Genomic DNA, 122,500 nt, shown 5'->3' with positions numbered 1-122,500 from the left:
GGATGAACCTGTTTTACTTCATCACTTTGTAAATCTATATTCTGTTTGTCTTTTTTCTAAAGTCAAGTCAGAAGACTTTTCAGACTCAAACCTTCACATCCACTCACTGCAGAGGAGCGAGGAGCACGTACGGACTGAAAACAGAATGACCAGGTCTGAATAAATCCTTCCCTTATGATTTAAAGCACAAGTTTTTCATAAATCAATTGCATGCAAATGTTGATGCACCAGACCCATTTTCATAAACGTTTGTAGGGGTGGTGAAAGAAATCAGCAATCGATTAATTATGATTTTATCATTGATGATTATGAATCAATTTTACATTTCTTTAAATCGCTTTATGCATTTTTCAAACTGTAATAAAAAACAGATGATTTCTGCTAATTTGGATATTTTAATTACATTATATCACTGTTTCTCTTTTTTTTTTTTTTTTTTTTTTTTTTTTTTTCTCAAATAGGGTACCTAGGGTTGGGCAATATATTGAGATTCAAGATATATCGAGTTTTCTATTTTGTCGATATTGAAACTTTTTTTTTTTTTAACCTTTATTTAACCAGGAAAGTCTTTTCCACTGCAGGAGACATTGTAACTGCACAAAGAAGTGCACTGAAACCTGGACATGTTGACCAGCTTGTGTTTATTCAAAAAAATATAAAAAGAAAGTACTTACTTTCTGCATTTATTTGTCGTTCTAGGCATATACCTCAGTTAAGTTGCACTAAAGTTAAGTTGCACTAAAGTCAAAGTTGGTTTAAAAGCCACTGGTAGATTATATGTTATTTTTTATTTTAAGTTGTTGGCACATGGCATGTTAAAGCCAATGATTTGAGTGTAAAATATATTTCATACATAATGTTCTCATGAAGGTGTACACATTTACAGATTAGTTGTTTCTTAAGTTATATATTAAAAAAAATCCCAACAATCGCCTTATACTTTAATATCACGATATATCGCATTGTATCGTATTGTATCGTGACCTATGTATCGGGATATGAAACGTATTGCCAAAGGCCAGGCAATACACACCCCTATAAATATACAGTGGGTGCTGAAAGTATTCAGACCCTTTTAAAATTTTCACTCTTTGTTTGATTGCAACCATTTTCTAAAATCAAAAAAGTTCATTTTATTTCTCATTAATGTACACTCAGCACCCAGAAATGTAGATTTTTTTGCAAATTTATTAAGAAAAAAACTGATTCATTCCATCATTATGCTTTATAGTAATTTTTTCATATTATTCTGAGCAAAAAGTAGTCGGACAAAAGGGGGGTACATGGATTCAGAAATTCACTATACAGCAGCTTACTGTTGTTAAATGGAAGATCAATAATCAGCAATAATCGTTAATAATGGAAAATTGGTTTGTAATTATTCCAGCAACTTCATTTTGTCTTCTTTTTTTTAATAATATGTTATGGTTTCATTTATTCAGACAACTTTTTTCAGGAAATTAACTTTGAAATTTCCTGAATTTCTTTCGCAGTTGTAGATGCATTAAAGCCATCAGTAGATGCCTCTGAGGAAGACTGAGAGTTGGCAGTCAAAACATGTAGGGAGATAAGAGTAAATTTCAAAGTAAATTTCCTAAAAAAAAAGTTGTCTGAATAAATGAAACCTGTTAAAGCGGTATCGAATCGAAACTTCAATAATCGAATCAAATGTGGAAAATGTGCTGATTAAGCACCCCGTACAAATTTGGGAGTAAACTGTGAGTTCACTTTCTACACGTGTTCACAAGTGTATGTTTCTGTGTGTTTGAAGCTCATCAGCTCCTAGGATGGTGAACAGTTACAAGAGAACTTCAAGTCCCCGATCCCCCACAAACAGTGGGGAGCTTTTTACTCCCGCTCACGAAGAAAATGTGCGATTTATACATGACAGTAAGTGTTCCAACCTGACAGTGCCATGCTGAAATTCTCTGTTGAAGTTTATTAATGAATTTCCACCATGTGACACCAGCTCTAATCAAAACCACTCACATATCTGATATCTAGTAGTGTCAGGTCTTTTAATGGTTTTATATTCTCTGACATGCAAACGTACATAGTATAGCTCAAAGTAAATATGAGTGTTTGCTCCAAAAGTGGAGAATGACTACAAAACTACAAATATCTGCTGCCATCATTTTTTTCCATGAATTGTTCTTAACTCAGTCAGTTTAGAAAAAAAAAATTAAAAAATCTAATTTGTCTTTTTTGTACTTTCCTCTGAATTTTCTAGGGATCCAAATTGGCCGAAAACCGAAACACCAAAATAAATGATTATGCACATTTTTAGTTCTATTGCATTTTTGGCTCTGAATGTTTACTAATCTCACAATAATTAAAACATTGCAATTGTTTAAATTGGGCGCACGGTGGATTAGTGGTTAGCACGTCCGCCTCACAGCAAGAAGGTCCTGGGTTCAAGCCCTGGGGTGGACACTTGGGTCCTTTCTGTGTGGAGTTTGCACGTTCTCCCCGTGCTGCGTGGGTTTCCTCTGGGTACTCCGGCTTCCTCCCACAATCCAAAAACATGACTGTAGTCTCTTGATTGGAGTCTCTAAATTGCCCGTAGGAATGAGTGAGTGAGTGGTTGTCTGTTGCCCTGTGATGGACTGGCGCCCTGTCCAGGGTGTACCCCCGCCCAGCGCCCTATGAGAGCCGGAGATTGGCACCGGCAGACCCCCGCGACCCTGATAAACGGGAATAAGCGGGTATGAAAATGGATGGATGGAATTGTTTAAATTAATATTAATGCTCCAAATGATAAATCAATTAAAAATATGAAAATAATTATTTAGCACTGACATTCCAACAATGCACAATATAAAATGAAAAAATATAATGTTGAACTTCACGCCGCTCATACATTAAATAATATTGTACAGGCCTAAAACTGACTGAGCTGCTGAAACTGTTTCCTGTTTTGGTGAGAAAAGTGTTAAGGCGGAAAACCGAAAATGCACTTTTGGGTCATTTTTTGGCCGAAAATTTTGGAGAATCATTGAGATTTTGTTTTGTGTCAAAACAGGAATATGAAAACTTTGTCTTTTTTCAAGATGGATAGGACTGTGTTTTTTTCTGACTGATGTATTGATATATGCAGTGATAAATGATTCAATCAGCTCCACTGTCTAATGTCATGTTATTATTGGTTGGCTTTTTTTGCAATATTCTGCGAACAGGAGGATAGAATAATACATTGCATTACCAAAGTGCCTTAATATCTTTAATACTGTGCTTTTAGAACCACAGCTCTCATGTGTTGCTGGTTGCCCAAAATGGTAAAAAAAAAAAACTTAAGATGGTCAACATTTATATTTTATTTACTCTTCTTGTTAGTAATATCTACTTGTGAAGTGATTGGTTATTATCCCCCGCCACAAAGTGTGGAAGGGAGATATAGGTTTGAGTTGCGTCCATCCGTCCGAATTAAATGGGACAGCTTTTCTCAGAAATTGTTTAAGATAGGATAACCAAATTTGGTGTGTGGCTTCAGGGTATAGATACCTTGATGGAGTTCGAAAATGAGAAAAGCGTAATTATGTTTTCCGGAGTTTATTTGTTTATTAGGGGATCCCCATTAGCTAGTGCCATGGCAACCAGCTAGTCTTCCTGGGGTCCAAATAGCAAACATGCAACAGAAACCATTTACAAATACAAAATTTGATTAAAATGGCAAAAAAAATTGATTAAAATGGCATTACTCACTCACAAAATCATACATATTACAATACATTACATTTGCAAGGATAAAACATAGCTAATAATACAAAGCATCTCACAGTATCAAATGGAGTTTTAGATTCTTTTTAAAATTAAATTTACTGTCAATGCAGCAGAGGCTTGGAGGCAGGTTATTCCAAAATGACAATGACCTGTAAATAAAAGATCTCTTTAAAGCATTGGTTTTTGGGCAAGGTAAAGCAAGCTGCCCATTACTGGAACCTCTAGTGTTATGTTCATGAACAGTATTACTAAAAACTATTTGTGTATGTATAGAAAGCGGAGATTTACTGCTCATGACTGACTTGAACGTCATAAGTGTATTAAAAGACAACCTATTGGCAACAGTAAGCCATGAGAGGCAGGCATGCATATGGATCACATTAGATCTTAGTGGGCAACCCAGTGCTAACCGTGCTGCCCTGTTCTGGACAACCTGGAGCTTCCTGAGTTCACCACTGACAGCAGATGACCACACCGTAGAGCAATAGTCCAGATGACATAAGACTAAGCTTTGAGCTATTTGACATAAAAGGGGACGCGCCACAAAAGAGCACCATTTCCTCGCAATACCAATTGCTCTTCCCATTTTCAAAACAATGTAATTAATGTGGTTACACCAAGACAGAGAGCAGTCCACCATTACGCCAAGGAGTTTAGTACTTTCAACTTGTTGAACTACCGAATTGCACAAGTTTAACTCAAGCGTTGGGCTTGTGGATAACCTGCGCCTTGTACCAAGCACCATGCATTTAGTCTTGCAAATGTTGAGAGCAAGTCTATTACATAAAACCCAGTCATGCACACAGTTATTGCCCTTGTTATGTTTTATTTTTACTCTGTTCGAGGTATCTTCAAGCTTTTCTCAGAAATATTTTAACATAGGATAACCAAATTTGGTGTGTGGCTTCAGGGTATCATGACCTTGATGGAGTTTGAAAATGAGAAAAGAGCAATTAGAGTTATTGCCCTTGTTGTTTTGTTGCGGAGTCTGTTAAGGTTACTCGTTAAAATGTATCACTAGTTGTCAACTAGTTATTCTAATAGTCATAAAAAGGATGGGTGACTCATTTTATTAAGCTTTCAAATGCACTGCCCTGAATGTTAGGGCTGGACAATATACCAAGATTCAAGATATAATGAGTTTTCTATTATGGCGATATTAAAAAACTACAATATCAATATATACATATTATTATAGCTTATTTTGTATTAAAATACTAGCTTTAGGAATTGCTGCTTTCGTTACTTCTCAGAACAGCATAGGAATCACAGTTAGATGGATTTTTAACCTAGACGTTTACCTACACAAGCCACACTGCAGAACTCACTCACACATACTGTCCCCTACTGGAAAAAAAGCCAAGAGTAGCACATATTGTGCAGCGGTTTGTTAAAAAATGTGCCTGTGTGGCATTTTACATCAACAAATTTAACCCTGACTTGTCTTTCTGGTCAGTCTTCATTTGAATTAAAAATATTGAGATTTATATCATAAATCGCCATTTTGAGAAAAAATATTGAGATATGAGTTTTGGTCCATATCACCCAGCCTAGTGAATGGGCTAACCACCCTGTCTCATTGTATTGGGTTCATGACCTTGGAATTAATTTTTTTGATTTTATTTATTATTACTCTATTGCAGCCTGGCAGCGTGTGCTCAGAGACATCCGATCAACACAAAATAGTGAACGTAATGACCGTGGACCACAGGAGTACGTGGAGAAGAATCCAAATCCTAACCTACATTGTAAGTTTCAATACATTGCATTAATATGGATTCATAATGTCATTCTTTAATGGGTACCTGCTGTGAAAATGTATATAACAAAAATGTTTTTAATGTATCACCAATAAACAAAATATGTGCAAAAAAAAAACGATTAAAAGGACTTTTTAGAATGATTTTCTACTTTGGAGCATAAACAATGGAGAGCCACTATTTTGGACAGAATGTGACACACGTTCATTGATTGGGAGGTAGAGGCGAAACAGGTCTGTTACAATGTGGGAAGGGTAAGTTTTCTGTTCACTCTCGGCATGAAGCAACCGTGTGTATTCACTCCTTTAGTGATAAAGTGTAGCATCCATGTTGTATGTTAGGAGAGGATTAAATATCACCATCTCAGCACCTACCTGCTTTTTGTATGCCTGCCTGCATCCACTAATTAATCCACTAATTAATTTCCCCCGGGATCAATAAAGGAATTCTGATTCTGATTAGCATAAACATACAGAATTAGCCTAACGGACAGAGATGTTGTTACCAGCAGAAACGAGCCATGGCTGAGTAGTTAAGTGTTGGAATTGCAAAAATATGGCGAGCAACTGTAATGAAAGCTGCGTGAAAGGATATCTGTTCATGGAGGGGGGGATACGCCAAGGAGCAGCACCTGGCGGTGCCCTAACGAACAGATAAGTCGTTCTGCTAGCTCTATCGTAGTAGTGCTCTGAACAAGTACGTTTACAAGCTACATTGAGACTTTCTGTGAAGGAATTCTGTCGGGGCCGCGTCTGATTTCAGATGTAACATTGGCTTGGTGTCCATTAGCTTAGCCCATTAGCTTAGCCCACAGACCCCTCTCATAGCAGCTCACTTTGAAGCGGTACTCGCATATCACCGAATTTTGTCCGAACTGAAACGTTTTAAGTGTGTTTCTCGTAGCAATATTATGAAGCAAACGTCTGGATAACTATGACTTAGTGTCATTATTTGGCTAAGAGATGCAAAAGAAATGTTTCTGCAGGGGGTTTTTTTTCTTGTTGTTATAGCAACCATTGGCTTTACACTCAGCCATTGTTCAGAAACTGTTGATCAATGGAACACTGGCCACGGGTACATTATGTTTTTTTAATTTGGAATTTGTTATTCCGAATTAAATTATATGGCATTACAATGTTCTGCTTCGTGTTTACATGGAAATAGTGATTCCGAATTGAGGTTGACATGGAAAACCGGTTTATTTGGCTTTATTCAAATCTACTTTAGGTCTGGGGGTTGGGAAGGCTTCTTATTGGACAGGGGGCGAACGTGACATATTAGCGTCTATCGGGAAAAATGCACAACAAAACTTTTTTTTTCGGCTACAACCTAGAAGACCAGATGAAAACTGTTTTCACTTTTATTTTGATCGTGGTTTTGAAGCAGCAGCTCGACGGAGAGATAGATAGCGGAGAAAGGAGATAGAAGTCTGTACTTTGGTCAATCAAAGCCAGCGGTTAATACAACAGTTGCTCTGACTCCACTCAACAGGACGATGAGTGAAAAATAAACTTTATAAAGATCTGCACATTATTAGTGAAGCTCTGGTGCTTCATGTCCCGATGAAGCATGTTCCGTTTGCCGAGATTTATGTGTGCATAATAAGTCCGTGTGAATGTCTGCATGTTTATGCCTCCGTCCATCCACTCTTTTCATTATAGCCATGTCTTTTAAGACTCTTATAAAATAAAACCTGGACTACAGTATGTTGTCACCAGTGTGTCATCACGGCAAGTTGTGCATGCGCAGAACGACCGAAACTAACCTAAAGCAGAATTAAGTGTTTACAAGAGAGAGGAATTATTTAATTCAGAATTGAAATCTGAATAAACCAGCCACCTAATTTGGATTTAAGTTTAATTCGGAATTAAATTTGCTTTAGGAATTAAGTGTTTACAAGGTCAATTTAAAGAGGCTTTAACTTGTATTCTGAATTAAAGAGGAATTAAAGCTCCCATGTAAACATGGCCACTGTTGCCTAGCAACAGCTAATAGGGATCAATGAAAGTGTATCATATCCTGACCAAAAAGGCAACTCTCCATAGATTATTCCCGAAGATATAAAATTGTTTTAAAAAAGTTTTTTTAATGTGTTTTTTTTTTAGAAAAAGGTGCACATATTTTATCTATTGGTAATACATTAAACCCATTTTAGTTAGTTTAAATTCAGGTCAGTTGAATGCAGTTTTCTAACTCATTATTTCTGTCTGTTCTTTCAGCTTTCACACCGGTTGACTTGAGTGACCTCAAAAAACGCAACACACAGGATTCCAAAAAGTCCTAGTCTCTTTTGCAAGGATTCCGCCTCGTTTTTTTTGCCACCTTTTATCCTCAAGGACTTTTTTTTTTTTCCATCTCCCTCCGTCAGCTGGAAGATTTATCCCTCTTACACACAATGAAGCTCTCATTTCTGAACGCCGGACCAGACCAATTCATGTCGCTTTCATTACCAGCTGGTTCGGATGAAAAGAACTTGGATTTCACGAAGAAAAGGATCGTCGTTCTCTTTTCCACGTCATAACCCATCTTCACACCTTGTGGAGTGGACTGATGCAAATGTTCATCAAAATTCGAGGACATCCAATGCTGAAGTACAGACTGTTTCTCCACAGGATACAAAAGACTGCGGTCTTAACCACAATACCACCACAACCAATACTTTTGACTCTGGATGAAAGTGTGAAAGGGCTGATATCTGTATATTGTTTTTACATATTTTTTCCCCTCTAGGTAGATGGATGAATTCTAGAAGTAAATAAATGATTACATTTTACACCCGCCATAAGGGTGGGTTTCGGAAGCCAAAACACAATGTAGGTGGCCAACATTTTTAATCTACACTTCTTGTCCTGGGATGGATTTTATTAAATACAGGCCTCCTTCAATCTGCTGCTCCCAACCCCATCCCCACCCAAGCCTTGAAACAAGATGTTGAATAAAGGACTTTTACAGAAATGATGCTGAATGGAATACATTTGGGTAAAATCTCTATGTTATTGTAAGATACTCATAGTCCTTTTTTTAAGTGGTTATACCTGCCAGAGCCTTTTAGATACTGATTTGTGTTTTGATACAAAACATTGACATTTCCTTTATTATGTGATAATATGAAACATAAAGTAGTATGTGAGACTAGATCAAAATCAGCAAGGATTCAGGCTATTTGTTGACTGAGTTACAATTTGTCATTTCCTCTTTAAATATTTGTTGGAACGAATGCTGCTTGTGTTCATTGGCGTGCTAGTGAAAGACTGTTAAGAGATTTTTAATTTATTTAACAAACTTAACTTAAGAATAATAACCATTGTGTTTAAGAACATTAAATTGTATCCTAATGTTTAAAAAAAAGAATGTCTAAATCTGTTTAATATCTCTCTGCGCCTCTGGGAAAAATGACTATCAAAACATTATCCCAACTTCAGCCAATACTGTAGACACAATATAAGCTTTAAAATGGGTTTTTATGCTTTTTTTAAATATTTTTTTAAGAGTTTTCTGAGGAGTTTTTATACAATCATTTGACTATATTTGTAAAACATAGAGTGGACAGAGGATATTGATTAATTATTAATACCTTTCCCACTTATCGACTGACCCTGCTGACAGTATTTAAAAAGATATAACCTTTCAGCAAGTTCATTTTGTCTTCTTTTTTGAAATATAAGGACACGTGAAAAGCGATCAGCAGATGCTTTGATGCGTTCGTTGTGACAGAACTTGTAGGGACACATCAAAGCAATCACCTCTGAGGAGGACAGACAGTTGGCAGTCGAAAACATGTCAGGAGATCAAATTTCCTGAAAAAAAGTTGTCTGAATAAACGAAACCTGGACATAATAAAAAAAGATGTAGCCTTTTAAAAACTAGTAAACTAAATGTTCTAATGGCAACTGTTCTAAATAAATTAACTCTACTTATTTTTAAGTATTTTTACTGACCATGTAAATTAAAGATTACTCAAACATACATGAATGAGCCAAGGCAACACTCCAGGCATGTTTTAATGATAGAATGACATAGTAACATGAAAAGATTGCTACGCCGGTTACATCCAGCGGCCTGTGAAGCAGCGGAGCCTTGAACCAGCGGAGGAGGCGTAAGCGGTGTGATCAGAAGCAGGACCGGAGCTAGCAACTAAGCTAAAAACTAATCCTCAGAGAACGCTGCTTCCTTCCATCCTGCGTTCTCATGTCAGCTCCCTGGAGAACAAACTGGACTGTTTCATATTGTCATACAGTTAAATATGTTGATCACACATCTGTGAAGGTACGATGGCGCAGTGATTTGTGACGCTGCTCTTGGAAGTGATGGTTCGCGGGTTCGTGTACTGCTTCAGTGTTTTTTAATGACATTTTTTAGGATGTTGAGATGACTCTGGCAACAATATTACATTAAAAATCAATATAAATAATGCGATATCAAGCGGCAGTCACTGTCTTTATATCCAGTGTAACAGGAGGGCTCTCTATGTAGCCATCCTATGCTGCTGCCACGTCTCCTCAGACACATTTTATTGATAGTATTCAACACTCGTCACGTCACTGAAGCAATAAAGTGATGAAGTGACCAAAAAGTGTGACTAATTACGGGTGATTTAAGCCACTATAGTCACTGAAGACTGAACGCACCTTTAGAACAGGCTCATATTCCTCACACACCGGCTTATTTCACCCATTAGGGTGAATAAATCACTCTCTTTCGTTTGGTTGTCATGGCAGCTCAAGTAATCTCTGATCCATTGATGATGGCTTTTTATCACGCGCGTGCACGTAAGTAACCCAAGGTTTACATACCCAGGGTTGATTGACCCACTTCATACCAGCTGTAATGGAATCAGATATCCAGAGTTTCCCATCGCAGGGTATGTTGACCCAGAGTTTATGGATAGGCTCAGAGTTTGTTAACCCTCCTTTATGGAATACCCCTCTGGTGCAACAACGGTGAGCTTGTCTCATGTCAATCTGTTATAACTTTTGGCTGACTGTAAAACTCCACTTGTTTTTCACGGTCTGACCAATTAGTACAAACATAATAAATATGTTTTCAAAGTGTCCTGTCTGCATGTGGTGTTTTTTAATCACCCCCTTTTTTTAAGAAAATTCAAAGCAATACATCCTGTATACAATACATATTAACACGTATTTTTAACCAAATTAATGTTGACCTTAACTACGACAAAAAAAGCAGGTAAGCTAGCTTCAATAGTGAGGAATACAGATATATATATATAAAAAAAACTATAAAAAAAAAAACCGCAAAATTAAGAACAGTTACAAAAAAGGTGCATTTCAGTTTAGGGTGTCGGAATGTGGAACAATCTAAATGATGACATCAATTATTAAGTTCACTTAAATACACAGACAACTTGACTCCAAAAAATCCACAAAAAAACAAAAACAGAAAATTACTCCAAAAAACAGCAACAAATACACTGAAAATAATTCCAAAAACCCATGAAAAATAAGGGAATACAAAAACACAGAACATGACTTCAAAAATTCACAAAATCACAGAAAATTACTCCAAAAACACATAAAAAAAGGAAATACCACATAAACAGACAAAATGACTCACAATTAAAGAAAATTCAAAGCAAGATTACTCCAAAAACTCACCAAAAAAAACAACAAATACACTTAAAATAACTCCAAAAACACGTGAAAAATAAAGAAATACCAAATACACAGAAACTGACTCCACAAACTAACAAAAACACAGAAAATTACTCCAAAAACACGTAAAAATAAGGAAATACCACATAAACAGACAAAATGACTCACAATTAAAGAAAATTCAAAGCAACACATACTGTATAAAATACATATTAACACATTGTTTAACCAAATTAATGTTGGCCTTAACTATGTCAAAAAGCATGTAAGCTAGCCGTTTACACTATTCATTAATACGAATTTACGTTAGGAAATAAAACTATTTATGGAACTACATGAACATATATTGTATATACACATACATATGACGATGTATTGTATAATAATTGTAAATCAATGCAGTTATTGATGACAAATTTCCAAAATTCCCAGCTATGTCACGAGGAATCAATGGCTTCGAATGGCCCGCCACTAACTTCCGGGACAAAATTACATGATTCATGTGACGTCAAGCATTTTGGACTTCCGTTGTCGCAACTCTCTCTCTAAAGGGCTCTGGCACCTGCCAATCAGTCGCGGTGACGTCATGACGTTCACTACGTAACACTCCTACGTGTATCAGTGAGCTCTTTCGATTGCCTTTGGTTTCAGTCTGTGTTCTTTCTGCAGTAGAGAGCAGTACTCAGGGAGAAGGACTTGACAATATCAGGGCTTTATAATCTAGTTTCCTTCAGAAGTTAGCTTCAGCATAATGACCGATAAGATGGATATGTCGTTAGATGATATCATTAAGCAGAATAGACAACAGAGAGGCGGAGGCCGCGGTGGCAGAAGCCGAGGCCGTGGAGGCACAGGCGGCGGCCGCGGTGGTGGAGGCCCCGGGCGCCTCAATCTCGGCGGCGGCGGATTTGGAGGACGGGGCGGAGGATCCGGCCCCATGCGGAGCCGACAGAACCTGAACCGCGGTAGAGGCAGACCAACGCCTTACAGCAGGGTATGAGAAAGTTAAAGGAATTGGCAGAGAAGGGCTGAACCTTCGACAATCTGAAAATGCCTGGGTGTCCATCTGTTCTCCAACAGGCCCGCACAGCTACACTACTAGCTATTTAACCGAGTTTAATGAATGCTGACCACAGAGTCCTCCTCATTGGAGAGGGCTCCTTAGTTTGCTGTGTGGCTTCACTGGAAGTTGTTTTTTTTTTTTTACCATGTCCCTACTCCCACTACACAAATGTTCGACATATCTTCAAGAAGAGGCCTTTGAGAAAAAGCGAATGTCTTTAGCCGCCTCGGCGCCATCTTGAATTCAGCATCTAAATAATAGTAGCCTCCTCAGTCTAAACTAGGTGTTTTTTTTTTTAACTCAAATATCAGAATGGTGGTGAAAAGAATCTGCTTCATCGAGAGAGGTTTCCACGCCACTGTTGGAAGCATGGTTTTTGTCTCCATTCCCTTCCAGTCGGCCCTTTGTCCGGGAGTGGCTGCGGCCTTTCGATGGTTTACAACCAATGCGGCTGTAGCTTTGTGGATGGATCAGTGGACTTCACCCCCCTGTCCCACAGTTTGTCTTTAAGGCAAACGTTCCATTTTATTGAATGTGATTCAGTGGAAAGTTGTGACGAGCTAAAACCAAGCCTGAGCCAAAATGGCGTGGTCTCAAAATGGACGCTGTGCTATAACCTACTGTAGTGGCTGCGTTATTTCATCGTCCTTGATCCAACGTACGGACATTTAACATCATGATGAAGGCCCCTTTTTTTACTGGCTGGCCTGGTTAAGAACTGTTTGAGCGGGCCTGGAGACGAGGTGCAACGCTGGAGGCTCCGCGGCTCCTGACGGTCACCGCTTTGTAACCGAGGATGGAGAGCCTTTGGAGGCACAGATGGCAAGAACAATGGGCAATGTTCATAACCGGTTTGGGAAGATGATTTTAGACTTCTATTGAGGTTGTGATGCATTCTTATGCAGACTGGTGTGGTTTTATAACTGCTGACAAACATTTACATTAATTCGTACAAGTTGTATTTTACACAAATGTACATATTTTCAAGACTTTCAGCGAGGTTCCTGTCAAAAAACTAAATTTTGTTCTTGAAGTAACTAAAACATTATTTACAGCAGTGGTTCCCAAACAGTGGTGCATGAAAACCAATTGGGAAATGTTCCTGGTTCATTTTTAGGGTATATTTTGGGCAAATTCCCCACAAATTAACAGTGCTATTGCTCAATAAAATACTATTTTCTTGTAATTTATTTAAATATGATTATTTTATGTTATAGATGCCAATTTATCACACTGACAATAATTGGCTACATTTTATAAAGGAGATTGTATTTACTTACTATTGAAGTAATTGCATTAAAGTTGTATTTTTAATTAAATTCCACCCTAAAGTACACTCATTGATTTGAGTTTGTAGATTAAGCCTTAGGGACCCAATGTTGGAGATACAGCTTGGGGTTAAGGAGAGCCCACTGTTCTACAAATGAAAAAGCGTATGAAATTATCAAGAATACCTGTGATATAAAGATGGGGTACACAGGACAAAAAAGACTGGGAACCACTGGATTACCGTAATGTACAGGCTTGTTTATGAAAAATGTATTTCATATTGTGAGGGGAGGGGCTAAGTGGACCACCCTGGCCTTTGTTGGAACTGAAGCTCCTGCTTGCCCCATCTCCCAGCCATGTGGACTGTGATTGACAGAGGCAAAGGGGATTCAGAAGTCAGCAGGTTCGTTCTCTTTCATCTGTTGCAGCCCAAACAGCTTCCAGACAAATGGCAGCATGATATGTACGACAACGGCTTCAGCGGCTTTAGTAGTGCTGCTGGGGGTGGCGGAGGAGGCGGTGTGGAAACCGGAGGAAAGCTCCTCGTCTCCAATCTCGACTTTGGGGTTTCGGATGCCGACATTCAGGTATTTTTGAGCTCCTGGGCGCACACATTGAATCATTTGTACAATTCCTGTCATTGAAAACATTGCGTACCTTGCTTTCAGGAACTCTTCGCAGAATTCGGAACACTGAAGAAGGCTGCAGTTCACTACGATCGATCGGGGAGAAGCTTGGGGACTGCAGATGTCCACTTTGAACGCAGGGCTGATGCTCTCAAAGCCATGAAACAGTACAATGGCATCCCGCTTGATGGTAAGATTCATGCCGAGAATGACAATCTATATTTTCAATGTTTTATTTCTAACTTTTTTTTTGAAATGGCAAGGCAAATTTATTTGTCGGGCATTTCATTCGTACATGATTAAAAGAGAAAAAAGCAACAAAAAATATTTCACACTTAAAAAATCAAATTAATTTTTTATTTATATAGCATATTTCATGCACGAGTCAGCACAATGTGCTACACAGTTAAAAACGCGTCATCTCAACGATGACTTGCAAATTAAAAATACAATATACAAATTCAGAGGAAAGCAATAAGGTTCAAGGTTTTTTTTGTCATGTTCATGTTATAAAAATATTAACCCAAATATAGTGCAATATAAACATAATACAACAAGAATAAATAATAAAGTACACACAAGTACAATAAAAATTCTAGTGTAGGTAACAAGCAGCATCACCATGTTTACTGTGAGCTCTGTGCTCCACTATCGGACCAGTCTCTATAAATCTGAGAGTAAATGTTTTGTTTTTTTTTCCCTCCTAGGACGGCCCATGAACATACAACTCGTCACATCTCAGATTGACACACAGAGGCGACCCATGCAGGGGTAAGTGATTCATGTGTTTAAATTTTTTTTTTTTAAAAGCCTAGTTTGGTACTCTTTGTGATGATTCCTTTTCTTCAGCCTAAACAGAGGCGGCGGGGGCATGAACAGGAGTCGCGGTGGAAACTTTGGAGGAATGCAGAGGGGACGTGGAGGACGCGGTGCTGGTGGAGCCAGAGGGAGAGGACGAGGGGGCCGTGGTGGTGCTGGTGTCAGCAAACAGCAACTATCAGCAGAAGAGCTTGACGCCCAGTTAGATGCCTACAATGCCAGAGTAAGTTTTGCCATTAATGTCCCAGTTTATAATCGAACTGTCCTGCTTTCCTGTAACTGTGAGCTTAACTCTTACCTGTTTTTTTTTTTTGTTGTTTTTTCCCCAGATGGACACAACCTAAACGCATTGCTCTCCTTTGTCGTCATTGTCCCTTCCTATCTGCACAGAAGGGGGTTGTTACAAATGTGCAGAATATTTTACACATGGTTGTCCTCTGATGTGATTGAATTATTGTACCGGCATCTTGTTTTAAATGCTCCAAGTGTTTTATACCAGTATGGCATTTTTTTTTTTTTTTTTTTGTCATTTTACTGATAAAATAATAGATTTGGCTGTAGGTTTTTGAATTGGGTTTTCTCCAATTCAAGCCGTTACATTGAAGTTCAATAAACATGTAATAAAAGCCTGCAGCATATATCAACAAAAGTCTCATGGTTTTTTAATACACATTTGTGATGTTTTTATTTATTTGCATGACCTAAAAGTGACATTACAGTTTTACTTGCTTTTGAATAAAATGTTTCACTAGCACGTTTGTACCGATTGGCTTAAATGTTCATTTAATGGTGATATATCATCTTTAAAAGCACACTTTTTTGGCTTTCTTTGTAAGCATCTGGAATATTAATTTTTGGAAACATCAGCAATATCATTTCCTAATGAAATCTAAAAAGTAGATATAATTTCCAGAGTGCGAAATCTGTAACATCATTGAAATGCATGGTGTGACTGCCAACATTTCACACAATTAAACTCGACATTACGATGTTTAAGAAATTAACAAAGCAGCAGTGATGGAAAGCAGGTCAAACGAAATTATATAATGCACTGCTACTCAGTTTATCCACTAGATGTCATTCTTACAAAAAAAAAAAAAGACTTCAGAAGCGTATTAAAAGTGTGGATTTACCTCACTGTTAACATGTCTGTAAATTATTTGGGCCCCATTAAAAGCTCTCAACGAAGAAACTAATTTAGTTTGATCTAAAATCCAATATTACATATTAAAACGTGTTGGGGTTTGTTTTGTGAATTTCTCTTGGAGATGAATAAAGTATCTATCTATCTTTCTTTACGTAATTTCCCGGTAGATTTTCACAATAAAAAAGCAGCCAACTTAAAGCCTTCGAACTTCATCTGCAACAGCTCAGGAAAAGGATAAATGAAAAAGAATTAGTGGATTTGGTAGTTGGATGCCTTCCAGCTGCGCCATGTCATAGAGGAGTTCGAAGGTAAAAGAGGATTAAGTTCATATTCAACTAAACTATTAAATCTTTAATGTTGAATTATAAATTAAATCCCGCCCTTGAAATGAATTTCACCTGCAGTAAAAAATACTGAATATTGTATCACCTTTGACCCTTAAAACAACAGACGTTGCAGACAACTTGTGAAACTAATGTGAAGCTCTTATTTTGAAGGCAGGAAGTGTTGGACCGGTAGTGTGACTTTGTCAAATCTTCCTGTCTGCCGTCCCGGCGCGCGCTTATTCACAGACTGCAGCACGCACGGAATTTTAACGGTAAGAGTCATGGAAGACAAAACAACTTTACAATTATAGACATTTAATGATGCATGCTTGCGTTAATGCTAAGAATGAAATACTGCTTTTTAGCACATGTTGGAAAACTAATAAGTTGACCTGAAGTATGAATAATAAAAAAATGTTGAAAAATCTGTCACTTGTTGATTTTAGAAAAGTATTTTGTGTCTCAGTGAGGCGGAGAGGTGTTGTTAACGTGTTCGTCAGTAAGGTATTCAGATACAGTGGCTGCTTGATTTCCGGGTTTTTCGCCGCCGGTTTTCGGTTTTACGTCAACGTTAATAAGACTTAAAGCGTGTAATTGGCGTAACAGTGAGTTCTTATTTGATCTAGTTCACCTGTATATCATAGTTAGCACGGTATTTACTTTTTAAATCGTCAATAAATCAACTGTCAGGTTTGTAAGAAGCATTGGATTTTACTTCCTGTACCTCACAACCTTTTTTAGTTTGAGCTTGCACCCAACAATGAAAACTGCAATTAATTATGTAAGCTTAAATTAGTGTCTTCATAGTTGTGTTCTTATGTTATAAGAAACACCCATGTTTGTCCTCCAGAAAGTTCAACACATGCCCGACTAAGGGCATTTTTTCATAACACCCTCACAAACTGCTCACATTTCCTGTTTCAGTGTAAATGAATGGCCTGCAGAAATTCTTGCTTATTCCTCCTTCTTTGTTAAAAGCAAACGTTTACTTAAAATTTGTCAACACTAGTCATTTTTTGTATATGTAAAAAAAAAAAAAAGTAACTTGGCAACAGAGGCCGGATTATCAGATTTTTTTTTTATCCTTTTCTTGATTGGTTGTAAAGGTCTGAGGTGATTAAACTAGGCAGTGGCTATCCGTACGATTGCCGTATCAATATACCAACATTCTATCCGTACGCAGCGCCCTTATTTGGCCAGTTTAGGTCATGTGATAGGTCAGTTATTGGCCAGTTTAGGTCATGTGACCAAGACTAAACCTAAAAATTGTTGCGTTATTTGGTTATAACCATAAACCTAACCCCAAAGTCACTACGTACGTGTACTTCGGTAACCATACTAATAGCACTGGGGGTTGTCCGTACAGCAACCGTAGAAATTGACATTTTCATTAAACTAAGGCCGTGGCTATTTATACAGAAACATATAAATATACTTCCAGTCTATTCACACGTTTACCAGTACTATTCATATGCAGCACCCCTCATTGGCCAGTTTAGGTGTTGTGATAGGTGCATCACGTGACTTAAAGTTCCGTCAGTTTTATTTTTTTGCTCATATTTATTTTGAGATACCACGCTAACCCTTTTATTTTAGCCCTAACCCAGGAAATACCCTAAAATGCTAATTTTTCTCGTATATATGTATTTTTAAAGGTGGAATTTGCCGTGTTAAATATGTTAAAATGAAAAAAATATATATGACAAAAGTGAGTTTCGAACCCATGGTAGCATAAGGAAGAATCCTTGAGTGTGGCACCTGAGACCACTCGGCCATCCTGACACAGTGAAAACACAGGCACATTACGTTTATGTAGAAAAGGTCCGGAAAATGCAGAAAACGTACTCATAGTCTCTGAGGCTATTGATACTTTTCCGTATCAATATACACTTTGTTGAACTAAACAACAAGTGCAAACCTTCACTCAGTGCCAAATATTATCTCTGCCAAATATTTGCAGTTATCTGGATCAATGATTCTGAAGACTTAGAAGAACTTTCTAATAATGATACAGTCGGTCCAAATGTATGGGCAACCCCAATGTTTTTGAAAAATTGCGATAACATGCGCTTTCTCAATCCAATCCAGAGAAAACTTGGTTGGATAATTGAGGAACCAACCTGACATAACTGAGTAAAATCTCATAAAGATCGGTCAATTACGTACTAATAAATTACATTTTTGAAAGTTATCAAAATCAGACTAATTAAAATTGTGTGACTATTGGAAGCTAGTACACAGTTCTGTTTATTTATGTGAGCTGTGTAACACGTAGTGCAAAAGTACATTTACAGCTGTAAATGTGTGGCAGTTACTTTTCCTCTATGTTAATGTAGTCTGGTGTAGGGCTTGGCAACACATCCAGATTTAAGATATATCAAGATTTCTATTTTGGACATATTTTGTATTAAAGTACTCGTTTTAGGAGTTGCCTTTTTTGTACTTCTCAGAAATGCATGAAAAGTATAGTTAGATGATCACTCAGTGCATTCTAACCCAGACCTTCCCAATTTAAAAAAAAAATGTGTCTGTAGGGCATTTTTCATCTGCAAATTTAACCCATAATTGTCTTTCTCGTAACATTTTATTTGAATTAAAAATATGCAGATTTATATCATATATCGTCATTTTGAGAAAAAATGGTTTTGGTCCATATCGCCCAGCACTAGTGTGATGAAAGGGATTCAAACTCTGCACATCTCCAAAGATCCCACCAAGCTAAGGAAATAAGTCCTGACTTTTTTCAGCTGGCTTCCAGTCTGTTCCATTCACTGGGAGTTTCCTGCTGATTTGTGCATGGATTTCTCATTGGCTATTTTACAGCTTCCTCTCTGTTTTAGTCCTTCCTCATTGTTTTGATATTACTTTTAAAACTGTAAAATTTTCCTGGGACCGCTTTCAAGCTAAAAATCAAATATCCCCTTTTCAAAACAAAAGCATCTTTTCTTGTCTTCCATTAGTTTTTAACGCTTTTGTAAATAGGGCTCTTATTTTGAAGTTAACCGGAAGTTTTGTCAGTTGCACAATGGATGGTCTCGGAAAATCTGTGAAATGTCGACATTAAATGTGTTTCTGTGAGTTTTATGGATCAAATGAGCACATGTTGATATTGTAATTGGTCACTTTCTCACTTAAAAGGTTTTCAGAACTTTCAAAGATGGAGAATCAACGGAGATATTTAGCCTCAGTGTGCTTCAGGTTTTTGTCGTTGTAGGTTCCAAATGCATCTTGGGAAACTTGGAAGTATACTTCAGTGGGAATGGTCATCAACCTAATCATACTTGTACTACATAGTAGCCAATATATACTCATTGAGTTACAGTGCATAGTACGGAGTGTGCCATTTCAAACGCAGCCTTATTTTGTCCTCGGTTGCATTTTCTCAGCCGGTAGAACTCATAACATCTGTAACACTGGTCGTTTAAAGTGGCTTGAATTTAGTTAATGTCAAAAAATGTGTTACTTGGATCATTACCTGAGACACCATTTTGAACAATAATTCTTAAAGTTTTGTCTCACCGTCTTTGGCCACGGTTGATGTTTAAGTCGGAATTAGTTATTCCAAATGAAATCATTCGGAATCATAGTGTTCTGCTTCATGTTTAGATGGAAATAGTAATTTTCAAATTGGGGTTTACATGTAAAACCGGTTTATTCGGCTTTAATTAATTCGGCTTTAGGTCTGGGGGTTGGGAAGGCTCTGATTGGACAGGGGGCGAATGTGACGTATGCCGTCCATCGGGAAAAACGCACAACAAACCTTTAATTGTCGGCTATAACGCGGACCACACATCAGAACTGTTTTCACCTTTATTTTTAATGTAGTTTTAAAGCAGCAGCTCGACAATAACACACTTTGGTCCGCAGAGCGGAAGAGAGATAGGAATTATAAATAAACCCCAGTAAAACTCTGTAAAACAATAACCAGGAATAAATAGTTGCTCCCTGGTAAAGATAGTAGCTCTAAAAACTGGTACAATATTAAACTTGGTGATATTACAGCCTGTGAATTCAGTACAGGGACGCATTTACTCCGTCTCCGGGCATTAGTATCACCCCTCCGATGAGGCCTGTTCCGTTTGCCAATGTCCGTGTGTGTATCAAGTCCATGTGAATGTCTGCATGCTTATGCTGTGTTCTGTCCATCGACTCTTCATTATATCCATGTCTTTTAAGGCTCTTAGTAAATAGTGTCGGCTCTAGTCCGGGCCGCCATCTTGGATTATGTCGTCACCAGCTCGTCATTGCCGCAAGTTGCGCATGCGCGGAAGGACCAGAATTAACTTAAAGCAGAATGTAGTGTTTACAAGAAAGAGGAATTATTTAATTCGGAATTAACCAGCCACCTAATTCGAATCTAAGTTTAATTTGGAATTAAATTAGCATTAGTGTTTATAAGGTCAGGTTAAAGAGGAATTAACTTTTATTCCGCTTTAAATGTAAACATGTCCACTTGTGTTGTTTTCTTTTCCTTCATTCTCCTCATTTCTTCTCATCTCTTTTACTTTGCAGCATTTCCTCTAAACTTTGGTATGTTCAGCTTTACATTCTTACGCTGAATCCTACATGTAACATTTAGCTAGACATTCATTCTTAATAACCTTTAATCTGTATGATTACCATTGGTGCATTGTTTCCCCCCCCCAAAATATATATTTTGTTGTGTTCACATCAAGGCAACGTGCACTTTATAGCTTTGCAGTGGTTGTGTGCTTAAAAGGAAGTGAATCACTGAGTGCAAAAGGAAGTTTGCCACAGTTTCTTCATAGACGAAAGAGGCTGTTTGGTATGCGATGCTTCCGTTTCTGAACGGCTAAATGGTTGCACATCCTTATATGGGTTTAATGTTCTTTATGCTATGAAGGCTAAAGGCTCGTTTTAAGCCACACAGTTGTCATCTTTGCACCCTTTTGTCACAGGTACCTAAATCAGAATCCGAAAAGTTTTTATTCGCCAAGTGCAGTTTAAAACGGCACAAGAAATTAGCTTGGCTGTATGTGCGTAGAACAAAAAACAAACATTAATAATAAATATGTATGTGCTGCAGGTAATAATAAAATAAAAAATATATATCCTAGATTAAAAGAAGCATGGTGATTGTATACATGTAAAACTGGTTTTGACAGTATTATCTGTTATAAAGTTAACACAATCTAAACTACACACACAGATATTAGTGTTGAGGGCAGACTGTCGTTTTTTTTACCAATTGGTCCTGTTTCTATTTGTAGATTGTATTATGAAAGAAAAGATTGTGAAATGATGATGGCTAAAAACAGATAGTGATTGCCAGACTTTCTCCTCTCCTGTCCTTAAGTGCCTGATTACCATTAATCCCAACTTTCCATAATCTTTTTATTCTCAGCGGTGTTGCTAAGTGACCAGGCCTAATCCTATGACCTGGGTTCCAGCCAGGCCTGATGTGTGCATTTTTAAAGTTGCTTAGACGCGGCCAAGAAAACAGATTATCCTCCTCGTGTTATTAAGACTGACAAGTGGAGCTGTTCAGGCAGAGATTGAACACTGAGGTGGACCAGTTTACCCACAACACATCCGCAGTTTGTTTGCAACATCTCATGACGTCATTGTTGATTCCCAACATGAACAATGAGCAGGTCTTTTCTGTTATTAACTTCAGCTTGTGTCTAGTCAGAATAAACTGTCATGAGGGAAAGAAGGAAGGCATTGTTCATGCTAATCTATTTTCTTATTGTCTGTACGTTTTTAGAAGTGAGATCATACTAGTAATATGTCGTTCCTCAGTGTGTGCAGGTGTTGTGTAACAATGGAGGAGTTTAATGATGCATGAACAATGTGGGTTGAGGAGGAAAGGTCCTACAATCCTGTACAGTTTGATCTTGTCACATTCGTTGCAATTAAGGAAGTAAGAAAAATTCGATTTGGGTATATATTGCAAAGATTCACCGCATGATTATCGTATTCATCTAATAAAATTCCAAATCGATTTTTTAAATCATGTTTTTTAACAAATTGATATAATTGCGCTAACACATGCATAGCACGTAAGGGCACAGTCACAAGGTGTCAGTGAACCACTACAGACATCATTTAGTGTGTCTTTGTTGTTGTTTTGTGAGTTGCTAGTAATTTTTAGTATGATTATCATTTTTAATCAAAAATAAACCCCTAGGGGTACACGGTGGTCACACTAGTCATACTCGACCGTCCCATGATGCATTGTAAGTGGAATGTAAAATCATCCTGGGACTGGCTTCAAGCTAAAAATCAAACTTCCCCTTTTCAAAACAAAAGCATCTCTTATAGAGGTGTAAGAATAAATGGTTTCAGTGATATCTTACTGGTGATTATTGTATTGATTAAAAAAAAATCATGTTTTTTTAACGAAAAAAAATAATTGTGGTCTTGTTTTATAGTAGGTTGAAAAGATTAATAAATAAATTACATTTTACGTTCTTATCCTGATCAGGCACACAACCGCTGAGGCCTTTTCGAAGTTCCAAAGACATGTCACCGCTTCACTCCAGGTGTAACTTAGGCAGACACACTTGTTTAGAGATGAAATTTAACCTAACAAACATGTGTTTGAGCTGTTGGACTCAGTGAACTGCCACATTCAGGGAATACATGCAGACTCCAAAAGGAAAAAGCTTTTCCACCCTCCTGTTCTTTGTGAGGCTGCATGCATTGTTCTCCACCTGATACATAGTGCCTTAGTCTGTAGTTGGTCCTCATGGGTGGTTGATTGTAAGTTTATTTAATGCGCTATCACACACGCATACAGAGCTGTCCTGCCATAAATGAATTTGTGATTAGAAGGTGATAGAAAGACTAACACTGAAGGCCTTCCTTAATGAAATGACATGACAGTACTGCTTCCTTATAGTTCCTGCTTGGTTTTATCTAAAGCTCAAGGCTGAGCCACAAACCGGTTTCTCTGCTGTACAATTGCTACTTGTGCCTTATTTGGCTTCTTTGGTTAAAGAGAAATGTGTCTTTACCTGTCTCACACTGGGGCTATTAGTGTTTAGTGTTTTTTTAACCTTCACTGATATTAAAGTGACGTTTAGCTGGCATGTTAAGCAGATTTTTTTTTTTTGCAGCAATAGAAGAAATACGTGTTGGTATGTGGTAGCTAGGTCTGCTTCCAGTCAGTAGTAGGGCTGGGCAATATGGACAAAAACTCATATCGCAATATTTTTTTTTATATACAATATACATTTCTATACTTTTTATTCAAATATGTCTTACCAGAAAGACAATTTGGGATTAAATTTTCTGATGCAAAATGCCGCACAGGCACATTTCTTAACACATTTTCTTTTGTGCTGCTTGACGAAGGTGGTCACATTTTTTTTTGCTCCCTCTCTTCCCACCCGTGTCTGTCCCTGCTGCTGCTTTTGTTTTGTCTGGTCTTTTGACTAGGGGTGGGAACCTCTGGGTTGTTTGACGATACTGCAATTATTGATATATTGGTCAGAAATCAATCTACGATAATCTATGACATAACAAGAAAAAAAAATATTAAGTGATCCCTGAGGGGAAATATGGTGACATTAATGCTGCTGTCATTCATACATCATCTCATATCATATATGACATGATTATAAATAATTAAAAAGGAGCAGTAAGAATAATCCATGTCAGTATCATCTATAGCTACTAGGGATGTAACGATTCACTCAACTCCCGATATGATTCGATTCACGATACTGGGTTCACGATACGATTCTCTCACGATTTATTTTACAAAATGGGACTGTAGACAAATTTTTTTTTTTGGGAAAAAAACTAGAAAATACTGTACTATTTTCCTTTTAATTTTCATTGTCAAAAGAATTCCTTGATAAACTATTCAAAACAATGCAATTTAACTAAAAATAAATCTTGAATGAAATAAATAAAGGAATAATACAAATGAAAATGAAGCCTATTAATTTAAATTCTGGTTCTATAATAAACAATGCAAAACTACATAATAGTTTTTTTTTTTTTTTTTAAAGTGCAACTGAAAATGTATTTTGTGCCTTAACATTTGGACTTTAAAAAAAAAAAAAAAACGTGATTACACTGATTTACGTCATATTTGTTTGGACCAGCAGAGGGCGCTGGTAACACAGTGGTCGGTTGGCATGCATATATATTGCAGTGAAGAAGAGAAGCTATGCTAGCAGACAGAGCTAATAGAAAAACGTGACTTTTACAGATATTCAAGTAATATTACAGATATTCTTTCGGTGCTAAAGGGGCAATGAATCATTTATTAACATATTTAAGAGTAGAAGGCGGCCAGAAAGAAAGTATTAGCAGACTCCGCCCGCCGCCTACACTTGTGGATAGCGCCCTCTGCTGGTTAAAAAAAGTACTTCGATTCAATTTTCAGAAAATCGATATCAACCGTGATACCTATGAGTCGATTTTTAACTGCCTTGCGATTAATTGTTACATCCCTAATAGCTACCTTTGAATTGGAGCTTACGCGTGGTTTTAAATTAATACTTTTATTTTGACATACATTTTTGTTTATTTATGGTTTGCTTCTTTGTTTTTGTTTACTCATAGGAATTGAAAACCAATATTTTCTGAAAAAAATTGATTACATTTCTTTTTTAAAAAAAAAGAAAAAAACAACAATGTGGAAAACACAGAAGTTGAAGGAAAAAAATGGAGTTTGGAAAAAATAAAATGTATTTTATAGTGCCCTATGTAATTCCTCTTAATGTTTGCCAGTTATTTCAACTTTATATATATAGTGCAGAATACAACAAAGTCATCTCAAAGCGCTTAGCAATATAAAATTAATATTAAGAAAAAACTTTTATGATGAAAGTGCAATGGAGAAAGAAAGAGTGTTTGGTAAAAAGCACATGGATCAACAAAGAAAGCTGGTCCAGTCTAAAAGAGGAAGTAAACAAGACACATGATGGAAACTGTTAAAAGGACTATAAAACCAGCAGCACTGGTGTTAAGTAACAAATCGAATAACTGTACAAATGTTATACTTTTACTTTAACATCACAATTCTTCATATATATATATATAGTTTTGTTGTTTTTCACAAACCACAATGTGAGTGGCGTGAATACATCATGTTTTTTTTTGCTTGAAGAAAATGGTATAATTTGTCTTAGTGTACTCTTCCGAGTGTTCAAGATTGCTTAATTTATGTGTTAAAATCAAAAACATTATCTGGGAGAGAATCCCTTATGATGTATTTTTTTGTCACCTTTTTCAGGCCTTTGGTGTTTGCATGTCTGTTGCAAGTTGAGGCCACCTTATTGTTTTAATGCAGAGAGAACCGGGACACAATGCTATTTAGTAAAGATTGCAGGGTGGCGCCCTGCGATCTTTACAAAATAGAGTACCCCAATTGTCGTCCTGAATATTAGGGATTTGTAACACCTAGTCCTATTAAGAATCTTGACCGAGCCTGAATCGAAAACACATTGCTTATCTTCTTTGTGCTTCCAAAACCAGCTCTCCAAGGCAGTCTCATCTTATCACCAGGAAGTTTTGCAATTCCTTCCTTGTACTGTTTTTTAAACTGTACCTGACGAATAAAATCTTTTCTGATTCTGAAACATCTGCACAATATGTGCCACTTTTGGCTTCTTTCTCCTCTAAGGGGCAGCATGTGTGAGTGAGTTCTGTAGTGTGGCTTGTTTAGTGGATGGTCTGGGTTCTAAAATTAGGGGTGCACCGATTGCAATTTTCTGGCCGATCACCGAATTTTTTTTATTTTTTATTTTTCAAACAGAGCATACATCTTGAATGCTCCAATCTTATTTTATTGTAAGACATTAAGCAATGCATGTGAAAAACTACACAAACGTGTTGTTTTAACTGCACATGAGGTAGTTATCTCAAATTTAAATTCATAGTTTAGAACATTGCTGTCCAAAATACTAAATTAAATCACTTCCTTCAGTCTTTCATTTTTCACATTTTAAAAACAAAATAAACGTGTCCAACAGGTTCCACTGCAGACCTGTTTGGAGCTCTTTGCCATAAATGAAGTGCACAGCAGTATTTTGGTTTTACACATTAAGAAAATCACAGGGTTTGGGGTAGATGATATAATAATAATCTGCAGGACAAACTAATGAAACATCTTAAACCACCAATGAAGTGTGCTGAGTTTTAGGTTCATTTGTAGTGTAAAAATGTGTGGATATTTAAATGTAAAAATATCAATCCAAAAATAATCTTCAACAGTTTACAGGATAGAAGCTCCTAAAAGTTGAACATTCTACAGAAATAATAAAAAGTGGATCATGTGTAACATTTTCATTAGTCAAACAGTAATGACAGAATGAATATGACACAGGTTAGTTGTTCTCACACTTATTACAGTCACTTATACATTAGTGGAAGTTTTTTATTCATGTCCAAAACAATGAACTCCATCATTTTCTTCATAGTTAGTTTGCTCTTTTCACTGCTCATAAGCACTAACAGCAGCCCACTGCTTCTGTGCTACTCTTTAGCTTTAGCATTAGCTTGATTTCTTGCGTCAAATGCTACATACTCAGCGGTGTGGTTGTTTCTTAAATAGAGCTCCACCAGGACTTATTTCCGCGTTACAGGAAGTACAAATTGCGATCCTTTGCTCTCTTTTTTTTTTTTTGTGTAATACTGTTGACATGCTAAGCTAACCGTGCCTCTGTGAGTTGTGTTCTTATCCTGTGTAGCAGAGGCATGCGCAGCACACACATGAGCTGGTGGGCGGGGCCTGTCAGTTATCTCACAGCAGAAGAGGACAGTGGCTGACTTTATGACCGACTTTAACAGCTTTGCGAAGGTAGAAAAGATCGGTTTCATACGCTAGGATTGGCCAATCCCCAAAAGTAAGGGAAATCGGCACAGATCGATTAGTGCATCCTTAACTTAACTAGAAAACTCGATATATGTTTAATCATGATATATTGCCCAGCCCTATAATAAACTGCTTCTCCCTGTTAGTGTGTATTAAGCTGAATTTGACCTATTGTGCATTTGGAATAGTAAGAAGCAACAGAAATCTGTGGTCCCAAATGTTGCAGATAATTTGATGTCTATCAGTCAGATCATGTTTCTGCTTTTTGTACCTGTGGAAATATTCAAGCAGATTTCTAGTGTTCATGAGCTGCTGCCTTTGGTCCAAAGTTCAATGATGTTGCCCTTTGGACAACTAATCTGTTACAATAATCCACCATCCAAATGTTGCTTTGCCTCACATTTGTGTTACACAGGGGTAAAAAAAGAGATGTGGGTTGTTGTGTAAATCATTCTGAATCTCTCCTCCTTTTGTTTTCCTCAGTACAACAACATGGCAGAGCAGGAGCCCACCCCAGAGCAGATGGCTGCAATGGCCGCGGACAACGATGATGACACCCCGCCTATCAACTACAAAGCCCCCGCCAAGAAGACCCTTCAGGAGATCAGTGAGATGGATAAGGACGACGAGAGCTTACGGAAGTACAAGGAGACGCTGCTGGGTTTCTCCTCCGCAGGTCAGTGAGGAATGCTGGGAAACGGTGTCCACTTCATCTAAATTCCTGTTTCCCAACACAAGACTCTCACCTAAAAATCTCACAATATTTTAGAACTAGGACACTGAGATGAACAAAGTTGTTTAATTCATTTTATCTTTTGATTCATTTGCGTGAATGCAAATGTATTTATATTTTTGTTGGGATTTCATTGTTGTTACTGTTTGTAAATTCATACTTGGTTTTAAAGTTGAATGCAGTTTTTTTTTTTTTTTTTTTTTTTTGACTAATTCTTAATACCCATTTTCCTTTCCTTAATTAGCCACAGTGACCCAGGTATCAGGGAACTCTTTCCACGACAAATCTACACTTCAGGACAATAAAACAGCACTTTTACCTGTTAACATGTGCTTGGTACGACAGGCCTGTACTACGAAGCTGGATTCCCTCTTCTCGTGCTAACTTCCCGGATTTATTCGATCTGTCCTGTACTGTACTACGACCCTGGCTAACTTCTTATCGGGCTAAATCACCATGGTAACTTAGGCTGAACACATTACCTGGTTGGGACCAGTTTATGAGGTAGATAAGATCTGAGCGAGTACTAAAGTCCCGCCTCCTGACCAATCAGTTCTCCTGGTAAATGAGCTGTTAGAAGATCCTGGTTGGTGCAGATCTGACAGCTGAGTTTAGGAAATAAATATTATTAATGGATAAATGCAATACGTACTTTGGCCGATCGGTAATGGAGAAAATGGATAAAGGTTTTTGTTTTCTGTACGGAAGCAAAAGAGCTTGAATTTGAAAAACAAGGCGTTTTCCGTTTTTTATTTTGGTTTTCGAAACAAATATCAAATCATGAGTGTTTTTTTTTTTTTTTTTTTTTCTTGTTTTTGTTACATGGATTGCGGCGGCACTCTACAAATTGATTTTGGCAGTGTTTGTCCTTGCTCTTTGTATGTAGCAAGAACATACTGCATTTGGTGGCAGTATGCATCGCCTCCGCCAATAAAACCCAAGAAGAAGACGTCCTTCTTAAGGCACTTGGTTCACCAGTAAAGAAGATGATGGTGCAAAAGCAGAGACGAATCATTTTCTGTTTTTGACTGAAACACTTTTCCCACTGAAACAACAATAATGTTTGAAGAGTCAAACGTTCTACTGGCTGATTTCAGTCACTGAGTGCAGGAACTTTCCACCACTCTATCTATATACACAATGTCTGGAGGCCTGCCCTGCAGTATGCAGTTGTTGACTCATCAGTTCATCAGCGTCTCCCATTAACCCCTGACAAACATAGAAGTTGATCCTGTGATTACTGTACGTCACAGAATTTTTGGTTGTTAAAAGTTTTGATGATAGTTGCCAATGATGTCACTGAATTCATTTGCTCTGATTCTCAGAAGTCACCGCTGATCCTAATGCCCCAAACGTCCAAGTGACCAAAATGACTCTTGTAGTTTGTAACGCTGAAAATGCACCAAAGGATGTGGTCATCGACCTGACGGGTGAGTAGAGTTCATGTGATGGTTTGGTCTGAGTGAGACTCAAAACTCTTCTTAAGAAACCCTGTGTGTCTGCGATGGTTCTTTTTCAGTGAAAAAGCTAAAATCACATTCATGTTGCTGTTAAGGATGAATGTAGGCGGAGTCATTGTGACACTAAATAACCTGCAGGGACATTGGCCTGTAGTAATGGCATGATGTAATCTAAGTGGGTTAACATCCATTCCCTGATTGTTAGAGCAGATTTACACACGAGTTCCCATAATTCCTGTTGCCCCCTGGTGGTTTCTGTTTGTATTACATTAAAAAGATCTGGTTTAAAGAGTACCTGTAATGGAAATGTATGTGACAAAAAATGTGTTAAATGTATTACCAATAAACAAAATATGTGCACCTTAACAAAAAAAACTGTTAATAAAACACACACTCGTTAAAATGACTTTTTAGAATAATTTTATACCTTGGAGCATAAACTATATACAGCTGCCATTTTGATGAGGATATGGCACACTTTTGTTTTCCTGTTTGCTGTTGCTAGGAAACAGTGTTTTGTTGATACAACTTTTTCTCTTCCAATACGATACTGATATTGCAGCCTTATGTATCGGCTGATACTGATATAGATCCGATACAATATCAGCACGAATCTTGCATACTTTTATTACTTATTTTGTAGTGTGGATTGTATGTCCATAGTCACCTATGGATAGAAGTGCTGGATCGGAAAATTTATATTGGTGACTTTAGATGCAGTCCGATAAAATCCATTATTCATTTTCGATAATACTATCGAACCGGGACACCCCTAGTTCCATTAGTCTACAGTTTCTGAACAATGGTGGACTGTAAAGCCAATGGTTGCTATAGCAACAAGAGGAAAAACCCCACAGAAACATTTATTTTGCGTCTCTAAGCCAAATGGCAACACTAAGCCAGAGTTAGGTTAGCCTGACGTTGGTTTCGTAATATCTGTACTGGATACTTCAAACGTTTCCGTTTGGATGAAATTCATTGGTAAGCGAGGACCGCTTCAACCTGAACTGCTATGTGAGGGATCTGTGGGCTAAGCTAATGGGCACAAAGTTCCATCTGAAATAAGGCGTGGTCCGACAGAATTCCTTCACAGAAAGTTCTTCAATGCAGCTTGTAAACATACTCACTGAGTGACTGTCATGGCACTAACCGCGTCTCCAACAGATTGTTCCCTCTTCTTTTCTTGTGGCTAAATGATGAACTCTCACAGGAGAACTCACCTGTTTGTTAGGGCGGTACTGGTCCTCAGAGGTAGTGCAGCACCATCCTGTCAATGAATAGAAATCCTTTCCCGCAGCTTTCATCACAGTTGCTAGCCATATTTTTGCACTTCCAACACCTAACTACTCAGCCATGGCTCGTTTCTGATGGTAACAACAGTTCTGTCCGTAGTAGTTGCTGAGAAAGGTGACATTTTATCCTCTCGTAACCTGGATGCTGCACTTAATCACTAAAGGAGAGGTTACGCACGGTTGCTTCGTGCCGAGAGCTAACAGAAAAGCTACACAATGTAAATAGACCTGTTTCACCTCTACCACCCACAATGCACCATTGCCGATCAACGAAAGTGCATCATGATCTGACCAAAATGGCTGCTCTCTGTAGTTTATGCCCCAAGGTAATAAATTGTTCTAAAAAGTGCTTTAATGTTTTTTTTAATTAAAAAGAAGTACAATAAACACATTTTATGCTATATACATTTCCACTATAGGTATCGTTTTAATGTGTTTCAGTGAAGTGATGACAAACTTTTTTTTTTTTCAGGGAACCTCGTTGAGTTAAAGAATAACCCATTTGTGCTGAAGGAGGGGGTTGAGTATAAGATAAAAATCAGCTTCAAGGTGAGACCAAAGCCACCACTCCTCTGCTGTCTGTCTGTCTGTCTGTCTGTCTACTGGTGATGCAAATGCTAAGAGACCTTAATGTTAAAGAGGAGCATTATACACTCTCTCTTGCAGGTCAACAAGGAGATTGTGTCAGGCCTGAGGTACTGTCAGCAATCTTACAGGAAAGGCATTAAATGTAAGTTTAATATGCTTTCTTTAGATCATTATTTTACTAACTGTAATATACACTCAACAAAAATATAAACGCAAGACTTTTGTTTTTGCTCCCATTTTTCATGAGCTGAACTCAAAGATCTAAAAGATTTTCTATAAACACAAAAGACATATTGTTCACAAATGTGTCTAAATCTGTGTTAGTGAGCACTTCTCCTTTGGAGAGTCTTTCATAAACATTAAAGGAAATCCTCCTAATGTCTTTCTCCATCCAGTGGACAAGTCGGACTACATGGTGGGCAGCTACGGCCCCAGACCAGCCCAGGAATACGAGTTCCTCACCACGATGGAGGAAGCACCCAAAGGCATGATCGCCCGTGGCACTTACAACATCAAGTCCAAGTTCACCGACGACGACAAACACGACCATCTGTCCTGGGAGTGGTCCCTCACCATCAAAAAGGACTGGTAGGACTGGCAGCATCTCAGCTCTCTCCATCAGCCTCTTTGTTCCTCCCTGTCTCCTGGATTCCACAGGCTGCTCCTGAAGATTTGTGTTTTTTTATTTTTTATTCCAATCACAGCATCATTCCACTCATTGTAAATGCTAGATATGTTTGCAGCTACTGATTAATCAAGTACACTGGAGAAAACGAATAGTGTGCATATTTGGGATTTTTTGAGTCACTTCCTGTTCATAGAAACGTAAATCAGATATGTTGTCGTTTCCAGGAAAAGTCGCACGTTCTTCCCCATTCCACTATCTGGTCTTCCTTATCTCTAATTGTTATATTCCAGCACCATGAGCTGCCTTGTACCATATTGTACAGCAAGCAGTGGTGATGGTTGTACATGTTGAGCAATCACTGCTGACCACAACTCTTGGACCTGGTCCTTCTACTAAAGCCTTTGAGCAGATGTCAAATGTTTTAGAATTCAGACAGTTCAGCAAAAACACACTCAGGGAGCTCCACATCAACCTCTGCTTATACCAGGTCAAGACACGTGTGGCCCGTTCTCTCCTCATCATGGTAATGTAACTGTTTTTAGCAACCATATGTGGCCTTATATTCACCTTTTTGGGAGAAATAGATTCTATATTTGCACCGTTTGCCTTCAGACCATGACGTGAGCCTCTCGTACTGAAATATAGAAGTATTTTGGTTTTTTACCATGTAATGTATTCGCTCCACTGTGAGAATCAAATTGCTCACTTGTATTAATCAGACCAACACAGACGACGTCATGCTGCTTGTTAGTAACATCCTGTCCTCGGCCTCACTGAGGGGACACACGAGCGCTCACACATTCCCTTAATAAAAGTATTCAATGCTGTGGTGTGTCTCTGATGTGGTGTGGGTGAAACTAAAGTGTTCTGTCTACATTATTCCAGATTAATTCATCTGCTGTGTTCACAATAAAGTCTTCAGACTAGGATTGTGTGTGTGTGACTCTTTGTTTTTCACTTTGTGAGTTTTAGGTTTATTTTTCATCCAATAAAAGGAGACGCCTGCAGTTTTATTGTGAAATGCTGTCGGTCAACATTGCAGCACTCGTTTTATTCCTTGTCGATTTGATCCTATTTATAGTAAATAAAATCTGACAGAAATGGACTTAAACTGAATAATCAGTGGGTTTTTATTCTATTTACAATAGGTGACATGTTTGTGATGCATAATCCACCTCATTCATTACATTTCTACATCCGACCATGAGTAATTTATTACTTTTAGCTTTAAAATGATCAACGGACATTGTGGAACTACAGAAAATTAAATGACCAGACAACAATCAAATGCATTACATCATTACCAATCAGATTAAACATAATGCACCGTTTCAAAACAGCTCTGAATGGAGGTTATTTTCTTCATAAATGTAACTTAGAGCCTGAGAATATCTTTTATTTTGAATAGTTTGGCCTTATTTTATTTTAAAAAGAATTGTACATTTTGACAAAGCTTTTTATTTTATACAGATACATTTGTGGAAATAAATTAAGTTCCAATTGTGCAAGATTTGGTCTCTTCCTTTTTAAGTTTATACATGAGATGTTTACTGTATGTAAGGGAACCATGGCAAGATACTTTTTACTTATACTTGAATATTTTATGTATGACTTACTTGTACTTACTGTTTCTCAAGTAACAGTACTTCTACTTGAGTAGGATATATCAGTACTCTTTACCCCTCTGATAACAGGGAACCTACCCAATAAGCATCAACCAGTTGTGGAAATGAGTCGTTAGTCCAAACCCTAATTACTTTCAATTTCATTTAGAATTTCATCTGTACTCACTGTGATTTTAAGCAGCATTTATATATGATTACTTTTTTAATCAGGGCAAAGAAACGCCAACGTCTGATGAAACAAAGGTATGAGGTCATTACATCATCTTTAGGATTGAGCTGCAGCCAGGGTTGGCGTCAATTACAATTATGTCTTCAATTATCCATGTACAGTTACAGTGATCAGCATTTTTCCCAATTACAATGATTATTTTTCCCCTGAAACTCAATTACATTCTCAATTACTAAAGTTCAATTACAATTATTCACAATTACTTAGCCTTTAATAAAAAAGCTCATAAAACGTAGCGTTTTGACCCATGTATTAAATCAGCTGTAAAATACAGTAAAAAATATGATCTATCATCCAATTTATTTCTCATTTCTTGGTGATCTTGTTCGGCTTCGTAATCAATGACAATATTGGTATTAATATTTTTAGTGTGGGCGTCTGAGCCTTTTTGTGTCAGTATAGCCTTAGATTTCAATGTTGTTTTTAAATGATCCTAAAGAAACATATTATAATAATTATTGATTACGTTTGAGTAAGCCATAGAACTGTTACATGGTTGGTTCAACAGGTTTACATTTAATTAAATTGCAATTGACCGTTTTTATAGAATTCCCATGCCAAATACAATTACAAAGTCAATTATCTGAACTCAATTACAATTAATTTACAACAAAAACAGCAACTGATTTTTTTCAATTATAATTAGTTATAATGATGCCGTAATTGTAATTAATTATCAATTACAATTATAATTGACCCCATCCCTGTTGTATCTGAATGTCCACCCTCTGTTAACCTGGTTAGACACTGGACCGATAGATACCCTCGTAAACCAGCGTGCAGCACATTCAGACAACTCTTGGTAGTTTCATGAAAGTTTATTAAATACCTCATTTAATTAGACATGCTTGAAATGCAAAAACAAAAAAAAAAAGTAATCTCGGTTTCATCATTAGGGAAAAGCTTATTTGGCTTAATCACAAAAAAAAAAAAAATGGTAATAGTCGTATTATTTCAGCATCAGTGCAGCTTAGTTACTAGTAACACAACATGTTTTTTTTTTTAGTTCAGCAAAGGCTGGGTCACTCATACACAGTATCTGTGAACACACACACAGTAGGATATACAGCTGTCAGCATAAAGACAGGCATCACTGAGGACACCACGAGGGGTCCTCAGACGTGAGTTAAGGACATACTGGTCACAGGTGGAGTCTCAGACGCTCATTTATTTGTTTTTCGGCTCTTGCTAGAATTCATGTCGCTCTTGGTTTTCTGCAGTCGTGAGAAGATCTCCTTGAACAGCTGCTTGTACTCAGGCGTGTTCTGGCTGAGCCTCTTGTCCACCTGCTCCACCTGCCTGCTGATGCCCTCCAGGGCCTCTGGGGTGGAGGGCGTGTGGGGGGGCGTAGGGGGGCCTGAGGTGGATGGCCCTGCCATGCAGTAGTCCTTCATGGACAGATCTCTGGACACGGGGCGTGACGTCTGAACGCCGGCGTGGCACAGGCTCTCCTCGTGGCGTCTACATTTCCCCAGCAGCTCCTCGTACTTCTCCAGCAGGGCGTGGTACTGCTCGTCCACCTCCCGTAGGATGGACATCCCCCGCTTACGCACACCGTTGGCATGGAGGGCGTAACTTCCTTGTCTCCTACCAGATGCGTCCCTGGCAGAGATGGCGTTCAAGGCGGTGTCGCTGCAGCTTTTCCTCACAGGACCTCCCTTGTCTCCAGGTTCTCCTTCTGCTCCATCCTCCACCCCTGTGCTCTCCTCAGGACCGTCCGTCTCAGGCCCGTTGCTGAGCAGCGTCTCGAGGCCGTCCTCCATGTCCCCGATTAGACACATCCTGGATTTCCGGAGCTGCTGCATCTCCTGAAGCTCCGCCTCCAGCTCCTGCACCCTCAGCTGGCAGCCCTCTGCCCCCAGGAGCCGCTGCTCCAGCTGTTCAAACTCCTGCAGCACCGTGGTGCACTCTTGCTCCGCACTCTCACGCTTGGACCGCTCCGAGGCCATCGCCGCACGCAGAGAGGAGACGATGTCCCTCAGACGGTCGTTTTCTTCATCCAGAGGTCGACTCTCAGCCAGGTCCACACTGCCAGGGTTGGCCAGGAGGAAGCCATCTTCATACCTATCAGAACCACCAGAGATGAAGTTAGAGAGGCATCACACGCAAAACAGCAGCTGGACTTCCTCAGGGCTTTGATAAGTGATACCACTAGCTTTGCACGTACCAATAGAAACACTTAAGTGCGTACCAATAGACGCACTTAATGAAATAGTATTCAGCAGAGGTGGCAAAAGAACAAGTCTTCAGTACTCAAGTAAAAGTATAGATACTTGAATAAAAAATTACTGGTAAAAGTAAAAGTATTTAAATTGCTCACTTAATAAAAGTAAAAGTAAAAAAGTACATGCTACTAAATGCACTTAAGTGAAAAAAGTACAATGTAAAACAAATGTCTGGGTGAGGGGGGAGGGGAACAAGGAGGAGAGACTCAAAGTAGCAAATGGAAAGAGTGGGGAAGAGTTGATTATTTTAAAGTGAGAGTGTGATGTGAAGTAGCTGTGTACATTATGCTTATTGTGTTACGTACTCGAGCCAGTCTGGTGACAGGTGTGAAGCTTAGGTGTAATGGTGGTGGCTGTAGACAGAGGGAAAGAGTGAGTGGTAATACTTAAAACTAAGGTTTAAGGTCTAAGGTTAAGCCCACTACGAGTTTTATCCCACAGGCCAGTGCATCGTAGAACAATGTACTGTATGTGCAAAAACCGCTACTGCAAACCCAGCGCACCCCGCCACCGACCCCAACCCCCAACCCTCAACCCCAAGGCCCCCCGCCATGGCGCACAGCCCCATGGCAGCAGAGCTCCAGGGCACTACCAAAGCAGGGACCACCCTGCGCCGCACCCACAGGCATGCAAGGACGCGGCCCGCTCCATCCGCTCCAGAAGACCCCCGCCAGGACCGGACCAGCCAGCCGGCCAATCCCGCCGGACCCCAAGAGCGCCCCCCCCCATCCCAGCCCACGAACCGGCCACAGTCCAGCAGGACCGCACAGCCCCAGACGGCGCAAAGGCAGCAGCGCAGATCCCGCCGCCCACCGGACAGCAAAAGCCACGAGGCAATGCCCCCCACCAAAGGACGAGCAACCGGCGGCCACCACCGCAGGAAGGAGGCACTCCAATGGCACACACCAAACAAATGTCTCTTTTTTTTTAAGAACTAATAGAATACTGGTACATGGAAACAAGTTAAATCTGTTACATTTTTGGACTTTCTTTGTGTGTAGGCATTTTGTTTAGTGTTACTATTGATTGTCAATGAAGAAATGCTTTTAAGAAGATTGGCATCAAATTGAAAATTTCCTCCTGTTTGTCACGCCCCACCTGACCATTACCCACCAGGGGGCCGCGCCACACGCTTTCAAAAGCACTGTATTAATCAAAGAAAAGTGAGCGCCAATAAATGGTCAAAGCACCATTGTAGCTGTGTGATTTAAAGATGCAGTGCCCTTGTAGCTCTATGATTTAAAGGTGCAGTGCCCTTGTAGCTGTGATTTATAGGGGACATATCATGGTTTTAAATCCTTTCTTTTTAGAATTAAATCATACAGTTGTGGTCTATATAAAGCGGAACTGCAATGCTTGGGTCTGAATTCCTCATTATTATAGCTCCACAGGCCAGTGGCGGATGCTTTAAGACTACAAGGGAACCTCAGCTTCCCCTAAAATCAGTGGTCAAATATGTAGTGTTGTGTGTACATTTCATTGACTAAATATATGACAGAACACATGTATGTTTAGTTCAGAATCAGCTTCTTATAACAGGAAACTGACAGTGACAGCGTGACGTTCTTCATTCATTACCGCAGCGTCACAGTGTTAATAAACAGTGGTGAAGTTCAGCTTCAATTGACTTCAATGGGAGAGGATTTAGTGGTTGATCCACTGCAGTCAAACTAGACGCTCATTGGATAAATGCTCGGTTATGACGCACTTAGTCCCGCCCATCGGACGCCGGGCTTCACAGGAGGTCTATGGAGCAGTGGGCTGGATCTGTCTGTTCCGGACGCTGGAATAATGGATGATGATTGGATGATCTGTCTCAGGCTAATTCAATTTTGATTGACAGCGAAATGAGCCAATCAGAGAGTATGACGTTGTCAGCACACAGGCGGGTTTTTCAAATATTTCAGTCCGTTGCTCTGTGTTGACACAGAGACTTTGCTGATCCTCTCATAGCGAATTAACTTCTGACAAACCTAGTGTCTGTTTTTGGTGTTTGTGGAGACTGTTACTGCTTGTGTTGTGAGACTTTTGACCAAACACTCACACACACACGCAGCAGCTGCGCGCGTGCGTGTGTGTGTGATAATCTACAAATAGTTGTTGACAACAAAATGTGAATTCTACTAGAATTCACATTTAAATAAACAGATACATTTTCTGAAGTAGGCAGAAAATGAGCTTCCCCTGCATGAAAGACCAGCAGCCGCCACTGCCACAGGCCCCTTTTCTACCCCTTTTCTGATGTGCTTCTGAGAGCAACTCGTTTTGGTGCTGTCTCTTTAAATGCAAATGAGACACTTCATACCCCATCCCCTCCTCAGGTGACACTCGGTTCAACTCCACCCTGCTCGGCCATTTTTGTAGTTTGATAGAAGAGATACGGCTTGTCCATCCAGCCTTACATGTTTGAGCCAGAGTCTGACCCAGCGGAGAGAGATGAAAATGAAGATGATGAACCTGCAGAACCCTAACAAGTGAGCTAACACAAGCGCCGAGCTATTTTAATACAGTCTTTTTGGAGACAAAAACGTCAAAATGAAATGACTAATGAGAACTTTAGACTTAAATTAAATCACGTAGGCCATATCATCAAGGATCTAAAACGAGCACACAGCGCTAACATATGAAGACGGTGCAACTGCTAATGCTAACAAAACAATGACAGGGACGTCTTATCATCACACTTTTTAGCGTTATTTACAGCTTACCGAAGTGCTCTGTTCATCGTCTCCAAAGATAGAAGGAATTGAACCCTCAATCAGACAAAGTCTTTCGGCAAATCCTTCTTTATACTGGTGGAGGTTGCTGAAGCAGTCATCCTTGAAGTGCTTCGCGCACACAAAAATGACCTTACCCACAGATGTGGGTATATTTCCATAAAAAATAAAACTCAACCAGACACTTTGAATAGGTTCTGATGCTGGGAGATGGTGTAATGAAGCGTGTGGGTTACTACATCCAACAACCAAACATTTTGACTTTTCCTCTCGTAACTTCGGCATCCTTGAGCTTGGACTACAAAATAAAAGCAAGAAATAAAAATGGCGGATTGCTCGAAGTGTTGGGCCTGGAGTTGATGTCCTAATTTGGCAGTTCCGCTGCAAATACTGTGATGTAATAGTTCAAAAAACGTAATAGAGAATAGAAAAATCGAAACAGATTGAAAAATATGACCAAAACAGAATATAAAGATATCTACGGAGCACCTGAAGAGACTAATTAGATTTTTTCTGTACTTCTAAGCACTCTAAATATACAACAAAATGCATTTAAGGGCTAAAAAAGTGGATTTAGCATGATATGTCCCCTTTAAAGGTGCAGTGACCTTGTACCTGTGTGATTTAAAGGTGCAGTGACCTTGTAGCTGTGATTTAAAGGTGCAGTGACCTTGTAGCTGTGTGATTTAAAGGTGCAGTGACCTTGTAGCTGTGATTTAAAGGTGCAGTGACCTTGTAGCTGTATGATTTAAAGGTGCAGTGACCTTGTATCTGTATGATTTAAAGGTGCAGTGACCTTGTAGCTGTATGATTTAAAGGTGCAGTGACCTTGTAGCTGTGATTTAAAGGTGCAGTGACCTTGTAGCTGTGATTTAAAGGTGCAGTGACCTTGTAGCTGTGATTTAAAGATGCAGTGACCTTGTAGCTGTGATTTAAAGGTGCAGTGACCTTGTAGCTGTGATTTAAAGGTGCAGTGACCTTGTAGCTGTATGATTTAAAGGTGCAGTGACCTTGTAGCTGTGATTTAAAGATGCAGTGACCTTGGAGCTGTGATTTAAAGGTGCAGTGACCTTGGAGCCGTGCACAGCTCTTTGAGGCACGGAAACGAGTGGATGGTCTTCCTTCGCTCCTTCTTCTCCCTGTGGACCCTGAGCTCCTCCATAGTCTGCAGCTCCTCCACCCGGGTGGTCAGACTGTCCACCTGGACCTGCAACGTTTCCATGGTACCCGTCAACCTGTGTGTGCAGACACAGGGGTGTGTGTTCAAAGGCCTGCCCGATCATTAAAAACGCTTACATCAGCAGGAACAAAAGGTCAGCACCAGTGAGGCCAGTTCCATGACTCGTCAATTATTTAAATCCCTGATTATGATTAGCAAAGCAAGGATCAGCAACACAACAAGCAGCGGCTTTACCGCTGCAGGAATTCCACCGACAACTTTACAGAAAGGTTGTGATTGCAGTGTTTCTATCACCTGTCTATCTTCTGCTGTGACGCCTTGCTCTCCAGCACCAGCTTCTCGTTGGTGATCTCCAGCTCCCTGGCAGTCACATCCAGCTGTTCGTACACCTTAGCGTGCTGCTCGTTCATCTCACGCAACATTTCCAGCTGCTTGGAGAGATACTGCAAGAAAAGGACCAGAAACCTTTAAATACATCAAACATACTGTGTATTAGGGTATTGCCTGGCATCTGGTGATACGATTCATATCCCGATACGATATATCCCGATATTAAAAGTATAAGGCGATTATTGCATCATATATATATATATATGACTTAAGAAACAACTAATCTGTAAATTTGTACACCTTCATGAGAACATTATGTATGAAATATATTTCATATTTTATTTCACTCAAAAACATTGGCTTTAACATGCCATGTGCCAACAACTTAAAATAAATAAATAAACATACAATCTACCAGTGGCTTTTAAACCAACTTTGACTTTAGTGCAACTTAACTGAGGTATATGTCTAGAACAACAAATAAATGCAGAAAGTTACTTTCTTTTTAGATTTTATTGAAAACACACAAGCAGGTCAACATGCCCAGGTTTCAGAGCACTTCTTTGTGCAGTTACAATGTCTCCTGTAGTGGAAAAGACTTTCCTGGTTAAATAAAGGTTAAAAAAAAAAGAAATTTCAAAAAAATCGATATGGATGTATTTTGAATCGATCTGAAAACCACGTGACGTAATATTGCAATATATTGCCGAATCAGTTTTTTCAGCACCCCTACTGTGTGTACTGTGCTCTCGAACCATATAGTCTTGGTGGAGCTACAATTTGAGCCCATTTTTGCATATTTTTTTTTACCCTTTTTCTGCAACTACACTAAACTTACCATATTTTAACCTATTTTCATCACTTTTTCGTGCCATATTTTTGCTCCTTTAAATGCATTTTTCTACATTACTCCCATTTCTGCCACTTCTCTATCGACTTTTAACGCCTTTTCTGCACATTTGATCCAATTTCAAGACATTTCCGACACTTATAAACCCTTTCCGCCACTTTTCCACCTAATGTTGCATATGTTGACCCATTATTGTCACTTTTAACTTCTTTTTACAATTCTTATTTTGACCAATTTAACCACATTCAAGATTTGTCATGGACATTATTTGTCAGTTTAAACTAATTGTTTTACATTAAGCCAATATCGACACTTTGAACCCATTTTACCACTTTTTCTGTCCATTGTTGGCCACTGTAATTTGAAACTTTGAACCAATTTCTGTGGTTTTTATATTCCCATTTCACCACCTTTTTTCACAATTTTTGGTCACTTTCAACCCATTTTATTTCTGATTAAAACAATGATTTACATATTTAAGATGACTATACACTAATAATACACTTCCTGGATGACAGTGGATATTATTCAGATCAATAAATAAATGTGGTTATCACAGATTTAGATAAAATGGACCATCATTTTGCTGACTTTATGGATGCACCTAAAAGCTCATAGATGGCCCTGTCTCCACATGACTGTAATGGAGAAAACTATATTATTTTGGCCACTAATACAACTTAAACAGCCATTATAAAGGGATACTACTGAAGAAAAAGGTGGATTTTGTGCAAAAAGTGCACATCTGGAACCAACAAACCTCGATCTCTTGCACTTGGTCCTCATTGTTGATGTACATCTGTTGGAGGGAATCCTCCAGCTCCTTGTTGCGCTCTAAGAGGGTTTTGCCGAGCTCTGCAGCCAGATGCAGGTCTGTAGAGGGGGCGGAGAGAACGATACCATTTATTTTTAATTCCAAGGAATTATTTTTCAATGTCTGACGTCCTACATCATGCAACATTGCTTGAGATATCATCCCAGTGAGCCAGAGGTTAGCGACCAAAATTCTCAATGAAGGAAACTACATCACTCATAAGCACATCACAAGTCCTTTCAGAACAGCTGATTTCTAATATTTTCTCTTTTTTTTTTTTTTCATTGTTCCATTTATCGGCCAAGGTTGGTTGTGGTTTCCTCTGTGTACTTTCAGCACCCAGGGTGTGACAATTGGGGGCTTGTCCAAGATTTCAACTTGGGACTTCGAACAAATCTGATGCGGGTAAGTCTTACAGCCCCAGTCTGGACAACACCATGATATTCATTCTGTAAAAGAAGATTAACCCTTGAAAAACCAGCATCATATTGGGGGCTTAAGCTACACACGTTGCAGCAACAACAGAAAAGCACACAGTAAGAACAAAATAAACGTAGGACAGTAAGGAATGTTGATATGTTCATTTTTTTAATCTTATATAAATCTGCTGAAGTTGTACAGCTATAAACACAGCTTGACGCATCAATTATTCATCACTGGAGACAAGGGTTTTATCACCACAGTGAGAGCTGAGAGCAATGACAGGAACACTCACATGTGACATAGTAGGTGAAAAACTGGTGACGAGAACAACTATCTGTGTGTTAAAAGCACACACTCGCATGCAGAACTAGGATGGGGCGATATATCGAGATTCAAGATATATTGCGTTTTCAATATAGCCTACCCTACACCAATATATATATATATATATATATATATATATATATATATATATATATATATATATATATATATATATATATATATATATATCGCTACTTCTCAGTACAGCACAGTTACATAGATTACTGAGCGCATCCCAAACAAGACACACTACAGAACTCACTCACACATACTGTCCCTTAGTGGTGGAAAAGCCAAAAGTCTCTCATATTGTGCAGCTCTTTGTTAATAAATGAGCCCGAGTGGTATTTTGCATCAGCAAATTTAATCCTGAATTGTCTTTCTGGTCAGACTTTATTGAGCTAAAAATATCCACATTAATATTGTGTATCATCATTTTCAGAAAAAAAATATCAAGTTATGAGATTTGGTCCATATCGCCCAGCCCTAGTAGGAAAATATAAGGGATACTGGAGCTTGGTTGGGGGGGGGTCCATCCATCCATCCATTTTCATACCCGCTTATTCCCGTTTATCAGGGTCGCGGGGGTCTGCCGGTGCCAATCTCCAGCTCTCATAGGGCGCTGGGCGGGGGTACACCCTGGACAGGGCGCCAGTCCATCACAGGGCAACACAGACAGACAACCACTCACTCACTCACTCACTACTATGGGCAATTTAGAGACTCCAATCAACCTTACAGTCATGTTTTTGGATGGTGGGAAGAAGCCGGAGTACCCAGAGGAAACCCACGCAGCACGGGGAGAACATGCAAACTCCACACAGAAAGGACCCAAGTGTCCACCCCAGGGCTTGAACCCAGGACCTTCTTGCTGTGAGGCGGACGTGCTAAGCACTAAGCCACCGTGCGGGGGGGGTTCCATATTTTCAAATCCAAAACTTGACAGATATGATGCTAATGCTCGGTTAACGCTAATGCTAATATTAATGCTAACTTATTTTAATACTAATACTACCTAATGATAGGCTAATGCAGTGCGACGTGGGATAGCACCTGCATCCTCATTTGCAATTTCATATAAATAGAAAATCATGTTAAATAACCAAATATGTGAAATCAGTTTCTTTTGCTGGTTATTACTCAATATTAGTCCCTCTAATAAAGTCCATTAAAGGTCAAATCAGGATACTTGTCAGACTAATATCACATTTCTCCTTTTGTGTCCCTGATTCAAACACGTGTGCACGGACATACAGTATGCACGGACCTGTATTTGCACAGTCTTCTTATATCTAATGAACTCACTGGACTAGAACAACCATCCGTGTGTATCTGTGTGGGAGAAAAACACACTTGCATGCAGAACCTGCATCGATCTCAGTGATGTTCTACATTATGGATGCTTGGTTCGATACATGTGGATGCAGAGCTGCACGAAGAGAGGCTGAAAGCGGAGACACGAGCATGAGCCGATCACAGTGAGCGTGTGAGAAGAAACACCACAGTGAGTGTTCACTAGCCTCAGGTCCAGATTAGACGTTTTCTGACGCTGACTCCCACACGTGCACAGCGTCGCTTATGTAATTTCTGAGAGTAGTGCAAAGACGGCGAGTCGGGAAAAACTCAACATTGCACGTCGAGAGAAATCACACGCTGATGATGAACTGCAGCACGTTCACGGGTGCGTTTCTGTCCATCTGCACACATGTGATCAGATGCCTGTTCATGTCTGATCTTTACAGACAACAGAAGAACCAGCGACGTCAGCATCTTTTCCAGGAAGAGAAAACAGATGCTAGACTGTGAGGATGATGTTTGGCAAATATGCTTCCAATCGCTGATCCAGACTAAGAAGGTCTCGTCTGGGGCTTCATAATCAGATCAGCCAGGGGTTTAAAGCCTTCAGCATCTGACCTCACACACACACACACACACACACACACGGACACACACACACACAATATGATATCAACCTGCCCTCTCCCCTGTGACAACGATGAGCTCCAAAGCCGCTTTATCTCTCAGGGTCAGCAGGTAATCAGGAAAGGGTGAGACCGACGCACACTCAGCAGAATGCTCGTCTGAGTGCATCCTCCACTTAGGATGTCAAACATGTGGCTCGTGGTCCACATCCGGGCCACTATGTGAGACTTTGTAAAGCACAAAAATGATAGAAAACGACAAGAATCCCACAGCTCAGTTCAAGAAAGTAACCATGTGTGGTTTTTGTAGATCTACTTCTGCCTTTTTAATGAGAAATCTATACAAAACATTCATGTTACCATCATTTATTATTTCTACCTGGACTACCGTAGATATGTTTCCTGTAATTTGAAAGCAAACGGGGTCAGCATGGAGGCTTATAGAGAGAAACATCAAGACTGATAAAGAAAAAGAAATGCTCTGTTTGTTGCATGCACACAATTATATATATATATATATATATATATAATAGAGCAAATACAAAATAGCAAGATGCATGATAAACAAAACTATGTATAAATAGACAAATAAAATTAACTATAGGCTATAGAGCCGGGATATCATGGCCATTTTCCTGAATTGATTCGATTCCGATCAATATGGTTTTTAATCATATTTCGATTTTGATTCAGTATTGATTGATCTTTCAAATTTGACTTAAATATTAATATGATAGTTCCAAACTTCAGAGCCATATGAGCACTAAATAAACTGTGGCGTTACACAGAAGCAGTAGTCAACGTTGCGAACACAAGACTATAGATAGAAATATATATAAAATAGATTCCATTACATATTAATTGATTTTTAGAAACTTTCAATATAATTGATTCAAGATCAATTAAATCGATTATTTATTTAGTTTTTTTACCCAGCTCTAATGGACTATGTGTTGCTTAAACCGTATTTAATCAACACACGTGTTAAATAATTAAAATATTGGACGATCACATGCTGGGCTGTGGCTGTGAGAGTATGGAGGTAGATTTGTGTCTCTATTGTTCAATCAATAAAATATTTTAAATTAATATAATAAAAAAAAAATCACTTAAATAAAAAAGAAAATATTTTCAAAATAAAAATAAAAAGTTCACATTAAACAAAAATACATATTTTCAATCAAAGAAAAAAAAGTGTTCAAATGCAATATATATATATATATATATATATATATGAGATCCAAATAATTGCATTTTAGTTCTTTGATTGAAAATGTGTTTTTATTGAAGTGATTTTTTTTTTTTCAAATTGAACACATTATATACATACATATATATACATATATATATATATATATATATATATATATATATATACATATATATATACATATACATATATATATATATATATATATATATATATATATATATATATATATACATATATATATATATATATATATATATATATATATATATATATATATATATATATATGAGGAGATTTGACTAGTCAAATGTAAATCGGGAAACAGGCAATAATCAGAGTACTGAACAAACAGGTTCATCGTAAACAAGTGGTGACACTCCTTGTTTTTTACACCGTGGTTAATAAAAAACAAGACTAAATAAACCATAATGTGTCCTCACCTTGCTCCAGGTCCCTCTGGTCGTACCACGGCTCCTCTTCCTCCGTAATGAACTCCTCCATCCTTCCCGCACGGAGCATCGGTGCTGCCCACCGTCTCCCCCTGCACCGGCTCACCGGCCGGAAGTGACCGTTAACGGGCGAACAGCAGCAGAACACAGCGGTGGACGCTGGAGCTGCTTTCAATGAACGTTAGATGTGCACTAATAACGGCTCACACGCACGGACGGACGGAGCAGCGCGTTCACGGACCATCGTCTAAATCGAGATGCTGCGTTCAAGGACTGTATGGAAAAGTGACAGCTACTCCTTCGTTCCAACATTTCAAGCCTAATTAGTAACACATCACCGCTGAGACTCGACTGGAAAATATTTAAACTTTTTAAATTAACATCGAGTATAAACCCCATTCTTAAATACGATGAAAATCGAATTTCAGGTAAAAATGCAACTTTCTCATTTTAATTTTTTTTTTAAAAAATGTAATGCGTGCACATAAATTAATTAAAACAAAAGCATTACAAAAAAATGTTGAAATAGAGCATTTATTTGAAAAACTTAGATTTGAAGTTTAATTCTTACTAAACAAAGGGAAACTACATTAAAAAATGAATATAATCATGAAATCTTATCTGATTCTATACATATTTTACTGCTAGCTATGAACTGTCAATTCCTTTTATGAACATTTTAACACTGATTTGAATAGAACATTTTACTCATTTTATACTGAAAATTCATACCATTTTTATTGGCCTTTAATGAAATTAAGGCCATTAACTATCTCAACTAAAAGGAGTTCATATAAAAACTAACATTTGTGCTTTTACTTAGATTTAAAAAAATAAATAAAAGTGCAACATTGAAAACAAAAAAGTCACCTCTGCCTCTTTCAGTGTTAAAACAATGACAATAAATTGAAATGCGAATAGATTCTTATTAAGACATTTATTAGGCTATTAATAAACTCTGGTCTAAATCACTACAGCTTTATTTTTTAACCATAAATCATCCTCCTGTGCCGCGATGACAAGGCAAAAACCTAAAGATTCCGAGGTGACCCAAACGCACCACATGTAAAAGTGACGTCAACGCTTTCTTGACAACGTCCTCGGCAGCGACGTCTCCCCTCCTCATCCATCCATCCATCATCCATCATCCATCCATCAGTGCACAAACCAGTGAAACCAGCACAATAAGGCAGAGCTCCTACTGGTTCCCACTTTATTGTAAACATGTGGTAGATTTACGACAGACTGTGGACACAATCTGTAGGACAAACAAAAACACACACATACACAATGTAATGAAGACTTGGCTTAGTTTAAATCAGCATTAGATTATTTTAGCTTAATCCAGTTTCCCACTAAGAGTAACAGTTATTACACATTCAGATTAGATATTAAACCAAACCTACAGCAGTTTAGAGACAGACTGTGTCATTGTTTTGTTTTTTTACTTCTTTGATCTGACTTTATATCATAGCCAGTGTGTCATGTGTTACCACTTCCCAATGTATTGCTGAATTATTGACGTAGCAGCAGAAACATGTGAAAAAGCAGTGCAATAGCAGCATAATCCTCATTAGCTATCTTCCACCGGTGATGAGATCGTAGTTCAGGCACTGACGGAAAGTTTAAAAAAAAAAAAAAAACGTTCCCGTCCTCATCCTGTATTGTTCTGGCTGCTGATGCTGTTGCTGCAGTTCTCCAGTCTTTTCAAACTCTTCCAGTCCTCCTCACTCTCACAGCGCTGGATTCTACTGAAGAACTTCTTGATGAGAGCCTTGGCTTCAGCTTTAACTGGGATTACGGATTAGAAATGAAGAGTTTGTTTGTTCAGTTCATTTAAGACAGGGTTTCATACTCATTTTAGGTCAGGGGACAAATACAGAGACGTTTGATCTCAAGTAGGCCACAGATTGTATGCGAGAAAATGAGTAATTTCAACATTATTGTGCCATAGTTTGCACTTCTACGTATACATAAAATACTAAATATGTAAGAAACCAACCATATCCAAGCAATAAGTGACAGATATCAGTCTCAACAGGGTCTTCACTTTAAATTTCCTAGATTTTGACCAATTTCTATTTAATTAAGGGAAATATCATGTCATAGTCTGAGAAAAATTAAAGGATTTTGTAAGAATTTTGAGGTTTTTTTTCCCCACAGTGCAACATTAAAAATGACTGCAATCATGTGATATAAGCACTGGGAAAAACTGTGAGCCTCTGCAAATTATGTTGAGTTTCATTTACACATGTACTGTATTTATGTTTTCTCTGTCATTTTTACTTTCTCCTGAGGGCCGAATTAGATTCTTGGAAGGGCTGGATTTGGCCCTCGGGCCATGAGTTTGACACGTGATTTAAGACATTAAAACAAATATCTTTCCCCTCCACGTTAGCAAAAAAAAAAAAAGAAAAAGATGAATAAAAAGGAGGAGAAAGAAGTAAAACTTCTGCCCCTCTATAAAAAAATAATTATATTAAACAAAGGCAAACATGCAACACAGTTATTGTCACAACTCATTTTGAAACAATAGTTACAATTCTCTCATATTTCTTAAACATAATACAGTTCACATTAATTTTGAACATATAAAGTGATCTTAATAGATTGATGTCATCATTTAGATTGTCCCATAGTCTAACTATGAACTAAAATGCAGCATTCTTTTCTCCCTGTTCTCAATTTGAGTTTTCAAAATATCTCTATAATCTTATAATTACTTTATCGCTTAATAATATACTGTATATATATATTTTTTTTTTTTTTTTTTTGCAGATTTGCAGGTAAGATTTTTAAATTAGCTTTGTACATGTTTTTAAATGTTGTATTCTACCAAATTATGAAATGTTAATTTTTTGTTGTATGATTATTGGGTTTGTATGTTCCCTGTATCCACTTCCACTAATAATTCTCAGGTCCAAGGACTGATCCTTGGGGGACCCCGCAATGCTTTTCTCACCTTGGCCTTTCCCTTTATCTTCCCCTTCAGCAAGAAGATGTGACAAGTATCGAGCAAAAGACTTAAAAAGCTCCTATAAAGATAGAAACTCATCAGTAAAACACGCAAACGTGATTGGAATCCACACATGCTGCTTTTCTGTGGACGCACCTTATTGGCAAACTTTCCTTTGGAGTAGAAGGGGTCGAGGTATCGCACCACTATGTCTGCGGCTTCCTTCAGAGTAGTGCTTTTCGTCGGCTCAGCGACTGGCTGCAGCACTTTCTCCTCCACTGCTGAGCTGAAAGTGACTCTCTTACACATTGTTTTGTCAGAGCGTTTGCGCTTTGCAGGAGGAGACGAACCCCTTCTCTCTCCTACGTCCTCGCTCATCTGGACAAATACACACAATTAAATAACGCCTCTCACCGGGTCCTCTTTGAAACTAACAGGGTACATGTAGTAGAAATGTATACAACAATAGATGTGTTTATTGTATTACCAATAAACAACATTTTATTAAAAAAACACATTAAAAGGACTTTTTAGAACAATTTTATACCTTGGAGCATAAACTATGGAGAACCACCATTTTGGTCAGGATATGACAAACTTTCATTGATTGACATGGTACATTGTGGGAGGTAGAGGCTTAACAGGTCTGTTTACATTGTGGGAAGTGTAGTTTTTCTGTTGGCTCTCGGCGCAAAGCAACCGTGCAAAAAACCTCTACTTAAGTAATAAAGTGCAGCATCCAGGTTACGAAAGGATATCTGTTCATTAATGATGCTCCGCTACCTCTGAGGATCAGCACCTGACAGCGCCCTGATCAACAGGTAAGTTCTCCTGATAGACTTCATCATTTAGCCACAAGGAAATAAAAGGGAACAATCTGGTAGGGGTGCGGTTGGTGCCATGACAGCCTCCCATAGTATCCGCTGTAAGCAGAAACGTAGAAGTGCTCTGAACAAGTATGTTTACAAGCTGCATTTAGCTCACACATCCCTCTCAAAACAGCTCAGCTTGAAGCGGTTCGGGCTTACCACCAAATTTTGTTCAAAAAGAAATGTTTTAAGTGTGTATCTCATACCGATATTATGGAGCCAACGTCTGGCTAACCTAACTCTAACTTTGTGTTGTTATAGCAATCATTGGCTTTACACTCCGTCATGGCTCAGAAACTGTAGACCAATGGAACAGTGTTGCCTAGTTTATGCTCCAAGGTATAAAATTGTTCTAAAAAGTCATTTAAATGTGTTTTATATAAAAAGGTGCACATATTTTGTTTATTGGTAATAAATAAAACCGTTTTATGTCATATACAGTTCGACTACAGGTACCGTTTAAGATTAGAAACACTCCTACCTCCTGAGTAACAGTTGCCTCTGTGAGTAGTTTTATTCTGTTGTGGAGATAAAAACACAAGTCAGTTTTCTTAAATATCTGTTAGAAACTATGCACTGTGGAGGATTTACTCTGTCGCTGATGCGTCATTTTGTTGTGGCGAGACTTTGATGTTTAAAACCACATCTTTTTGAGGTTCCTCCTCATTGTCTAGAAAAATGACGTCACTTTTTTGGTCAACAAGGATCACATCTAGATCGTGTGATTCCACCAAGCTGATTGCTTCTGCTGCGCCTCGTCTCTTGGAGTAGTCCTGAGAAGTCCCACATGGTGAGGAAGGCACTGTAACATTGGCTTTTTCCTCCTCATCCTGCTTTATCTCCATGGTTTGTTTCTTTGTGAAGTACTGAAAAATACTGTGTGAACTCTTTGCCGCATCAGCCAGCTTCTGCTGTTTCTTGCTCATGGTTTTGCATCCTTTCGTCGGGCTGTTCGTTACGGCACTGATGGCATTTGCTCTGGCTTTGATGGATGAAGATACAGCCGATGATGTGGAGTCTGTCTTTGTCTCTTTGGTCCTTTCCTCATTGGCTGTGATGAAGGATTCCCCTGAGCCGTCATTGAAGAACCCACTACCCTCCAACGGGCTTTTAGGGTCGTCATTCGACAGCGACGGTTTCAGAAGTTCTTTGGCGGTTATGAAAGGGTTCGATGAGCCTCGCAGGCTGGCTCCGACTCTTCTACGCTTCATCTGGAAAAAATGTAAGGAAAGAAAAAAAATATTCTATAGAGTATTCTGATGTACCAGTCAAAAACTTGGAAAGGACAATTTCAGTTCAAGACTGGATCACTTTATGTTTGTGACCAAGTTTATTCACTAAATCTGACTGACTACGAACGATGAAGCTCCCCAAGGGTACGATCAAGGAACCCTTTTGATTATCTGATACACAGCGTGACCATTGATTCAAATTCTACACAAATTTCATGTTTAGTTTTATGCAGACGACTCACAACTGTATCTAATAATGTTTATTGACCGATAAAATGTTTTTTTCTTTTAATGAAAAGCCCAAAACCAGCACTTTTTTTATGTTTCTGAGACGTGTCACTCCTTATGCATCGGGTGGTTAATCAGCCCAATTTCCTGATTTGATTCTGATTATTGAAGTTTCCATTCGTTTACAAGCCGATATTATTATTCTTCAATTTAACATCAGTCAGCTGCTGAATTATTTGACTTCTCTTTTGAATAACACCTCAAAAGGTGGTTTGTGTAGTGTAATTGAAATATCCAAATTAGGAAGACTCGCCCAATTTTACATAAGTAGAAAATTAAAAAAATTATTCACACTTGTCAATAGTAAAACTCAGATTCAATGATAATCAATTGTTTTCACCTACTTAGACGTAGAAAAAATATACCACAACACACCAAAAAGGAAGCAATCGTGGCTTTATAGTGTCATCTAGTATCATGGAGGAATGTTTCATACTCTGTCAGTCTAGATGTATACTTAAACATTTTTTATTCAATAACAGTGGAACACTGACCAGGCCCAGCAGATGATCACACACTGCTTTAATGGGCTCACCAAGTTAACAGTTTTAACCAAAGATGGCGCTGTTGCTGCTTTTCTGAAGCAACAGCATCTATTTTTTATTGGCTTTGAAGCTGTACTTTAAAGGGCTGCAGCTCAAACTAATGAAAAAAAAAATAATAATAATAATTTGATGATCAATAACTTAAACAGCAGTTTTGGCCGTTAATAAATTACTCAAAGGCAATTCAGACATTCTGGGAGACCTAAAATAAAAATACGCAATAATAAAAATATAAACAAAAGTAATGGTAGAAAAGTAAAATGTGAAGTGTGTGGTGAGAGTGTAAGAGAGAAACGTTACTGAATAAATCTCAGATGCTGAGGTGAAGCCCTGCTGTTCATCGGAGAGAGAAGAAGAAACTGAAGCGTCTTCATTCACTGCTGGAGCTTGAGCTTCTTTCTTCATCTCCGACACCTTTGACGGTTACAGATTTAGATTCAGTAAACATCTGCAGTGTTCTTATAACGTCTAACGTCTGTGCTCACCTTCTTCAGGACTGCGGCTTTGTACAAGTTGGAGGATTTGTGACTTTTAAACACGCCATATTCAATATCTGCAGCCAGGCTCAGGGTGTCGGTGCTGGAAGACGAAGAAGATCCAGTGGTGCTACTGTTGGAGCTCAGGTATTTAAATGCACAACATTTCATGTAAGATTTCGACTTACTTTGAAGCATCTTCTGCCCTCTGCTGGTCACTTAGAGCCTCCTGTAGAAGGAAGAGGCAGTGCTCCCTTGCCTAAAAACAAAATAAATAAAAAGTTCAACAAGCCAAACATTATTTTTACGGGATTTCCGGTTATGGCGCGGTGCTGAGCGGACAGGTGTTCGGACCCCCTCCGTCAAACTCAAAGAATTTGGCAACGAATTAACTACAAATAACTCTGACCATTAAATATCTTATTGCTGTGACAACTCAAAGCTCCTGATGCTGTCGAAACAGTGTCAGAAATCTGAGAAATTAGACTCGGCGCAGCAAGCTAGCGTGGAAGCTACATGTGTTAGCATGGCTCCCAGCCCAGACAATGTGCTGTCCGCTATCCAGGCACTGAACAGTGACTTTGTGCTGAGATTTGACGGACTTTTCGAAGCAATCCAGTGGGTACAAGCTGAATTGAAGGCGGTGACGGTGCGTGTTACTGGAGCTGAAGACGTTATCAGTGCTAACCAGGACAACATTACATCTCTGCTAACCCAGAACGCAACCATGAAGACGGTTATTGAGGAGTTGGTAAACAAGGTGGACGACTTGGAAAACTACAGTCGCCGCTCAAACCTCCGTCTCGTGGGCCTTCCGGAAGGGAAAGAAGGGAGTGATTTGGGCACTTTTCTGGAGAAATGGCTGCCCGAGGTGCTTGGTGCTGCTACAGTAACTTTCCTCGTCAACTACTGACTGAAAGAGCACACAGGATTGGGAGGATCAACGAGGCAGGGGAGCGGCCGTCGGCGCGACCCGGAGTGGTAATAATGAAACTCCTGAACTACGCCGAAAAAATACGGATTATGCAGGCTGCGAGGATGATGGGGCGTATATTTATCGACAACCTAAGGATTATGCTCTTCGCAAACTTCGCTGCCGACCTACAAAAGCGAAGAAAGGCGTTTGACCGAGTGAAGAAGGAGCTGGCGTCTCTCTCAATTCAGGACCTCCGGTATGGGATTGTTCACCCGGCGATACTGCTCATTACATACGACAGAAGACGCCACACTTTTGATACGTTAGCGACAGCGGAGAGGTTTGTACAGAAACTACGGGACGACTATCACGATCCCATGGGCAACTAACTGAAGCAGCATATGAGAGTCGCTCCTTTTCATTAACACTTTATCAACGCTTTGTGTGAATAGATCTGTTATTATTGTTTGGTGGCTATGAGGTTATGACACTATTTTCTTAGCACAGTATTTATTGTGTTATATACACACAGCCAGTGATACTAAGTAGACTCCTCAACCCTCCTTTTTTCAAATATTAAAAAACATTTCTCCAATTTTATTTGGAACAGCAAACGTCCAAGACTTAGGCTTTCCATGTTGTATTTTCCTTATGATAGAGGTGGACCGCAATTACCAAATCTGATGTGGTACTTCTGGGCAGCTCAGATTAGAGCAGCTATGTTCTATTTTGTTAAGAACAAACCCCCATCGTGGGTTATTATGGAATCCCAGTCAATTACAATTCCTTTAAACCTTTACATGTACTCGGCAGATAGGAAAAAGCTGATCAAACAAACGAGGAACCCCTTCCTGAGGAACACGATATTGGTATGGTACGGTGTTCTTGCTCATGTAGGGGAGGAAAAACCGCTCATTTCATCTCATTTTACACCACTTTATGGTAACGAAAACTTTCGACCAGTAGGGGCAGATCCCGGATTTAAATTTTGGGCTGATGAGGGAGCAGCGAAAGTGTCTGACCTTTACAAGGATATCAAATTAATGTCATTTCAGGAGCTTCAAACAATTTAAAACATTCCTAAAAAGCATTTTTTCAAATATATTCAACTCAGGAGTTTTATAATGTCTAGGCAAAATAATAGCCAAGAGCTTCCATGTTTAACTACCCTAGAGAATATTGTTTTAAATAATCTTCAGTCCAAGGGACAGGTGTCTTTATTGTATAACCTGTTCGTAAACAAGTGCAAAGAATCCTCGGAAAATATTTTACGGGCTTGGAGAAGTGATTTACAGACCAATTTAACAGTTGAGGAGTGGTCAGCAGCTTGCTCCCTAGTTCAAACTCAAAATACACACTCCAAATTACTACAGTATAAATGGCTTACCAGACAGTACATCACTCCCGCCAAGCTGCATCGCTTTAACCCGAGTGTCCCTGACACATGTACTAAATGTAGTGTCCACAAGGGGTGTCTGTTTCATTGTATGTGGGAGTGTCCATTGGTTGTGTGCTTCTGGAAAAAGGTATTGGATCTGTGCAGTAAAATTATTAGTAAAAAAGTGCCTCTTAACCCTAAACTGTGCATTCTTAATATATATCCTGAAAACGTTTTGTTCTCAAAAAATGTCAAGTATTTACTTAATGTATGTTTCCTGGAGGCAAAACGATGCATCGCTCGCTCATGGAAGGAGCCGACAAATTGTGGGGTGTCTCAGTGGCTTAAAGGAATGACTCTCTTTCTGGCTCTTCAAAGGATAAGCTATTTTTCAAAAACATTAAATAGGATCTGGACAATTTTCTACAACTTTCTGGAGAGTAATGATGTACAAAATGAAGTTTGGACTGATGAACAGATTTGATTGCTAGCAGGGCTGCTGCTGTTACTGATGTTTATATATATATATATATATATTTTGTGTGTGTGTGTGGATTGTATTGTTGTGCATGGTTTTTGCTTTCCTATAAAAGATAATAAACATGTTTAAAAAAAAAAAAAAAAACATTATTTTTATGGTAGAATGTAAGATGTTTACACGTGGAACATTTTCACAGACTGTTCACATCTGTACCATTTGTTTTTTTTGCATTGAGTAACTGAGTTCCTGCCAGAGGTGTAAAGAGTACTGATGCTTGGTTGAAATTGTATTGACGTACAAGCACAAGTAAGTCATACATGAAATACTTAAGTACAAGTAAAGAGCAGCTCAATTAAATAGTACTCAAAGTAAAAGTTACTTTTTTTGGCAATAAATCTTGCCTTCCCTGCAAACAGTAAATATCACATGTATAAACTTAAAAAGAAAGAGACAAAATCTAATTTATTTTCCACAAAGACACCTGTATAAAATAAAAAGTTTGTCAAAATGTATAATTCTTGAAAAAAAATTTAAAAAAAATAACACCAAGGAATTGAATTTAAAAAAAATCTAATTCTCGGGCTTTAATTTATAGTTTCGTGTCTCTTTTGGCATTACATTGAATCTGGTTTTTTGGCTACGATGTGATGCATTTCATTGTTTTCTGGCTATTTAATTTTTTTGTAGTTTCACAATGTCCGTTGATCATTTTTAAAACAAAAATAATTCACTCAGTACGGGTTGGGTGAAGAAATGTAATGAATTACTTTAATTATTTTAAAACATACTTAAGAACAAGTAAAATGACTGATTTAGAAATAGTACAAGTACCCATAATAGCAACTGAATTATAGTAACGTAAGTACTTGTAATCACCTCTGGTTGCTGCAGATGTGTGAATAAGTCTAAAAATGAGTTAGTTTTATACCTTAATAGAAAGCCTGGGAATCTTGGGGTTGGTGGCGTCTCTGAGCGGACAGTCTCCATCTAACATTAGGAGGAACAGGTTAAATAACAGCACACATCAGCCTGAAACGCTGCTACATGATCACTTTCACTGTTCTCCTGAGGATTACCTGGAGCCTCCAACTCTTCCATCTGGATGTTGTTGCTCTGAGAACAAAGGAAAGTTAGTTTTTCTACAAGACCCAAAGAAATATTTTACATCACAGCAACGTTTAACTTACAAAAAAAAAAAAACATTTTCTTTTATTCCATTGTTTGTGTGTAAATCACAGATTTTTCTTATATTAATTTAAACTAAATATAAATAAGGTTGAACGTCACATAAGAATTAACATAAGATGTTATGTTTAAATTCATTACAAAACTCAACTTTAATGAGTGACTTTTGAGTTTTTCTGATGTGAAAGAACATCTGTGAACTGTGAGTGCTTTGTGTTGGTTTATATGGTTATAAAGATAGAGATTGGTGTTGTTATTGCTGTGCAGTGAAATATTTGGCCTCCATCCACATAGGCACACTGACGTAGTGTTTTTCACAGTTTCTTCCAACATGTGGGAGTCATTTAACAAAGCAGCCTTTCCAGGAGGGGCCTCTGCAGCCAACAGCTGGCACGCAGAACACAAAAAAACAAACCCAGAAATGGATGTTGTTGTTTTTTCTTCCCCTAAAGGTTTACAATAAAACGAGTAGATGCATTCATTAATGCTACTATTGTCCTCTATGATGGTGTTAGACTCATAAGGACCAGCAATGATTTTAGTCAAGTGTCTCTGCATGTTTTTGTACAAAATGCTCTAGCAAATCAATTATTTTGAATTAATTATATCGACTATTATTGTTATTTAATGCATGATTAGGCTTTGTTTTTGTTTTTGTTAGTAAATCCTAACAAGAGTTCACACAAATGATCCACAAATAAATATATATTCCAATTAAATTCATATATTCCAATTAAACTGTACAATTCATCACTGCAACCTGACAGCTTTTATTGTTGTATATATCTATATTATATTTGCATTATAATTACTTATTATTCTATTTTTTTTTACTGTAATGTGTGCACTTGTATTTAATCCTTATTTAATTAATAGTCTGTTACTTAATTATGTATGCTTTTCTTTCTATTTCTTTGTTTAGTGTTTATTATTTTTATTTGTATTATTTCTTGGGCCTCTGTAACGCAAGTACTTTCCCCCTGGGATAAATAAAGTATTTCTGATTCCAATTCTGAAATTAAATAAAATACCTGTTAATACGTTTGCAATAGTATCCTAAGCAGCAGTAGCTCTATAAATGACCATTTTTGGCCTCATTCTCCATTAAAAGGAATCATCGTTAAAAAACGTTTGTCCAACAGTGTAAATAGTGCTTACATCTATGGCTACAGTCGCCTTTTATGCTAAAAATTGTGATAATTGAGTGTAACAATCAGGCCCTTTGTTGTTTTTTAATACGCCAAACCTTTGATGCATGTCTGTGCCATTTTTGATTCACCTTTCTCATTTTCATCTGTTTCCTAAAAAGATCAGAAAAGTCCTTTTTCCTCTTTATCGCATCATCTTCACTGCTGCTTCCTTCTGCCTCGTCGTACCTACAGAGATGTGACATCAGACGGGTTAATAATCACACATTAAGTGTCACCATGTGTGAGAAAGCTGTGCATCTCCTGCCTCTCAAACCCATAGCCCTTCCTCCCTCCTTCATAGAGGCCAGCCTGGAAGCCGAAGGGTCCTTTGGGCCCCTCGCTCTGCGCCGCTGCTGTCCTGGTGCTGAGAGTAGCTGCTCTCTCCAGCTGGGCTCGCACTAGTTTAGGGTTGGTGCAGTAATCACAGGCCTTTGAGCAGTTTGGCGTCTTGTCCCCAAAAAACTTGGAGATGGTGGCGTGGCGACAGCTGAGGGGATGAGATATGTTATTATAAATGTGTTTATTTTTTAGATCAAGTGAGAAACAAAAGAAAAAATGCAGTGGTTCCCAACCTTTTATTGGGGACCAAGTTTTATACATAAAGGCTGAAATTATGCTGTCATTATTATGACATGATACCTGTCAATAGCATGAATAAGGTGTCATGAAGGCTGTCATTCATTACCTTAAACCTAACCCTTTGTAACCCTAACTCTACCGAACCCCACGAGTAGGAGTGTGACAATATCTCGATAGGGCGATATATCACGATATTTTTCCGCACAATCGATTATCAATATGCTCCTGCTAAGTATTGTTTTTTTTTTTTTTCAAAACCTTTTCTGCTTTTTCACTAAAATGTGCTGGTACGTTTTCACAGAAATGTTACTACTGTTTGTTGAAGGAACCAATATATTATTTACTGGAATATTTCAATATAATGGTGTCACTGGTAAGAAAGACCCTATTTATTGTTTACAGAAAGCACTATTGGAGATACTTAGTTGTTTACATTGGTATTTTGACACTTTTTTACAGAAATGTTGCACTAAAATAGTGTCACTGTTCATAGGACACTTTTTCAATTTATTGTCTTTTAGAGATATATAATAAAAATTGTATTTTTTCTTATGTCAGATTATCATAGATTGATTTCTGACCAATATATCGATAATCGCAGTATTGTCATATCGTGAGATAATCATTATTGTGAGCTTTGTATCGCGTATCGTATCGTGAGGTACCCAGAGGTTCCCACCCCTACCCACTAGATCCCTCCACCTAACCCAAAAAATGCCAACATAGCTCCATAACTTCATGACACCTTATTCATGCTAATGACAGATATTGACAGCTTAATGTTAGCCTTATGTATAAAACTTCAAGTATAGTGTTACCGACATTTTTTCTGAAAATTATTTTTTGACTATTTTACCATTATTAATGTTATTAACTAGATTTATGTTTGACAACGTGAAAGTATAGAATACACTTTTTCAAGACTGTTGTTTTAATTTGAAAAACAATGCTAAAACATTTCCAAAATGTGTTTCTATACAGTAATTATTTTTTTAATCAATTACTAGACATTTCACCCTACTTAAACTCCTGGTGACCCAACATGGGGTCCTGAACTGCTCCAAGATTTTCAGCTAATGGTGGTGTATGCTAAGTACACACGGACCTGTACTGGGTGGGTCACGGACAGCCGGTCAAAAACGTCTCATGTTGGACTTGTCTTTTATTTTGAAAGAAACCTTTGTTTGACAGGCATGCTGTGAAATGCATGTTGTACAGGAAAATATATAGATTTATGTTTTAAAAATGTGTGTTTTCAACAGCTATTTTACATTTGTTTGGATGAAGTCTAAAAAAAAAAAAAAAAAAGTGGGTCGCAATTTAATGACCGTGGCAAAATGTGGGTCCCAGGGTGGGACCAATTGACAACCCCTGCTTTAAACACATGCACGTATACTACGTCACTTCCTTCACTCGCAATCTTTACGACAGCGCTCCCGGGATGTAATATTTGAATGTAAACCGACCATACGACGTTTGTTAAATATTTTAATAGTACAAATGTAAATATGTGACTGTTTTTGTGGTGTTTTTAATTGTTAATTTAAAAATAAAAAAGACAAAAAGGAAATGCCACAGCAAGACGATATTTATACAAAAATGCACGAAAACACAACATTGATAATCAAGAACCAAAATAAATTGGAATTCACTCAAAACATAAATTTCTCATTCTTTTGAAAAAGCAGGGTTTCAAACGTTTAAATAGTACACGAACTGCCGTAAAACAGGCCGACCCGATGTAGGCGCGTTTCTCGCATGCGTTGAAGGGATCTGAAACAATCAGGACCGTGAAAGGATTGGACACTGACAACCACCACTAATACGTAGCTTAACCTAAAGTAGATGGCCCACTCCAGTATAGTAGGCAGCGATATGCACCTATTCATGTTGGTTGCAACATGCCATTAGCCACAAACAAAAACAAAAACATGGGGGTCCCGACCCCAAGGTTGAAAAACACTGCATTAATGTGAGAATCTAAGTAAAGTAAGTAGGACACATCTTTTCATCAGACCCAAACTGGTCCACCATTGATCTGTTCAATGTTGTATAACCATCACACACTGGCACAATCAATGGTTAGGGTATGAAATGGGTCACACACTCAGCTATTTGACTTCATTAGTCTGATGTACAAGTACAAGTATGCTGGATTATGAATGAAATGCATTCAGTGCTTCTTGTTTTCCCCCCATTTTAAGTTTTTTTCAGTCTCAAAGCTCTCATTCATTCCTGACAGGAAGACCACAGTTTCCTTCTCAGAGTTTCTGTGTTCAAATCCCAGCTTCAGATGAAATCGTCAGGTCTTTCTATAAAAAGGCCTCCCTTGGTGCAGGTTCTGTGTTACGTAAGCGACATTCTCACAGACGCGCATATATAGAGTCTGTGTGGGAAGCAGACGAGCCGACAACTCACTGACTGCTTCTCTGAAACTGGAAACGGGTGCCACCTCCTCTCTAATGAAACCCAGAGCAGCGGTCTGAGCAGAAAGAGGTGGGGATAGACGCAGACAAACACTCACTGGAGTCACTCACTGGCTGTCAACAACACCAAAAGCAATGGAAACAGACAGAGAAAAGTAAGGCACACAGCAAGGAAACCTCTGCAGGTTCACAACACTTTGAGGAACGGTGACAAGGAAAAGTTTGGACGGGGGAGCAGTGAACAAGGTTCGTTTCCCTTGCTTTTCCTAAACTACTCGTGCAGCCTGTCATCTCTCGTTATGGATTTATCTTTAATCTCACTTGGATTGCACTAAAACCCAGAGGAATGACGACGACATGCAGAGATCATCACCACCTTCACCTCACTGACAGGTTTTAAGTTGACATTGATACTTAGTGACAGAAGGTCTCAGAGGAAAGAGTCCGAGTGTGTAAACCTTTAAAAAAACCACTCTGTAAGGAAGAATGTGAGGAATGTGTGTATAGATTTGAACCTGTCAGCAACAAAGGCAGCTGTGAATTAGGAACAATGGAAAACTAAATAAAAAAACAGGAAATACGTGGAGATGTGTGAATCATGCAGTTGCAATGTTTTGTTTTGAATCAAGAATTTGTCTCAAGTTTATATATCAAGTTTTCTGTTTTAGCAATATAGAAAATGACAATATTGCCTATATTGAGATGTGTATGTATTTTTTTACTTGTTTTTATTTATACAATCACACATTACAAATAACTTCACACAAGTATTTAATATTATTCACATAGTACAATCAAACGGTGTCCTTCTAGGGCTGGGCGATTTTGCCTAAAAAAAAAATCATTTTTTAAAAGAAAAAAATGAGTTTCAATTAGATTTTTTTTCACTGCACCTAAAAATGACTGTAGACATCAGATATATTGTCAAAAGTGCAACTTTATTGCTGTGATTGTCCACAAGAGTTAAAATGCATAGAACAATCCCAAAATCAAAAGTAAATGAGGCTCTGTCATTCAAATATTTCAAGCTTTAACCCAGGTTTAAGCAAAAGTGCAACAGCGCCTTCACAGTAGCTTAAATTTTCTGATTAAGAAATCAGATAACTACATATTTTATAACATAACATTAAAAAAAATAGTGAACTCTTCCCTTAGCATCTCAGCATAGTGTGAAGAAAAAATTGAACATGCCTGTGGCGCACATATAGCCTACTCAAAGGGTAAACTAAACAAAGAGGGGACTGGCTCACATCGGAACGCAAAAAAGTCTGAAAAAACTAGTGGGAATTTTTTTTAAATTGAAATATATATATATATATATATATATATATATATATATATATATATATATATATTATTATTTTTTTTTAAACTCGAATTTGCAAAGTAAAAATCGTTTTTATCTACAAATTTAATTAGTCAATTAAATCGATTTTTTGCCCAGCCCTATGTCCTTCTTTACAATTTTTCCATATTTCTGAGATATATATTTCACAGCTTATTTTGTATTAAAATAGTCGTTTTAGGAGTCGCTGCTTTCGTTACTTCTCAGAACTGAATGAAAAGCACAGACCTTCCCCTAAACAAACCACAACAAAACTCACTCACACGTGCTGTCCCTTAAAATAGAAAAAGCCCAAAGAGGCAGACATATTGTGCAGCTGTTTGTTAATAAATGTGCCTGTGTGGCATTTCACATCAGCAAATTTAACCCAAAATTGTCTTTCTCGTCACACTTTATTGAGTTAAGAAAAAGATGAATCAAAATTCATGTCGTATATCGCCATTTTGAGAAAAACTATCGAGATATGAGTTTTGGTCCACATCACCCAGTCCTATCTACCTGTCTGTGTGTCGACGTGTCCTTGGGCAAGACACTGAACCCTAAGTTGCTCCCATTGGTCGACTAGTGCCTTGCTTGGCAGCTCCGTCCCATTGGTGTGGGATTGTGAGTGTGAATGAGCTGATATTGTGAAGCACTTTTCAAAGGTTACCAATTTTTCTTTCAAAATCGTTTTTTTTTTTTTAACCTAAATGGACAGATTTCTTTTTTATATGGAATAAAAAGCATCCAAGAATGGGCCAGCAAATACTACAGCTACCTCGCATTTTGGGTGGTATGGCACTCCCTAATTTTATGTACTATTACTGGGCAGCTAACATTGGAGCGGTGTTGCACTGGTTAAGAAGCGATGTTGCAGTACCTAGCTGGGTAATTTTGGAGAGAAGCTCGATCATATCTACAGTAGCTCTTCTGCCTCACTGCTTTGTTCTGAATTACCTTTCAAACTGTCCATGTCATCATACTCTTCCAATCCAGTTGTAGTTCACACAGTTAAAATTTGGAATCAGTGTAGGCGGTCTTTGAAGTCGACCAAGTTATTGTTCACAGCACCCATTTCAAAGAACCATATGTTTACTCCGTCGGTGACTGATGAGGCCTTTAACATCTGGGATGGGAACGGAATACACTCTTTGTACAATTTATATATAGACAGTACTTTCAGTTCCTTTGAACAGTTGGTGGAAAAATTGAATATTCCTAAGTCACATTTATTTAGATATTTACATCTGAGAAACTTTGTGAGGTCTAACTCTGAGTGTTTCCCTGTATGTCCCTCTTGGTCACTGGTGGATGAAATCCTGGCCTGTCGGTCGAACACTACAAAGGTTTTAAGTAGGATTTATTCTTTGCTCACTTCATACCATGAGACCAGCCTGGATGTACTCAAGCAGAAATGGGAAACCGATCTGAATGAAACCATAACGGACTCAGTTTGGCAAAAGGTCATACAGAACATTCATTCCTCTTCGATCTCACTTAGACATGCTGTGGTTATGTTTAAATTGGTACACCGCCTGCACTGGTCCAAGGACAAGCTGTCTAAGTTCAATCTGGACCTGGATCCTTCATGTGACCGCTGCAAACAAATTCCTGCTATGCATCTGCACACATTTTGGAAGTGTCCGAAACTTTCTGGATATTGGCAATCTATCTTTGAGGCTTTTTCCAGCATCTGTGGGAAAGCGGTACATCCCTGTCCCTTGACTGCTTTATTCGGGGTGATTCCTGTTGACGCTGCTTTAAGTGGGCATCAAATCGGTATGATTACTTTTTGCTCATTGTTGGCTCGAAGGCTAAGATTGTATAAATGGAAAGATCCACGTCCTCCAACATATGATCATTGGGTGAAAGAAGTAATGGGCCATATGCATTTGGAAAAAATCAAATATACACTGAAAGGATCTATTAATACATTTTATAACCAGTGGCTGCCATTTTTGTCTCATTTTGAAAATGTGTCTGCTGATAAACTTTCTTAATTCACATAAGCTTTGTACTTTGCATATAAATCAGTGCAACAAAGATATGTAACTTTATTTTCTGATCCGGTATAGCAGGGGCTGGAGGGGGGGGGGGGTCTTTGTTTTGTTTTGTTTGTGTTTTTTTTGTTTAACATTGTGAAAAAAAAAAAAAAAAAAAAAGACTGATCAAAAAAAAAAAAATGCAGATGCATACCTACATACCAAACAGACACAAATGACAATTAATACAATTGATATGATAACTGATAATATTAATTAATACTTGATAATGTTGCATATTGTGAGTAATACATTTCTGATTTTACTTAAAATATAAAACAACAAATTTGTCCAACCTGCTTTTTTATAACAACTAAAAAGATGATTGATTTGAGATTGATTTAATGCAAGTACAATCTTACAAACAAAAAAAACTAACAGGTAAGAAATAATATCTGATCGGGCCAAAAAACATATTGTCTTACTTTAAGATATTTCACTTTTTGCTACGATTTATTTTCTTGTAATAGGGAGTTATTAATCCACAAATCCTAATGGCAATACTCCAAATACTGTAGGCTGACTGAGTTCAGTGTGAAAAATTCTTTGGGAGCGTCTAAAAGCGACACACCCAGTTGTGCAGTTCAGTGCTGACTCAATAGATTACCCGAGGCTGGTGCACACAGCGTACACATGCACTGTACAGTGTACATAAGGATTCAAAAGACCACAGGAGCTCCTTGTTTCTGGTTTTGTCCTTTAATCTGGGTTAACCTGTAGGTTTTCATCCTTACACTTGTCAACAGATTCACTCTGACACGCCAATGTGTCACTGTCACACCCAGGACTTTAAACACTAACCACTTTCCTCTTCACCAGAATACTCTACTTTCTCTGGTCATCAGATTCTGCTTAGAATGGAATAAAATGTGGCCTTTTTTTGATAACTTCCACCTGGTTTCTGCCTCAGGATGGATACCAAAGAGGAGATGCAGAAGATGCTGAACATGATATGGGTTAAGCTTCAGGGTCTGCCCAATGCTGACCCCGTTGAGCTGGGAGCATTCTTAATCCTCCTCACCTTTATCTGTGAGTTCCTGCTCGTGCTTGCACATCATTTTTCTGCTGCTTAAATAACTTGACATTCACAACTGTGTGTTTCTCCCTCGTGCAGTGGTGGCCCTGCTCATGTTTCTGCTGACGTGTGTGTGCGGCTGTTGCTGCTGCCGTGACAAGGGCAAATCAAAAGAGAGCACCATCTGAGCCCCTCCGCTCCGTACGGATAGAAGACATCAGAGCCTAATGCAGGACAACCACTCACTTATGTGGGTACCAAACAGGTTGTGTGCAAAGTTCTGCTCAAGGCCCAACCCACTTGTTGCTGCCCGAACACACCTGCATGCATTCAAGCCTTCAAGTAATGCTTTTAAAACAGCAGCATGAAAACAGAGCCAAGGGAAACCACGGCATTTCTGGGAGATCAAAGGAATAAAAGAGGGGAAAAGTTTGTTTTTTATCCATCACAATCGTGGTCACTAGGAACCAATCAAACTTAAAGAAAAAGATCAGCAACGTTATATCTGTGTAATGCAAAATCCTGGTGGTTTTATTGTGTGCAACTGCGCCCTCTGCTGTACAAAAACTATACTGGACTTCCTTATTAATGGAGCATTGGGCAGGATTTGTAAAAAAAAAAAAAAACTACATTTATTTAAAGTCTTTTAATGTTAATAGGTGATGAAGCATTCAAAAGCAAAAAGAATGAGCCCACACGCATATCTCCCTGTTGCCTTCAACAGACTGTGTGATACATTTTGTTCTGCAATTCAGGGCCAGAATTTCCCGCATAGTTCTACAGACATAACGCCATGGCTTAGAGCGGCCTCCACTCTGCTGGAAATAAAGAAGTAGATGAAGAAGACAAGCGCAGTGGACCAAACTATTGTTTGGTTCCATGGTGGCATGACCAGAGTTCTGACAGAGTGAGGATCAGAATGCATTTGTTGGTCTGAGTCTGACCAGAAACTGACAGTGAAAACCCAGTGGATCCATTTACATAATCCATGTATCAAAACTAAGGATAATCCATGTTCTTGCGCAGAAAAAGGACTGTATTCTATCAGCGGTGTATGCTTCATAGCTGTCCTCCTCTGCTCCATAGTACTGCAGCGCTGAAGCTGCACTCACTGCTGCAGCAAGGACACTATGTGACCCAACTCGACCATCAGTTCTGAATATCTGTCCGAACCCGACCCATCCCGTCGGGCTTTGGTCGGGCATCCATCCTCTACTTGCAGTAAACAGTCACATTAACGGCGAGTAAACAAATAACCGTGTCACAGTATTAGCTGCACTGCTATGGCGATGGCTAATGGCCGTCATGTCACTATGTATTCCTTAATCCTGCCCTATGCTCCTTTAACTAAATAATCTATGTTTTCTATACATTGGTGAATGTAAATATAATGAGCGATAAGGAAGTACTGGTATATGAAGCTTTATTGTAGATGATTACTAAGCTATGTTCCTAATGAAGGTTCCTTTCACGTGATGACTGCTCTGCATACTTCACTTACCTTTCTTGCTCACAGAACGACACCATGGCTTCGAAGTCTTTGACAGCGGTTTTGTCGGACTCCTTTGCAGAGCCACGTTTTTCCTGTGAAGACATTTTACAACAATGATCCCATCACCTTTGGAAATGTGGCTCCTCTTTGCATTCTTCTAATGGGGTCGACATCCTGACCTGTTTCCTCTTGACCTCCTGGCGAATGAGGAAGTAGATTTGTTCCTTGTCCTTTAGGGAGTAGTAGATTCGACAGCAGGAGGGCAGGCCGTCCCTCCCCGCTCGTCCAGATTCTTGGTAGTAGCTGGCCAAAGATTTAGCTAGGTTCCAGTGGGCGACAAATCTGCAGGAAAATTACATTTACACCCCGTTACATAAGAGATATCTCTAACAAATGCTCTCAAGTTACTTGATGTATTGCTTTACCTGACATTGGCTTTATCCACACCCATCCCAAAGCTGATGGTAGCAACAATTACCAGAACCTTTCCCTGCATCCACTCACTTTGGGCCTCCGTGCGATCTCCTGCCTTTAGACCTGCACAAGTCAAAAAGCAGCTGAACACGAATACAGGGATTCGAACTCTTATCCTAAATGCTGCATCTATCTCAAGTGAACAATTAGAAAGAACGTCGTTAGGGATGCACCAAAATTCCAGCCAGCGAAAAAAAAAAAAATTCCCAAAAGCCTAAAGGGCATTTTTTGTTTTCGCCCGGAACAGAATGAAATGATGACGCAAACAAACACGTGTTAGGACTGTACAATATTATTTAATATATAAGTAGGGACAAGTTAAACATTTTATTTTACATTGTGCATTGTTGGAATGTTAGTGCTAATTAAATATTTTCATATTTTTAAAAGATTTATTCTTTGAAGCATTAATATTATTTGATACAATTGCAATATTTTCATTTCAGTGAGAGTAATACACATTTATACCCATAAATGCAATGGGACTAATAATTTGCATAATCATTTGTTTTGGTGTTTCAGTTTTCAGCCTTGGTTTTCTCATTTTCGGCCAAAAATATTCATATCGGTGCATCCCTATTTGTCATTATCCGAGTTTTATTGATTCTCAAATTGTGGACCATTAGCCTTTCATAGCCAAACGCCAATCAAATGAATCTGTCTCCATCGATTCCACCAGATACACACAAAAAGCTTTATAAAAACCAAATCGAACCTACCTGCATGATAAGGTTTGGCTGAAACTCCAAGTTTCGTGAGCTGATGGGCCACAGTTTCACAGCCTTCCCTCGTCCGACAATACACAATGCCACAGCCCTGGTAGAAACAGCAGGTAAAGAGAAATTACGTCACTTTTAGGGTTCTAAAAGTAAAATAAAGTCAATGAGAGAGCTGACTGCCTTTACATTGAGCACTTTACTGAGTCACGTGATTTATTGCCTATTAAGTGCGCTTTTTGTTCGATTATTTTCTGTGTTTCAAGGACCAGAGATTGAAGCTTACTGGTGCACCTGATTTACATTTTGTAAATGTGTATGTAAACATGCTGTTCTTTAATAAAGTGGAACATATATACAGGAATTTGTTTTTAATAAATGGAGTCGACAAACCTGTTCATCTGCAATGGCTTTCTTAATAAAGGCAAGGAGGTGGACGTATGCATTTGGTAAAAGATCTCTGTAAATCACGTCGTAGTGCAGGTTACTGCGGAAAACCGGCGACATAAACGACAAAGGCATGTGCATCCTCAACGACTTAACAATGTCCTCTTGTACATTTTTTGGTGCCGTGGCCGTCAGGGCCAAACAGGGAACGCCCTGCAAACGGGCCCGCAGCTCTCCCAGTTTCAGATAATCGGGTCGGAAATCATGGCCCCACTGGGAGACGCAGTGAGCCTCGTCCACGGCCAAGTAGGACAGAAGCCCCCGGGAGCACAGGTCAGTCAGGCAGGGCTGGAATGAGGATGAGGCCACCATCTCTGGGGTGATGTAGAGGAGCTTCAGCCGTGGGCTGCTGCTGCCGAGGTCAGCCAGAATCAGACGGCGCTCAGCTGCCGGGAGCTTTGAGTTGATGGAGCAGGCGGCGATGTTACGATCCCGCAGGTGATCCACTTGATCCTGATGAGAAACAAGAGCGGACATGAAACTGGATTCAAGGTCTGATGGAACTGAAAGCTTCAAAGCAGAACAAATAATTCTAAGATTTGTTTTGAGCAGACATGCGGTCCTCAGTTTAATTTTGTGAGGCACAAAATACACAAAAAAACAGCAAGAATACATTAAATTATATGAACAAATACACTAAAACATAAGAAAAATACAGAAAATATTCAAGAAACACACAAAACTACTACAAAAATGAACAAAATGGAAAACATAAATACGCAAAAAAAATCCAAATAACACAAAATGACAACAAAAATACACAAAAACAGAAGAAAAAGACAAAAAATTACTCGGTAAAACCCACAGTACTACAAACAAACAAAACGACAACAGCAATACAAAAAAACATTTAAAATATATATATTATTTGATTCCTATTCAGAACACTTTGAATTCTTTAACAATTTTCAAAAGTTTTGGAAAAGTTTTTCACAAAACAATTGAATTTTTTTTTTTTTTTAGAAAAGAACACCTTGCTTAGGCAGCAGCAGCATGGTTTTAGGGAAAATAGAACAACTACGTATGCAGTAATGCATATGTTAGAGGAAGTCAGCACTGCTATGGAAAATGATGAATTTGCAATAACCATCTACAGTGACTTGAAAAATGCCTTTGAAACTATTGACCACAGACAGTTAATAGATAAGCTAGATAAGTAAGGCATCAGAGGGCCTGCTCTGATGTCTATCTAGAAAATAGACAACAATGTGTTCAATTAAAAAATACAATATCTGGGTTTAAAAATATAGTTTGTGGAATACCACAGGGCTCTGTGATTGGACCTAAATTATTTACAAATTTTATTAATGATCTTTGTGATGTATCAAACCTTTTCAAATTGTTTATGTTTGTGGATGACACAACTATAATTTGTTTTCGAAAGAAATAATGAAATTTTGGCAAAAAATAGAAAAAGAAATTGCAGTGCTTAAAAGCTGGTTTGATGTTAACAAATTATCACTTAACATTGCAAAAAAAAATTATGATTTTTGGAACCAAAAATGAGGTATTTGAAGAAAAAAAAAACTTGAAATAAATGGAGATGAAATTGAGCATATCTTTGATCTTGGAGGAAACACGTAAATTATATAAAGACAAAAATCTCAAAAACACTTGGTGTCTTGTAAAAAACAAAAGATTTACTTAATCACAATTCCTTGCTTACAATCTATTACACTTTGATACGACCATATACAGTATGACGTACTGTTTAGAACCACTTTTAAAACCATAATCAATTATATTGTTTTATTGCAAAAAAAAAAGGCAGTACGATTGATAAACAAAGCAGGATATTATCACAACACACGGCCTTTATTTGTTAAATCAAAACTTGTGAAATTTAAAGACATTGTTTATTATAAAATAACAGATAATGTTCAAAGCAAAAATAAATACTCTTCCAGAAAGCGTTCAAAAATACTCCTAACTACAGACTAGTAAAAACAGCCTAAGAGATCCATTTGTTTATTTTACCAAAAGCAAGATTAGTAGTTAAACAAAGATGTCTGATTGTTCTTGGGATTAATTTGTGAAATTCTGTTGATAAAAACATAAAAATGAGTGACACATTATTTAATTTCAAAAAGAAAATATCGCAATATATTTTAGAGAGTTATGTGAAGCAGTAGATTTATGTTTGTGTTTTTTTTTTGGCATTTGTAAAATTGGGTTTCATGAGCTGGAAGCCCAAATTATGTAAAAATAAACAAATAAATGCTTGAAATTGTTTAAATTGTGGGCCCTGAATCTATAATCTATGAAAGTTTAACTTATTGAATGGACTTATGGAAATTAAACAACTTTTCCATAATATTCAAATTTTTTGGAAAGGGTCTGCATGTATTTATAAATTTTGCATTATTTGAAAACAGGCAACTCAAATGTAATTGTTAAATGCTTGCATTTCTTTTGTATGAAAGTTACCTGAATTCTATTTATGTTGGGCAAATCAGCATTTTGCTTCTGCCTGTTTCAGTCTTGTTATACATGTTTGTTTGGTTTTTTTTTTTTTTAAATATTATTGTGATTTAGGTTTGAATATTTTTGTTAGACTGAAACAAACAAATAAACTGAAACTGGAGATAAATAAAATAAAATAAGAATGACACTATTTTGTTAATGTTAGCTCCAAATTTCCTTTTTTTTTTTACACTTTCTGTTGGTGGTGTCCCTATTTCAATCAAAATATGTACTTTGGCTCAAAAAAGGTTGAAAAACACTGCTCTATCCGTATGTACAGGATCATTCTGACAGACACACCTTTCCTCTGAGCACCTTCTTTATATGAACTTTCTCTAAACATGTTACTGTGGAGCTGAAGGTTTAATACTGACCTGGATGAGGGCGATTAAGGGGGATATAACCAGAGTGATGCCCCCTGCCATGACTGCAGGTAGCTGGTAGCACAGAGACTTTCCAGCCCCGGTGGGCATACACACGAACACGTCCCTGTTACCTACAGGACAGACACGTTACACACAGCATCACACAAACTGGACTAAAGCGTTAGTTTAGACACTTTAAACGTCTCCATAACTTCTCAATAAAAAGAGATACACCGCTAACAAACAGCTTGTTCACACACTTACCTTTGATAACTGCATTAACAACATCTTCCTGTAGTTTGGACCTGAATGTGTCGAAGCCAAAGTGAGTTTTTAAGGCTTGTTTTAAACTTGTCATCGTCTTTCAATGGAGAACTCATTAAATCCGATTTGCAACGGCGCCGCTTGATGACGTCATCACTAATGGTAAACAGAAGCTTTTACTATCGCCTTTTTTAAATTTCTTTATTTATTTTTCTTACAAATACAAAACATTTACTATTTCTCATTTTTATATTTTACTATACATTTGAAGGGAATTTGTTCACATGAACAACGTTTATTTGATAAATCGATATCCTTTTGTCGCATTGATTAGTCTTGATGGGCAACACCTGTCAATCACTGCTTCTAGATGAGTGGATCAATTATAAGAGATTGTGAAATAAATGCCGCTGATGATCTCTTTAGTACTGCAGTGAATGGGATAACTTGGGCAGCAGGGGAGCCTTTTGAAATTAAATTTCATATATTTAGTTGTTGGGCATGAAAATGGTAATAATCCAATTCAATTCAATTAAACTTTATTTGTAAAGCGCAAATGACAACAAAGTCATCTCAGTGCGCATAACAAGTATTTAGCGACAGTGGGAAGAAATAACTCCATCTAATTTTTTTTTTTTTTTTTAATAAGAGTAAGAATTGGCTCAAGTTTGGCAAAAGTTACATTTCTCATGAGAGAGCTGCACAAAAAAGCTACAATTCTGTTATTCCTGATAAAATCAGAATAGTAAATGAATGGATAGCTTGACAATTACAATGAAATTACATACTGTACATATATTCGATGTTTTCTATAATTCAAACACTACGAATGACAAAAAAAAAAAAAAAAACATTAATAATATTTTTATTAGTAGTATCATTACTTTCACCAAGGAGGGTGGGTATGTTTTTGCTGACCATTTCTTTATTTTCTTTATTCATCTAATTATCTGTGAACATTGTAACTCAAAAACTAAAATTAATGGACGAATTCTGATTAAATATTCTGATTCTGGATCAGTTTTAAAAAATTTTAAAAACCCTATGTCTCACCATTGATGAAATTTCAAAAATTAATATTTCGGTCGGGTTCATAATTGACTGATGTTCATGACATTTGACTCAGACATGTAAGGTTGGTTCTTCTATCACCTCACTGAGTTTCATTTTCAATTTTCAATTTTTTTTCAAAATGGGGGATGCCCATACATTTTGACTTACTATATTGTTGCTAATGGGGATATACATTTCTAACAAACACTACTGGATAGCTGAGTTGATGCTGCATAGGAAGTGTGTCAATGGATTACCACCATTATAGAAAGATGGATTGTCCTCATATCTTTGTAACATTTGGGTGAAAATACAATATAGGGGACTATTATGGTTCAGTGGAGCTCTGCTCTCTCTGGGTGCTTTAGTTAATTATCATTAATCATCATTATTATTATTATTATTATTATTATTAATATAAGTATACGTTCAGTGTATAAACTAGATCAGTGGTTCCCAAACTGGGATACGTGCACCCCTAGGTGTACTTGAACACCTCAGGAGTTCCACAGAAAGCTTTTTTTTTTTTTTTAACATTATAGATTTTTCTTTTACATGCACTCAGACTTTTTTTCTCATCCTTCAATAATATTTTGTGGCACAACTCTTTAAAATACACCAAAAGGTGGAGATCAAATTCTAAAAGGAGCAAAACATCGGTAATAAATGAATAAAAAGGCCTAAAATCAAGGTCAATGTTCGACGAGACACAGGAAAGAGTTTAGACGAGCCTGCAGACACAAATAAATAATGTGTAACATGAGCTAAGGGGAACATGGGGCAATAAAGTTTGGGAAACACTGAACTAGATAAAAGATATGACAAAATTCTGGTCACTTATTTGGTTTATTTGCCATTTACAGGAGTGCTTATTCTCGTTGCAGGATTAATATTGCACAACAAATAGCATTAATAACAACTTTTTGCAACAATAAAAAGGAAAAAAGAAGAATACAGATAAAGTTGGTGCAAATGTAGCATTATAACATTCGAACAGGAAAGTGGTCATAACTTTCACTTAAAGCAGCAGCACAGAGCGTTCACACAGTGCAGCTATTCACTAGCACGTTGAAGGTCTTACATCATTAAGTTAATAATTATTAGTGATTCAGCTTTGTTACATATTGTTTAGTGGCTTTTTGAGGACAGAGGTGACGGTGGGTGACTCAGGGCCAGATGCAGCTTGTGGGGCACAGACACGCTGTCTTGGTTGTAGGGGATTTGATCACCAGATCTTTGTTGATCTCCACGGTGCCAAACAAGGGGAAGAGCTTCTCATCAAAGCTCTGGTTGTAGGTGTAGATGTGGAGGTGCCTGTCCACATCGTAGAAGGACAGCTGGCTGTTGTCATAGTCGAGGTAGACCCCCACCCTGCGGGGGATCAGGCTGGGAGGCAAGGAGGTGAAGGGCACCGTCAGCGCCTTCAACTCGGTGCCCCTCTCCAGACGGAGGCTCAGGTAGCCCGTACCCGTGTTCAGGGACTTGAACCCTTTCCTCATGGCTGATTCTTTGGCCACGCCCAGTCGCCAGTCACGTTCGCCCACCTCCACCTCCCAGTAGTGTCGGCCGGAGCCGAAGCCCTCCACCCCGACGGCACACCACCAGCCATCGAAACGCTGGTGGTAGTTTGGAACGTCCTTCCTTTCGAAGCCGCAGCGCATCTTCTTCTCATCGGTGATGAGCAGGTCAGGGTTGGCTGTGTCCAGATCTAAAGTCACCTCCACTGAAAACAAAAAGCAGTGAGAAGTAAAGTGTTGGAAACTGCTTCAAATACACAAGATAAAAATGTGATGAAAAGAAGAAATGTACCTCCAGCTTCTGAAATCCAGTCCCACACTGTAAATATAGATCAATAAAATACAAACAGGGTCAGGTATATGATTTACTGAAAGAGTAGCAAGGCTGAACGATTAATTGCATTTGCGATATTATCGCAATATCATAAAACGCGATTTTCTAATCGCAAAGGCTGCGATTTATTTTTTTATTTGTTATTTTCTTTGTCTGCATATGCTGTCAAAAGTCGTTGGGAGTTTGATTTACCTAAAAAACGTCCAATTGGTTAAAGCAGATTTATTTATTTATTTTTTTTCCTGCTTGCTCTCAGAGGAGAAGGACGCAAATTTTCCCTCTCCCTCATTTCCCTGCTTGCTGCTCTTTTGTCTTGTTTTGTCTTATTCAAATCTACAGGAGCCTCTATCAGCATCCCAATCCGGAATCTAATCATGGAATTGATTGTTATTCATCTTTCTTTGCTTTTGGTCAAATCTCTCTACTAGAAGGACGGACAATGGGAGAGTTTGCAAGTCCTGAGGATGTGGAAGACGTCCACCACCAGATTGGAATTTGTGATATCGGGTCTTCTGCTGATTGGTTCTGGCCTTTTCCTGATCTATCGCAAAGTTGGAATACGTTGGCAGCACTATTGGAAGCCGCAGTTAACGACGAAAGGAGCCAAACTCAAAATCAGAGTTGTGCGGTTAGTTTGGAACCAAAAATAATTTAAAAATAATATTAATAATAGACAAAAGAGCAGGTCAAAAACATATCAAAGTTGTGAAATTCAGATTTTAATTCAATAAAAAGAGAATTTGGCTAACACTTTACTCAAAGTTTTATACATAAGGCTAACATTAGGTTGTTATTAGCATGAATAAGGTGTCATGAAGGCTGTCATTAAGTGTCGTTTGCTAAATTATGACACCTTTGGAGCTATGTTGGCATTTTTTTGGTTAGGTGAGGGATCTAGTGGGGTTAGGTAGGATTAGGATTAGGGTAACAAATGACACTTATTGACAGCCTTCATGACACCGTATTAATGCTAATGACAGGTGTCATGTCATAATAATGACAGCTTTTATGTATAAAACTTCAAGTAAAGTGTTACCGGAATTAGTTTTTTCCTGTTATGTGTTATATACTATATTTGTAGATTTTTTAAAAACTATTAAAGAAAATATCAAAAATCCAATATCATATACAGTGCACGAGGAAAACGCATTTAATTTATTTCTATAATACTTTCAATAAGGTTCACATATTTAAAAATAAGAAAATAATTTTTCTCACTTCAGCAATTCATGTATTTAAAAATAATTCAGCGTTTTATTACATTATTTTTTACTTTTATTTAGCATGATATCAGATTAGACTGAACATTACTACCATTGCATAAGTCGCAGAAAATATATTTAAATGCTATTTTGATCGGTGGGATAAGTGTGTACTTTACCTGGCTGAGGAATATAGGACACAGCTCCTGAAGAGAGGAAACAATAACCTCATTAACAAAGGACAACCATCAAATACACTAAAACGAACTGATCCACCGTTAAAGTACAAACCAATTTTCTGAGTTTTCTGTTTCCACAGAAGCCACTGCTGTGGGATTGTGTCCTGTAAGAGAGTACCAAAAAAAGATTCAGCAGAGGAACTACTGCCATAACACAAAGTGATAACTGACACATCACCTTGTCAGGTTGCTGCAGCATTAAAGTCCACATAACCAGCTCCATAGCAGTCACCAGGTTGGGAACGCGGCCCCAACGCCAGCCTGACTCCAGGTCTTCCAGAATACAGACCACGGGTTTCCCAGGCCACACGCTTTGCTGCAAGGGAGTTTAATTTCGTTATTTAAAGGGCAGATATGGCTTCAACACACAATTGTGTGCTGGTTTCAACATCTAACCTCAGGTTGAGCTCTCAGGTCCTTTATCCAGTTAAGGATGAGAGTTTTGGCTTGGTGCAGATCCAGTTCATCGTCCTTTGCAGATTGTTTCTCACCATCTTTCTCTGGCCAGCCATCAGTCTGCATAGGCCTCTTCTACAAACACAAACATTTTTATTGAACTCTTGTACTCTAAAGGTGATTTAAATTTCCCTATGTGCACCTTGCTCTCCAGCAGTGAGGCCTCCTGGAGGATGAAGGCCCTGCAGAGAGGAGTCGGCCAAACATCGTCTTCAAATACGATGTTCTCTAGGACAGTAGATCTCTAGGGGGGAAACACAGAGTGAAACAAGTAATGCTCCAAACTATAGTGAGCTTCTGTCGCTACAGATGTAAACTGAAGCACAACATGGAAAGATTTCCGGTGTGTAACAGAGTTAACAGTGGTAGTGTGCCAATACATCGACTGTTAGATTAATCGTGACGTGACGATTCCACAACGATTCATAAATGTTCAAAAACATTTGTTTTTCGCGGAATGAAGGTTAAATAGTAAATGGTAAATGGACTTGATTTACAGTATATAGTGCTCGGATGCCGCAAGACCACCTGAAAGAACAGACCAGGTGAAGACGGCGATGGCGACAGCTAACTCTTAAAGCAGGGGTGTCAAAATCATTTTAGTTCAGGAGCCAAATACGGACCAGTTTCAGCTTAAGTGGGCCAGAGATTTTATTTTGGAAAAAGAGTAAATTCAATAAAAATGTGCCCTGGTTTGCACTTCCATGTATGAATATTACATAAATGATAAAGTATGTGAGTATATCAGTCCCTGCAAGATCTTCAATTAAATATCCTTGATTTTGGGAATTTGGGAAGAATTTGGTGGCATAATTTGAGGAAAATTTGCCAGATTTTGGAAAAATTGAAAGTTCCTTAAAAAAATGGAGATTAAAAATGACTGCCGTCATGAGCTCAGCAAATATTTTGGATTTTAATTGATTTTTTTGTACTTGGACGGGCTGAGATATCTTCAACTCAATTAATTGGTAATTTACAAAACGTTTCATGTTTTTTTCTATCATTTTTACTTTCTTAAACGGGCCACATTTGATAGTCTGGGCCTTGTGTTTGACATGTGTCTTAAAGGCTCAAACATATGTGGGTTAAGTCCACTCGGAGTCCGCCAGGCTAATATTAAGTGCAAAGGTCAGATTTTAATGCCGCGCGGACTTGTCCGTGGATCATAACTGTCAAGTATCCCGTTTTAGCCAGGAAACTCCCGTATTTTACCCCTCTTTCCCGCTATCTTCCCGTATTAGTATTTTCCCGTAAATATCCCGTATTTTAATGGAATAATAATTAAAAATGCCTGAACGCCATCACTAGCCTCGTGAGAACTACCACATGAAATGGCCTGAGTGACAGTTCTTGCGAGATTAGTGCTGACAGCGGCAACAAACCCATAAACAACTCAGAACAGAGTTGATGAATGAAGACGTTCTGGTGAGAAAAACTAAGAACTCGTTTAAATACGTTGTAAAATGTGACGTAGAGTTTATCTTCCTAAAGAGCAGCAGGATGTGACACAGTTACACGTTCTGTTAGATTAATAACTGATATTTTAACGTCTACCACAGCGGAAGGAATGACGTAAGTCACCATGAAAAATCAGCCAATCACAAGCTCCACAAATATACACTGCTTTATAAAGTGTTAAAGGATGTAAAGTCTGTAATAAATGTGTTTAATAAGTCATTAGTGAATACCAGAGAACCACATGAGTGAGCATGAGAAATTATAATAAATATATAATGAAAATAAAATGTTAACTTAAAGACAAGCAACGTGAAATTAATAATAAATATGCAACGTGTTGACTTGTATATAAACTGTAAGTATATTAAATAAACATGTGCTTCATATACACATTTATGTTTATATTTAAGCTGTTTTATCATTTAGGAATTAGGGCTGGGCGATATATCGAGATTCAAGATGTATCGTTTTCTATTTTGGCGATATAGAATACTATATTATTTCATATATATGTATATATATTATAGCTTATTATGTATTAAAATACTAGTTTTAGGAGTCGCTGATTTTACTTCTCAGAACAACATATAAAGCTCATAGATGGATTAATGAGTGCACATATTGATCAGCTGTTTGTATATAAATGTCACTGTGTAGCATCAGCAAATTTAACCCAGAATTGTTTTTCTGGTCAGACTTTATTTAATAAAATTATCTAGATTTATATTATATATCACCATTTTGAGAAAATATAGAGATATGAGTTTTGGTCCATATCACCAGCCCTAGTAGGAATGTTCACAGCATTTGAATGTTAATAAAGATCGACCTACAAGATTCTAATCACATAAATGTATTTAGTAAGTGGTTGACAAGTGGGTATTTTAGATTTATTGCACATCCATCTTAAAATATAAGGGATATTGGAGCTTGGTTGGGCGCATGGGACGGCTGGTAGTGGGCGCCAGAAAATTTCCTTTATTTTCAAATCCAAAACTTGACAGGTAGGTGGATGTCCACCTGAGTATGTTTGAGCCTTTGAGCATTAGATGAACTCATCCAGATTAAAAACTAGCGTTTGAAAGAATCAAGTGATGTATCCTATGATTTCAAAGTTGGCAAAAAAGTATCTGTAAATTCCTGCCCCAGTGTCTGAGATAAGAGTGTTCTCTACCACATGAGACAAAGTAACTGCACAACCCAGTGTGTTGACCAGCTCCCTTTCTCGCACAACAATTTGAAAGTGAAAAATTCTGAAACTGAAGACAGCGTTGATGATGAGTAGCTGCACATTTCCCTCTGCACTTATTCATTGTGTTCCTTTATCCATCAACCGTTCATTTAAAACCTGATGTGGTGGATTTTATGTTTTTAAAGCTGCTTTGATTGTGAACTGCAACATGTTTAGTTTCTTGTAGGATTTATGCTCCGCATTGGGGATTTTGTTTGGAAGTCTTTATTTCTTTTTAGTAAATAAGAGAGCTTTTGTGTTAGATCAGATTGAATTAGCTAAAAAAGCTAATGTTTTTCTTTTTTTAGTAATATGATTACTGTTAGATTTGGTGATTTGACATAAATAAAGATAATGGAGATTTGGATACTTTAATTAATTATTATATCTTGTTTAAGTATGAAGTAGCCATAAAGTGAGAAAAAAAAAAGATGCATCAAAGATAACATATAATAAATAAAACAGACTCTCAATCACAGTGTTGTAAATTAGCACATCAAAAAGAACATTGTTCATCACAAAATAAAGTAATGTTATCAAGTAATCACTTATACTAGTAGTAGTAGCCCCACATCCTCTACCACTGAGAGTGGTCAACTGTCCACTACACAATATATGGGCCATATATTCGTATAGAAGGACTGCTGTCCATGCTAGCTGCTACATAGTTATCATTGAGGTGCTAGCTGCTACATAGTTAGCAGTGAGGTGGAAAAGCTCCGCTGGAGGCTAGAAGGCCTCCGGTGATTCACAAACTCTTTCTTGCACAATTTGCACACAACTGGGCTTAAGTTATCCATCTGGTGTGTTTTTTTAAAGGGGAGGGGATATTATGTAAAATCGACTTTTTCAAGATTTATATCATATTATTATGTCATTCCCTCATTAAAAACATGCCTGGAGTGTTTCCTTGGCTCATTCATGTATTTTTGAGTAATCTTTAAAAACTCTGGCGGCAGCCATTTTAGGTGTAAATACACCTGAGTCCTCCTAGGAACGCCCCCACCTCGGAACTGCGTTTCAATCGGTCTACTTTGCCCATCGTAGTAGCTGCCTGCCTTTTCAGATGACTGCTTTAAAATAAGAGCTTATTTGAAAGTGGATTAATAAGTACACAGGCACAATGTAATCCCTATTCTGGACTATAGTAGCAGCAGCAAGGGTAAGCTTGTGTGTGTGTGTGTGTGTGTGTGTGTGTGTGTGTGTGTGTGTGTGTGTGTGTGTGTGTGTGTGTGTGTGTGTGTGTGCGTGCGTGTGTGTGTGTGTGTGTGTGTGTGCGTGTGTGTGTGTGTGTGGGTGAGACAGAGATCTTTATCCGTATGTTAGCGTTCCTCACTTTGATGATTATTCTAATGTATTGCAGCGCTGTAAAAATGTAGAAAGTAGCCAAAAACAGCGCACAGATAAACAGAAGTAAACAACATCCATGTGGTGCAAAAAATAGAAGCGATTAACGCGATTAATTTTTTTAGTGCGTTAATTTTTCCTGTAATTAATTAATCGCAATAAACTCATTAAAGTGACACCCCTAGCTCTAATATTTTCTTCCAATCATTCCTGCCTGGGTTACCTGGCACACGCGTCTGAAATCTCGAGCCAGCTCCACAACAAACAGTTGGTCCTCACTCAGAGGCTCCCGCTTCTCCTTCTTTGCTCTCTTGTGTGATTCCTGTCAGAAAATCGGACAAAAACACGTGGGAAAGTGTTAGAAGAGCCAGATTTCAGAAAATAATTAGACATTTAGAAGGCATTAGTGCTGGTTCACAAGTGCTAAAAACAAATGTGGGGAGGAGGCGGTCACAGCCTGATCAGAATGCACATCATGGCTCTCATCCTGTCAGCAGAAAACAAAGAGCAGAGCTCCTCCTTTGAAGAGCCTTTGCATCGATTCAATCCATCAACCCCTCTACGCAATGGCTCTTTCTTCTCCAGTCGAACAAGGTGGAATAAAAAAAAAATATGTGCAGTCATTTGATGATGAAAAACAACATGTTTAACATCATCACCAAGGTGACCCAGCATGTCATGTGCCAGTGCATGTGCACAACAAGTTTAAACAGTCAACACATTGCGTAATGATTTACCTTTAGCTTGGCTGTCAGGTTTTTCACCGGCTCCACCATGAAGTGAAAACACTGCATCATCCTGCTGGTCTCTGCTAATAAAAACACAAATGTTTCACTAGACAAGTGGTTTTCCCAGCCTGCGACCCCTAAAATAAAGGTGCTAGAGACGGCTTTTTGTTGGGACCCATCCATAAAGTCGGCAAGATTATGGTCCTTGTTCTATAAAGCTGTGATAACCACACGTACAATATTTATTTAGCTGTTATCCATGAAGTTTATTATTATTTGTTCCATAATATATTGTATATCATTAAGATGTAAATCCGTGTTTTAATCAGAAATAAAATGGGTTAAAAGTGACCAAATATGGTGGAAAAGGTGATGAAATGGGACTTCGAAAACCACAGAAATTGGTTAAAAGTTGCAACAGAAAAAGTGGTAAAAAGGGTTCAAAATGTCAATATTGGCTTAAAAGTGGCAGAAATGGGTAAAAAAAGGAACTTAAAAGTGACAATTATTGGTCAACGTGTGCGGCATTAGTAAGGAGAAGTGGTGGAAAGGGTTTATTAAAGCCGAAAATGTCTTGAAAGTGGAAAAAATGTGAAAAAAGGCATTGAAATTTGATGGAGAAGTGGCAAAAATGCATTAAAAGGAGCAAGAATATGGTGAATATGACAATAAAAAGTGATGAAAATAGGTTCACATGTGGAACGTTTGGTGTAGTTGCAAAAAAAAAAGGTTAAAAATACACAAAAAGGGCATGAATTGGTAAAAAAAATAAATAAATCTTAGTTTCTTGAAGGCATCTGGCAACCCCTTCCCAGTGTCCCCTGACCCCAAGATTGAGAACCCCTGCACTAGACGACACAGATTTTGTTTGTCAATTTTCTAAATGAAATGAATGTGTTTTGCTCTCTGAAATGCGTCACTTCTAATGTTTACTGTCTAATCAGTAGCACAGCGTGTAAATCATTAAACATGGAAGGTAACCTAGAGATTATTTACTTATTATGTATCAATAAAAAGGTGTGCAGAGCCCTCATCCTGTTTTCACTGAGCCCTGTTGTTAGAGCTTTACTTCTTCACTCACTTTTTCCTTGTTCATCATCTGCAGTATGAGGAAAGTGATTACTCTGCTTGGTTGGTAGTGGCGGGGCAATACAGCAGAGCAGTGAAAACAAGTCCTCACAGACATTTAGGATTATTAGGTCGGGGAAAAAATGGCAGAGAAAAACTACTATTTGTAATTTCTCATGTTATGACACTTTTTTTTTTTATTAATCTTTTTAAATACTTTTTAAATACTTAATAATAATTTATTTCTCTAGAAACACAGCTTTACAGTACCTAAAGCAGACATGGGCAAGTGACAACATGCAGCCCCTGATCTAATTTTGTGCAACCCCCAAAGGTAAAAGCATAAAATGACTCCAAAAACCCTAAAACAACAGAAAAATACATAAAATGACTCCAAAAACCATAAAATAACAGAAAAATACACAAAATGACTCAAAAAAAACAAAAAAAACAGCAAAAACGTAACAAATGGGAAAAAAATTACAAAATGACAATAGAAATACACAAAAATGACAACATAAATGCACAAAGATGACTCCAAATACACACAATAACAACAAAAATGCACTAAATGACAACAAAATCACATAAAGCGACATAAATAACATACAAAATAGTGACAGAAATTTACAAAATGACTCCAAATACACAAAATGACAGCAAAAACAAACAGAATGACCACACAAAATTCACTTTATGATTACAAAAAACACACAAAACTACATAAATAATATGCAAAATAAGAGGCAATTAAAAAAATTACAGCAGAAACGTACAAAAAATACTCCAAATACACACAAGGACAACAAAAAGGCACTAAATGGCAAAAAAAAACACATAAAACGACATAAAAAACAACTTTTTTAAAAAAATTAAGAGACATTTTAATAAATGAGGAAAAAAAACTAAAAAAAAAAAACTAAATGACAATGGAAATTACAATGTAACAACAGAATGACAACAAAAACACGTGAAACGACATAAATAACACGCAAAATAAGAGATGTTTTACAAAATGACAACAAAAAATTACACAAAAAACCCTTTGCTTTTTCTGTATTAATGTTTAGATTGGTTATTATTCTATTATAGTTATTAGTTATTGCAAGGTTTATATGTAGCTTCGCTCAATAAGAGCTGAAGTGATGGGATTGTAAACTAACTAGCTGCTTATCTTTTGACAATCTGAAGCTCCATCACTGATTTATTCATGCAGTGGGAAACATGACCAAGCAGCTTTTCCAGCGTGAGAGAAGCTGATGACGCATGTAAGGTTTACACAAGCTGCTGGTGTGACTTTGCGGAAAATCTGCAACAATAATAGTCTTCTCCTCATCATCATCCATGATGCATGACTTATCTAGCGTGCATTCGATACAAATCTACATTTCTATTACATTGAGGATGAATTTAGCGCGTTATCGGTGCGTTATTTTGACCTACACAGTCTATTATAGCACAGACACAGCTTACCTAAGGTTCTCCAGAAGCAGCTTTGGTAATTCTCCGGCTTTAAAACGCAGACAAACTCTAGGCAGGTATTGGTCCGCCTTGCTGCAGTGTGTCTGTGTCTGACCTTGTTTACGTTCCCCGCTGACGCTCGGGAACCTTCGTTTTTTTCCGTCAGTGACGAAAGCGGCTGTGCGATTTGAACGACAGGCTGTGTCAACACCGGCAGCCATGTTGCTAAGGTACCAGCGCATGCAGTTACAATGGATTTGTTCAATTATTTTTAATTTTTTAATTGGGGTTTTCATTCAATTAACGAATTTAGTCATTGCTCGATCAAAAAACCAAAGATTAAAATATTGTTTAATGCATTTTTGGTGTTTTATTAGGATATATAAATATTTCCATTCACTATAAATATGACCATTTGTTGATTGTTGTTTAAAGATTACCAAATGATTTTTAAAACAGTCCTGATGCATTGATTCTTTTACTCGACTAAACCTTTAAACTAGTGTTTTTCAACCTTGGGGTTGTGACCCCATATTGGAATTAATTTGGGGGGTGTACTACAAAGCTGGATTACCTCTTATGGCACTAACTTCTGGGATTTGATTAGTATGTGCTGTCCTACGAAGCTTGCTAACGTCTTACAGGGCTAAATCACCATGGTAACTTAGGCTGAACGACTAGCCTGGTCGGGGCCAGATTTCGTTCTGGCTAGGATCTGAGCGAGTGCTAAAGCCCCGCCTCCTGACCAATCAGATCTCTTAGAAAACAAACTGCCGATTGCTAGAAGATCATGGTTGGTGCAGATCTGACAGCTATGTTTAGGACAGAAAGATTATTAAATGGATAAATGCATTCCTTTCATTTACTGATGACATAATTTAGAAAAGATGATGAAGCCTGTGTTTCCGTATGTGGGGACTAGGGATGTAACGATTAATCGTAAGGCAGTTAAAAATCGATTCATAGGTATAACGATTCACATCGATGCTGTGAAAATTGAATCGCAGTACTTATTTTAACCAGCAGAGGTAACCCTACCCAGAAGTGTTGGCGGCGAGCGAAATCTGCTAATACTTTCTTTCTGGCCATCTTCTACTCTTAAACATATTCATAAATGATTCCTTACCCCTTTAGCACCGAAAGAATATCTGTAATATTACGTGAATATCTGTAAAAGTCACGTTTTTCTATTAGCTCTGTCTGCTAGCATAGCATCTCTTCTTCACTCTAAAATATCTACATGCCAACCGACCACTGGGTTACCAGCGCCCTCTGCTGGTTCAAACAAATATCTGACCTAAATACAGTAAAATGACTGTTTTTTTTTTAAGTCCAATTGTTAAGGCACAAAATACATTTTCAGTTGCACTTTTAAAAAGAAAAAGAACTATTATGCAGTTTTGTATTGTTTACTATAGAACCAGAATTTAAATAATAAGCTTCTTCTTCATTTGTATTATTCCTTTATTTATTTCATTCAAGATTTATTTTTAGTTAAATTGCATTGTTTTGAATAGTTTATCAAGGGATTCTTAAAGGAGGTAAACTCAGACCCTGACACTGGTCTTGATTGGTATTTCAAAATAAAATATTGCAATTGGTTTAGGGTTAGAGTCATATTTTCCATGACCTATATGCTGAAGCAGTAACCAAGCCGGAAGTCAAGTAGCGGAATCGACGTTTTTTTCAAACCCTTTCTGATTGGTCGGTGAAAAGGTACTGGAACCCCCACTCAGGCAGTTTTGTAGCCCATCCGAAACACTCCGCCTCCTAACGAACCCATCCTGGTGAGCGCTGCACTAACACTGTTGCTCTTCGCTGTCATCATGGTTTTGAATTCATTATATTTGTTCAAGATCATAAGCTGTTCCTCTATTATAAAAACAAAGTCACTCCGCCAGGTTTCTGCATTGTAGTGATTGGTCAAACACTGCAATCTCCACCCCTTTTATTGTGGGAGCACGCAGAGGCAGTCTGAAAACACTTGGCTTAAATTAGCATGTTGTTATCGACCTTCGTAGGACAGCTTCTGTCTGTCAGGGAATGTTTGGTTAGGTGAAGCCTGCTAACGGAGATAAATCCAGGATATAATTGTCTAGATTTGTAGTACATCCCTTTAGGGTCACCAGAAAAGTCTAATTATTGGTCAAATAAATAAATAACTAATTAAAATCTTTTAATTATTATTGTCATTATTATTAATGATTTCCATATTGGCCTACAAGGAGCGGGAAACAAACAGAAAACCTATACAGATAATCAACCAAATAAAAGTTGTTATTGTTGTTTAAATTATCAAACACAAGACAAAAAGAGAATGAAACATTCACTGTCATTCAAGATTAAGTAACCACAATTTGTGGGGGACCCTATATGTGAGAGGCTGTTTGGGGGGCCCCAAGTTGGCACAACTATATGGACTATAGCAGTTTTTTTCAACCTTGGGGTAGGGACCCCATGTGGGTTCACCTGGAGTTTAAAGAGGGTCACCTGAAATTGCTGAAAAATGTAAATAGATTTTTGAAATGTTTTAATTCTTCTGCTTCTTTTTTTAATTAAATCAACACAATCTTAAACAACTGTATTCTATACTTTCACTTTCTCAAATATAAATCAAGTGAAAATAAAATGCAGTATAAAAAAAAAAATATCTGAGCTGGAGCAATTTTCCACTAATCCTTGCTACTAGGTATGTGCAACATTGAAACAAATGTGATCAAAACCCAATTCTGGAAAAAGAAAATGTTTTAGGGGTCGTCAGAAGTTTTTGATATGGAAATGGGGTCACGATGCAAAAAAGGTTGGAAACCACTGCTTTAAACTATTGCTGCAGTATCTTTCACAAAGACATGAGAAGCTGAATCTGGAAACCTCATAAGTGGAAAAGGGCCTCAATGGATTGGACATGTTTGTCCAGCGAGCATATGGGCAACTTTTATCACAGCAAGGCCACAAAAATGTTTATTGTATCTGATCCATGGACCACATTACCACACAATGGCCAATCTGAGCATCAAAACAGGAAATAACAAAGTATCCGTCATTTTGTGTTTTTTTGGAGTCATTCTTGTGCATTTTTGTTTTTTTTCAGTTATTCTGTTTTATTGTCCCTTTACAATATTTCTGTCTTTTGTAGTCATTTTTGTGTATTTGTTGTTCTTTTGCGTTTAGTGTATATTTCAGTCATTTTGTGTGTTTTTGTTTTTTCATCATATATTTCTCTCTTATTTTGTAAGTTCATGTTCTCGTGTTGTGTATTCTTGGCTTCAAGTTGTGCCTTTTCTTTGGGGGCCACCCAAAATTAGGCTGAGGGCCAAATGTTGCCCCCTGGCCTCCAGTTTGCCCACGTCTGCTCTATTGGATTGTGATCCACTTTCATTATTTTTTAAACATACGAAAACAGTGGTTCCCAAACTTTTCACAGTCCTGTACCCCTTCATACATTTAACCTGAGGCCATCCCCCCACCGCTGCACACTTAAAAAACATAATGATGTAATGTAGTGTTTTTCAACCTTAGGGTTGTGACGGTCTTGAGGTCCCCAGAAATGTCCAGCAATTTATTTTTTTAATTCTAATTTTTTTTTTTTTCAAATTATAACACCACACACAAAACAATCTTAAGTAACTGTGTTCTATATTTTCACTTTCTTGAATATAAATCTAGTTCAAATAAAATGCCATATAAAAATACCTGAGATGGTGCGTCTTGTCACTTTGTGCACTAATCCTGGAAACAACAAAACATCAAATACTCATTTTAGAAAGAGAAAAAGTCTCTGGAGACACCGAAAATGTGTGATATTAAAATGAGGTCACGACCTAAAAAAGGTTGAGAACCACTGATGTAATGTCACATACAATGTAACCCTATATATAAAACGTGTCTCTGAATTTTACCTATTCTGTTTAGGAATCATATATAATAATAATAATAATAATAATAATAATAATAATAATAATAATAATAATAATAATAATAATAATAATAATAATAATAATAATAATAATAATAATAATAATAATAAAAAGAACAATAATCTGTAAGTAATGTAAATCAGTAAAGCAAAGTAGCTCTAGTCATATTTGACCTTTTTTGATTAAATTGTTTCTCTGTCACCATGGTTACTCTTACATTGGCTAATGTGTAATTTGCGGCAATGCATGGAGGCTCCTGACTATGCTGGTCGGTTTATAATATAGTTTCCAGTTTTTATTTTTCATTCATGTACCCCCTATGACAATTTGCGTACCCCTGGGGGTACCCGTACCCCACTTTGAAAATCTAGGATATAGGGTATACTGTATGGATTATTGCATTTGCATCAACCTGGAATTTTGGTGTTGTTTTTAGAAAGGAAGAGATTAAGTCTTATAATGAATACAAGATCAGCAATTGATTAGAATTGTTATACAAATGTAAAAAAAATAAATGTTTTTAACTAAGGAACCTATGGAAGCCCGTTTCCGCCACAAAAAAATAAAACATTTAAATAAAAATAAAAAAATTACCAAGGAAAGTCATAATTATGAGAAAGAAAGTCATAATTATGAGAAAGAAAGTCATAATTATGAGTTAGTAAAGTCATAAACTCACCACATGAGCTGCTGTAAATATGTTAAAGTATCTCATAATTATGACCTTTTTAACTCATAATTATGACTTTTTTAACTCACAATTATGACTTTGTTTCTCAGAATTATGACTTTCTAACTCATAACTATGACTTTTCGTGGTGATTTATTTTTTTTAATTTTTTTTAGTGGCGGAAACAGGCTTTTTATAGTAACCATATTAACTTCTACTTTAGGAACATTGTCTTTCTTTGAGCTCTATATTCAAGCAGGGTTTGACTTGGATATTTTAAATGTCCAGCTGCTTCAACATACCATAAATCTGACAAAGTTGCCAATTAAACAGAGAGCTCAAATTTTCTCTTTTTAACGTTGCTCAAAACACAACACACCGACTTGCCTTCTTCTCAAAATGCATTTTTTTCAGCTAAGAAATGTATTTAAAAGAAACATATGATACATCAAAACATAATACATGTTTATTGCTCTCTAAAGTAGTGCATTTGCCGACAAAAACCCATTATTACCACTCTATGATGAGGACATGTGTGGGCGGGCCTAAAGTATTCCAGCTCTATATACAATAAACTCCATAGCACTGTGTTCTCTGATTATTATGACCAGTATCATGTTCCTCAGTAGTTTATTCAGATACTTTGTGTAGAATTTAAGCTGAATCAGGCACTAAATTCTGAATTTGATATATATATATATTATATGAATCAGATTTTCTTTACCTTTACATACAAAAGTAAGTTCAAAAGGACCAAAACAGAATCCCAAATGGGCACCTGCCTCTATTTCCCCTCTTCTTAAAATAAAGTTTTAAATGTACTACTGACATTGATTGTATCACACTAGAGCTGCACCGTTTCTTTTTTTTTTTAAGCATTTATGACATTGGATATCCCAGAGATATAACATTTTAATAAATACAGTACAAGAAAACACAAACAAATATGACAGGAAAGTTACTAAAAATAAGAAATAATAACACACAAATACTGTAGGTTCAAATGTAAATAAAAAGCTCTTTTTTTAAAAAATTCAATAGCACCTTTTTCCTTCTCTCTCTCTCAGGCTACAGCAGCTACAGTAATGAAATAGTCAACCAATAAATGAAAAAAAACAGTAAAACACCTTTGTAAAAAAAAGAAATTCAAATAGAAACCACATCAATGTAATCATAAAGTGGTTCCCTTTTTGGTGTGTTTGTGCCCCTCTCACTCACTGTAAGATGTACCAGCCACCTTAGCCTATCACTGCTCAGGGTTCCCTCTTTGAAACGCAACCACAGTCAATCACACTTATATACTTTTGCATATATAACCTCCAAATGCATCTCACGTGTGCAGGGTATTCCAAAACAGTCGTGAGGTATCTGATTAGTTGATACACATGTTGATTATCCAGGCATGGGTGGATTTTGGAAACATCATCTGCTTGATAAAGTCATGTTTCCTTCACATTAGTCAAGGAGCTTGAGGTTCATGAGAGTCACACAGGTACAACAGCACTGTTGGTGTCAGATCTGCCTGGGTGGGCGGAGTCTGTGCTGGTGAAGAAAGGAGAAGCGATATCCAAGCTAGGGGAGAGTATATGGTACTGGAGGTCCACAGACTGACGGATGCTCTCTTCATATGTGGGAGGAGGCTGGAAAAAGAAGGGTAACACTTTATATTAAGGTGCTTGTAGAACTGGGCAATTTTGCCTAAAAAAATAAATCTCTCATTTTTTAAAGAAAAATTTGAGTTTCGATTCGATTTTTGATTTTTTTTCTGCAGACATCAGATGTATTGTCAAAATTGCCACTTCATTGCTGTGATTGTCCTCAAGAGTTAAAATGCATAAAACGATTCCAAAATAAAGTAAATGAGGCTCCTTCAGACTCATTCAACAATTTCAAGCTTTAACCCAGATTTAAGCAACAGTGCAACAGCGCCTTCACAGTAGCTTAAATTTTCTGATTAAGAAATCAAATTAATACATATTTTATAACATAATGTAATGTAACATAACATAACATAACATAACATAACATAACATAACATAACATAACATAACATAACATAACATAACATAACATAACATAACATAACATGTAAAAAAATAATAAACTCTTCTCTTAGCATCTCAGCATAGTGTGGATAAAACATTAAACATGCTTGTGGCACACATATAGCCTACTCAAAGGGTAAACACATGTAAACAAAGAGGGGGCTGGCTCACATTGTGCTACGGTAACCTACAAGGACGGAACGTGAAAAAGTCTGAAAAAACTGTGGTGGTGAAAAAAAAAGAAAATCATTATTATTATGAATTTTTTTTTTTAATAAACTCGAATTTGCAAAATAAAAATAGTTTTTATCTACAAATTTGATAATCAATTAAATCGATTTTTATTTTGCCCAACCCTAGGTACTTGTAATAAGCCTTAATAAGCAGTAATACATCTCTTAATAAGGCCTAATCAATTCTTATTAACACTGGAATCAGAATAGTTTTATTTTCTTGGTAGAGTTTGAACAATACAAAGAATGTGACTTGATGGATGGTGTGAAAAAACAAAACAAACCCAAAACAGTATAATAATAATAATGATAATAATAATACATAATAATAGGGTTATTTACGTGTCGGGTCAATAAAGAGCTTCATTAATATATTTAGTAATGTTATTAACACATTGAAGCTACTTGTAATAATTATATGTTAATGAGCTTCTTAAATGGATCCATCCACCCATCCATTTTCTGAACCGATCCTCCACTGTTTGGCCCAAAATCTTTTAAATGTACTTATTAGAATATCTATGCCTAACAAACAATTCATTATTATGCATATCAATTTAATTGCTTTTTAAAAATGCGACTACTTCACAATTTTAGAGCCTCCATCTTGAAATCACATGATTGATGATGTCACATGGCCCCACTTCCTGTAAACATCCCATTGTTTTCTGTTGGAGTGAAGCATTCACTCTGCTTTTTAGATCCTTCAGCAGCTTTTTCAGTCAAAATGACAACTTGTGCTGCTTGTGGTTGCTTTAAATCATCAGTAAAAGTTAAAGATGCCGATGTAAACCTCTTTTGGTTAACGAAAGAGGATTAAAAACACGTGTGACCCGAGAAAAATTGGTGGCATTTTGACTGAAAAAGCTGCAAAATGATTAAAATGCTTATTAACATTAATAAGTGTCAATACAAACATTTCATAAATACAGTATATTTTAATATTGTTATTGAAACAATAAATATATATTTAAAAGTCTCTTAGTAAAACATTATTGATAAATAATACTTGGGTAATAGATAGTAATGCTAATAAAGCCTTTTATTATGCACTTATTAACAATTAACAATGCTGCGCTGCAGCTACTGGATCTGAAGTAGGAACAAGGCTTTATTTTTTATTTTCCAGGAAAGCAACATACAGAGAAGGCCTTCCTCCTTTATTTGCTGCTGCATTTATATTGCATAAAGGGCTATGGGCAACATATCAAAATTCAAGATATATTGAGTTTTCTATTTTATATATATATATATTTATTTTATTTTATTTTTTTTTCACTTGTTTTTATTTATACAATCACACAGTCCAAATAATGTCATACAAGTATTTACTATTATTCATATAATAGTAAATACTTGTATTTACAATTTTACAATTTTTCCATATTTCTGAGATATATATGTATTACAGCTTATTTTGTATTAAAATAGTCATTTTAGGAGTCGCTACTTTCGTTACTTCTCAGAACTGAATGAAAAGCACAGTTAGATGGATTTCTAATTGCATCCTAACCCAGACCTTCCCCTAAACAAGCCACACAACAGAAAGCCAATGTGCCTGTGTGACACATTTATTATTGTGGCATTTTTCATCAGCAAATTTAACCCAGAATTGTATTTTCTGGTATAGACTTTATTGAGTTAAGAAGAAAAATTATCGAGATTTATATCATATATCGCTATTTCGAGAAAAAAAAAATATTTAGATATGAGATTTGGTCCATATCACCCAGCCTTAAGTCCTATGATAAATTAAAATAATATTAATACAAAATCACTGTTAATATGTAGCAACTGTTTGTCTCGTACACTCAGCCACAGTTGACAGAATTGTTGCCCAAAGACACAACAGTTTTGATGAAACTCGCTCCAGTTTGCAGAAGATCCACTATTTTCCCTCCACTGCTGACACCTCTGGAGAACTGTGTAATTTAACCTGACACCTTTATAAAAAAACATTGTAGTGTCTTCAGCAATTCATGCCTTACCAACAATGTTACAGTTTGAGTATTTTTTTCTTCCTGAGAACATTTTGAAGGATACTGAGTGCTGCAGACCAGGAGAATCCCAAAAGGTTTGCAGTTTTTAGTTGCTAACGCATCAACATTAAGAGCACACTGCTTACTCACTGCCTGATTTATTCCACTTACTATCAAATGCTGTGATAAAATGATAATCAATGTTATTCATTGACCTATCAGTGACCATAGCGGTGCAGCTATCGGTGCATTAAAGCACTTTCTGCATCTCCCGTTGATAAGACCAATTTATCTCAATCTGCCAGCAACAAATAACACACGTTTGTCTTTCTCATGATAAAATGCAGCTGAGTATTAAAACAGTCTGAAAAACATCATTGTGCTGATTTGATTTTAAGAATTATTTCAAAGTCGTTTAATCAGCAGAAATCTTTTTTTCTTCTTTTATTATTAATATGCTTTACATCAAAATAGCGTTTTAACTTCCAGCATTGACCTTAAAAACTTCATATGCAAATTTAATTTGTTTAACTTGTAATTTGTGAATACTTGGGCTGTGTTTGAAATGTCATACTATCAAACTACTCATACTATGTCTGAAGTATTATCTGGAGACCCCATGTAATAGATAAATGACCCGCCAACGTCTGCTTTTTACGGACATCACCCGGATATGATGTCAACGCGCTGCGTATTGCGTAACATTCGATCACATTGTTTTCAACATGGTGGACACATAGAAGAAAAGTAGGCACTGGACGCAAAAAGAAACCTTAAAATTAATTAAAAATAGGGCGTTAGTCACTTTCTCACTTTCAAAGGTGGAGAATTAAAGCTGCAACTGTAACTTCTTTTTTAATCATTTGGTCAAAAATATATAATTATCTTTGAGCATTATGTAATCCACTGTGTTCTGAGTGGATCGTGAATCTCATCTCCTTCTCCTGGCCCTGTAAATGAAGTTTATAAATCCAGAAGAGACTCCTGGAATCTGGATGTCACCCAACCAGTAATCTTTGAGATGTTTTGGGCGTTACAATTGGCCGCTTGACTGAAGTCAGGCGCGTTCATGGATCATCGGAAGTAAAAGTGTAACGACGGACATCCAAGCAGGAGTGTCCATCGCGGTGTTAAACACAACAGTTACACAGCAAATCAAGCGGAAGGTGGAGAAGCAACAGAATAAAGTCACAAACACTGAGGAGGAATGGTCCGCTTTCGGACCCTCTGCCACACAAATACACTGGTGGAGAGCCGAGAACAGACGGGATAAATCGTGTGTAAACCTAGAAGCTTATTCAAGGTGAGATTATTTTACAGTCTGAATGCGGCTGCCGCTCAGAGCAGCTGGGATCAGTGCATCCAGGACAGTAACTACAGTGTAATATGTGCATTCACGTCAGAGTCTCTAAAACACCAGAAAAATCTCTACTAGCACAAGATAACGTCCTTGCATTTGTGTCACTAGTCTCTAAGGAAAAAAAAGTTGCTAAGAGCATTCACAAAATATACTATAAATTCGGTTTTAGTTTCAAAACGGAGCAGAGAGAGGATTCTACAAACTGCAGCTTTAACTGAGATATGTAGTCTCAGTGTGCTTCAGGTTTTTGCCAATGTTGGTTCCAATTGCATCTTGGGAAACTTGGATGTATACTTCAGTGGGAACATTATCCTAATCATACTTATAGTACATAGTAGACAATACATACTCGTTGAGTTTGTAGTCCACTATAGACTTTCAGGACTTTAAAGGCCAATGACCTTTCAGATCACATGTGGTGGTCACACTCCACCACCTAATGTCTCCTGACTTTCTGAATTGCTCCTCCACCCAGAAGCAATGTAAAACAATTTCAACAACATTGTTCTCTGTGTGACATCAAGTTTTACAGCTCCATGCCTTGGGCTCTAGTGCCAGCAAAATTAAATGGCCCATCATCTATTCTGCACCCTGTTAACAGCACAAAAGGGACAAAGAGATGCCATTCAGTGTGACTGTGATCATGTGGGTGCTCCGTCATTATTGTTAAAGCCGTCACGCACGGGAATATTTAATTAAGTCAAAAGGAGGAAAGGTCAAGAGGGAAAAACGCTAGAAGGCAGGATCACAGAGCGTCACTCTTGGCCACTGTTTTTACTTGGGATACAGGCCTTAATTATGTCTGATGTTCCATTTTCTCATTACCTTGAAAGTTTGAAGAAGCTCCTTTTACAGTTTATGAATCTCTTCTCAGAGCCTGAAGTGTCACATTGTCAACTCACTTGCTTGCTTGTATCAAATGCTCCTTCACAGTCCAGACTTAAACAATGGTCTTCTTTAAAAGCGAACTGCGAGCTGCATTGGGTGACGACCTGGCTAAGATAAAAACTGACTTACAATCAGTGAAAATGCAACTTGAAAATGATAAAGCTGCTACGCATGCCGAGCTAGCCACACTCAAAGGTACTATGGTAAATATGGAGCTGTCACTCTCTGGCTGCACGGATGATGTTGTTGAGTTGAACACCGAGCTAGCGAGTTTAGCAGCCCAGGTTTCCAGGCTGGAGAGTAGGTGCGAGGACCTAGAGTCTAGGTCACGTCGGAATAATATCAGGCTCAAGGGCATCGCGGAGGAAGTGGTTGCAGATACCACCACCATCGCTGTTGGATCAGGAGCTCATGTGAAGCTCATGTGAAGATTTTGGCTAAAACTATCGCCACTCGCTTAGAGAATGTCTTGCCCAATATTATCTCTGAGGAGCAAACAGGATATATTAAGGGACGCCATATATTTTTTAATGCCCGCACTCTTTTTGATATAATTTATTCCAGTCACTCAGACAGTTTACCTGAGATTGTAGTCTCATTGGACGCTGACAAGGCGTTTGATAGGGTTGAGTGGGGATACCTGTTTGCAGTACTGGAGAAATTTGGCTTTGAACATAAATTTATTCGTTGGGTTAGACTATTATATACTTCACCACAAGCCAGTGTTCATACAAACGATGTGCACTCTGACTATTTTGCTCTGGAACGCGAGACACGCCAGGGCTGTCCTCTATCTCCATCGCTCTTTGCGTTGGCGATCGAACCATTGGTCATCTCATTAAGGTCCTCCACTTCACGAAGAGGTGTTATTCGCAATGGTGTTGAATACCGTTTATCTTTGTACGCTGACGATTTGTTGATGTATGTAACGGATCCTGTATCCTGTCTTCCAGGTGTCTTTTCCGTTTTGGATAAGTTTAGCTCATTTTTGGGATACAAGCTAAGTCTCAATAAAAGTGAATGTTTTCCCATTAATGCAGCTGGTTCACTACTCCAACAAGCTGACTTGCCTTTTAAGATCACTCTCTCTGGTTTCAAGTATCTTGGGATTCATGTGACTTGTACTTTTTCTGATCTTTTTTCGGCTAATTTTACTTCACTTATAGCCCAAGTATAGTCTGATTTTCAGAAATGGAATAATCTGCCTCTTTCCTTGATTGGAAGGATTAATGTTATTAAAATGAACGTCCTACCAAAATGTATCTATCTGTTCCAATCAATCCCTTTATTTTTACCTAAACATTTCTTTGACACTTTGAATAAAATGTTTGGTTCTTTTATTTGGGGTTCGGGGTCCCCGAGGGTCCGGAGATCATTATTGTAGAGATGCAAGTTTGGTGGTGGACTTGCCCTACCAAACTTTGAATTTTAATATTGGGCAACACATATTGATAAAATACATTTTTGGATTGATTGTCCTCATTTAATTTGGTGCAAACTGAAAAATCAACCTTGTTCTAATGCATCTTCTCTGCCTGCTCTTATATATTCATCTCTCCCAATCAGGGTCTCAAAGTACATTAAAAGCCCTGCTGTGCTTAATACCTTAAAGATTTGGTTTCAGTTCAGGAAATATTTCAAAATTCTTGTGGCATCTCCTCTGGGTCTATTGTGTAGTAATCACCTGTTTTTCCCCTCACATATGGATTCCGCTTTTTCAACATGGCGTAACAAAGGTATACATTGTTTCCTTTATTTGTATACAGATAGTACTTTCAATAGTTTTACCAATTTGCCAATCACTATATGATTTGCCCGCAAACCATATGTTTAGGTACTTCCAAGTCAGACATTTTATTTCTAGATCTTTTCCTGCCTTTCCCGCTGTACTCCCTCATCAGTTATGGAAAGATTTACTCACATTTAAGATGCCAAGCAGAGGGGTTATCTCAGTAATGTATAGTTGCATACTGAACCTCGGAGATCACTCCAACTCTAAAACAAGGGCTGCATGGAAGGAGGAGATGGGTCTTCAAATTGATGAAGATTGGTGGGATGGGGTGGTGAGTAGGTCAGGCACGGTCTCATCTTGTGCACGACTGGCACTTATCCAGTTTAAGGTGATACACAGGGTTCATTTTTCCAAATTAAGGTTGTCTAAAGGTAGAGGACAAATGTGACCGTTGCTCAAATTCACAGTGTCGTTTGAGTCACATGTTTTTCCTTTGTTCTCGCCTGTATAACTATTGGTCAAGTTATTTTCATATAATGTCCACCGTAATGGGAATTGATTTACAACCCTGCCCATTTATTGATATCTTTGGCACTTCTGTTAAGCCAACACAACTAAATTTGGCCCAAAAATAAATTCTAAATTTTACCTCTTTGATTGCCAAACGCCGCCTCCTCCTTCAGTGGAAATCCCCTAACCCTCCCTCTGTATCACAGTGGATTACAGATATCATGTTCTTCCTTAAACTTGAGAAGATTAAATACACGATGAGAGGGTGTACTGATGAGTTTTTTTGTAAATGGCAATATTTTATTTCATACTTCAAGTAGTTGCAAGTCCTGCCAGACTGAGTGCTGTTTTGTCAAGCATAGTTTGTGTGATCTTCATTTGAGCCAGGGTGGGATGGGTGAAGGATGGTGGGTTTCTTTGTTTTTTTGTTGTTGTTTTTCTTTTCTTGTTTTTGTGTTTTGTATGCATTTAAAAAAAAATAAAAATAAATGGAAAACTGTAATGCATGACTGTCAGTTGCCAATTGATATATTTTCCAAGAATTAAAACAATGGTCCTACCTCATTCTCAATGGTGCCATTGAGGCCAAAACGGTTGGCGATCATCATGTGAATCTGCCTCTGGCGGTCCTTCTTTCGGACACTTTCATAGGAGGGGAGCCGTGGCAGCAGGGCATCCAGGGTGGGTAGACTATAGCTGGAGGGCAGGCCTACGTAGAACAGCTGACCAGCCTGCTGAGCCAAAGAGCACATGTTGTAGATATGGTGTGTTCCATGTTAGCCGATACTGTCAAACACTAAATTTCTGATTTCCAATATTAAGCAAGAATCCCTCACTCATAACATATAGATAGATAGATAGATAGATAGATAGATAGATAGATAGATAGATAGATAGATAGATAGACAAAACAGACAGACAGACAGACAGACAGACAGACAGACAGACAGATAGATAGATAGATAGATAGATAGATAGATAGATAGATAGATAGATAGATAGATAGATAGATAGATAGATAGATAGATAGATAGATAGATAGATAGATAGATAGATAGGTAGATAGATAGATAGATAGATAGATAGATAGACAGATAGATTTTTTGTTTTATTCTCAGGTCATAGATACAAACAATAGTTAGTTGCTCAAAGTAAATAAGATGCAGTTCCACGCTTAGCTAGACTGAATGATGACTGCTCCAGATGGAACCTTCTCTGTGGCTGTGTTAAAAATGTCATACTAACGTACTACTCATACCAAGTCTGAAGTCAAAATGAGTATGTAGAGCGTTCACATTAGATAGTATGAAAGGATTGAGTATGCGAGAAATACCCAGCTGTATACTATATCAGGACATTTTTGAAGTATGCACAGTGGGCACATTAATCATACTTTTACGCCCCATGATGCATTGTGAGCGGAATGTAAAACTGTCCTGGGACCGGTGTAACGTACTGAGTTTACCTCCGGACTGAGATTATAACCCTAACCCTAACATAGTGTTGTAGATAGATAGATAGATAGATAGATAGATAGATAGATAGATAAATAGATAGATAGATAGATAGATAGATAGATAGATAGATAGATAGATAGATAGATAGATATTATCAGACAATAATATCTTAAGGTTTCATTGATTCCGATGACTGTTTTTTCAGGAAATTGACTTTGATCTCCTGACATGTTTCGACTGTCAACTGCCAGTCTTCTTCAGAAGCGTCTGCTGATCACTTTGATGTGTCCTTGACTTTTGCATAGTAATTCCAGCAAGTTCTTTTTGAATAATATGTTATGGTCTAATTTATTGTAAGTTGTATTGGCAGCTGACACTCTAAACATGTCAGGAGATAAAAATAAAAAAAGATTGTCCAAATATATAAAACCTTAGAATATTATTCAAAAAGAAGACAAAATGAACTTGCTGGCCAATAATACTGCTCATCTCTCTTTCGTAGTACTTTTATTTACTTTAAAAGTATCCTTAGCTAAACAATGCATCTACAACAATAAATAAAATAATAAAATAAACAGATCAATAAAAAATAAATAGTTGGATTCATTTATCAAATCCTCTGAAATGTTCACTTTTGGTGGAAGATTACATATTTAGGATTGTATGTTTGAAGTTATCTTGAACTTTTACATCAGAGGTTACACAGAGAAGAGAATGTATCTGTAGTCGGCTTTGCGAGCGGATTGGTGGATGTAATGCTGGGATCCCTTACCTCAGCATTCCTGTCATCAACCCTCTGAGTCTGCTCCACACAAGGTGATCCCACCAGCGTCTGCCTGCTGCTGTAGAACTGCAGAGGAGCGCCCTGCAAAACAGTGACCCACTGACAATAATACACAGAACAATATACAAATGTTACCAGCAGAGGTGTAAGAATACTGAAATATCTTTATTCAAGCAGAAGCACTTTAACTTCATCAAAATTGTACTCAAGTGCAAGTAAGTCATACACAAAATACTCAAGTACAAGTAAAAAGTAGCTGAATTAAATAGTACTCAAAGTAAAAGTTACTAGTTACTTTCACCCCCCATGTTTATTTTTGGTCATAAATCTTGCCACGGTTCCCTTGCATACAGTAAACATCTCATGTATAAACTTAAAAAGGAAGAGATTAAATCTTGCACAATTGGAACTTCATTTATTTTCCACAAAGGCATCTGTATAAAATAAAAGGTTTATCAAAATGGGCAATGCTTTTTTACATAAAATAACACCAATGAATTCTATTCAAAATTTTAAAAAAAAAATTGTTGTTTTGGCGCGATGCATTACGTTTAATTTGGTTGATCGTCTATGATGTGATGCATTTGATTGTTGTCTGGTCATTCTGTCTTTTCTATTCTGTCTGGAATGTTTGCATTTACTGAAGAAAATACAAATGAGGATGCAGCTGCTGCTGCTGCTGCTGCATGAGGGAATGCAAGATAGAGAAAAGTTGAAGATGAACCCGCGCTCGTTTAGCACAGACTTTCGAAAACGGTCGATTTCGCATGTGTTCGAAACCCAACATTTTGATAGAGGTCACCTTCCGACATCAATCCACCAAATTTGAATGAAATCAACCTGTCTCCATGGAGACAATGGTCGAATCAACGGAAATGATGTCAGAATTCCAAGATGTGGATGGTAAAATGTATAGGATATAAATATTTCTGTATATTTTCTTTTGGTTGCCAGAACATCACCAGAATATAATCAGCTGTTCCTTGTCCCATTATCAATATTTCACCAAAATTTGTTCAGAACTTTTCAAGTTATCATGTACACAAACAGACAAACACACAAACACAAACAGACTGAATAACGTACGTTTGAAAACCGTTTTCGTTTTCAAAAGTAATAATTATCTTTGAAAAGATGAATGATTGAAATCGGTTGAAGAATGGCTGAACAGCTGAAGTTCAAAGGTGAAGGGAAAAAGAGTTTCCCTATTATTATAATGGTACACTTTAAAAACAAAAACAAAAAAAAAAATTAACAAATCACAAAAGTACTAACACCCCTGTGCCAAATTTTTGACACGTTTAAAATCTTAATGGTCAAAATCGCTGAAGGAGGTGAAAACACGCAGAAATCTGATTATCAAATTACTGATTTGCTTTTTTTAAAAAAAGTACAAAAACTCATAAAAGCAACTCAACTACAGTCACGTGAGTATTTGTAATCCATTACTTTCCCCTCTGGTTGCCAGTTTGTGATCATTTATCAGTCTATAATTTATGATTTTAAATGTCTATGTGCTGCTTTTTTATTTTAAACTAATCAGCCCAATAAACCTGTCGCCATCCTTGTTTGATCAGTGCAGGCACAAGTTGGTTAAGCAAGACCATAAATTATCTAATCAATAGGACCACCATCCCCCCTGATGTCAGTGCCCCCTCCCACTCTCAGTAAAACAAGAGCTGTCTGTGTTTCACTGTATGAGGTGCAGAAATCCTAAAAAAAAAGGAAAAGTAGGTAATTACCTCAGTTCTAAATGAGTCTCCTTTGTGTGGAGAATAATGTGATGTCCTACTGTGTCATCTAAGTCCCTGGGCAACAAACCGTGTGGTCTTTTCAGAGCCTGTGCGTTCCTCTTGTAGCAGCAGCAGGTAGCTTTTAACGAGAACACTCCAATACACGTCAGGGCCTTGTACATGTCATAAAACATAGTCAATTTACTGCTTGACTTAAGTTTTAATCCACCTTCAGAATGAGAGATATTGGGGAAAGCTGCTGCTTTTGTTAAAGAGATTTATTTTAACGTAGTGGAATATAAACATCGAGGTCGGTGTGCCTTTTAAAATCTGTGTCACAATGAAATATACACACACTTTTTGATTACAACGATGTGGTTTCTATTTTTTTTTTTTTTTACAGGGGTGTTTTACTGTCTTTTTTTTCTTTTTTTTCCTCTCATTTATTGGATGACTATTTTATTCATGGAGCTGCTGTAGCCTGAGAGAGAGAAGGAAAAAGGTGCTATTGAATTTTTTTTATTTTTTTTTTTTTAAACAGCTTTTTATTCACATTTGAACCTACAGTATTTGTGTGTTATTATTTCTTTTTTTTAGTAACTTTCCTGTCATATTTGTTTGTGTTTTCTTCTAATGTAATAAATGCTTTAAAAAAAAAAGAAGGACTGATGCAACTAGTGTGATACAATCAATGCCATTAGTGCACTTAAAGCTTTAGGGGAAATAGAGGCAGTTCCCCGATTGGGCCTCTGTTTTGGTCCTTTTGAACTTACTTTTGTATGTAAAGGTAAAGAAAATCTCATTATATATATATATATATATAGTGATTATGTCGTCCCCAACCCAATTCAAACAATGACATCACTCTCTCACAGAATGATGCACTCTGACGACCTTTGCCATAACCCTCACAACATGCCAGAGGCGGCGAGAGAGACGGTGGCAAAAAGGTGATGTCAGAGGTCACTTTCCCCTCCCTGGTTAGTACTTTTAATGGTGCCTACAAAAAGAACGTCTTTAGGAAGACCAAGAAGAAAAGGAGGGGTTGTGCTTTTGTCATCCACCAGTGATTCAGTCAGTGTGAAAAAGCACAACCGTGTAAAATCAGTGGTGAAGACGGGGGAGGATCCCGGCGGCAGAGTGCCTTTTTTTCCTCCGATACAACCTAAAGGAGATCCATTGTCCCCCCCCCTTGTGTCCCCAACACCCACCCTGGGGTCCGTCCACTATTCACACAGCAGAATGAAGCAGAGGAAGGTATGTGGCTGTGAAGTTGGAGACATGAAACATCCAGTAGAAGCACAAAAAGGAGATTGTGCAGCTGTGTTTCTGAATTTCAAGTACAAGTGGGAGACGATAAGGAGAATTCCCTGTGCAGAAAAATAAATATACAATGAGTGTTTTTCTTGTCGTAAAGTTTTTTGGTCTGATGACAGGCATCTGTCTTTGTGTGCAGCGATTAAATTAGTTCTTTGAATGGGAAACCAAACCTGCTCCCATTAAGACCACAACTGCAATCCAAAGATAACACTTGTTTTCTCCCCCCTGGGGCTGGAGGTGAGATATGAGTCAGGAAGAGGAAGCTCGATGGAGAGGAAACCAGTAAAATGTCACTTCTTTTGGTTGTTTACATCCCTTTTCACCTTAACTGACTTCAGTGACTTTAGTTTTCAGCCAAATGATCATTCTTGATATCAACACTTAATAAAGCTTAGAATTTTCCATAAAATGTCAAATACACATGGGATTAATATGAGACACTATAGGCAGTTGGGCTGGGCGATATACAGTATATCTCAATATAGTTTTTTATTCTTGATATTTTCAATGCAAAAAAAAGGTCTCACCAGAAAGACAATTTAGGGTTAAATTTGCTCATGAAAAATGTCACACAGGCACATTTTGATTTATTAACGAACAGCTGCAAAATGTGCCACTTTTGGCTTTTTCTATAAGAGACAGCACGTGTGAGTGAGTTCTGTAGTGTGGCTTGTTTAGGGGAAGTTCTGGGTTAGGATGCACTCAGTAATCAATCTAACTGAGCTTTTAATGCTGTTCTGAGAAGTAGTGAAAGCAGTGACTCCTAAAACAAGTATGTTAACACAAATTAAGCTATAAAACAAAAATAAAACCTATATAGAAGAATTATTGTAATTTTCTATATTGCCAAATCTCGATATTTCTTGAATCTCGATATATTGCCAAGGTCTACTATAGGCAGACACAGGAAGTCGTGAGATAAGTTTGAACGGAGCATCAATATGCATGTTGTGCACTGATTCTGTCCACTTTCTTTAGAAATACTGTCACATACTATTTCTGAAGGAAAGATGATTTAGTAGGAAAATCAATTGCCTGGAAAAGATCTTGTCAAGTTTTTTTCAGTCCCTTTGCCAAATCCGTGCAAACTCCACCTGACACTTTCCCAATGGAGTCTTTGAGTCCTGTCCCACCAGACTAGTGGAACACCAAAAACTGCACTGTACAACCAAACAATCAGATCAAAAAAGAGCACTCAACACCAAAGCCACTCTCTTCCATTCTCTCTCTCTCTCTCTGATGACTTACCATATCAACATGTGGCCCCTGATAAGAGCGCAGCTTGCAGCACTGGAGATCCTTGCGGTAAATGACGGACAAAAGCACCACCATGATCACAATGAACGCCAGAGAAGAGACTGTTTGAAAGCAAAGAAGAAAAAGGTCTTACTCATCAACTTAGTCAGTGATTGTGTGTGTGTGTGTGTTTTTAATTCCACATGGGAACTTCTGGGACTCTATGTCAGTGTGACAATGTGAACTATTTGCTCATAGGTTTTCCCTCATGAGTATTTATTATTATTATTATTATTATTATTATTATTATTATTATTATTATTATTATTATTATTTAAAGTGAAGAATACACTGTGTTGTTTCCATCATGGAATAATCTAACCTTAATTTGGAGGTAATAGAGGTTAGGATGTCTCCAACAGTCTTAAAACTATATAAAACAGTTTTCTACGTTAAATTGGATCAAATGAATTTAAAGTCAAGTGAATCATGGCTTTACTTACAGGCGGCAGCGATCACTATAAATTGATCTGATGACAGTTGTGAAGAGGCACTGGTTGGACCTGCAGTTGTGGACATGTCTTCAGTGTAAACCCTTAGTGTTTCCTTTAGAAATCCTCCCGGACGCATCGACCAAAGGACTCTCATTTTATATAATATACTCCATCAGATGAAGAGACGGACATCAGCTCTGTCCCACCTCTACATTATGTGTCCGGGTGTTGATCGCAGGGCGGACAGTGCTTGTTTGAGTCCCGTTGGCGCTGACGCCCCCAGACCCGCCCCTCCTGTTATTACGCACAGGGTTTTGGTTTAGAGACGCACACACCCACATCACACCAAAGAATCCTCATGTTTCCTACATATTATAAAGGTTTCAGATCTATTTTGAAGGGCTGTTCATGGTCAGCATCTGTCGTTATTATTCAATAAAAACCACAACATTTCAATAAATAAAGTTTACTTCAATTAAAAATATATGGAAGGCCATTCACGACAGTAAAAAAAAACATATAGGAAAAGTAAAATAATCATTTAAATAATCATCTCTAAATCTATAATAATTAGATTTTTTAATTATTATTAATATTTTACTTTTTTTAATGGTGTTAAAGTCCTTCCATATTGAACACTTTTTTTGATTGAAAAGTTGTTGTTTTTTGAATGAAGTATTTTTTATATATTTATTTTTTATTAATTTTTTTTGCATTTGGGCTATATGGCCCTAATTAAGAAAACTATGAATTTTTTTAAATACATTTTTTTTCTTTGATTGAAATGTTTTTTTGTTTTTTTTATTCAATAATAAAGACACAAATATACTATGCTCATAACATGGCCCAAATACATAAAATATTTCATCAATTCAAAAAAATTAAAACGTTTCAATCAAAAAGTCAAATGCAATTATCTGGGTGTAATTGTTTTTTTTTTTGTTTTTTTTTAATTCATTTTAACACTTTTTTTCTTTGATTGAAGTAAATTCTTTTTTTTTTCAAATTTTTATTTAATAATCTACAAAAATCTACCACCATAAGCATCCTCATATCCTGGAGTACAGATGTGTAAGACGGGATGCCTGAGCTGGAGTCCTGTAACCCCGGAGATTGCACGGGGGTCCCGTCCTGAGAGGGTTTCACTCACACAAAGAGACAAACTGCAGCATTAGTATTCATGAATGCGACAATGGAAAAACATGACATTTTTATCCTTCAAATCACAGTATCTGTTGCTCATTAAACAGGAGGAGTGTCTGTGGAAAGTGTTATAAATCAAGGGTGTCACACTTGTTTCCTAAGGGAAAAATCCACCAAACCCATCCTAAAATAGTCGTATTGTAAAGTATATTTGTGTGAATGAATGATATAGCCTTTTCACACTCTGGAACTGCGCATGCAGGGGGGGTCATAGGTCAAGAGGGATATAAATGTAAACAAGCTCGTTCACTCTGTTGATATTTCCAACAGTGTTTGTAATTTTATTCTAGAGATCTTTAGTGTTTTAATAGTGGTTATATACATCTTTTCACGTGACGTCAGCAACACTTGCCGCCATTTCAAGAGGGGTGTGCTTTTGCTTGACAACCGCCATTGACCGCTGACAACATGGTGGAGATCTTGCTGGCAGATTTTTATCGTATAATGCCCAAATCCTGCATAGTACTTGGCTGTCATAACCACACCTGGCTGAATGAAAATAAATAATTTTACAGAATACCTACAGAAAAAGGCCCGAAACGAAAATGATGGATCCAAGCATGAGGCGAACGAACAACGATGGAACTACATGGAGCACAAAATCAAAGTGGTCGTATGTTTGCAGTAGACATTCAGTTAATGGTAGGTTGTGTATTTTGGACATCTAATTTCTTCCTGACTGATTTTATGACATTGATTATGAATTAGCCTACATTTAAATTTTAATTTATTCAGTAATGACTGAAATGTCTAGGGCTAGGCCTAACTAGAGAGCTTTCATGCCGGGTTTACACCTAACTATAATGCTTTACGAATATAGTTTTTGCCGTCATTGTTGACATTGTTAACGCCACTTAACAAATCGGATTAGAGTTCTGAACAGAGCGTGCCGGTTGTTGGCATTCGCGTGAGTCGTGCCATTACTCTTAACGCATGATAACAGGCAAGGGCGGACTGGGAAACTCCCGTATTTAACCCCCTTTCCCAACATCGTCCCGTATTGTTGCTGGTGACCATTTTGAAAAATGGCTGCCATGGGTGCCATCATGCTTGTACCACAAAATGCACGATTCCTTTATATTTTGAAGCTAAGCAGCTGTACTAAAAAGTGTTTAATCACTTCATTGGTTTGTTGAATTGATATGAGGTTTTAAAATGTTGTTAATTAGTACGTCACCCTTATATAGCAAAGTTTGGTCAAAATATTCCTTTGCAGTTATGCTTTTATGATACATTTTTCAAAGGCAATGCTTGTGTGACTGATTTCTCACTCGTCCCCAAGAGAGATTATTTTTGTGCTATGTAAATGATGCTTCTTTAGTGTATTTTTGTGTGTACATTGTTCAATATCACATTTGCTTTGGCAATGTAAATATGTTTGTCATCCCTATAAAGCTTTTTTGAATTTAATTAAAAATTGAGACAGAGTGGATCACCATAATGATCCCACTCCCACACACCTATACACACTTAAACCTGTGGTCAGATGCTTGAGAAACCCACCATAAACACAACACCTTAACCAGCTGAGCTGAGGAGAACGAGACAAAAAAGCCTCAGAAATACCTGGAGACAGGATTTCACAGACACTCCCCCGACTTTTTTCTTCTGCTTTTTCTGAGAAAGATTTCCACAATTTCTTCTGGTTTATTTTTTTTCTCACACGCCATGCCTCCCCTGAAAAACTCTAGCACCCCCCAGCAGAGGCACGCCCCACACTTTGAAAACCCCTTTTAGAGGATAAGGACAATTTATGAAACACAATAATTTTCACAGGCATCACACAGACGGGAGACAGACCTTGTGCCATATGAAATAAAGTGTGACTTTGAACATGGTTGGTAGGAAGGAGTCCCCTCGTGTTATCACTGCACTTTCTTTTTTTTTATTATTTTTTTTTTATTTATTAATATCAAGATTGAAAGATAATTAAAAATTAACTGTCATTCAAGATTAAGTCACTGACAATTGTGAGAGGCTGTTTGGGGGGCACCCAGTTGGCCAAACTATCTGGACTAGTAGAGTTTTTCAACCTTGGGGTTGGGACACCATGTGGGAGTCGCCTGGAGTTTAAATGGAGTCACTTGAAATTTCTGGAAAATTGAAACAGATTTTTGAATTGTTTTAATTATTATTATTATTATTATTTAAATTAAAACAACAGACAATCTAAATAACTGTATTCTATACTTTCACTTTGCAAAAAAAATCTGAGCTGGTATAATTTGTCACTTTTCCTGGCAACTTCGTATTTGTAATGCAGTATAACAAACATGATCAAAAAATGTCTTTGGGGTCGCCAGAAATTCTTGCTATCAAAATGGGGTCTTGATCCAAAAAAGTTTGGGAACCACTGGACTATAGGCTATTAAATTGTCCACGAATTACTGGAGTCTATCACACTTTAACAGCTGAATGAGCTACAGTTATAACAATTTTTCATTTCTTTTTCTTATTTTTCACCAATTAAACCAGAGCCTCTTAAGAAAACAAGGAAATTATTACTATCCTCTGTTAGAAACAGATATGGAGTGTTTAAGTATGTTTATTTAAAACTTTGAGAGCAAGTAAAAATACTCAAAAACGATGGTGGTGTATCATGCAATTTATTCACACATGGTCAGAAACAGTTCACTCATAAAGTCTTGGTTCCACGTATCTAACATTACTATCTCTATTCGCATAATATACTGTAGTTAAATGCTATGAATTTCCATAACAGATTTCCCCACCGTGGAACAAATAAAGGACTTATTTTACCTTAAAAACAAGATCAAAACAACAAATTCAGAAAAATAAGGGATGTTACTTTAGTTCTAGTAAATAGTTGGATTCACTGTTTGATTTTGTATTTGTTAGGATTATCAGTAAATTGTAGTTTATATGGCCTGCTTCTAATGGTTGATGATGAGAAACCCATTTTGATGCATTTGATACCAAACTATTCAATTCTTATAATGTTCATTGTTCATGCCTTAGGCACAGACACATCAACAAATATATATCATATAAACTGTAGCTTCACTAATTGACTAAGCCAGTCACCTGAGTGCAAGACAGCAGCTGTTAGCATTGAAAGGCAGATTAACGGCTGTCAAACATTTAGCAATTTAAAAAAAAAAAAAAAAAAACTAAATACAAATTGCACCGAGACTGTAGATGTTGGTGTTTTTTTTTAAACATTGATTTATTGGTTCCATGAGTGACAAACTGATGTGTAAAAATGCTATTTTTACATTGACTCCAATTGTTTACAACATGACAGCAAAAATGAAGAATGCTTTCAAAACATTTTACAGTCAAACATTTTTAATGCACTATAAGCTCAATTTATAATGAATCACAAATCATGTTTGGATCGTTTGTGTTGGGTGGCATGGTGTCAATTCAGCAAAAACATAAGTTTAAAACTTTCTAGAGTTTTTTTATTTTTTATTTTTTATTTTTTTACCAGAGTGATGGACTACATAACTTGAAATTGGTTTACGTTTACAAAAGTTTATTCAGTATTAAAGCAACATTTTTGTGGAAATTGTAAATTTGTAGCACATGCTATGATTGATTTGTTGTGAATTTTTCCCCACCCTTAGAAGAAGAAGAAGAAGAAGAAGAAGAAGAAGAAGAAGAAGAAGAAGAAGAAGAAGAAGAAGAAGAAGAAGAAGAAGAAGAAGAAGAAGAAGAAGAAATTTGGTTATCTTAGCAACGAAAAACTAATGCAAAATGTTTTAAAATAATAATATTTATTTTACTATCATTATTATGGGCAAATGTTTTATCAACAAATGCAGATTTCTAAAAACCAACCGTAATTTCTTATATTTCACAAAGAACTGTCCTTTCTTTCTTTCTTTTTGCTTTTTAATAAGCTTCGAGGAATCTAAATATGCTATTAAATTTCAAAATGCCACCGAGGAACTGAGATTAATGGAAACATTCCTCGTGTGTACAACATACACTTGGCGAATAAAGATGATTCTGATTCTGATTCTGATTCTGAACCCTCTCGTGTTTGTGTGTTGTTGTTGTTGTTTTTTACGTATTTATTTATTATTATTATTATCCATCCATCCATCCATCCATCTTCTCCCGCTTAGCCGTTTCCGGGTCGCGGGGGCAGCATCCTCAGTAGGGAGGCCCAGACTTCCCTCTCCCCGGCCACTTCCTCCAGCTCGTCCGGTGGGACCCCGAGACGTTCCCAGGCCAGCCGAGAGACATAGTCTCTCCAGCGTGTCCTGGGTCTTCCCCGGGGCCTCCTTCCAGAGGGACGTGCCCTGAACGCCGCACTAGGGAGGCGTTCAGGGGGCATCCTAATTAGGTGCCCGAGCCACCTCATCTGGCTCTTCTCGATGCGGAGGAGCAGCGACTCTACTTTGAGCCCCTCCCGAATGACTGAGCTTCTCACCCTATCTCTAAGGGAGAGCCCAGCCACCCTACAGAGGAAACTCATTTCGGCCGCTTGTACCCGTGATCTTGTTCTTTCGGTCATGACCCAAAGTTCATGACCATAGGTGAGGGTTGGAACGTAGACCGACCTGTAAATCGAGAGCTTTGCTTTTCGGCTCAGCTCCCTTTTCACAATGACGGACTGGTGCAGACTCTGCATCACTGCAGACGCCGCACCAATCCGCCTGTCGATCTCTCGCTCCATCCTTCCCTCACTCGTGAACAAGACCCCGAGGTACTTGAACTCCTCCACCTGGGGCAGAACCTCATCTCCAACCCGGAGAAGGCACTCCACCTTTTTCCGGTCGAGAACCATGGACTCGGATTTGGAGGTGCTGATTCTCATTCCGGCCGCTTCACACTCGGCTGCGAACCGATCCAGTGAGAGTTGAAGGTCACGGTATGTTGGAGCCAACAGGACCACATCATCTCCGAAAAGCAGTGATGCAATACTGAGGCCCCCGTACCGGACCCCCTCAACGCCCTGACTGCGCCTAGAAATTCTGTCCATAAAAGTTATGAACAGAATCGGTGACAAAGGGCAGCCCTGACGGAGTCCAACCCTCACCGGAAACGATTTCGACTTACTGCCGGCAATGCGGACCGGACTCTGACTCCGGTCATACAGGGAACGAACAGCTCCTATCAGGAGGTCCGATACCCCATACTCCCGGAGGACCCCCCACAGGAATCCCCGAGGGACACGGTCAAATGCCTTTTCCAAGTCCACAAAACACATGTGGACTGGTTCGGCAAATTCCCATGACCCCTCAAGGACCCTGCTGAGGGTGTAGAGCTGGTCCACAGTTCCACGGCCAGGACGAAAACCACATTGCTCCTCCTGAATCCGAGGTTCAACTATCCGGCGGACCCTCCTCTCCAGTACCCCTGAATAGACCTTACCGGGGAGGCTGAGGAGTGTGATCCCTCTATAATTGGAACACACCCTCCGGTCCCCCTTCTTAAAAAGGGGGACCACCACCCCAGTCTGCCAATCCAGAGGCACTGCCCCCGATGTCCACGCGATGTTGCAGAGTCGTGTCAGCCATGACAGCCCCACAACATCCAGGGCCTTGAGGAACTCCGGGCGGATCTCATCCACCCCCGGAGCCTTGCCACCGAGGAGCTTTTTAACCACCTCGGCAACCTCAGCCCCAGAGATAGGAGAGCCCACTCTCGGGTCCCTGGGCCCTGCTTCCTGATTGGAAGGCGTGTCGGTGGGATTGAGGAGGTCTTCGAAGTATTCCCCCCACCGATCCACAACGTCTCGAGTCGAGGTCAGCAGCGCACCATCCGCACCATACATAGTGTTGACGGTGCACTGCTTCCCCCTCCTGAGACGCCGGATAGTGGTCCAGAATCTCTTCGAAGCCGTCCGGAAGTCGTTCTCCATGGCCTCACCAAACTCCTCCCATGTCCGGGCTTTTGCCTCGGCGACCGCCGTGGCTGCGCTCCGCTTGGCCCGTCGGTACCTGTCTGCTGCCTCCGGAGTCCCACAGGCCAAAAAGGCCCGGTAGGACTCCTTCTTCAGCTTGACGGCATCCCTCACCCCCGGTGTCCACCAACGGGTTCGGGTATTGCCGCCACGACAGGCACCGACTACCTTGCGGCCACAGCACCGATCAGCCGCCTCAGCAACAGAGGCACGGAACATGGCCCACTCGGACTCAATGTCCCCCGCCTCCTCCGAGACATGGTTGAAGTTTTCCCGGAGGTGGGAGTTGAAGCTCCTTCTGACGGGAGACTCTGCCAGGCGTTCCCAGCAGACCCTCACTATACGTTTGGGTCTGCCAGGTCTAACCGGCATCCTCCCCCGCCATCGGAGCCAACTCACCACCAGGTGGTGATCAGTTGACAGCTCCGCCCCTCTCTTTACCCGAGTGTCCAAGACATGCGGCCGCAAGTCCGATGACACGACTACGAAGTCGATCATCGAACTGCGGCCTAGGGTGTCCTGGTGCCAAGTGCACATATGGACACCCTTATGCTTGAACATGGTGTTTGTTATGGACAATCTGTGGCGAGCACAGAAGTCCAACAACAAAACACCGCTCGGGTTCCGATCAGGGGGGCCGTTCCTCCCAATCACGCCCCTCCAGGTCTCACTGTCGCTGCCAACGTGAGCGTTGAAGTCCCCCAGCAGAACGAGGGAATCCCCAGAAGGAGCACTCTCCAGTACTCCCTCTAAGGAATCCAAAAAGGGTGGATACTCCGAGCTGCTGTTTGGCCCATAGGCACAAACAACAGTCAGGATCCGTCCCCCCACCCGAAGGCGGAGGGAGGCTACCCTCTCGTCCACCGGGGTAAACTCCAACGTACAGGCACTAAGTCGGGGGGCAAGAAGTATAGCTACCCCGGCCCGGCGCCTCTCACCATTGGCGACTCCAGAGTAGAAGAGAGTCCAACCCCTGTCGAGAAGGCTGGTTCCAGAGCCCTTGTTATGTGTCGAGGCGAGACCGACTATATCTAGTCCGAACTTCTCCACCTCGCACACAAGCTCAGGCTCCTTCCCCGCCAGAGAGGTGACATTCCACGTCCCTAACGCTAGCTTCTGTAGCCGGGGATCAGATCGCCAAGGCCCCCGCCCTGGACGACTGCCCGATCCACACTGCACCGGCCTCGTATGATCCCTCCTGCGGGTGGTGGGCCTACGGGAGGGCGGGCCCACGTCGTCCTTTCGGGCTCTGCCCGGCCGGGGCCCGTGGGCAAAGCCCCGGCCACCAGGCGCTCGCACTCGAGCCCCAACCCCGGGCCTGGCTCCAAGGTGGGGCCCCGGTAGCGCCAATCCGGGCGACGTGAACTTCCTTTGATTTTTATTTTTCATACATGGCTATCGAACCGCTCTTAGTCGGACCCGTCACCTGGGACCTGTTTGCCTTGGGAGACCCTACCAGGGACATTAAGCCCCCGACAACATAGCTCCCAGGATCATTCGGGTACTCAAACCCCTCCACCACGTTAAGGTGGCGGTTCATGGAGGAGATTATTATTATTATTATTATTATTATTATTATTATTATTAAATCTCTTTCCAGTATATATAAAAACAAAAACAAAAACAAAAACAAAAAAATACTCTTTTCGTGCAATATATCCTTATACCGCGAGGGGTCAGTGAACCCCCTTTTAAAAACTTGTTCAGTCCTTGGACTTTGTTCTACGGCCACAGAGCAGTCTCTTCCTGGTGGACTTATGGACATTATATTATCCTCACGGTCATATGTCGTGAGATATTTTGAATTTTTATCTAAACTTCAGACAATCAGGCGCAACTCCGCGGGGGCGCGCAGTTCAGAATGCGCGCCCCCGGTGTTCCCAGAGCCGGAAAAATGGCGGCTAGAGCTCGAGTACAGAGGCTGCTCCGACGATACAAACTAGCGATTTGCGCCGCATTAACTATCCTCCTGGTCCAGGCCCTAGTGGTATGGAGTCTACGAAGTCTGGAAGAAGGAGAGGCAGAGGTAAGACTCGTTTAAGACACTGGAGCCGCTATTTTTGGGTTTAATTCTACAGCTAGCTGTCTGTAGCTTAGCTGCTTGTGTATTATTGTGTGGTTGCTGTTAGCCGTTAGCATCGGGGAAGCACTGGTGCTTTGAGTGGAGTGAACCACCCATGGTCTACCTGTGTGTCTGTCAGTGACCACAGCAGCACAGACAGTCAGTAACAGTGAAGCTACTGACTATGAGAGGAACTTTGTTCATAGACAAGCATGGCGACCATCCCTCAGGTGAATTAACGTGGATGTTTAACAACCAACAAAAAGCAATGATTAGGAAATCCCATTGAAACACATTATAATGATAAACAATGAATCACTGTGAGATGAGCAAACTCCTCCTCAGGATTTGTGTTGTTCACTTCTATGTTTTCAGCCTAGTTTTTCAGATTTTAACCATTCACAAAACAAAAACACAGTATTACAAAAAGTAATGCGAATATACCTTTATATACAGATTAAAAGGCACCTGTATATAACTTAAAATGTGTTTAATATATTACCAATAAACAAAATAATATGTGCCCTTTTTACATTTGATTTTTTAAAGACAAGTTTGATGTAATGTTTAGGAAGATTTTACACCTTAAAACACAATCTATGGGAAGCAGCCTTGATTCCCGTGCAATGTTTACATTGATTTCTCTGATTTTCTTTTTTTTTTCCTTTACATTTTTTGTAGTGATTTTCCCCACATATATTTTTATTGATTACTTTGGACAACACAATGATGTGTGTGAAGTTGAACTTGACATTATTTGTTGCGCATCGGAGCAGCCACAGCCAGAGGTGTATTCCATAAAGGAGGGTTAACAAACTGAGTCTATCCATTAACTCTGGGTCAACATACCCCGCGATGGGAAACTCTGGGTATCTGATTCCATTACAGCTGGTATGAAGTGGGTCAATCAACCCTGAGTATGTAAACCTTGGATTACTTACGTGCACATGCGTGATAAAAAAGCCATCATCAATGGATCGATGGTTACACAAACTACCATGGTAACCACCCAGAAGAGAGTGATTTATTCATCCTGATGGGTGAAATAAGCACAACCCATCGCTTCCAAGAGCGGTGTCATTTAAATTATCATCTCCTCCTTTACATTATCCACAGGTTTGTATCCAGGGAACTTTACTACAGACGTCAGTAGATGTTTTAATGCAGATCAAGCTCTCAGTGTTTTTCACTTAATGATCTGCATCCACAATGTTATGAAGAGAAATACCATTTGCACAAAACCCCCCCCAAAAAACGTGAAGCAACACAACATTAGTAATGATGTGAGCACGTCTGTGGTGTGTGATATTACTAATGTGTTTCAGAGAAAAGTGTCAAGGTACATTAAAGTGTTCAGAAACGGTGCTCAGGTGGGCGGAGCCAGGTAGAAAGCCAGGGTTTCTTTGATACCATGGCAACCAACAAAGTTGCCATAGTAACATTGACCGTGAATATACCTCGCGTTTAGGAATGGGATACTTAGAGTTTCCCTCATTTGAGCCCGAACATACTCAGAGTTTAAACATTACCCGCTTTATGGAATACCCCTCAGCAGTCAGCTGCACTGTTTACAAACAAGCTGTAATTGAATGAAACTAGAGCTGAAACTGACAATTATTATTTAGATTAGTCGACTAGTCATGATTATTTTTTGTTTTGATGCACATATTTTGGTCTGTTATTTTAACACCTGCTTAAATCCTTCCACCTGTCAACGTGCCCCTGTTGTACTGTGACTAGGGGTGGGAACCTCTGGATACCTCACGATACGCGATACAAAGCTCACGATAACGATTATCTCACAATATGATGATACTCCGATTATCGATATATTGGTCAGAAATCAATCTACGATAATCTATGACATAAGAAAAAAAAGATTAAGTGAAAAAATACAACTTTTATTTTATATCTCTGAAAGACAATAAATTGAAAAGTGTCCTATGAACAGTGACACTATTTTAGTGCAACATTTCTGTAAATAAGTGTCAACATACCAATGTAAACGAGTAAGTATCTCTAATAGTGCTTTCTGTAAACAAAAAATAGGGTCTTTCTTACCAGTGACACCAGTATAGTGTAATATTCCAGTAAACAATATATTGGTTCCTTCAACAAACAGTGACAACATTTTTGTGAAGACCTACCTGTACATTTTAGTGAACAAGCAGAAAAGGTTTTGAGAAAAAAAAAAAATCAACAAAAAATAAATAAATAAGTAAAAATTAAAAAAATCGAAAAAAATCAATACTTAGCGGGAGCATATCGATAATCGATCGTGCTGAAAAATATTGCGATATATTGCCGTATCGAGATATTGTCACACTCTATCTGTGACACCATGTTTTACAGAGGAATTAAAACTATGACATAAAACATATATTGCATTCTTTTAGTGTAATATTGGCTTTTCTTCTGTCTATTTTGTAGCATTTTTTTTAGGATGATGTATTTTCTCACCTAGTTTTTGTTTGCATGATGTATATACAAGTTGAAATCTGGTATCCATGATGATGATGACAAAGAATTGAGCATCATTATCAGTTTACCTCTTTCCAGTTGAAAATGTACCAACTTATCCAGTAGTATGGGTGCTTGGTCTCTTAGTAGTCGTCTGTAGAATGCTCTCTGGCACTGTAACATATCTGCATGATTATCATAATTTTTTGTGTGGTTTGCTTCTAGTTGGTTTTGTAATATTTAGTTGTATCAGTGCACATTAATATTCATAATATATCTAACACAAGCACATTGATATTCATATTAATATATCTCACACAAGCATATTTTAGTAAAGCACAAAAGTTGAACATGGATGTTTAAAGTCTGTGTAAAACAGAAATAAATTTGTGTTATGAGTTTGAGGTGTCAGTGGAAAGGTCTGCTCTGCCCGAGTCCGACTGTGTATCTCTCCCAGGTAGAGTCAGAACTGCGCCCGCTGGAGGCCACGGAAGTTTGGTGTGCTTCAGCAACACTGTCAGGTTTATGCTAAGGCTGAATGATTAATTGCATTTGCGATATTATCTCAATGTCATAATCGCAAAGGCTGCAATTTTATTTTTTCTTGTCCTGTCTTGTACTGTCCTGTTAAGTTCAGAGAGTGTTTTAAGAAGTGCAGCCCACATGTTTACATGTTTCATGAAACGTGAAGTTAGTTAGATATGTTGAAGAGGTAAAGCCTCAGATTTGCTTGCTTTATTGTTGTAATCTGTGCTTTAAAAATTATATTTGATATTTATTTAAAGTTTAAATTAATCTGAAATTGTTTATTATGAAACAGATTGATTTATTGCTTGTGTTCATTGAAAAATACATGACAAAAGGCCCTTGAAAAAAAATTGCATATTTTAATTGCAATCGCAATATTGAGGAAAAAAAATCGCAATTTGATTATTTTCCAAAATCGTTCAGCCCGAGTTTATGCTAATGATGGCTGATGGGAGAAGTGTGTAAAGCTGTTGCTTGGTAGCCTGGAATCCAGGCTAGCTGCAGGCGAGGTGCATGGTGGAGCGTGAGATGAATTCTCACAAGACTTTGCACGAGATTTAGAAAATGGCCACCGAAACAGCATTGCAAAAGTTGCTCAAAGTGTGGAAAACTTCAATCTTTCATGGATTTTAACAATTCTTTCAGTGCGAAAGGGGTACAGAATAATTTATGAACATGTTTAAGAGTAGAAGGCGGTAGGTTTGGGCATCGTTTGGATTTTAACGATTCTGATTCCGATTCCGAATCTCATTTTCGATTCCTGTTCTAAACGATTCTCGATACCGAGTTTTTGAGTTGTGCAGGTAAACAGGTCACAGATTTCACAGGAGAATTTTTTCCATTTGAAAAAGCCTTTACACAGGCCATTTTTATTAATTCTCTTAGTTGATACAGTTTAAATTAGTTGCTGTACTGTAACTAGGGTATTCAATTACAAAGGTCCCCAACTGTAACTGTAAAACTGAAACTTGCTGAAATAACACTACAAACATGTTGGCAGAAGTCTAAAAAACAAAGAGCTTGTTACGGCCCTCACCGTATTATTTAGTATTTAGTTTGTGCTCTGGTTGTTTGTTGCTGCCTGGGGTGTGTTCTGTGACAGAGTGAGATGTCTTCCCAAATGGAACAGCTTGATGATGCTTCCCAGGATTGGCTGCCAGCAGGAGGAGTGGTGGGCAGCCCGGATTGGCTGGGGAGGATGTCACCACTTTCAAAAAGCCAGTGCAACTGTCAGTCGGGGTTCACCAACCTTGACAGCAGCAGCATCTCCTTTGTCCGTAGGAAAAACTCTGTCTCCGAATCCGTTTGTGAAGTGGTTATTATTTGTTTTGTTAAGCTTGTCACCTGTATATATCTAGTGCACTTTATTTTCCTTCTTATGTAGTCCATTTCTTATCATACTCTTGTATATTGTATGTTGTACCTGCTGGGCAGGCCTTTTTTTTGTTCAGGAATAAATTTGTGTTAATTTTTGGAACCCGTTGTCGGTGGTTTTTGGAGACCGAGTTTAATTTTGATTACGTTTTTATGTTGCGTCTTGGAGCTCCTAGACTGGGGCGTAACAGAGCTGCAGCCCAGCTAGATGTGAAACTAAATAAAACAAACTCACACCCTGGAGCAGTCATGTGACAAATCAATCAACAGTTCTAGTTGAGAAAGATTAAGTTAATTTGTGTCGTTCTGCGCTTGCGCGACTTGCGGCGATGACGCGCTAGTGATGACATAATCCAAGATGGCGGCGGCCCGGCCTCCAGCCGAGACTATTTAATAAGAGCCTTAAAAGACATAGATATAATGAAGAGTGGATGGACGGAAGCATAAACATGCAGACTTTCACACGGACACACAGACTTATTAAACACACACGAACATCAGTAAACGCGGTAAACGGAACAGGCTTCACCAGACGGCTGGCACTAGGAGGCGGAGTAAATGCGTCCCCGTACTGCATGCGTATGCTGTAATATCACCAAGTTTATCATGTTACCAGTTGTTTGAACTACTTTCTTTACCAGGGAGTAAATATTTATTCATGGTGATTGTTTTCCGGAGTTTTACTGGGCTTTTTACCGGTGATTAGCTCCTATCTCCCTTCAGCGCCGCAGTCCAAACTGAAACCGTAGCCACACACAGACTGCAGTCACTACTGTCGCCTGAACACACTTTATTAAGGATGTAACGATTCACTCAACTCTCGATACGCTTTGATTCACGATACTGGGTTCACGATACAATTCTTTCACGATTTATTTTACAAAATGGGACTGTAGACAAATGACTGACTCATTTCACTGTATTTACGTCAGATATTTGTTTGGACCAGCAGAGGGGGCTGGTAACCCAGTGGTCGGGTGGCATGCAGCTAATCTAGCAGTGACGAAGAGATGCTATGCGCTATCAGACAGAGCTAATAGAAAAACGTGACTTTTAGAGATATTCACGTAATATTACAGATATTCTTTCAGTGATAAAGGGGTAAGGAATCATTTATGAACATGTTTAAGAGTAGAAGGAGGCCAGAAATAAAGTAGTAGCAAATTCCGCCCGCTGCCAACACTTCTGGACAAGAGAAGGATATATAGCGCCCTCTACTGTTTAAAAAAGTACTGCGATTCAATTTTCACAGTATCGATGTGAGCCGTGATACCTATGAATCGATTTTTAACTGCCTTATGATTAATCGTTACATCCCTACACCTTATACAGAGAGTAGTCGGCGATTTTGCCTGCCGCTTTGTGAACGTCCCTGTAGTGTAGATAGAATCGAATATCATTGTGTAGATAGAATCGAATATCATTGTAATAAAATTCTGAGTAAATTTAATATCACAAACTTAAAGTGTAAGTTGTCTTGAAATACATAGTATTATTAAACAATGAGTCAGTGTAAATAAGTAACTTTCAAAAGCTGGAGCTAACCTGCAGGTTGTGGAGGTATTGAGGTTTATACCAATCACAGAGCTGCTTTTATTTGTTATGAAGGAATCCCTACAAGTTAAGAAAGGTCTAAATAATGTTATCCAATTCACATTGTTTATAATAAATTAAAGAGGTTAATTGTTCAGAATAAACACTAGTGTCAGCAGAAAAACATATTTCAAAGTGGGTACGTCACTAACTCACTGATGAGTGCAGTGTTAAACATGCTTTCAGACGTACACAGATACCTTTCTGTCATACTGTGTGTTTGTTGTTGTCTTGGTCGTTGTGAGCCATTGTGTGCATTTCTGTAGTCTTTTTGTGTATTTTTCCTGTAAAATATGTTTTTTGGAGTCATATTGTGTACGTTTGTTGTCATTTTCTGTTGTATATTTTTTTGAGTAATTTTATATAGTTTTCTGAGTAATGTTTGTCACAGTCACTGTTGTCATTTTGTTCAATTTTGGAGTAGTTTTGTGTTGTTTTCCTCTTGTCTTTTACTGTATTTTTCTGCAATGTTGTAATTCTTTGTATTTTTTAATGTATTCTTGCTTTTGTTTTCTGTATTTTTCTGTAATTTTTTAGCTTTACTTCACTAAATTTCTAAGTTTGTGCGCCACACGATCTCCCTATGCTGTGAAAAATTCCTGGTGAGAACTGCCTTTCATCTATTGTTGGTGATAACAGCACATGTATCTGCTGATTTTTATTTAGAAATATGGGGCTTTTAAACATTCAAAGAAAAAAAAATGCTCAATAGATGCTGCTCAATGTGTCTACTCATCAAGGATTGGTGGGGTGTGACGAGACACTCAGCCCACGAGACGATATGATATTGGGTTCACGAGAATGAGACGAGACTACAAAGACAAAATGACTCGACTAACAGACTTATATTTAACTGAGTTGCACATGCATTTTGAAATGTTTTATTATATTTTTTTTACATGCATAGTGTAAGCATGAGCTTTTAATAAACTTCTTCCACAAATTGAGACTAAAACTAAAATGTATAAAATTAAAGGTAGGGTAGGTGATTTTCGAAAGCTAGCATAATTTTGTATGTAGCCTCACCAATGGCTCCGCCTTTACCCCCCTCCCCTCTGTGCTCTCACTCACATGCATTCGCACAGCTCCTGCAGAAGAGGAGCTCAGCTCATCGCTTGTATTGTGTAGAAACATTGTTGTCTCATGTCTCATTCAGCAGTAGGGATGTAACGATTAATCGTAAGGCAGTTAAAAATCGATTCGTAGGTATAACGATTCACATCGATGCTGTGAAAATTGAATCGCAGTACTTTTTTTAACCAGCAGAGGGCGGTACCCAGAAGTGTTGGCGGCGAGCAAAATCTGCTAATACTTTCTTTCTGGCCACCTTCTACTCTTAAACATATTCATAAATGATTCATTACCCCTTTAGCACCGAAAGAATATCTGTAATACTACGTGAATATCTGTAAAAGTCACGTTTTTCTATTAGCTCTGTCTGCTAGCATAGCATCTCTTCTTCACTGCAAAATATCTGCATGCCAACCGACCACTGGGTTACCAGCGCCCTCTGCTGGTTCAAACAAATATCTGACCTAAATACAGTAAAATGACTGTTTTTTTTGTTTTGTTTTTTAGTCCAATTGTTAAGGCACAAAATACATTTTCAGTTGCACTTTTAAAAAGAAAAATAACTATTATGCAGTTTTGTATTGTTTACTATAGAACCAGAATTTAAATAATAAGCTTCTTCTTCATTTGTATTATTCCTTTATTTATTTAATTCAAGATTTATTTTTAGTTAAATTGCATTGTTTTGAATAGTTTATCAAGGGATTCTTTTGACAATGAAAAATAGTATAGTATTTTCCCAAAAAAAATAAAGGAATATTTTTCAGTCATTTATACACAGTCCCATTTTGTAAAATAAATCGTGAGAGAATCGTATCGTGAATCGAATCGTATCGGGAGTTGAGTGAATCGTTACATCCCTATTCAGCAGTAAGTAAACAATAAACTTTACTATTATATATGTTTAAAAACGTGACTAAAAAAATGGTTAAATCACTTCAGTTGAAGTTATTACAGGTTTACAGCTGCTACAGATGACATATTTTCTTTGTTCCTTTGTCAGAGCACATACGATCTTAATTTCTGTCAAGACATGAAGACAATTTCAACCATAAACTGGAGAAAATCACCTACCCTAGCTATAAAATAAAATAGATAAAATAATATTTTTTTTTCTTTTTTTCAAGTGCAAGCAATACTATTTGCAAGACCAAATCAAAGTTCTACTCTGTCAATACAGAGTGCAAATAGTGTAAACAGAGCCTAACCAAGTACAATGGATATAAAGTCTACACACCCCTCTTCAAATGCCAGGTTTCTGTGACGTAAAAAAATTACACCAAGATAAATAATTTCACAACTTTGTCCACCTTCAATGTGACCTATAACCTGTATAATGCAATTGAAAAACAAACTGAAACCTTTAAAGGGGAAAAATAAAAAAAACTTAAGATAACCTGGTTGCATAAATATGCACACTCTTAAACTAATACTTTGTTGCAGCACTCAGTGTTTTTGGGTAACAGTCTATCAGTGTGGCACATCTTGATGAGGCAATATTTGCCCACTCTTCTTTACAAAACTGCTCCAAATCTTACAGATTGCGATGGCATCTCCTGTGCACAGCCCTCTTCAGATCACCCCACAGATGTTCAATGTGATACAGGGCTGGATTCTGGCCGGGCAATTCCAAAACCTCAATCTTATTCTGGTGAAGCCATTCTTTTGTCGATTTGGCTGTATGCTTAGGGTCATTGTTGTGTTGAAAGATAAAGTTCATCTTCAGCTTTCGAACAGAAGCCCGAAGGTTTTGTGCCAACACAGCCTGGTATTTGGAACTGTTCTGATTCCCTCTACCCTGACTAAGGCCCCAGTTCCAGCTGAAGAAAAACAGCCCCAAAGCATGATGCTGCCACCACCATACTTCACTGTAGGTATGGTGTTCTTTTGGTGATGAGCAGTGTTGTCTTTGCATCAAATATACCTTTTGGAATTACGGCCAAATAGTTCAACCTTGGTTTCATCGGACCATAACACATTTTCCCACATGCGTTTGGGAGACTTCAAATGCGTTTTTGCAAAATGAAGCTGGGCTATGATGTTTTTCTTTGTAAGATAAGGCTTCCGTCAAGCCACCCTACCCCATAGCCCAGTCATAGACAGAAGATGGCAGATTGTTGTGAAATTATTTATCTTAGTGTCATTTTTTTACATCACAAAAACTTGGCATTTGAACAGGTATGTGTAGACTTTTATACTGTATCTACTGTATGTCATTAACAACAGGCTGCAACTACACAGCCATGTTCTTTTAACTGTTAACAAACTTATTTTTCCACAAATTGAAACGAGGGCCATTTCTCATTCTGTGTACTTGTGCAGACTTGTGTGCTTGTGGACTCGTGAAACGTCAACACGCGCAGCCCAAGTCCTGTTCCAATTCAAAGTCCACTTCTCAGCAAGTCCGCTGAGAACTTGCCATGCCCATTTTACCGAGCATGCATCAGAGGAGACTTGTGCGTACTTCGTCAGCCATATTTCCCAGCATGCACTTCGAACAAGCGCATGATTTCAAAGATGACGACGGAGGAGGATAAGCCGCTCATGTAAAAGTTACATAAAAGACATTTACCAGTATATTGAACATAATAATAATAATAATAGATTAGGTGCAGAT

The 122,500-nt window shown here is 38.1% G+C and overlaps 7 protein-coding genes and 1 long non-coding RNA gene across 10 annotated transcripts in view; 4 read left to right on the top strand and 4 right to left on the bottom strand.

Moving 5' to 3' along the window:
* Nucleotides 1–8,436, top strand: part of mcrip1 (MAPK regulated corepressor interacting protein 1) — a 9,060-nt gene extending 624 nt beyond the window's left edge. For both annotated transcript variants that reach the window (XM_028455512.1, XM_028455513.1), the window contains exons 2-5: nucleotides 63–153; nucleotides 1,772–1,890; nucleotides 5,364–5,468; nucleotides 7,700–8,436. In XM_028455512.1, coding sequence (XP_028311313.1) covers nucleotides 146–153; nucleotides 1,772–1,890; nucleotides 5,364–5,468; nucleotides 7,700–7,764 — 297 coding nt within the window. In that variant the 5' untranslated portion in view covers nucleotides 63–145 and the 3' untranslated portion in view covers nucleotides 7,765–8,436. The remainder of the gene's footprint in view (nucleotides 1–62; nucleotides 154–1,771; nucleotides 1,891–5,363; nucleotides 5,469–7,699) is intronic.
* Nucleotides 8,437–11,705: 3,269 nt separating this feature from the next.
* On the top strand, nucleotides 11,706–15,441 carry alyref (Aly/REF export factor). Its single transcript, XM_028455967.1, has 6 exons — nucleotides 11,706–12,086; nucleotides 13,853–14,011; nucleotides 14,093–14,240; nucleotides 14,758–14,821; nucleotides 14,900–15,092; nucleotides 15,199–15,441. The coding sequence occupies exons 1-6, from the start codon at nucleotides 11,844–11,846 to the stop codon at nucleotides 15,211–15,213; spliced, it is 822 nt and encodes a 273-aa protein (XP_028311768.1). The 5' UTR covers nucleotides 11,706–11,843; the 3' UTR covers nucleotides 15,214–15,441.
* Nucleotides 15,442–16,507: 1,066 nt separating this feature from the next.
* arhgdia (Rho GDP dissociation inhibitor (GDI) alpha) lies at nucleotides 16,508–32,767 on the top strand. Its single transcript, XM_028456087.1, has 6 exons — nucleotides 16,508–16,614; nucleotides 27,621–27,813; nucleotides 29,196–29,300; nucleotides 31,095–31,171; nucleotides 31,289–31,352; nucleotides 31,606–32,767. Exons 2-6 carry the CDS (start codon nucleotides 27,630–27,632, stop codon nucleotides 31,800–31,802), a joined length of 627 nt encoding a protein of 208 aa, XP_028311888.1. The 5' UTR covers nucleotides 16,508–16,614; nucleotides 27,621–27,629; the 3' UTR covers nucleotides 31,803–32,767.
* A 1,728-nt stretch (nucleotides 32,768–34,495) lies between these two features.
* Nucleotides 34,496–46,209, bottom strand: cdr2l (cerebellar degeneration-related protein 2-like). Its single transcript, XM_028455180.1, has 5 exons — nucleotides 46,131–46,209; nucleotides 41,755–41,867; nucleotides 40,109–40,257; nucleotides 39,705–39,869; nucleotides 34,496–35,756 (listed from the first exon to the last, which is right to left on the bottom strand). Exons 1-5 carry the CDS (start codon nucleotides 46,207–46,209, stop codon nucleotides 34,856–34,858), a joined length of 1,407 nt encoding a protein of 468 aa, XP_028310981.1. The 3' UTR covers nucleotides 34,496–34,855.
* Nucleotides 46,210–47,147: 938 nt separating this feature from the next.
* recql5 (RecQ helicase-like 5) lies at nucleotides 47,148–71,406 on the bottom strand. The gene is made up of 19 exons (XM_028455051.1): nucleotides 71,263–71,406; nucleotides 71,008–71,129; nucleotides 68,117–68,623; nucleotides 67,727–67,823; nucleotides 66,959–67,070; nucleotides 66,713–66,875; nucleotides 66,543–66,625; nucleotides 57,921–58,142; nucleotides 57,745–57,841; nucleotides 56,357–56,393; nucleotides 56,209–56,267; nucleotides 52,694–52,764; nucleotides 52,515–52,608; nucleotides 52,330–52,443; nucleotides 50,556–51,175; nucleotides 50,446–50,482; nucleotides 49,252–49,473; nucleotides 49,102–49,174; nucleotides 47,148–47,930 (listed from the first exon to the last, which is right to left on the bottom strand). Exons 1-19 carry the CDS (start codon nucleotides 71,354–71,356, stop codon nucleotides 47,794–47,796), a joined length of 2,961 nt encoding a protein of 986 aa, XP_028310852.1. The 5' UTR covers nucleotides 71,357–71,406; the 3' UTR covers nucleotides 47,148–47,793.
* LOC114468263 (uncharacterized) lies at nucleotides 60,565–68,115 on the top strand. The gene is made up of 3 exons (XR_003674625.1): nucleotides 60,565–60,906; nucleotides 64,937–65,055; nucleotides 65,141–68,115. It is a non-coding gene; the product is annotated as an uncharacterized LOC114468263 (long non-coding RNA).
* Nucleotides 71,407–73,145: 1,739 nt separating the features above from the next.
* Nucleotides 73,146–83,570, bottom strand: LOC114468914 (butyrophilin subfamily 1 member A1). Its single transcript, XM_028456086.1, has 10 exons — nucleotides 83,369–83,570; nucleotides 80,837–80,910; nucleotides 80,323–80,421; nucleotides 76,206–76,307; nucleotides 76,004–76,138; nucleotides 75,786–75,923; nucleotides 75,660–75,711; nucleotides 75,548–75,574; nucleotides 74,125–74,151; nucleotides 73,146–74,038 (listed from the first exon to the last, which is right to left on the bottom strand). The coding sequence occupies exons 2-10, from the start codon at nucleotides 80,894–80,896 to the stop codon at nucleotides 73,482–73,484; spliced, it is 1,197 nt and encodes a 398-aa protein (XP_028311887.1). The 5' UTR covers nucleotides 80,897–80,910; nucleotides 83,369–83,570; the 3' UTR covers nucleotides 73,146–73,481.
* Nucleotides 83,571–89,082: 5,512 nt separating this feature from the next.
* Nucleotides 89,083–103,925, bottom strand: LOC114468799 (uncharacterized). 2 transcript variants are annotated; one of them, XM_028455885.1, is made up of 5 exons: nucleotides 103,724–103,925; nucleotides 103,233–103,342; nucleotides 98,920–99,012; nucleotides 97,251–97,424; nucleotides 89,083–89,583 (listed from the first exon to the last, which is right to left on the bottom strand). In XM_028455885.1, exons 1-5 carry the CDS (start codon nucleotides 103,866–103,868, stop codon nucleotides 89,428–89,430), a joined length of 678 nt encoding a protein of 225 aa, XP_028311686.1. In that variant the 5' UTR covers nucleotides 103,869–103,925; the 3' UTR covers nucleotides 89,083–89,427. The 2 variants fall into 2 exon arrangements, with proteins under 2 accessions (XP_028311686.1, XP_028311688.1); XM_028455887.1 differs by having other exon boundaries at nucleotides 97,251–97,421.
* Between the last annotated feature and the right edge of the window lie 18,575 nt (nucleotides 103,926–122,500).

The sequence above is a fragment of the Gouania willdenowi genome, chromosome 8 (assembly GCF_900634775.1).
Source record: "Gouania willdenowi chromosome 8, fGouWil2.1, whole genome shotgun sequence".
NCBI classification, from domain to species: Eukaryota; Metazoa; Chordata; class Actinopteri; order Blenniiformes; family Gobiesocidae; genus Gouania; species Gouania willdenowi.
This window is presented reverse-complemented; position numbering and strand designations above follow the sequence as displayed.

Excerpts from the sequence above, each read along its gene's own strand:
- alyref (XM_028455967.1), top strand. The coding sequence starts at position 11,844 with ATGACCGATAAGATGGATATGTCGTTAGATGATATCATTAAGCAGAAT. Across the intron at positions 14,012-14,092 it reads TTTCGGATGCCGACATTCAG|GAACTCTTCGCAGAATTCGG; the intron begins GTATTTTTGAGC and ends CCTTGCTTTCAG. Across the intron at positions 14,241-14,757 it reads CAATGGCATCCCGCTTGATG|GACGGCCCATGAACATACAA; the intron begins GTAAGATTCATG and ends TTTCCCTCCTAG.
- arhgdia (XM_028456087.1), top strand. The coding sequence starts at position 27,630 with ATGGCAGAGCAGGAGCCCACCCCAGAGCAGATGGCTGCAATGGCCGCG. Across the intron at positions 27,814-29,195 it reads GCTGGGTTTCTCCTCCGCAG|AAGTCACCGCTGATCCTAAT; the intron begins GTCAGTGAGGAA and ends TCTGATTCTCAG. Across the intron at positions 31,353-31,605 it reads TTACAGGAAAGGCATTAAAT|TGGACAAGTCGGACTACATG; the intron begins GTAAGTTTAATA and ends TTCTCCATCCAG.
- cdr2l (XM_028455180.1), bottom strand. The coding sequence starts at position 46,209 with ATGCTCCGTGCGGGAAGGATGGAGGAGTTCATTACGGAGGAAGAGGAG. Across the intron at positions 41,868-46,130 it reads CCAGAGGGACCTGGAGCAAG|ACCTGCATCTGGCTGCAGAG; the intron begins GTGAGGACACAT and ends CCCCCTCTACAG. Across the intron at positions 40,258-41,754 it reads ACCAAGTGCAAGAGATCGAG|TATCTCTCCAAGCAGCTGGA; the intron begins GTTTGTTGGTTC and ends CTTTTCTTGCAG.
- recql5 (XM_028455051.1), bottom strand. The coding sequence starts at position 71,356 with ATGACAAGTTTAAAACAAGCCTTAAAAACTCACTTTGGCTTCGACACA. Across the intron at positions 57,842-57,920 it reads AAGGGCTATGGGTTTGAGAG|GTACGACGAGGCAGAAGGAA; the intron begins GCAGGAGATGCA and ends ACATCTCTGTAG. Across the intron at positions 49,175-49,251 it reads AAGGAAAGTTTGCCAATAAG|GAGCTTTTTAAGTCTTTTGC; the intron begins GTGCGTCCACAG and ends CTATCTTTATAG.
- LOC114468914 (XM_028456086.1), bottom strand. The coding sequence starts at position 80,896 with ATGATGCAGTGTTTTCACTTCATGGTGGAGCCGGTGAAAAACCTGACA. Across the intron at positions 75,712-75,785 it reads TGCTGCAGCAACCTGACAAG|GACACAATCCCACAGCAGTG; the intron begins GTGATGTGTCAG and ends ACTCTCTTACAG. Across the intron at positions 74,152-75,547 it reads GTCCTATATTCCTCAGCCAG|TGTGGGACTGGATTTCAGAA; the intron begins GTAAAGTACACA and ends CTATATTTACAG.
- LOC114468799 (XM_028455885.1), bottom strand. The coding sequence starts at position 103,868 with ATGAGAGTCCTTTGGTCGATGCGTCCGGGAGGATTTCTAAAGGAAACA. Across the intron at positions 99,013-103,232 it reads AGGGGCCACATGTTGATATG|GGCGCTCCTCTGCAGTTCTA; the intron begins GTAAGTCATCAG and ends ACTGTTTTGCAG. Across the intron at positions 89,584-97,250 it reads ATGGCACCATTGAGAATGAG|CCTCCTCCCACATATGAAGA; the intron begins GTAGGACCATTG and ends TTCTTTTTCCAG.